At 38.1% G+C, this 144,179-nt stretch overlaps 3 protein-coding genes and 3 long non-coding RNA genes across 14 annotated transcripts in view; 4 read left to right on the plus strand and 2 right to left on the minus strand.

Moving 5' to 3' along the window:
• Positions 1–37,792: 37,792 nt before the first annotated feature.
• LOC124172370 (gastrula zinc finger protein XlCGF57.1-like) lies at positions 37,793–40,768 on the plus strand. Its single transcript, XM_046551813.1, has one exon. The coding sequence runs from the start codon at positions 38,649–38,651 to the stop codon at positions 40,500–40,502; it is 1,854 nt and encodes a 617-aa protein (XP_046407769.1). The 5' UTR covers positions 37,793–38,648; the 3' UTR covers positions 40,503–40,768.
• A 20,065-nt stretch (positions 40,769–60,833) lies between these two features.
• LOC124172374 lies at positions 60,834–87,250 on the minus strand. 5 transcript variants are annotated; one of them, XM_046551816.1, is made up of 6 exons: positions 87,157–87,250; positions 85,812–85,857; positions 74,115–74,194; positions 70,072–70,151; positions 61,582–62,906; positions 60,834–61,146 (listed from the first exon to the last, which is right to left on the minus strand). In XM_046551816.1, exons 5-6 carry the CDS (start codon positions 62,902–62,904, stop codon positions 61,141–61,143), a joined length of 1,329 nt encoding a protein of 442 aa, XP_046407772.1. In that variant the 5' UTR covers positions 62,905–62,906; positions 70,072–70,151; positions 74,115–74,194; positions 85,812–85,857; positions 87,157–87,250; the 3' UTR covers positions 60,834–61,140. The 5 variants fall into 5 exon arrangements, with proteins under 5 accessions (XP_046407772.1, XP_046407773.1, XP_046407775.1 ...); XM_046551817.1 differs by having other exon boundaries at positions 61,582–63,043; XM_046551819.1 differs by having other exon boundaries at positions 74,107–74,194.
• Positions 87,251–88,059: 809 nt separating this feature from the next.
• On the plus strand, positions 88,060–90,862 carry LOC124172264. Its single transcript, XR_006868110.1, has 3 exons — positions 88,060–88,267; positions 89,855–89,970; positions 90,796–90,862. It is a non-coding gene; the product is annotated as an uncharacterized LOC124172264 (long non-coding RNA).
• A 178-nt stretch (positions 90,863–91,040) lies between these two features.
• On the plus strand, positions 91,041–96,263 carry LOC124172265. The gene is made up of 2 exons (XR_006868111.1): positions 91,041–95,800; positions 95,943–96,263. It is a non-coding gene; the product is annotated as an uncharacterized LOC124172265 (long non-coding RNA).
• Positions 96,264–115,027: 18,764 nt separating this feature from the next.
• LOC124172230 lies at positions 115,028–120,134 on the minus strand. The gene is made up of 2 exons (XR_006868090.1): positions 120,067–120,134; positions 115,028–117,035 (listed from the first exon to the last, which is right to left on the minus strand). It is a non-coding gene; the product is annotated as an uncharacterized LOC124172230 (long non-coding RNA).
• A 21,232-nt stretch (positions 120,135–141,366) lies between these two features.
• The window catches only part of LOC124172296 (zinc finger protein 271-like), an 18,583-nt gene continuing 15,770 nt past the window's right edge, over positions 141,367–144,179 (plus strand). Inside the window, exons 1-4 of one of the 5 annotated variants that reach the window (XM_046551730.1) lie at positions 141,367–141,477; positions 141,762–141,811; positions 141,925–142,056; positions 143,569–143,706. The gene's annotated coding sequence lies outside the window, so the exon portion shown is untranslated. Of the gene's footprint in view, positions 141,478–141,761; positions 141,812–141,924; positions 142,057–142,742; positions 143,453–143,568; positions 143,707–144,179 lie in introns of those variants that run through there. The other 4 variants (XM_046551728.1, XM_046551726.1, XM_046551727.1 and 1 more) reach the window with 4 other exon arrangements.

A 144,179-nucleotide genomic window follows, 5' to 3' on the forward strand; every position in this document is an offset into this window, starting at 1 on the left:
CAATGAAAAGGTTCAATTCCTAACCAACCATGTCCTGCACTTCATGCCTCATCATATCAGGTTTCGATCTTTAGCACTTTTTTCATAAATTCTTCTCATTTAAGCCCTCGCTCCATCCATACCCTGGTCTCCTACTTATCTCATTTAAAACGTGCAATTCTTAACCCACCATGTCCCGCACTTCATACCTCATCTTATCATGTTTCCATCTTTAGCACTGTTTTCATCATTTTTTCTCATTTGAGAACTCGCTGCTTCCATACCTTCGGTGTCCTACTTTTCTCATTTAAAAGGTGCAATTCCTATCCCACCATGTCCTGCACTTCATACCTCATCTTATCATATATCCATCTTTAGCACTGTTTTCATCATTTCTTCTCATTTAAACACTCGCTCCATCTATACCTTCGGTGTCCTACTTATCTCATTTACAAGGTGCAATTCCTAACCCACCATGTCCTGCACTTCATACCTCATCTTATCATGTTTCCCTCTTTAGCACTGTTTTCATCGTCCATTCACCTTTAAACACTCGCTTCATCCATATCTTCGGTCTTTTACTTATCTCATATAAAAGGTGCAATTCCAAACCCACCATGTCCTGCACGTCATACCTCATCTTATCATATTTCTATCTTTAGCACTGTTTTGATCGTCCCTTAACCTTTAAGCACTCGCTCCATCCATATCATCGGTCTTTTACTTATCTCATTTAAAAGGTGCAATTCTAAACCCACCATGTCCTGCACTTCATACCTCATCCTATCATATTTCCATCTTTAGCACTGTTTTCATAATCCCTTCTCATTTAAGCACTCACTCCATCCATACCTTCGGTCTCCTACTTATCTCATTTAAAAGGTGCAATCCTAACCCACCATGTCCTGCACTTCATACCTTATATTATCATGTTTCCATCTTTAGCACTGTTTTCATCATTTCTTTTCATTACATACCCGCCTCTTCAATACCATCGGTGTCCTACTTATCTCATTTAAAAGGTGCAATTCCAAACCCACCATGTCCTGCACTTCATACCTCATCTTATCATATTTCCATCTTTTGCACTGTTTTCATTGACCCTTCTCATTTAAGCACCTACTTCATCCATACCTTCGGTCTCCTACTTATTTCGTTTAAAAGGTGATATTCCTAACCCACCATGTCCTGTACTTCATACCTCATCTTATTATGTTTCCATCTTTAGCACTGTTTTCATCATTTGTTCTCATTATAGCACTCGCTCCATCCATACCTTCGGTCTCCTACTTATCTCAATGAAAAGGTGCAATTCCTAACCCACCATGTCCAGCACTTCATACCTCATCTTATCATGTTTCCATATTTAGCACTGTTTTCATCATTTCTTCTCATTAAAGTACCCGATTCTTCCATATCTTCGGTCTCCTACTTATCTCAATGAAAAGGTTCAATTCCTAACCAACCATGTCCTGCACTTCATTCCTCATCATATCAGGTTTCGATCTTTAGCACTTTTTTCATAAATTCTTCTCATTTAAGCCCTCGCTCCATCCATACCCTGGTCTCCTACTTATCTCATTTAAAACGTGCAATTCTTAACCCACCATGTCCCGCACTTCATACCTCATCTTATCATGTTTCCATCTTTAGCACTGTTTTCATCATTTTTTCTCATTTGAGAACTCGCTGCTTCCATACCTTCGGTGTCCTACTTTTCTCATTTAAAAGGTGCAATTCCTATCCCACCATGTCCTGCACTTCATACCTCATCTTATCATATTTCCATCTTTAGCACTGTTTTCATCATTTCTTCTCATTTAAACACTCGCACCATCTATACCTTCGGTGTCCTACTTATCTCATTTAAAAGGTGCAATTCCTAACCCACCATGTCCTGCACTTCATACCTCATCTTATCATGTTTCCCTCTTTAGCACTGTTTTCATCGTCCATTCACCTTTAATCACTCGCTTCATCCATATCTTCGGTCTTTTACTTATCTCATTTAAAAGGTGCAATTCCAAACCCACCATGTCCTGCACTTCATACCTCATCTTATCATATTTCTATCTTTAGCACTGTTTTGATCGTCCCTTAACCTTTAAGCACTCGCTCCATCCATATCATCGGTCTTTTACTTATCTCATTTAAAAGGTGCAATTCCAAACCCACCATGTCCTGCACTTCATACCTCATCCTATCATATTTCCATCTTTAGCACTGTTTTCATCATCCCTTCTCATTCAAGCACTCACTCCATCCATACCTTCGGTCTACTCCATATCTCATTGAAAAGATTCAATTCCTAACCCACCATGTTCTGCACTTCATACCTCATCTTATCATATTTCCATCTTTAGCACTGTTTTCATCATTTCTTCTCATTTAAGGACTCGCTCCATCCATACCTTCGGCCTCCTACTTATCACATTTAAAAGATGCAATTCCTAACCCACCATGTCCTGCACTTCATGCCTCATCTTATCATATTTCCATCGTTAGCACTGTTTTCATCGTCCCGTCACCTTAAGGTTCTCGCTCCATCCATACTTTCGGTGTCCTACTTATCTCATTTAAAAAGTGCAATTCCTAACCCACCATGTCCTGCACTTCATACCTCATCTTATCATGTTTCCATCTTTAGCACTGTTTTCATTATTTCTCTTTATTACGTACCCGCTTCTTCCATACCATCGGTGTCCTACTTATCTCATTTAAAAGGTGCAATTCCTAACCCACCATGTCCTGCACTTCATACCTCATCTTATCATATTTCGATCTTTAGCACTGTTTTCATCATTTCTTCTCATTTAAATACCCGCTTCTTCCATACCTTCAGTGTCCTACTTATCTCATTTAAAAGGTGCAATTCCTAACCCACCATGTCCCGCACTTCATACCTCATCTTATCATGTTTCCGTCTTAAGCACTGTTTTCATCATTTCTTATCATTTAAGTACCCGCTTCTTCCATACCTTCGGTGTCCCTCTTATCTCATTTAAAAGGTGCAATTCCTAACCCACCATGTCCTGCACTTCATACCTCATCTTATCATATTTCCATCTTTAGCACTGTTTTCATCATTTCTTCTCATTATAGCACTCGCTCCATCCATACCTTCGGTGTTCTACTTATCTCATTTAAAAAGTGCAATTCCTAACCCACCATGTCCTGCACTTCATACCTCATCTTATCATGTTTCCATATTTAGCACTTTTTTCATCGTCCCTTCTCATTTAAGCATTCACTCCATCCATAACTTCGGTCTCCTACTTATCTCATTTAAAAGGTGCAATTCCTAACCCACCATGTCCTGCACTTCATACCTCATCTTATAATATTTCCATCTTTAGCACTGTTTTAATCATCCCTTCTCATTTAAGCACTCGCTTTATCCATACCTTCGGTGTTCTAATTATCTCATTTAAAAGGGGCAATTCCAAACCCACCATGCCATGCACTTAATACCTCATCTTATCATGTTTCCATCTTTAGCACTGTTTTCATCATTTCTTCTCATTTAAGTACCCGCTTCTTCCATACCTTCGGTCTCCTACTTATCTCAATGAAAAGGTGCAATCCCTAACCCAACGTGTCATGCTCTTCATACCTCATCTTATCATATTTCCATCTTTAGCACTGTTTTCATCGTCCCTTCTCATTTAAGCACTCGTTTTATCCACACCTTCGGTCTCCTACTTATCTCAATGAAAAGGTGCAATTCCTAACCCACCATGTCCCGCACTTCATACCCCATATTATCATATTTCCATCTTTAGCACTGTTTTCATCAACTCTTCCAATTTAAACACCTGCTTCATCCATACCTTCGGTCTCCTACTTATCTCAATGAAAAGGTTCAATTCCTAACCCACCATGTCCTGCACTTCATACCTCATCTTATCATGTTTCCATATTTAGCCATGTCATCATCATTTCTTCCCATTATAGCACTCGCTCCATCCATACCTTCGGTGTCCTACTTATCTCATTTAAAGGTGCAATTCTTAACCCACCATGTCCAGCACTTCATACCTAATCTTATCATGTTTCCATCTTTAGCACTGTTTTCATCATTTCTTCTCATTTAAGTACCCGCTTCATCCATACCTTCGGTGTCCAATTTATCTCATTTAAAAGGTGCAATTCCTAACCCACCATGTCCAGCACTTCATACCTCATCTTATCATGTTTCCATATTTAGCACTGTTTTCATCATTTCTTCTCATTTAAGTACCCGATTCTTCCATACCTTCGGTCTCCTACTTATCTCAATGAAAAGGTTCAATTCCTAACCAACCATGTCCTGCACTTCATGCCTCATCATATCAGGTATCGATCTTTAGCACTTTTTTCATAATTTCTTCTCATTTAAGCACTCGCTCCATCCATACCCTGGTCTCCTACTTATCTCATTTAAAACGTGCAATTCTTAACCCACCATGTCCCGCACTTCATACCTCATCTTATCATGTTTCCATATTTAGCACTGTTTTCATCATTTCTTCTCACTTAAGTACCCGATTCTTCCATACCTTCGGTGTCCTACTTTTCTCATTTAAAAGGAGCAATTCCTAACCCACCATGTCCTGCACTTCATGCCTCATCATATCAGGTTTCGATCTTTAGCACTTTTTTCATAATTTCTTCTCATTTAAGCACTCACTCCATCCATACCCTGGTCTCCTACTTATCTCATTTAAAACGTGCAATTCTTAACCCACCATGTCCCGCACTTCATACCTCATCTTATCATGTTTCCATCTTTAACACTGTTTTCATCATTTCTTCTCATTTGAGCACTCGCTGCTTCCATACCTTCGGTGTCCTACTCTTCTCATTTAAAATGTGCAATTCCTAACCCACCATGTCCTTCACTTCATACCTTATATTATCATGTTTCCATCTTTAGCACTGTTTTCATCATTTCTTCTCATTGAAGCACTCGCTCCATCTATACCTTCGGTCTTTTACTTATCTAATTTAAAAGGTGCAATTCCTAACCCACCATGTCATGCACTTCATACCTCATATTATCATATTTCCATATTTAGCACTGTTTTCATCAACTCTTCCAATTTAAACACCTGCTCCATCCATACCTTCGGTCTCCTACTTATCTCAATGAAAAGGTTCAATTCATAACCCACCATGTCCTGCACTTCATACCTCATCTTATCATGTTTCCACATTTAGCCATGTCTTCATCATTTCTTCCCATTATAGCACTCGCTCCATCCATGCCTTCGGTGTCCAATTTATCTCATTTAAAAGGTGCAATTCCTAACCCACCATGTCCAGCACTTCATACCTCATCTTATCATGTTTCCATATTTAGCACTGTTTTCATCATTTCTTCTCATTTAAGTACCCGATTCTTCCATACCTTCGGTCTCCTACTTATCTCAATGAAAAGGTTCAATTCCTAACCAACCATGTCCTGCACTTCATGCCTCATCATATCAGGTTTCGACCTTAAGCACTTTTTTCATAATTTCTTCTCATTTAAGCACTCGCTCCATCCATACCCTGGTCTCCTACTTATCTCATTTAAAACGTGCAATTCTTAACCCACCATGTCCCGCACTTCATACCTCATCTTATCATGTTTCCATCTTTAGCACTGTTTTCATCATTTCTTCTCATTTGAGAACTCGCTGCTTCCATACCTTCGGTGTCCTACTTTTCTCATTTAAAAGGTGCAATTCCTAACCCACCATGTCCTGCACTTCATACCTCATCTTATCATGTTTCCATCTTTAGCACTTTTTTCATCATTTCTTCTCATTTAAGCACTCGCTCCATCTATACCTTCGGTGTCCTACTTATCTCACTTAAAAGGTGCAATTCCTAACCCACCATGTCCTGCACTTCATACCTCATCTTATCATATTTCCATCTTTAGCACTGTTTTCATCGTTCCTTCTCATTTAAGCACTCGCTCCATCCATAACTTCGGCCTCCTAATTATCTCATTTAAAAGGTGCAATTCCTAACCCACCATGTCCTGCACTTCATAACTCATCTTATCACATTTCCATCCTTAGCACTGTTTTCATCATTTTTTCTCATTTAAGCACTCGCTCCATCCATACTTCCGGTCTCCTACTTATCTCATTTAAAAGATGCAATTCCTAACCCACCATGTTCTGCACTTCATACCTCATCTTATCATATTTCCATCTTTAGCACTGTTTTCATCATTTCTTCTCATTTAAGGACTCGCTCCATCCAACCCTTCGGCCTCCTACTTATCTCATTTAAAAGATGCAATTCCTAACCCACCATGTCCTGCACTTCATACCTCATCTTATCATATTTCCATCTTTAGCACTGTTTTCATCGTCCCGTCACCTTAAGATACTCGCTCCATCCATACTTTCGGTGTCCTACCTATCTCATTTAAAAGGTGCAATTCCTAACCCACCATGTCCCGCACTTCATACCTCATCTTATCATGTTTCCATCTTTAACACTGTTTTCATCATTTCTTCTCATTTGAGCACTCGCTGCTTCCATACCTTCGGTGTCCTACTCTTCTCATTTAAAAGGTGCAATTCCTAACCCACTATGTCCTTCACTTCATACCTTATATTATCATGTTTCCATCTTTAGCACTGTTTTCATCATTTCTTCTCATTTGAGCACTCGCTGCTTCCATACCTTCGGTGTCCTACTTATCTCATTTAAAAGGTGCAATTCCTAACCCACCATGTCCTTCACCTTATACCTCATCTTATCATATTTCCATCTTTAGCACTGTTTTCATCGTCCCTTCTCATTTAAGCACTCACTCCATCCATACCTTTGGTCTCCTACTTATCTTATTTAAATGGTGCAATTCCTAACCCACCATGTCCTGCACTTCATACCTCATCTTATCATGTTTCCATCTTTAGCTCTGTTTTCATCATTTCTTCTCATTATAGCACTCGCTCCATCCATACCTTCGGTCTTTTACTTATCTAATTTAAAAGGTGCAATTCCTAACCCACCATGTCATGCACTTCATACCTCATATTATCATATTTCCATATTTAGCACTGTTTTCATCAACTCTTCCAATTTAAACACCTGCTCCATCCATACCTTCGGTCTCCTACTTATCTCAATGAAAAGGTTCAATTCATAACCCACCATGTCCTGCACTTCATACCTCATCTTATCATGTTTCCATATTTAGCCATGTCTTCATCATTTCTTCCCATTATAGCACTCGCTCCATCCATACCTTCGGTGTCCAATTTATCTCATTTAAATGGTGCAATTCCTAACCCACCATGTCCAGCACTTCATACCTCATCTTATCATGTTTCCATATTTAGCACTGTTTTCATCATTTCTTCTCATTTAAGTACCCGATTCTTCCATACCTTCGGTCTCCTACTTATCTCAATGAAAAGGTTCAATTCCTAACCAACCATGTCCTGCACTTCATGCCTCATCATATCAGGTTTCGACCTTAAGCACTTTTTTCATAATTTCTTCTCATTTAAGCACTCGCTCCATCCATACCCTGGTCTCCTACTTATCTCATTTAAAACGTGCAATTCTTAACCCACCATGTCCTGCACTTCATACCTCATCTTATCATGTTTCCATCTTTAGCACTTTTTTCATCATTTCTTCTCATTTAAGCACTCGCTCCATCTATACCTTCGGTGTCCTACTTTTCTCATTTAAAAGGTGCAATTCCTAACCCACCATGTCCTGCACTTCATACCTCATCTTATCATGTTTCCATCTTTAGCACTTTTTTCATCATTTCTTCTCATTTAAGCACTCGCTCCATCTATACCTTCGGTGTCCTACTTATCTCATTTAAAAGGTGCAATTCCTAACCCACCATGTCCTGCACTTCATACCTCATCTTATCATGTTTCCATCTTTAGCACTTTTTTCATCATTTCTTCTCATTTAAGCACTCGCTCCATCCATACCTTCGGCCTCCTACTTATCTCATTTAAAAGATGCAATTCCTAACCCACCATGTCCTGCACTTCATACCTCATATTATCTCATTTCCATATTTAGCACTGTTTTCATCATTTCTTCTCATTTAAGCACTCGCTCCATCCATACCTTCGGTCTCCTACATATCTCAATTAAAAGGTGAAATTCCTAACCCACCATGTCCTGCACTTCATACCTCATATTATCATATTTCCATCCTTAGCACTGTTTTCATCATTTTTTCTCATTTAAGCACTCGCTCCATCCATACCTTCGGTCTCCTACTTATCTCATATAAAAGATGCAATTCCTAACCCACCATGTCCTGCACTTCATGCCTCATCATATCATGTTTCCATCTTTAGCACTTTTTTCATAATTTCTTCTCATTTAAGCACTTGCTCCATCCATACCTTCGGTCTCCTACTTATCTTATTTAAAATTCGAATTCCTAACCCACCATGTCCTGCACTTCATGCCTCATCATATCATGTTTCCATCTTTAGTACTTTTTTCATAATTTCTTCTCATTTAAGCACTCGCTCCATCTATACCTTCGGTGTCCTACTTATCTCATTTAAAAGGTGCAATTCCTAACCCACCATGTCCTGCACTTCATACCTCATCTTATCATGTTTCCCTCGTTAGCACTGTTTTCATCGTCCATTCACCTTTAATCACTCGCTTCATCCATATCTTCGGTCTTTTACTTATCTCATTTAAAAGGTGCAATTCAAAACCCACCATGTCCTGCACTTCATACCTCATCTTATCATATTTCTATCTTTAGCACTGTTTTGATCGTCCCTTAACCTTTAAGCACTCACTCCATCCATATCATCGGTCTTTTACTTATCTCATTTAAAAGGTGCAATTCCAAACCCACCATGTCCTGCACTTCATACCTCATATTATCATATTTCCATCTTTAGCACTGTTTTCATCATCCCTTCTCATTTAAGCACTCACTCCATCCATACCTTCGGTCTCCTACTTATCTCATTTGAAAGGTGCAATTCCTAACCCACCATGTCCTGCACTTCATACCTTATATTATCATGTTTCCATCTTTAGCACTGTTTTCATCATTTCTTTTCATTACATACCCGCCTCTTCAATACCATCGGTGTCCTACTTATCTCATTTAAAAGGTGCAATTCCAAACCCACCATGTCCTGCACTTCATACTTCATCTTATCATATTTCCATCTTTTGCACTGTTTTCATTGTCCCTTCTCATTTAAGCACTCACTTCATCCATACCTTCGGTCTCCTACTTATTTCGTTTAAAAGGTGATATTCCTAACCCACCATGTCCTGCACTTCATACCTCATCTTATCATATTTCCATCTTTTGCACTGTTTTCATTGTCCCTTCTCATTTAAGCACTCGCTCCATCCATACCTTCGGCCTCCTACTTATCTCATTTAAAAGATGCAATTCCTAACCCACCATGTCCTGCACTTCATACCTCATATTATCTCATTTCCATATTTAGCACTGTTTTCATCATTTCTTCTCATTTAAGCACTCGCTCCATCCATACCTTCGGTCTCCTACTTATCTCATTTAAAAGGTGCAATTCCTAACCCACCATGTCCTGCACTTCATACCTCATATTATCATATTGCCATCCTTAGCACTGTTTTCATCATTTTTTCTCATTTAAGCACTCGCTCCATCCATACCTTCGGTCTCCTACTTATCTCATTTAAAAGATGCAATTCCTAACCCACCATGTTCTGCACTTCATACCTCATCTTATCATATTTCCATCTTTAGCACTGTTTTCATCATTTCTTCTCATTTAAGGACTCGCTCCATCCAACCCTTCGGCCTCCTACTTATCTCATTTAAAAGATGCAATTCCTAACCCACCATGTCCTGCACTTCATACCTCATCTTATCATATTTCCATCTTTAGCACTGTTTTCATCGTCCCGTCACCTTAAGATACTCGCTCCATCCATACTTTCGGTGTCCTACCTATCTCATTTAAAAGGTGCAATTCCTAACCCACCATGTCCTGCACTTCATACCTCATGTTATCATGTTTCTCTCTTTAGCACTGTTTTCATCATCCCTTCTTTAAGCACTCGCTCCATCCATACCTTCGGCCTCCTACTTATCTCATTGAAAAGGTGCAATTCCTAACCCACCATGTCCTGCACTTCATACCTCATCTTATCATGTTTCCATCTTTAGCACTGTTTTCATCATTTCTTCTCATTTAAGTACCCACTTCTTCCCTACCTTCCGTGTCCTACTTATCTCATTTAAAAGGTGCAATTTCTAACCCACCATGTCCAGCACTTCATACCTCATTTTATCATATTTCCATCTTTAGCACTGATTTCATAATTTCTTCTCATTTATGTACCCGCTTCTTCCATACCTTCGGTCTCCTACTTATCTCATTTAAAAGGTGCAATTCCTAACCCACCATGTCCTGCACTTCATACCTCTACTTATCATATTTCCATCTTTAGCACTGTTTTCATCGTCCCTTCTCATTTAAGCACTCGTTTTATCCATACCTTCGGTCTCCTACTTATCTCATTTAAAAGGTGCAATTCGTAACCAACCATGTCCTGCACTTCATACCTCATCTTATCATATTTCCATCTTTAGCACTGTCTTCATCATTTCTTCTCATTTAAGCACTCGTTTTATCCATACCTTCGACCTCCTACTTATCTCATTTAAAAGATGCATTTCCTAACCCACCATGTCCTGCACTTCATACCTCATCTTATCATATTTCCATCTTTAGCACTGTTTTCATCGCCCCTTCTCATTTAAGCACTCACTCCATCCATACCTTCGGTCTCCTACTTATTTCATTTAAAAGGTGATATTCCTAACCCACCATGTCCTGCACTTCATACCTCATCTTATCATATTTCCATCTTTAGCACTGTTTTCATCGTCCTTTCATCTTTAAGCATTCGCTTTATCCATACCTTCGGTCTCCTACTTATCTCATTTAAAAGGGGCAATTCGTATCCAACCATGTCCTGCACTTCATACCTCATATTATCATATTTCCATCTTTAGCACTGTTTTCATCATTTCTTCTCATTTAAGGACTCGCTCCATCCATACCTTCGGCCTCCTACTTATCTCATTTAAAAGATGCAATTCCTAACCCACCATGTCCTGCACTTCATACCTCATATTATCTCATTTCCATATTTAGCACTGTTTTCATCATTTCTTCTCATTTAAGCACTCGCTCCATCCATACCTTCGGTCTCCTACTTATCTCAATTAAAAGGTGCAATTCCTAACCCACCATGTCCTGCACTTCATACCTCATATTATCATATTGCCATATTTAGCACTGTTTTCATCATTTTTTCTCATTTAAGAACTCGCTCCATCCATACCTTCGGTGTCCTACTTATCTCATTTAAAAGGTGCATTTCCTAACCCACCATGTCCTGCACTTCATGCCTCATCATATCATGTTTCCATCTTTAGCACTGTTTTCATCATTTCTTCTCATTTAAGCACTCGCTCCATCTATACCTTCGGTGTCCTACTTATCTCATTTAAAACGTGCAATTCCTAACCCACCATGTCCTGCACTTCATACCTTATATTATCATGTTTCCATCTTTAGCACTGTTTTCATCATTTCTTTTCATTACATACCCGCTTCTTCCATACCATCGGTGTCCTACTTATCTCAATTAAAAGGTGCAATTCCTAACCCACCATGTCCTGAACTTCATACCTCATCTTATCATATTTCCATCTTTAGCACTGTTTTGATCGTCCCTTAACCTTTAAGCACTCGCTCCATCCATATCTTCGGTCTTTTCCTTATCTCATTTAAAAGGTGCAATTCCAAACCCACCATGTCCTGCACTTCATACCTCATCCTATCATATTTCCATCTTTAGCACTGTTTTCATCATCCCTTCTCATTTAAGCACTCACTCCATCCATACCTTCGGTCTCCTACTTATCTCATTTAAAAGGTGCAATTCCTAACCCACCATGTCCTGCACTTCATACCTTATATTATCATGTTTCCATCTTTAGCACTGTTTTCATCATTTCTTTTCATTACATACCCGCTTCTTCCATACCATCGGTGTCCTACTTATCTCATTTAAAAGGTGCAATTCCAAACCCACCATGTCCTGCACTTCATACCTCATCTTATCATATTTCCATCTTTAGCACTGTTTTCATCGTCCCTTCTCATTTAAGCACTCATTTCATCCATACCTTCGGTACCTACTTATCTCATTTAAAAAGTGCAATTCCTAACCCACCATGTCCTGCACTTCATACCTCATCTTATCGTGTTTCCATCTTTAGCACTGTTTTCATCATTTCTTCTCATTTAAGCACTCGCTTCTTCCATATCTTTGGTGTCCTACTTATCTCATTTAAAAGGTGCAATTCCTAACCCACCATGTCCTGCACTTCATACGTCATCTTATCATATTTCCATCTTTAGCACTGTTTTCATCATTTCTTCTCATTTAAGCACTCGTTCCATCCATACCTTCGGCCTACTACTTATCTCATTTAAAAGGTGCAATTCCTAACCCAAAGTGTCCTGCACTTCATACCTCATCTTATCATATTTCCCTCTTTAGCACTGTTTTCATCGTCCCTTAACCTTTAAGCACTCGCTCCATCCAAATCTTCGGTCTCGTACTTATCTCAATTAAAAGGTGCAATTCCTAACCCACCATGTCCTGCACTTCATACCTCATCTTATCATGTTTTCATCTTTAGCACTGTTTTCATCATTTCTTTCCATTACTTACCCGCTTCTTCCATACCATCGGTGTCCTTCTTATCTCATTTAAAAGGTGAAATTTCTAACCCACCATGTCCTGCACCTCATACCTCATCTTATCATATTTCCATCTTTAGCACTGTTTTCATCATCCCTTCTCATTTAAGCACTCGCTATATCCATACCTTCGGTGTCCTACTTATCTCATTTAAAAGGGGCAATTCCAAACCCACCATGTCCTGCACTTCATACCTCATCTTATCATGTTTCCATCTTTAGCACTGTTTTCATCATTTCTTCTCATTTAAGTACCCAATTCTTCCATACCTTCGGTGTCCTACTTATCTCATTTAAAATGTGTTCTTCCTAACCCACCATGTCCTGCACTTCATACCTCATCTTATCATATTTCCATCTTTAGCACTGTTTTCATCGTCCCTTCTCATTTAAGCACTCGTTTTATCCATACCTTCGGTCTCCTACTTATCTAATTAAAAAGGTGCAATTCGTAACCAACCATGTCCTGCACTTCATACCTCATCTTATCATATTTCCATATTAAGCACTGTTTTCATCATTTCTTCTTATTATAGCACTCGCTCCATCCATACCTTCGGTGTCCTACTTATCTCATTTAAAAGGTGCAATTCCTAACCCACCATGTCCTGCACTTCATACTTCATCTTATCATATTTCCATCTTTAGCACTGTTTTCATCGTCCCTTTTCATTTAAGCACTCACTCCATCCATACCTTCGGTGTCCTACTTATCTCATTTAAAAGGTGCAATTCCTAACCCACCATGTCCCCCATTTCATATCTCATCTTATCATATTTTCATCTTTAGCACTGTTTTCATCATTTCTTCTCATTTAAGTACCCGCTTCTTCTATACCTCCGGTGTCCTACTTATCTCATTTAAAAGGTGCAATTCCTAACCCACCATGTCCTGCACCTTATACCTCATCTTATCATATTTCCATCTTTAGCACTGTTTTCATCATTTCTTCTCATTATAGCACTCGCTACATCCATACCATCGGTCTTTTACTTATCTAATTTAAAAGATGCAATTCCTAACCCACCATGTCATGCACTTCATACCTTATATTATCATATTTCCATATTTAGCACTGTTTTCATCTACTCTTCTAATTAAAGCACTCGCTCCATCCATACCTTCAGTGTCCTTCTTATCTCATTTAAAAGGTGCAATTCCTAACCCACCATGTCCTGCACTTCATAACTCATCTTATCATATTGCCATGTTTAGCACTGTTTTCATCATTTTTTCTCATTTGAGCACTCGCTCCATCCATACCTTCGGTGTCCTACTTATCTCATTTAAAAGGTGCAATTCCTAACCCACCATGTCCTGCACTTCATACCTCATCTTATCATGTTTCTCTCTTTAGCACTGTTTTCATCATCCCTTCTTTAAGCACTCGCTCCATCCATACCTTCGGTCTCCTCTTTATCTCATTGAAAAGGTTCAATTCCTAACCCACCATGTCCTGCACTTCTTACATCATCTTATCATATTTCCATCTTTAGCACTGTTTTCATCATTTCTTCTCATTTAAGCACTCGCTCCATCAATACCTTCGGCCTCCTACTTATCTCATTGAAAAGGTGCAATTCCTAACCCACCAAGTCCTGCACTTCATACCGCATCTTATCATGTTTCCATCTTTAGCACTGTTTTCATCATTTCTTCTCATTTAAGTACCCGCTTCTTCCCTATCTTCGGTGTCCTACTTATCTCATTTAAAAGGTGCAATTCCTAACTCACCATGTCCTGCACTTCATGCCTCATCATATCATGTTTCCATCTTTAGCACTTTTTTCATAATTTCTTCTCATTATAGCACTCGCTCCATCCATACCTTCGGTCTCCTACTTATCTCATTTAACAGGTGCAATTCCTAACCCACCATGTCCCGCACTTCATACCTCATCTTATCATATTTCTATATTTAGCACTGTTTTCATCATTTCTTCTCATTATAGCACTCGCTCCATCCATACCTTCGGTGTCCTACTTATCTCATTTAAAAGGTGCAATTCCTAACCCACCATGTCACGCACTTCATACCTCATCTTATTATGTTTCCATCTTTAGCACTGTTTTCATCATTTCTTCTCATGTAAGTACCCGATTCTTCCATACCTTCGGAGTCCTACTTATCTCATTTAAAAGGTGCAATTCCTAACCCACCATGTCCCGCACTTCATATCTCATCTTATCATGTTTTCATCTTTAGCACTGTATTCATCATTTCTTCTCATTTAAGTACCCGCTTCTTCCATACCTTCGGTGTCCTACTTATCTCATTTAAAAGGTGCAATTCCTAACCCACCATGTCCTGCACTTCATACCTCATCCTATCATATTTCCATCTTTAGAACTGTTTTCATCGTCCCTTCTCATTTAAGCACTCACTCCATCCATACCTTCGGTGTTTTACTTATTTAATTTAAAAGGTGCAATTCCTAACTCACCATGTCCTGCACTTCATACCTCATCTTATCATGTTTCCATCTTTAGCACTATTTTCATCATTTCTTCTCATTATAGCACTCGCTCCATCCATACCTTCGGTCTTTTACTTATCTAATTTAAAAGATGCAATTCCTAACCCACCATGTCATGCACTTCATACCTTATATTATCATATTTCCATCTTAAGCACTGTTTTCATCGTCCCTTCTCATTTTAGCACTCACTCCATCCATACCTTCGGTCTTTTACTTATTTAATTTAAATGGTGCAATTGCTAACCCACCATGTCCTGCACTTCATACCTCATCTTATCATGTTTCCATCTTTAGCACTGTTTTCATCATTTCTTCTCATTATAGCACTCGCTCCATCCATACCTTCGGTGTCCTACTTATCTCATTTAAAAGGTTCAATTCCTAATCCACCATGTCATGCACTTCATACCTTATATTATCATATTTCAATATTTAGCACTGTTTTCATCAACTCTTCTAATTTAAGCACTTGCTTTATCCATACCTTCGGTGTCCTACCTATCTCATTTAAAAGGTTCAATTCCTTACCCACCATGTCCTGCACTTCATACCCAAGCTTATCATGTTTCCATCTTTAGCACTGTTTTCATCATTTCTTCTCATTTGAGCACTCGCTCCATCTATACCTTCGGTTATCTACTTATCTCATTTAAAAGGTGCAATTCCTAACCCACCATGTCCTGCAATTCATACCCAAGCTTATCATGTTTCCATCTTTAGCACTGTTTTCATCATTTCTTCTCATTTGAGCACTCGCTGCTTCCATACCTTCGGTGTCCTTCTTATCTCATTTAAAAGGTGCAATTCCTAACCCACCATGTCCTGCACTTCATACCTCATCCTATCATATTTCCATCTTTAGCACTGTTTTCTTCGTCCCTTCATCTTTAAGCACTCGCTTCATCCATACTTTCGGTTTCCTACTTATCTCATTTAAAAATCAATTCCTAACCAACCATGTCCTGCACTTCATACCTCATCTTATCATGTTTCCATCTTTAGCACTGTTTTCATCATTTCTTCTCATTTAAGTACCCGCTTCTTCCATACCTTTGGTACCTACTTATCTCATTTAAAAGGTGCAATTCCTAACCCACCATAGCCTGCACTTCATATCTCATCTTATCGTGTTTCCATCTTTAGCACTGTTTTCATCATTTCTTCTCATTTAAGCACTCGCTTCTTCCATATCTTTGGTGTCCTACTTATCTCATTTAAAAGGTGCAATTCCTAACCCACCATAGCCTGCACTTCATACCTCATCTTATCATGTTTCCCTCTTTAGCACTGTTTTCATCGTCCCTTCACCTTTAAACACTCGCTTCATAATACCCTCGGTCTTCTACTTACCTCATTTAAAACGTGCAATTCCTAACCCACCATTTCCTGCACTTCATACCTCATCTTATCATATTTCCATCTTTAGCAATGTTTTCATCGTCCCTTCTAATTTAAGCACTCGTTTTATCCAAACCTTCGGTTATCTACTTATCTCATTTAAAAGGTGCAATTCCTAACCCACCATGTCCTGCACTTCATACCCCAGCTTATCATGTTTCCATCTTTAGCACTCTTTTCATCATTTCTTCTCAATTGAGCACTCGCTGCTTCCATACCTTCGGTGTCCTTCTTATCTCATTTAAAAGGTGCAATTCCTATTCCACCATGTCCTGCACTTCTTACCTCATCTTATCATATTTCCATCTTTAGCACTGTTTTCATCATTTCTTCTCTGTTAAGCACTCGCTCCTTCCATACCTTCGGTGTCATACTTATCTCATTTAAAAGATGCAATTCCTAACCCACCATGTCCTGCACTTCATACCTCATATTATCATATTTCCATATTTAGCACTGTTTTCATCATTTCTTCTCATTTAAGCACTCGCTCCATCCATACCTTCGGTCTCCTACTTATCTCATTTAAAAGGTGCAATTCCTAACCCACCATGTCCTGCACTTCATACCTCATCTTATCATATTTCCATATTTAGCACTGTTTTCATCATTTCTTCTCATGTAAGCACTTGCTCCATCCAGATCTTCGGTGTCATACTTATCTCATTTAAAAGAATCAATTCCTAACCCACCATGTCCTGCACTTCATACCTCATATTATCATATTGCCATATTTAGCACTGTTTTCATCATTTTTTCTCATTTAAGCACTCGCTCCATCCATACCGTCGGTGTATTACTTATCTCATTTAAAAGATGCAATTCCTAACCCACCATGTTCTGCACTTCATACCTCATCTTATCATATTTCCATCATTAGCACTGTTTTCATCGTCCCGTCGACTTAAGGCACTCGGTCCATCCATACTTTCGGTGTCCTACTAATCTCATTTAAAAGGTGCAATTCCTAACCCACCATGTCCTGCACTTCATACCTCATCTTATCATATTTCCATATTTAGCACTGTTTTCATCATTTCTTCTCATTTAAGTAACAGCTTCTTCCATACCTTCGGTGTCCTACTTATCTCATTTAAAAGGTGCAATTCCTAACCCACCATGTCCTGCTCTTCATACCTCATATTATCATATTTCCATATTTAGCACTGTTTTCATCATTTCTTCTCATTTAAGCACTCGCTCCATCCATACCTTCGGTCTCCTACTTATCTCATTTAAAAGGTGCAATTCCTAACCCACCATGTCCTGCACTTCATACCTCATATTATCATATTTCCATATTTAGCACTGTTTTCATCATTTCTTCTCATATAAGCACTCGCTCCATCCAGACCTTCGGTCTCCTACTTATCTCATTTAAAAGATGCAATTCCTAACCCACCATGTCCTGCACTTCATACCTCATATTATCATATTGCCATATTTAGCACTGTTTTCATCATTTTTTCTCATTTAAGCACTCGCTCCATTCATACCTTCGGTCTCCTCTTTATCTCATTGAAAAGGTTCAATTCCTAACCCACCATGTCCTGCACTTCATACCTCATCTTATCATATTTCCATCTTTAGCACTGTTTTCATCATTTCTTCTCATTTAAGCACTCGCTCCATCCATACCTTCGGCCTCCTACTTATGTCATTGAAAAGGTGCAATTCCTAACCCACCATGTCCTGCACTTATTACCTCATCTTATCATGTTTCCATCTTTAGCACTGTTTTCATCATTTCTTCTCATTTAAGTACCCGCTTCTTCCCTACCTTCGGTGTACTACTTATCTCATATAAAACGTGCAATTCCTAACCCACCATGTCGCGCACTTCATACCTCAACTTATCATGTTTCCATCTTTTGCACTGTTTTCATCTTTTCTTCTCATTAAGTACCCGCTTCTTCCATACCTTCGGTGTCCTACTTATCTCATTTAAAAGGTGCAATTCTTAACCCACCATGTCCTGCACTTCATACCTCATCTTATCATATTTCCATCTTTAGCAATGTTTTCTTCGTCCCTTCATCTTTAAGCACTCGCTCCATCCATACTTTCGGTTTCCTACTTATCTCATTTAAAAATCAATTCCTTACCCACCATGTCCCGCACTTCATACCTCATCTTATCATGTCTCCCTCTTTAGCACTGTTTTCATCATTTCTTCTCATTTAAGTACCCGCTTCTTCCCTACCTTCGGTGTCCTACTTATCTCATTTTAAAGGTGCAATTCTTAACCCACCATGTCCTGCACTTCATACCTCATCTTATCATATTTCCATCTTTAGCAATGTTTTCTTCGTCCCTTCATCTTTAAGCACTCGCTCCATTCATACCTTCGGCCTCCTACTTATGTCATTGAAAAGGTGCAATTCCTAACCCACCATGTCCTGCACTTATTACCTCATCTTATCATGTTTCCATCTTTAGCACTGTTTTCATCATTTCTTCTCATTTAAGTACCCGCTTCTTCCCTACCTTCGGTGTACTACTTATCTCATATAAAAGGTGCAATTCCTAACCCACCATGTCGCGCACGTCATACCTCAACTTATCATGTTTCCATCTTTAGCACTGTTTTCATCATTTCTTCTCATTTAAGTACCCGCTTCTTCCATACCTTCGGTGTCCTACTTATCTCATTTAAAAGGTGCAATTCTTAACCCACCATGTCCTGCACTTCATACCTTATCTTATCATATTTCCATCTTTAGCAATGTTTTCTTCGTCCCTTCATCTTTAAGCACTCGCTCCATCCATACTTTCGGTTTCCTACTTATCTCATTTAAAAATCAATTCCTAACCCACCATGTCCTGCACTTCTTACCTCATCTTATCATGTCTCCCTCTTTAGCACTGTTTTCATCATTTCTTCTCATTTAAGTACCCGCTTCTTCCATACCTTCGGTACCTACTTATCTCATTTAAAAGGTGCAATTCCTAACCCACCATAGCCTGCACTTCATACCTAATCTTATCATATTTCCATCTTTAGCACCGTTTTCATCATTTCTTCTCATTTAAGCACTCGCTTCTTCCATACCTTCGGTGTCCTACTTATCTCATTTAAAAGGTGCAATTCTTAACCCACCATGTCCTGCACTTCATACCTCATCTTATCATATTTCCATCTTTAGCACTGTTTTCTTCGTCCCTTCATCTTAAAGCACTCGCTCCATCCATACTTTCGGTTTCCTACTTATCTCATTTAAAAATCAATTCCTAACCCACCATGTCCTGCACTTCTTACCTCATCTTATCATGTCTCCCTCTTTAGCACTGTTTTCATCATTTCATCTCATTTAAGTACCCGCTTCTTCCATACCTTCGGTACCTACTTATCTCATTTAAAAGGTGCAATTCCTAACCCACCATAGCCTGCACTTCATACCTACTCTTATCATATTTCCATCTTTAGCACCGTTTTCATCATTTCTTCTCATTTAAGCACTCGCTTCTTCCATACCTTCGGTGTCCTACTTATCTCATTTAAAAGGTGCAATTCCTAACCCACCATGTCCTGCACTTCATACCTCATCTTATCATATTTCCATCTTTAGCACTGTTTTCATCATTTCTTCTCATTTAAGCACTCGCTTCATAATACCCTCGGTCTTCTACTTATCTCATTTAAAACGTGCAATTCCTAACCCACCATGTCCTGCACTTCATACCTCATCTTATCATATTTCCATCTTTAGCACTGTTTTCATCGTCCCTTCACCTTTAAGCACTCGCTCCATCCATACCTTCGGTCTCCTACTTATCTCATTTAAAAGGTGCAATTCCTAACCCACCATGTCCTGCACTTCATACCTCATCATATCAAGTTTCCATCTTTAGCACTTTTTTAATAATTTCTTCTTATTTAAGCACTCGATACATCCATACCTTCGGTCTCCTACTTTTCTCATTTAAAAGGTGATATTCCTAACCCACCATGTCCTGCACTTCATACCTCATCTTATCATATTTCCATCTTTAGCACTGTTTTCATCGTCCCTTCTCATTTAAGCACTCGCTCCATCCATACCTTCGGTCTCTTACTTATCTCATTTAAAACGTGCAATTCCTAACCCACCATGTCCTGCACTTCATACCTCATCTTATCAATTTTCCATCTTTAGCACTGTTTTCATCATTTCTTCTCATTTAAGGACTCGCTCCATCCATACTTTCGGTTTCCTACTTATCTCATTTAAAAATCAATTCCTAACCCACCATGTCCTGCACTTCATACCTCATCTTATCATGTCTCCCTCTTCAGCACTGTTTTCATCATCCCTTCTTTAAGCACTCGCTCCATCCATACCTTCGGTCTCCTCTTTATCTCATTGAAAAGGTTCAATTCCTAACCCACCATTTCCTGCACTTCATACATCATCTTATCAAATTTTCATCTTAAGCACTGTTTTCATCATTTCTTCTCATTTAAGCACTCGCTCCATCCATACCTTCGGCCTCCTACTTATCTCATTTAAAAGGTGTAATTCGTAACCAACCATGTCCTGCACTTCATACCTCATCTTATCATGTTTCCATCTTTAGCACTGTTTTCATCATTTCTTCTTATTATGTACCCGCTTCTTCCATACCTTCGGTGTCCTTCTTATCTCATTTAAAAGGTGTAATTCCCAACCAACCATGTCCTGCACTTCATACCTCATCTTATCATGTTTCCATCTTTAGCACTGTTTTCATCATTTCTTCTTATTAAGTACCCGCTTCTTCCATACCTTCGGTGTCCTACTTATCTCATTTAAAAGGTGCAAATCCTAACCCACCAGGTTCTGCACTTCATACCTCATCTTATCAATTTTCCATCTTTAGCACTGTTTTCATCATTTCTTCTCATTTAAGGACTCGCTCCATCCATACTTTCGGTTTCCTACTTATCTCATTTAAAAATCAATTCCTAACCCACCATGTCCTGCACTTCTTACCTCATCTTATCATGTCTCCCTCTTTAGCACTGTTTTCATCATTTCTTCTCATTTAAGTACCCGCTTCTTCCATACCTTCGGTGTCCCACTTATCTCATTTAAAAGGTGCAAATCCTAACCCACCATGTTCTGCACTTCATACCTCATCTTATCAATTTTCCATCTTTAGCACTGTTTTCATCATTTCTTCTCATTTAAGGACTCGCTCCATCCATACTTTCGGTTTCCTACTTATCTCATTTAAAAATCAATTCCTAACCCACCATGTCCTGCACTTCTAACCTCATCTTATCATGTCTCCCTCTTTAGCACTGTTTTCATCATGTCTTCTCATTTAAGTACCCGCTTCTTCCATACCTTCGGTGTCCTACTTATCTCATTTAAAAGGTGCAAATCCTAACCCACCATGTCCTGCACTTCATACCTCATCTTATCATATTTCCATCTTTAGCACTGTTTTTATCGTCCCTTCATCTTTAAGCACTCGCTCCATCCATACTTTCGGTTTCCTACTTATCTCCTTTAAAAATCAATTCCTAACCCACCATGTCCTGCACTTCTTACCTCATCTTATCATGTCTCCCTCTTTAGCACTGTTTTCATCATTTCTTCTTATTAAGTACCCGCTTCTTCCATACCTTCGGTGTCCTACTTATCTCATTTAAAAGGTGCAAATCCTAACCCACCATGTTCTGCACTTCATACCTCATCTTATCAATTTTCCATCTTTAGCACTGTTTTCATCATTTCTTCTCATTTAAGGACTCGCTCCATCCATACTTTCGGTTTCCTACTTATCTCATTTAAAAATCAATTCCTAACCCACCATGTCCTGCACTTCTTACCTCATCTTATCATGTCTCCCTCTTTAGCACTGTTTTCATCATTTCTTCTCATTTAAGTACCCGCTTCTTCCATACCTTCGGTGTCCTACTTATCTCATTTAAAAGGTGCAAATCCTAACCCACCATGTCCTGCACTTCATACCTCATCTTATCATATTTCCATCTTTAGCACTGTTTTTATCGTCCCTTCATCTTTAAGCACTCGCTCCATCCATACTTTCGGTTTCCTACTTATCTCATTTAAAAATCAATTCCTAACCCACCATGTCCTGCACTTCATACCTCATCTTATCATGTTTCCATCTTTAGCACTGTTTTCATCATTTCTTCTCATTTAAGTACCCGCTTCTTCCATACCTTTGGTACCTACTTATCTCATTTAAAAGGTGCAATTCCTAACCCACCATAGCCTGCACTTCATATCTCATCTTATCGTGTTTCCATCTTTAGCACTGTTTTCATCATTTCTTCTCATTTAAGCACTCGCTTCTTCCATATCTTTGGTGTCCTACTTATCTCATTTAAAAGGTGCAATTCCTAACCCACCATAGCCTGCACTTCATACCTCATCTTATCATGTTTCCCTCTTTAGCACTGTTTTCATCGTCCCTTCACCTTTAAACACTCGCTTCATAATACCCTCGGTCTTCTACTTACCTCATTTAAAACGTGCAATTCCTAACCCACCATTTCCTGCACTTCATACCTCATCTTATCATATTTCCATCTTTAGCAATGTTTTCATCGTCCCTTCTAATTTAAGCACTCGTTTTATCCAAACCTTCGGTTATCTACTTATCTCATTTAAAAGGTGCAATTCCTAACCCACCATGTCCTGCACTTCATACCCCAGCTTATCATGTTTCCATCTTTAGCACTCTTTTCATCATTTCTTCTCAATTGAGCACTCGCTGCTTCCATACCTTCGGTGTCCTTCTTATCTCATTTAAAAGGTGCAATTCCTATTCCACCATGTCCTGCACTTCTTACCTCATCTTATCATATTTCCATCTTTAGCACTGTTTTCATCATTTCTTCTCTGTTAAGCACTCGCTCCTTCCATACCTTCGGTGTCATACTTATCTCATTTAAAAGATGCAATTCCTAACCCACCATGTCCTGCACTTCATACCTCATTTTATCATATTTCCATATTTAGCACTGTTTTCATCATTTCTTCTCATTTAAGCACTCGCTCCATCCATACCTTCGGTCTCCTACTTATCTCATTTAAAAGGTGCAATTCCTAACCCACCATGTCCTGCACTTCATACCTCATATTATCATATTTCCATATTTAGCACTGTTTTCATCATTTCTTCTCATGTAAGCACTTGCTCCATCCAGATCTTCGGTGTCATACTTATCTCATTTAAAAGAATCAATTCCTAACCCACCATGTCCTGCACTTCATACCTCATATTATCATATTGCCATATTTAGCACTGTTTTCATCATTTTTTCTCATTTAAGCACTCGCTCCATCCATACCGTCGGTGTATTACTTATCTCATTTAAAAGATGCAATTCCTAACCCACCATGTTCTGCACTTCATACCTCATCTTATCATATTTCCATCATTAGCACTGTTTTCATCGTCCCGTCGACTTAAGGCACTCGGTCCATCCATACTTTCGGTGTCCTACTAATCTCATTTAAAAGGTGCAATTCCTAACCCACCATGTCCTGCACTTCATACCTCATCTTATCATATTTCCATATTTAGCACTGTTTTCATCATTTCTTCTCATTTAAGTAACAGCTTCTTCCATACCTTCGGTGTCCTACTTATCTCATTTAAAAGGTGCAATTCCTAACCCACCATGTCCTGCTCTTCATACCTCATATTATCATATTTCCATATTTAGCACTGTTTTCATCATTTCTTCTCATTTAAGCACTCGCTCCATCCATACCTTCGGTCTCCTACTTATCTCATTTAAAAGGTGCAATTCCTAACCCACCATGTCCTGCACTTCATACCTCATATTATCATATTTCCATATTTAGCACTGTTTTCATCATTTCTTCTCATATAAGCACTCGCTCCATCCATACCTTCGGTCTCCTACTTATCTCATTTAAAAGATGCAATTCCTAACCCACCATGTCCTGCACTTCATACCTCATATTATCATATTGCCATATTTAGCACTGTTTTCATCATTTTTTCTCATTTAAGCACTCGCTCCATTCATACCTTCGGTCTCCTCTTTATCTCATTGAAAAGGTTCAATTCCTAACCCACCATGTCCTGCACTTCATACCTCATCTTATCATATTTCCATCTTTAGCACTGTTTTCATCATTTCTTCTCATTTAAGCACTCGCTCCATCCATACCTTCGGCCTCCTACTTATCTCATTGAAAAGGTGCAATTCCTAACCCACCATGTCCTGCACTTATTACCTCATCTTATCATGTTTCCATCTTTAGCACTGTTTTCATCATTTCTTCTCATTTAAGTACCCGCTTCTTCCCTACCTTCGGTGTACTACTTATCTCATATAAAACGTGCAATTCCTAACCCACCATGTCGCGCACTTCATACCTCAACTTATCATGTTTCCATCTTTTGCACTGTTTTCATCTTTTCTTCTCATTAAGTACCCGCTTCTTCCATACCTTCGGTGTCCTACTTATCTCATTTAAAAGGTGCAATTCTTAACCCACCATGTCCTGCACTTCATACCTCATCTTATCATATTTCCATCTTTAGCAATGTTTTCTTCGTCCCTTCATCTTTAAGCACTCGCTCCATCCATACTTTCGGTTTCCTACTTATCTCATTTAAAAATCAATTCCTTACCCACCATGTCCCGCACTTCATACCTCATCTTATCATGTCTCCCTCTTTAGCACTGTTTTCATCATTTCTTCTCATTTAAGTACCCGCTTCTTCCCTACCTTCGGTGTCCTATTTATCTCATTTTAAAGGTGCAATTCTTAACCCACCATGTCCTGCACTTCATACCTCATCTTATCATATTTCCATCTTTAGCAATGTTTTCTTCGTCCCTTCATCTTTAAGCACTCGCTCCATTCATACCTTCGGCCTCCTACTTATGTCATTGAAAAGGTGCAATTCCTAACCCACCATGTCCTGCACTTATTACCTCATCTTATCATGTTTCCATCTTTAGCACTGTTTTCATCATTTCTTCTCATTTAAGTACCCGCTTCTTCCCTACCTTCGGTGTACTACTTATCTCATATAAAAGGTGCAATTCCTAACCCACCATGTCGCGCACGTCATACCTCAACTTATCATGTTTCCATCTTTAGCACTGTTTTCATCATTTCTTCTCATTTAAGTACCCGCTTCTTCCATACCTTCGGTGTCCTACTTATCTCATTTAAAAGGTGCAATTCTTAACCCACCATGTCCTGCACTTCATACCTTATCTTATCATATTTCCATCTTTAGCAATGTTTTCTTCGTCCCTTCATCTTTAAGCACTCGCTCCATCCATACTTTCGGTTTCCTACTTATCTCATTTAAAAATCAATTCCTAACCCACCATGTCCTGCACTTCTTACCTCATCTTATCATGTCTCCCTCTTTAGCACTGTTTTCATCATTTCTTCTCATTTAAGTACCCGCTTCTTCCATACCTTCGGTACCTACTTATCTCATTTAAAAGGTGCAATTCCTAACCCACCATAGCCTGCACTTCATACCTAATCTTATCATATTTCCATCTTTAGCACCGTTTTCATCATTTCTTCTCATTTAAGCACTCGCTTCTTCCATACCTTCGGTGTCCTACTTATCTCATTTAAAAGGTGCAATTCCTAACCCACCATGTCCTGCACTTCATACCTCATCTTATCATATTTCCATCTTTAGCACTGTTTTCTTCGTCCCTTCATCTTAAAGCACTCGCTCCATCCATACTTTCGGTTTCCTACTTATCTCATTTAAAAATCAATTCCTAACCCACCATGTCCTGCACTTCTTACCTCATCTTATCATGTCTCCCTCTTTAGCACTGTTTTCATCATTTCATCTCATTTAAGTACCCGCTTCTTCCATACCTTCGGTACCTACTTATCTCATTTAAAAGGTGCAATTCCTAACCCACCATAGCCTGCACTTCATACCTACTCTTATCATATTTCCATCTTTAGCACCGTTTTCATCATTTCTTCTCATTTAAGCACTCGCTTCTTCCATATCTTTGGTGTCCTACTTATCTCATTTAAAAGGTGCAATTCCTAACCCACCATGTCCTGCACTTCATACCTCATCTTATCATATTTCCATCTTTAGCACTGTTTTCATCATTTCTTCTCATTTAAGCACTCGCTTCATAATACCCTCGGTCTTCTACTTATCTCATTTAAAACGTGCAATTCCTAACCCACCATGTCCTGCACTTCATACCTCATCTTATCATATTTCCATCTTTAGCACTGTTTTGATCGTCCCTTAACCTTTAAGCACTCGCTCCATCCATACCTTCGGTCTCCTACTTATCTCATTTAAAAGGTGCAATTCCTAACCCACCATGTCCTGCACTTCATGCCTCATCATATCAAGTTTCCATCTTTAGCACTTTTTTAATAATTTCTTCTTATTTAAGCACTCGATACATCCATACCTTCGGTCTCCTACTTTTCTCATTTAAAAGGTGATATTCCTAACCCACCATGTCCTGCACTTCATACCTCATCTTATCATATTTCCATCTTTAGCACTGTTTTCATCGTCCCTTCTCATTTAAGCACTCGCTCCATCCATACCTTCGGTCTCTTACTTATCTCATTTAAAACGTGCAATTCCTAACCCACCATGTTCTGCACTTCATACCTCATCTTATCAATTTTCCATCTTTAGCACTGTTTTCATCATTTCTTCTCATTTAAGGACTCGCTCCATCCATACTTTCGGTTTCCTACTTATCTCATTTAAAAATCAATTCCTAACCCACCATGTCCTGCACTTCATACCTCATCTTATCATGTCTCCCTCTTCAGCACTGTTTTCATCATCCCTTCTTTAAGCACTCGCTCCATCCATACCTTCGGTCTCCTCTTTATCTCATTGAAAAGGTTCAATTCCTAACCCACCATTTCCTGCACTTCATACATCATCTTATCAAATTTTCATCTTAAGCACTGTTTTCATCATTTCTTCTCATTTAAGCACTCGCTCCATCCATACCTTCGGCCTCCTACTTATCTCATTTAAAAGGTGTAATTCGTAACCAACCATGTCCTGCACTTCATACCTCATCTTATCATGTTTCCATCTTTAGCACTGTTTTCATCATTTCTTCTTATTATGTACCCGCTTCTTCCATACCTTCGGTGTCCTTCTTATCTCATTTAAAAGGTGTAATTCCCAACCAACCATGTCCTGCACTTCATACCTCATCTTATCATGTTTCCATCTTTAGCACTGTTTTCATCATTTCTTCTTATTAAGTACCCGCTTCTTCCATACCTTCGGTGTCCTACTTATCTCATTTAAAAGGTGCAAATCCTAACCCACCAGGTTCTGCACTTCATACCTCATCTTATCAATTTTCCATCTTTAGCACTGTTTTCATCATTTCTTCTCATTTAAGGACTCGCTCCATCCATACTTTCGGTTTCCTACTTATCTCATTTAAAAATCAATTCCTAACCCACCATGTCCTGCACTTCTTACCTCATCTTATCATGTCTCCCTCTTTAGCACTGTTTTCATCATTTCTTCTCATTTAAGTACCCGCTTCTTCCATACCTTCGGTGTCCCACTTATCTCATTTAAAAGGTGCAAATCCTAACCCACCATGTTCTGCACTTCATACCTCATCTTATCAATTTTCCATCTTTAGCACTGTTTTCATCATTTCTTCTCATTTAAGGACTCGCTCCATCCATACTTTCGGTTTCCTACTTATCTCATTTAAAAATCAATTCCTAACCCACCATGTCCTGCACTTCTAACCTCATCTTATCATGTCTCCCTCTTTAGCACTGTTTTCATCATGTCTTCTCATTTAAGTACCCGCTTCTTCCATACCTTCGGTGTCCTACTTATCTCATTTAAAAGGTGCAAATCCTAACCCACCATGTCCTGCACTTCATACCTCATCTTATCATATTTCCATCTTTAGCACTGTTTTTATCGTCCCTTCATCTTTAAGCACTCGCTCCATCCATACTTTCGGTTTCCTACTTATCTCCTTTAAAAATCAATTCCTAACCCACCATGTCCTGCACTTCTTACCTCATCTTATCATGTCTCCCTCTTTAGCACTGTTTTCATCATTTCTTCTTATTAAGTACCCGCTTCTTCCATACCTTCGGTGTCCTACTTATCTCATTTAAAAGGTGCAAATCCTAACCCACCATGTTCTGCACTTCATACCTCATCTTATCAATTTTCCATCTTTAGCACTGTTTTCATCATTTCTTCTCATTTAAGGACTCGCTCCATCCATACTTTCGGTTTCCTACTTATCTCATTTAAAAATCAATTCCTAACCCACCATGTCCTGCACTTCTTACCTCATCTTATCATGTCTCCCTCTTTAGCACTGTTTTCATCATTTCTTCTCATTTAAGTACCCGCTTCTTCCATACCTTCGGTGTCCTACTTATCTCATTTAAAAGGTGCAAATCCTAACCCACCATGTCCTGCACTTCATACCTCATCTTATCATATTTCCATCTTTAGCACTGTTTTTATCGTCCCTTCATCTTTAAGCACTCGCTCCATCCATACTTTCGGTTTCCTACTTATCTCATTTAAAAATCAATTCCTAACCCACCATGTCCTGCACTTCTTACCTCATCTTATCATGTCTCCCTCTTTAGCACTGTTTTCATCATTTCTTCTCATTTAAGTACCCGCTTCTTCCATACCTTCGGTGTCCTACTTATCTCATTTAAAAGGTGCAATTCCTAACCCACCATGTCCTGCACTTCATACCTCATCTTATCATATTTCCATCTTTAGCACTGTTTTCTTCGTCCCTTCATCTTTAAGCACTCGCTCCATCCATACTTTCGGTTTCCTACTTATCTCATTTAAAAATCAATTCCTAACCCACCATGTACTGCACATCATACCTCATCTTATCATGTTTCCCTCATTAGCACTGTTTTCATCATCCCTTCTCATTTAAGCACTCATTCCATCCATATCTTCGGTCTTATACTTTTCTCATTTAAAAGGTGCAATTCCTAACCAACCATGTCCTGCACTTCATACCTCATCTTATCATGTTTTCATCTTTAGCACTGTTTCTATCATTTCTTCTCATTTAAGTACCCAATTCTTCCATACCTTCGGTGTCCTACTTATCTCATTTAAAATGTGTTCTTCCTAACCCACCATGTCCTGCACTTCATACCTCATCTTATCTTATTTCCATCTTTAGCACTGTTTTCATCATTTCTTTTCATTTAAGGACTCGCTCCATCCATACCTTCGGTCTCATACTTATCTCAAAGAAATGGTGCAATTCCTAACCCACCATGTCCTGCACTTCATACCTCATCTTATCATATTTCCATATTTAGCACTGTTTTCATCGTCCCTTCTCATGTAAGCACTCGTTTTATCCATACCTTCGGCCTACTACTTATCTCATTTAAAAGGTGCAATTCGTAACCAACCATGTCCTGCACTTCATACCTCATCTTATCATCTTTCCATATTTAGCACTATTTTCATCATTTCTTCACATTATAGCAATCGCTCCATCCATACCTTCGGTGTCCTACTTATCCTATTTACAAGGTGCAATTCCTTACCCACCATGTCCTGTACTTCATACCTCATCTTATCATATTTCCATCTTTAGCACTGTTTTCATCATTTCTTCTCATTATAGCACTCGCTCCATCCATACCATCGGTCTTTTACTTATCTAATTTAAAAGGTGCAATTCCTAACCCACCATCTCATGCACTTCATACCTTATATTATCATATTTCCATATTTAGCACTGTTTTCATCAACTCTTCTAATTTAAGCACTCGCTCCATCCATACCTTCGGTGTCCTACTTATCTCATTTAAAAGGTGCAATTCCTAACCCACCATGTCCTGCACTTCATACCTCATCTTATCATGTTTCCATCTTTAGCACTGTTTTCATCATTTCTTCTCATTTAAGCACTCGCTGCTTCCATACCTTCGGTGTTCTACTTATCTCATTTAAAAGGTGCAATTCCTAACCCACCATGTCCTGCACTTCATACCTCATCTTATCATGTTTCCATCTTTAGCACTGTTTTCATAATTTCTTCTCATTTAGGTACCCGCTTCTTCCATACCTTCGGTGTTCTACTTATCTCATGTAAAAGGTGCAATTCCTAACCCACCATGTTGCGCACTTCATACCTCAACTTATCATGTTTCCATCTTTAGCACTGTTTTCATCATTTCTTCTTATTAAGTACCCGCTTCTTCCATACCTTCGGTGTCCTACTTATCTCATTTAAAAGGTGTAATTCGTAACCAACCATGTCCTGCACTTCATACCACATCTACTCATGTTTCCATCTTTAGCACTGTTTTCATCATTTCTTCTCATTAAGTACCCGCTTCTTCCATACCTTCGGTGTCCTACTTATCTCATTTAAAAGGTGCAATTCCTAACCCACCATGTCCTGCACTTCATACCTCATCTTATCATATTTCCATCTTTAGCACTGTTTTCATCATTTCTTCTCATTTAAGCACTCGCTCCATCCATACTTTCGGTTTCCTACTTATCTCATTTAAAAATCAATTCCTAACCCACCATGTCCTGCACTTCTTACCTCATCTTATCATGTCTCCCTCTTTAGCACTGTTTTCATCATTTCTTGTCATTTAAGTACCCGCTTCTTCCATACCTTCGGTGTCCTACATATCTCATTTAAAAGGTGCAATTCCTAACCCACCATGTCCTGCACTTCATACCTCATCTTATCATATTTCTATCTTTAGCACTGTTTTCTTCGTCCCTTCATCTTTAAGCACTCGCTTCATCCATACTTTCGCCTTCCTACTTATCTCATTTAAAAATCAATTCCTTACCCACCATGCACTGCACATCATACCTCATCTTATCATGTTTTCCTCTTTAGCACTGTTTTCATCATTTCTTCTCATTTAAGTACCCGCTTCTTCCATACCTTCGGTGTCCTACTTATCTCATTTAAAAGGTGTAATTCCTAACCAACCATGTCCTGCACTTCATACCTCATCTTATCATGTTTCCATCTATAGCACTGTTTTCATAATTTCTTCTCATTTAAGTACCCGCTTCTTCCATACCTTCGGTGTCCTACTTATCTCATTTAAAAGGTGCAATTCCTAACCCACCATAGCCTGCACTTCATACCTCATCTTATCATATTTCCATCTTTAGCACTGTTTTTATCGTCCCTTCATCTTTAAGCACTCGCTCCATCCATACTTTCGGTTTCCTACTTATCTCCTTTAAAAATCAATTCCTAACCCACCATGTCCTGCACTTCTTACCTCATCTTATCATGTCTCCCTCTTTAGCACTGTTTTCATCATTTCTTCTTATTAAGTACCCGCTTCTTCCATACCTTCGGTGTCCTACTTATCTCATTTAAAAGGTGCAAATCCTAACCCACCATGTTCTGCACTTCATACCTCATCTTATCAATTTTCCATCTTTAGCACTGTTTTCATCATTTCTTCTCATTTAAGGACTCGCTCCATCCATACTTTCGGTTTCCTACTTATCTCATTTAAAAATCAATTCCTAACCCACCATGTCCTGCACTTCTTACCTCATCTTATCATGTCTCCCTCTTTAGCACTGTTTTCATCATTTCTTCTCATTTTAGCACTCGCTTCTTCCATACCATCGGTGTCCTACTTATCTCATTTAAAAGGTGAAAATCCTAACCCACCATGTCCTGCATTTCATACCTCATCTTATCATATTTCCATCTTTAGCACTGTTTTCATCATCCCTTCATCTTTAAGCACTCGCTCCATCCATACTTTCGGTTTCCTACTTATCTCATTTAAAAATCAATTCCTAACCCACCATGTCCTGCACTTCTTACCTCATCTTATCATGTCTCCCTCTTTAGCACTGTTTTCATCATTTCTTCTCATTTAAGTACTCGCTTCTTCCATACCTTCGGTGTCCTACTTATCTCATTTAAAAGGTGCAATTCCTAACCCACCATGTCCTGCACTTCATACCTCATCTTATCATATTTCCATCTTTAGCACTGTTTTCTTCGTCCCTTCATCTTTAAGCACTCGCTCCATCCATACTTTCGGTTTCCTACTTATCTCATTTAAAAATCAATTCCTAACCCACCATGTACTGCACATCATACCTCATCTTATCATGTTTCCCTCATTAGCACTGTTTTCATCATCCCTTCTCATTTAAGCACTCATTCCATCCAAATCTTCGGTCTCCTACTTATCTCATTTAAAAGGTGCAATTCCTAACCCACCATGTCCTGCACTTCATACCTCATCTTATCATGTTTTCATCTTTAGCACTGTTTTCATCATTTCTTCTCATTTAAGTACCCAATTCTTCCATACCTTCGGTGTCCTACTTATCTCATTTAAAATGTGTTCTTCCTAACCCACCATGTCCTGCACTTCATACCTCATCTTATCTTATTTCCATCTTTAGCACTGTTTTCATCATTTCTTTTCATTTAAGGACTCGCTCCATCCATACCTTCGGTCTCATACTTATCTCAAAGAAATGGTGCAATTCCTAACCCACCATGTCCTGCACTTCATACCTCATCTTATCATATTTCCATATTTAGCACTGTTTTCATCGTCCCTTCTCATGTAAGCACTCGTTTTATACATACCTTCGGCCTACTACTTATCTCATTTAAAAGGTGCAATTCGTAACCAACCATGTCCTGCACTTCATACCTCATCTTATCATCTTTCCATATTTAGCACTATTTTCATCATTTCTTCACATTATAGCAATCGCTCCATCCATACCTTCGGTGTCCTACTTATCCTATTTACAAGGTGCAATTCCTTACCCACCATGTCCTGTACTTCATCCCTCATCTTATCATATTTCCATCTTTAGCACTGTTTTCATCATTTCTTCTCATTATAGCACTCGCTCCATCCATACCATCGGTCTTTTACTTATCTAATTTAAAAGGTGCAATTCCTAACCCACCATCTCATGCACTTCATACCTTATATTATCATATTTCCATATTTAGCACTGTTTTCATCAACTCTTCTAATTTAAGCACTCGCTCCATCCATACCTTCGGTGTCCTTCTTATCTCATTTAAAAGGTGCAATTCCTAACCCACCATGTCCTGCACTTCATACCTCATCTTATCATGTTTCCATCTTTAGCACTGTTTTCATCATTTCTTCTCATTTGAGCACTCGCTGCTTCCATACCTTCGGTGTCCTACTTATCTCATTTAAAAGGTGCAATTCCTAACCCACCATGTCCTGCACTTCATACCTCATCTTATCATGTTTCCATCTTTAGCACTGTTTTCATAATTTCTTCTCATTTAGGTACCCGCTTCTTCCATACCTTCGGTGTTCTACTTATCTCATGTAAAAGGTGCAATTCCTAACCCACCATGTTGCGCACTTCATACCTCAACTTATCATGTTTCCATCTTTAGCACTGTTTTCATCATTTCTTCTTATTAAGTACCCGCTTCTTCCATACCTTCGGTGTCCTACTTATCTCATTTAAAAGGTGTAATTCGTAACCAACCATGTCCTGCACTTCATACCACATCTACTCATGTTTCCATCTTTAGCACTGTTTTCATCATTTCTTCTCATTAAGTACCCGCTTCTTCCATACCTTCGGTGTCCTACTTATCTCATTTAAAAGGTGCAATTCCTAACCCACCATGTCCTGCACTTCATACCTCATCTTATCATATTTCCATCTTTAGCACTGTTTTCATCATTTCTTCTCATTTAAGCACTCGCTCCATCCATACTTTCGGTTTCCTACTTATCTCATTTAAAAATCAATTCCTAACCCACCATGTCCTGCACTTCTTACCTCATCTTATCATGTCTCCCTCTTTAGCACTGTTTTCATCATTTCTTGTCATTTAAGTACCCGCTTCTTCCATACCTTCGGTGTCCTACATATCTCATTTAAAAGGTGCAATTCCTAACCCACCATGTCCTGCACTTCATACCTCATCTTATCATATTTCTATCTTTAGCACTGTTTTCTTCGTCCCTTCATCTTTAAGCACTCGCTTCATCCATACTTTCGCCTTCCTACTTATCTCATTTAAAAATCAATTCCTAACCCACCATGCACTGCACATCATACCTCATCTTATCATGTTTTCCTCTTTAGCACTGTTTTCATCATTTCTTCTCATTTAAGTACCCGCTTCTTCCATACCTTCGGTGTCCTACTTATCTCATTTAAAAGGTGTAATTCCTAACCAACCATGTCCTGCACTTCATACCTCATCTTATCATGTTTCCATCTATAGCACTGTTTTCATAATTTCTTCTCATTTAAGTACCCGCTTCTTCCATACCTTCGGTGTCCTACTTATCTCATTTAAAAGGTGCAATTCCTAACCCACCATAGCCTGCACTTCATACCTCATCTTATCATATTTCCATCTTTAGCACTGTTTTCATCATTTCTTCTCATTTAAGCACTCGCTTCTTCCATATCTTTGGTGTCCTACTTATCTCATTTAAAAGGTGCAATAGAGTATTTGCACGTTTTTGGTGAGGCCTGTTATAAATATCAGTTTGGTTTAATTAAGCAAAATTCCAACTCCTACAGTCGTACGACCATGGGCGAATTTGTTATTAACAAATAAACATTCCAAAATCAATGTTGCGCTTAAAACACTACGCCGCCATGCCAGACGGCTTGTGACGTCAATCCCCATACTCAACTGACTGCAGTTCCTCCGATCATATGCGATTGATGGAAACCTTGTTTATTGTGGTTTACGAACACTGAGGTGAATCTGACGGAATAAACCATCTGTCCTACTATAAATTATTGGTATATTTCGTACAACAATTCTTTAAGTTCGCAGCCATGAGCGAAGATAGATTAATGGCTTGTGGGACAAAATTCCGGAATGAATATTGTTTTGTTCCGATACGTGGGAGACTCGTGTTTCTACACCGAACAAGATTTTTGTGGATGTTCCCGATAAGCCTGAACTACGACGGAAATGGTTATTGGCAGCCCGGAGGGATCTTAAGTCGATGCCATTATTACACACAAAAGAGTTTATTAGCCATTCAGAAAGGAGAGACTAATGCGTAATACTGAAGCATATGTATGTTTGAGATGCAGTTATTCTTGTATACAAACGGCCGTGTATTCATTGATGATATGCATTGCATATTTTTTCACTTCGGATGCTTACTTTCATTATGTATGCTTGATGACTATGGAAAAACATAATTGGTAACGTCAGTATTTTAAGCATTTATACTCGAAAAGCAGATATAAACAATGTTGGAGTGGAAAAGGAAAATTTAAAGAATTTACAATGCAGTAAAGAATCGTAAAGAAAATAACGTTACGGTAAATGTATAAATGGTACAAATTTGATGCATTGCAAATACCTACATGCGAGCAATTAGTAACACATTTTTACTCCTCAAATGTTATAGTTGAGGAAACACAACAACCTGCCTCCCTACATTTAAATTTTCAAATATTGACAGCATAAAAGTGCGGAAACATAGGGAAAAATAGTTTACTAGAGGTGTTAATGAATAAAAAACTATGCAAAATTACCCTTACTAGTACTTATTTATTGCTCATCATATCACAAATAGCACTACCACGCACACATTTCACGAGCTGTCTTTTTAATACTTATAATCAGTATACGCCGAATCAACTGTTTCAATGAAGAACTTGGCTCACAATAAATATAAAACACTATTATGTAACACTAATAAAGCATAATTATCGGTTTCCCAATCACTTTACACACCACACTAAAAGAATTTGCACTCCTTGAAATTCGTAAGGGTTCTTCACATCTCACTTCCCACTCATCGCTAACGACTTAGAATCAGTTTACGTTATTTCACGTTAACATTGCGAAGACAATTAAATGAATAGTCTGAAACAAATTACTAAACCAGTTATTGTAACATCAAAAAACTTAGAATTTCACTATCACTCCCGTAACCAAAATATGACCAAAACAATAACGAACAACAGCGCAACGAAATGCGTGAAATGTTAACACTGGCTAAATCTCAAAATGAATTGGCACAAGGTTTAATACGTAATAAAATCAAACAGAACTTAGAAGCGAACAAACGAATGAAAATTAATACGCGTTCAATGTATCCCTGAAGCACAACTAGTCCAAATATGAAACATATCCCCTTCGCAATAGTCAGATACCTTTCATCGAAATGCATACGGTTGGTTGAACCAGCATGGAAGAAATAAATTCCTCGAAGATGTTACATTCACAACTCACTTCACTCTTTACTTCATCGTCTATATGCAATCGAGTTAGAGACTTAATTGTTGGATGAAACGCTTCACGAGTCTATTTTCTCCCAACTCGGGAGAAAATGAAGTTACAGACCTTACAAAAACGAAGATAGGTCCTAGGTATACACCGATCACGAAGGGGTCTACGTCTGTGAGGTTATTTGAACAAGCCTTAACGAAACCAGGTTCCATTTTGCAAATTTACTTGCATAAAAATGAAGAAATATCACGTAAAATACGTGAAATATAAGTTATTCGTCAAAGCTCCCGTCCGCTTGCAACTATACTATGGGAGATGACGTCACGTAACGAATAGCCAATTACAGGTCGTTTTACCCTCCAGAATTTTGATACTAAAACAAAGGTTATTAAAACTTAAATAATAAATTAATAACAAAACACATGGAATCTTCATTAAACATATGTGAACTTCAAACATGTATGCACTAAATGGAAAGGGTTTCATGCTTATTCCTCACCCATGCAAACAGTCTATTGGGACTCTCACCCGAAACTTTAGCGCTCAAATCATGAAATATAGTTTAATAATTGTAAATTGAACAAAATATAGACGCAATCGAGGAGAAAAATGACGTTTTTATTCATTAAATATCCGAAATATTATTTCCGAATTACTGACTTTAGACAATTGATGTTTGTGAATATATGTTCTCTCGAAGTACATATTAATTATTTGAGCTATTTCGTGGGTTACTATGCTTCCAAAGTTTTTATATAAAATATTAAATTCCGAGGTGGATGCCAATGGCAAGATGGACGCCGTGCGCTCATATCATTCACGGAAATCATTCAAGCAAATTAGAACAGGCCTGAAATTTCACTCGAATGATCTTTCGAATGATCCTTCACCGTGTAAAGCGGCCTTTATGATTCTGCCATTGATGCTAAAAGGGATAGCCAAAATAAATCTGATATGCTTACATCCTACAACAGATAAAATTGACGTTGATCTAGTGGACGTCCAATTCTGTGCAAAAACTACACTGCAGGACGTAATACAAGATGGCAGCCTTCGGTCATTTTTTTACTAATTATTGAAAATATTTTCTGCTTTCATTGCCCTTGGCATTTTAAAGGTTCATTAAATATCTTCTAAAGTTATAAGAAGTGGTTTTCCGCAGAAGAAAGCTTGGGAAATGATTAAACTGCATGTACTGAAAAAGAGTGGAAATGCTACTATCTTAACACAAATAAGAGCTCAGGCTTGCGTGCCATACTTGGAATATCTGCCCCCGGTGCCCCTGCAAACTATTGCTTATCTCATGACAGTTGGGTATATTTCACTCAAGGGAGTTTCTTTTGGCTGTTTGTTCAATGCTTTTATCTTTAAATTTTTAATTACCTCTATATTTTTCCCTTTTTAAAGGACCAATTCTGAAAGGGGTATAATTTTATTCTTTTTCTGCAATTGGAAGTCATATGTGTGATGCGTATGTGTGTGCTTAATTATTCGTATACGTATCATTTTAACCCACGATTTCGCATTTTTTGTTCTACTACACCCTTGTTCCCCTCGTCATTTTTATGCTGTGTTCTTTTCCCCTCCATTCATTTATATCGAGTCTCTAAGTTCAAGTCCAACTTGGGAAGCTTTTGTTCCACCTGACTTGTGCATTTTTCCATCCATTCATGGATTTTAAATAGAAGATGTAGTCTTAAATTTCATGTTTGACGTTGTTAGTTGCTATTTAAAATTTTCTTCTAGGTGTCCCGGCTGCCGAAGAAATGCCCGAGCAAACAACATCAACTTCATATCTGCTTGCAGAAGGAAATCTTAGGACTCATTCTATTGATGAATGCATTGGTACCATACCTTTGGCGACACGAGTTATTTCCAAGGCTGGATCATCCCATGAAGAGATAGAGAAAAATCTGATAGATGAAGACTTGGAAAAATGTGGTGATTCTGAAACTTATGAGGTATCAAGTTGCTCAATTCTTGATGACAAACAATGTAATAACGAAGACATTGAATCACTTAAAAGCCTCAGAGGTGGAGCCGCAATGGCTGTTGTTGGGGAGAAAAGTTGTTGTGATGCACCAAAAACCTCGCATAGCCTTAGGTTTATCAGAATAAGTGGAAACAACAGAAGTGGTTGTGAGACTATCATGGGAGGCAACAACGAGGTACTTAATTGCTTTATCGAAAATCCAGGGCACAGTTATAGTTCAAACGAAGACTCATATAATTGCTTCAACTGCAGAGATGTGTTCAACAACAAAAAGGAGCTAATCAAACACATGAAAATTCATTTTGTTGCTCGTAATTTTGATGCTGCAGCGGAATCAATCGTAGATGTGTCTCTGGAAGCACTTCCATCAAGCGAACTCAGCAGTTCTTGCGAGCCTACCATCTCAAAGGGTTTAGAAGAGCTGGATAGGAAAATGCTAGAGCCCATGCAAAAAGAAAATTTGCTCAACAAGGAAACCAGTGGAGGAAAAGGGGATGAGAAAAACATAAGACGATTCACGAGAAGTTGCACAGTAGGAGAGAAATCAACTACACAAAGTTTATCTTCAAAGTCATCTAGCATTAGAAATCTACGCAATCACGTGGGTTCGAGAAAGGAAAAGAGACTGTATTCATGCAGCGAGTGCACTGAGTCCTTCACTCAGAAAAGGGACCTCACCGTACACAAACTTACACACACAGGAGGGAAAACGTATTCTTGTAGCACTTGCAGCAAATCTTTCACTCATAGAGGTCATTTCAACAGTCACATGCGAACACACACGGGCGAGAAGCCTTTTAAATGCAATGTGTGTGAAAAGTCTTTCTGGAGTAATAGCAACTTAGTTAGACATGTACGCACGCACACGGGAGAGAAGCCGTTTTCGTGCGACCAGTGTGAAAAGTCTTTCTCGGATAAGGGCGACTTAGTTAGACATATTCGTACGCACACGGGTGAGAAAAGTTTTTCATGCAGAATCTGCAAGAAATCTTTCACTCAGAAGAGTAATCTCAAAAGTCACATTCGAACACACACGGGAGAGAAGCCTTTTTCATGCAACTTGTGTAAAAAGTCTTTCTCGGAGAAGAGCCACTTAGTTATACACATTCGTACTCACACGGGGGATAAACCGTATTCTTGTAGCATTTGCCGCAAGTGTTTCACTCAGAAGAGTACTCTCGACAATCACTTGCGAACACATACCGGAGAGAAGCCTTTTATATGCAACCTGTGCAGCAAGTCTTTTGCTAGGAAAAGTCACCTCACCTCACACATTCGAACACATACGGGAGAGAAACAATTTTCTTGCAACGTGTGTGAAAAGTCTTTCTCGGAAAAGAGTAGCTTAGTTAGACATGTACGCACGCACACGGGAGAGAAAATATTTTCTTGCAATGAGTGTGAAAAGTCTTTCTCGGATAAGAGTAACTTAGTTAGACATGTTCGTTCGCACACGGGGGATAAACCGTATTCTTGTAGCAATTGCGGCAAGTGTTTCACTCATAGTGATCATCTTAAGAGTCACATGCGAAAACACTCGGGAGAGAAGCCTTTTATCTGCAACCTGTGCAGCAAGTCCTTCACTAGGAAAAGTCAGCTCACCTCACACATTCGAACACACACGTGAGAGAAACTTTATTCTTGTAGCATTTGCTGCAAGCATTTCACAAAGAGATGTTCTCTCGAAGATCATATGCGTTTGCATACGACAGAGAGAGGCCGTAAATCATGACAGGAGTGTGAAAAGTCTCTCCCGAAAAAGAACCACTTTGTGACACATTTTCGTATACACTCGGGAGAGAAGCCTTAGTCGTGCAAAATGTGCGAAAATTCTTTTTGTAGAAGGTATCTGGTGGGACACATGCAAACGCACGCAGAAGAGACCTTTTTCACACAGAATCCGCCAAAATAATCTTTCACTCAGAGTCGTTCACTTAAGAGTCACATGCGAAACAACACGTAGGAGAAACCCTACTCGTGAGGCGAATTAGTGCGTCCCTGTCGACAAAGAGCCTCGTTGATATAGACATATGTACAAACAACCCGAGAGTTGCTTAATTTCTGCGACGTCTGCAGCGAGTCTGTTACGCTATGATGCGACCTAGTAACCCATTCGTACACACACAGTAGATAAACCTTGTCAATGTAACATTTGTTGGAAGTGTTTTGCAGTGAGTGGTTACCTTGACAGAGATACATACATGCTCACACGTGTGAGCGCAGCCTTGTTTATTCATAGTCCGCATCACGTCCATCACTGCAAACAGTGGCCCTGACCACCACATGTGTAAACGTACAATTGTGATGTATTATTATTATTTCGTATTTTGCACCAAGTCTCTCACTGTTATTTCTAATCCCAACCTCCACACGCGCTCTAAATTGAGAGACTATTCATGTTGTGTATGTGCGTGGTTTCACTCTGATAAGTCACGTTTACGCATGCAACATTTTCTTGCGGACAGGATAATTTAAATAAATGTAACAAATGTTCCAATTAAACCTCATGCAAAGCTACACGGAGGTGTGTAATGGTTAATTTTCGCCTACACAACGAGAAATGAATGATGATATTGTGTCGATGGGCCATCTACATGTTTCTATGAAATGCGTGCCCAGTAATGTGTTTCTGGATTTTCATAATGGATATTGAAAGAGAGTAGTTGCAGAATAGGGCACACCCAGGCTATAAGATTAGGATGAAGCAGCCTACACTACACGTTTTTGTTTAAACACGTCCACAGTATTCACTCCAATGTTTCTGGTCTTAAGTCCAGTCTTTATTGGCATCTTCTAATTGGTTCCAAATTTTCTCAGAATTAATCATGTGTTCTTTGAATATTCTTTGTATAAATAATTATTCTTGTCCACATTTTGTAAATAATGTGATATCAGTGCACAATAAAAGGCTTATGGCCGAGTTTGTTAATTTAATGAATTCAGCGTGTCATTTATTTTCATTGTTAAAAGATATGCAATTTTATTCCTATTTCTCTGTTTTCACTCGCGGCTGAGCGATTCGTAACGATTTGTCGGAATGCACCGTCAATAGGACAGCAAGGATAATCGTGGGCCATTAACCTTAGAACGGTGAAGTTGCGAGAAAAGCCAGCAATGGAGGTGGAAGGTGTACAAACATTGGCAGAGTAAATGGGGATGTTATCGGAGGGTGGGAGAGTAAGCAGAGGGTGTGGAGTGGATGCTAGGTGGCGCTGAGCGCACTTGCAGGGGTTGGTAATGAGAAAATGATTCAGAGGACACGTCGGACGCAGCCTAAAGTAGTACTACGGAGTGAGCGAGCAAGGGATTCACCAATGTACAAACTTTGGCCGCAATCCGTTCAGCCGTATGGAAACACATAGCGGACAGATAAACATGTATTAAAGATAACTTATACAAAAGATTAAACGTATCCTTACATTATCTTATCGCCGAGGAATGCCACACGTTCCTCCTCCTCAAAAGCTAGGTTCACATTTTTATAATTATAATTTATGCTACTTTGTATACAATTGTGGTTAAACAATTTATCTGAGGAAAATAAAGAAAACGTCCAGTCTACTTTCAAATTTCAATACCTTTTCAGAATGAAGATATGCATTTTAGGTTAACTAGAGGTTTCCCCTTTCTCCACTCACAAAGATTACATGATGTTACATTAGAGGGTGATCTTGTATAATTTGTCACCTCCACAGATGCCATTGGGTGTTTATATTTTCTTATTGCCAAGGCCAACAATATTTTTATGGATAGTTACTTACATTATGCTTACATTCCACTGTAAAATAAAATTAACGTAATTTGAAAATTAAATGTACTATACTCAGATAAAAGTATGTGGCCAAAATATTAGATCAGCCATCTTTAGATAAACAACGAGAACTGACCCCCGTGCATGGCGTCTGATATATCGGATAAGATAAAAGTTATTAACATATTGAGAAAAAATTCAATAAAAATAATTTAATTACCCTGTGGGACGATTTAAAGTTCTTTGAATGCCATATCTTACATAAATTCTTCTTAAGTCGATACATTCAAGTAGTCAGCTGAAATATTACCAGCGCAGTAAAGACAGACATCCATGTCAACTTAATATAGTATCACTATTTAGCGCATGTCAATTGGAGCCCAGAAAGAAATTATATACGGAGGTTTGACGAATCGGACGCTATGCACTAATGGGTTATACCTTAGGCTGCGGAAACGTTTTTAAATGGTCTGCATTGTGATAGCGGGAAGAACGTGTGTCAACATTTGACCAATTTTCTCGCCACTGGCAGCCATATCTTAAGATTTCAACGTCGTCCTTTCCGCGGTCGCTTGAACTCGGCCAAACCTATACCCTTTTTTCTGAACTGACGGCGGCTGACCGTGAGCTTGCTCGAAACCCACCCACTCTTCTAGCCAATGGCAGAAGAAAGTGTGGAGGAGCCCGCAGTCTCTCTACGAGCTCCGTGCAGTGCTGATCCCTCTCCAGCTCGCGGTGTTGCCAAATCTAATCCGTTGGAACCGCACAGCGTTCGTCCTAGAACCTTCCGCCGCTCCCGAAAGTACCGTTATTCCCATGGCTGGCAACGCCGGTCGGCCGGATGGAGGGGAAAAGGGAAGGGGATGGAGGAGAAGTGGAAGGGGCAGCGCTTCTGATGGTCTATTTTCCACCCAGCCGCCATCAGTTCGGAAAAAGGGTATAGTGGCAGAGAGCACAAAGGTGTCTTTCGGGGACTGGATACCCTCATCACGGGGAGCGCTGCCCGGATTATCCCTTCTCCGAGAGAGAACGAGCTCCCTGCTCTCCGCGGCGCATTCACGATGAAAACCATTCGAACAAATCCCTGCATTTCCTAGGAATTTATGTTGCTGTTGTACATTAGCCAGGGAAACTTATTTGAATGCATTGGTCTCTCCTTCTTGTACTATCGGCGGTGGGTCTTTCGTCCCCGCGTAATAACCAAGGACATATTACATATACGGTCTGTCGTCAGGGGGTAGGGTGGGCAGTCCCGAATTAAGAGGGTTCACCACCTGCCAGACACACACCCGGGGTCCACGAATAAATATCTTTCCCGCTCAGGTCCCGCACACAGTGGCAGAAAAATGTTGCCGCTCCCGCAGTTAAAGGTTTAAAGCTACCGGCTGCGTCCGCCGAAGATGAAGATGTTGTGTCAACATTTAATCATTAAGTTAAGCTGCGACATAAGCAAGTTTATATGTCGAATAAGCAGTCATGGAGAAAAGGCAGCAGTAATTCGAGCAGATATGAGCCTATCCCTGGGCAAGATAGGCCAACTAAATAATACACAAAGCCTTTGGAAATGCCGCGATTTGGCGATGGGAGGCTTCTAAATATGCCTCGCATCATCTGGAGGAGAAGGCAGCGGGCCATCTTGATATGAGTAAAGGCAGGGGCCACGGCGGTAAGTACAGCGACACACATTTCACTGCAGGCGTGAGAACAGTTACGTGAACGGCTGTAGTACTGCGATGAGGAAGGCAAGGGGAAACAACCACATTATTATCCCGAGGAGTCGCTGTCTCTCCAACGTTAAATTATCACTCACGATGAAATTCCCTTGGGTAAAGCATTCCGGAGGTAAAAGTAGTCCCCCATTCTGATGTCCGGGAGGAGACTGCCCGAGAGGGTTTAATGGTCACCTGCGATTAAGTTTTGAAGATAGGTGTAGTGGCGGAAAAATTGACGCACAGCTCATCAGCGTCTGAAAGCGGCCAGTTCAGGAACCACTTCTCTTCCAAACTTTCCTAGCGTTTCCAAAGTCAATCTTGGGCGTGCTTCGCGATGGCGAATAAACGAAATTGTCTATTTTGGTGGGCCTTTAGTGCGTTTCTATTGTGCATTTCAAGGATTTATGCATCCGAGACATCGGAAAAAGGTGCTAGGGTTCTGGCAAAACACGGCATAGTGACACTTTTGTGACTTTGTCGTGTTCTGCAAAAATCCTGTGGCAAGGAGACAGACGACCCCATATGAAAGGCCAAGTTCCATTCAGATATAAAGACGAATATACCGAGTCGAGTTCTCTTGCGGAGACTCGTGCATGTGCCAAACCTCACGAGCATTGAAATGCAGAATAAAAGAACACCAAAGAGCTACCAAGAATAGAATATTTTCTTTATCCGCCATCGCCGAGCATGTATGGGGAAGGCCAATGCACAACATGTACTTCGGAAACTGACCACCAAACAGAAGCAATAATTTCCCCGGCTGATTAAAGAGGCTATCGAAATAGCCATAACACCAAGCTTCAACAGGGAGGACAGCTACTCGCTCTCCAACGCCTCGAAGAAACTCTTCCCCAAACCAGCCAATTGCCATAGCTTGCCGCATCTTACCATAATCAAGCCTTATATAAGACTGCGAAACATCTGCATCCGTCATTTCAAACCCGAAGACGCCTGCAGCAACGCTGGCGAAACTATCGTTCAAAGAAGAATCGGCGCTGAGGGCAAGTCGGAAGCCAAGCTGCACCAAGAGGCTAATATTACTGGGACTGTTTTCTCCCTGTTACGGAAGCGGCTTTCTCCGCTCCTTACTTGTTGAACCACAGCCAGTAAACAGGTGGGGGACTGCGCTCTCGGTTCGCTGCCTGTTTATTACTTTTGTTTTACCACTGAAATATAACGTGTATGATCTACGTATATGTATTACTAACATTCTACGGAAGAAAACTGTACATATCAATTTTCAATTGACCCCCTGGTTTGGAAGTTAGCAGAGGTTTGCGTTGTATACAACACATCCGTTAATTTTAGTGGTAAAAATAGCTTGTTTTCGGCTAACTACTAGTGATAGATGTGGCTTCTTTATATCAAGATTGTAGTTATAGGAACGAAAACTACGGTAATGCCAAGCGCTTAAATTAGGGAAACTTGATTTTACGCGCATAAAACGGGTACTTTTGGGGAAAAAATATTAAGAACTGGAAATACTATGACGCCGAAGATTTTCTTAAGTACATGTTACAACACAGAAATTCTCTTTCGTATGCTTTTTGTTGCATTGAAATTGATTGCTTCGTTTAGACGCTAGAGATCCTCAAACTCGGGTATCTTGCTTTTTTACAGACAGTACATGAGCTGGAAAATGATGCAAGACCCTCAGAGAATAATGGTAATAGAATACACGTATCAGGAAATCACATGATCTCCAGATCGCCCCGTGATTAGGAAGAGGAAAATTCTCGAGCTCCTGAAGGAGAATGAAGAATGTAGCCCAAGAACGTGCAAATGGAGCATGCTTTCCCCGGAAACGGTAACGAGGAGGCTGACGAAGATAAATTATTCGAATCGATTGATGCAAGAGGACCGCATTCTTTCCAACACAAATGAGACCTCCACATCTACAGAAAAGGGGGAAAACTTGAATTAAGTACAAGAGCAAACATGAGCAAAAAATGGCTGCTCTCGAGTGATTGCAACTCCTCTAACCAAAGTTGAAAACAAGTCTGTTTCTTTGCCCATCCCTGCCTGTTTGTGATAGTGCCTCTATTGAAAACTTGGCTTTATCATTTTGAGACAGTGTATGGAGAAATGCCTGAGAATATTCAGAGTATTGGTATATTTTTAGTGAACTAACATAGTACCTGAGTGTAATGTGCAATCCATCCAGATATTGTCCAAGTGTTATGTTGCCATATAAAGAAGGTCAGTCTTTTATTAATACCATATTTTAATGCAGAAAAATTAAATAGTTCGACAAATAAATCTAAAACAGAAAGATGCTGATGAAATGTTGTGTCCTAGAAAATAAAGGCGATAGACCCTCAGAAAAGATTATTTTTTTTCACTCTTGACCACCAACCTTGTCTTGTCCAATAGCATTGGTTATTCAAATGTTATTCTTTTCAAACCCAAGCCCTATTTGAGCATTAAAATTATTTGTGGAACCATTTGGATGATAGTGCAGTAGTGGGAGCAGCAGGTGAGTTCTCTATAGGATTAGCTAATAATTCTTACGATGGAGGGTTTGTTGTAACTGCACATGCCTCCCCCTAGATCTGCCTTTGATGAGAAGTTTCCAATCCATACGAAGTTTTATTTTCAGCTAATGTTTCAAGCCAATAGTTTTATTAACCTTGTCACACCTCGCATACAGAAATCATCTTTGGATTTAATGTGTTATTGTTTCCAAACCCGACCCTGAAACTTGGATAAATCGAACATCAAGGGACCAGTTAAAAACTTTGAATCATGCAAAAATTCGATTACAAGAGGTCCTTCATAAAAAAATAAAAAAAAAAAATTCTCCTTTCCAATCAAAACTCACTCACTTATTGCCCTAGGCATCCTTGAAAAATCAGTGGGCACGCACTTTTGGACTCCCAAAATCTTCTGAATGGAAGCCGCACTCTATGAACAGCACTTGTCCATGGCACCATCATCTTCCTCATCACCCCTAAACAAATGAGGTGCATATGTTCCAATGGAAACTCTGTCACCACCCTAATTCCAGGTATCCTAAGGAGGATTATAATTATGAATTATAATTCCTCAATATTTTCTAAAATAATGTTGTTATTGTAAAAATAACTGCAGACATGGAGTGAGTACGTCAAAAAACATTTGTGGTGCAATTTTCAAAACAATCCTACAAAAATCTGATTTTTTGTTCTACTTTGTCGCAATCCGGACCACTGTGCGCCGTTTCTATTACGAGGTTGGGATAGGGAAGGGTAAGTTTCCGGAAAAAAAGGATCAGGTGTTGAGGAGGTGGAGTACGTGTGTGTGTGTGTGTGTAGTTGCACAAAGGGAAGATCTATATTTCATTGAGAAAGAATCTGGAAAAAAGAGGAGAATGGTCGCGTTGAATTCTTTTTAAAAGAGTAATTTCTCGCTGTCCTAAAATTTCCGAAATAGTCCTCAGAAATAACGTTTCACGTTTTAAAACTCACTTTCACAGGTAAGTAGATTCACATTATAAACCCTTCGAAGAGTTTCATTGTCCGAGCTAACCCATAAAAGCTCTGAGTCAATCGCAAAATATTTTTTATACGAAATTGATGATAAAATTACAGATAATGTACTTCGAAAGAACATAATATTGCTTGATGTTAGAAGTCATCAAATCCGGGGAAGGGGTTTGAATTTTCACGCATAAAATAACTTATCTGTTTGCGCATCATTTTCTTTTACATTTGTAGCAGCAAATACTGTTTCATAAACTTTTATTCGTTGTTTAAAGGAAGGACCAAAGATTCAATATTGTGTTGTTGCTTGAATACGTGCCCCACAATCACAATGCAATTATTTGTACAAATGACAATAAAATGCGTCTTCTTGAAAACAATATATTGCCAGCCATGGTTTCTCAGGGAAACATTTCTGCTTTCCAACTGACTTGGAACCCTTTTAAAACACCAAAACCTCTCATGGAAATGCTGTAGAACTCAATTTCGACTTATTTATACCAAAAATTGACAATATGAAGACTTTTTAACTCATTTGTAATCACCTTTTTAACTCCTTTTTGCGGAGAGTATTCGTAAGGCACTGTTTTTACACGTTTGGAACTCCTTTTGAACGATTCGGCAGGATTTTCAGACGTCATCATTCGTATTGTAACTGCTGTGTACTGAGAAGATTCATGTGTAACTTCTTCCCATATGTTTGCAACTCTTGTTTAATGACTCCATGTGATTTATAGACGTCTTTATTTGTTTTTCAACTGCCTTCTTCTCGCCAACACAACATGGGCAGGTTCAGTCTGATTCGTTTGGACAAGAAAGCGAAAATTCTTTAATATACGCAATATATATGTATAAGCGGTTAAAGAAATAGTAAGTCAGTTAATAGAAACAGAACTCTCAAATATTCACAAGAATGAGGTTAAACAATAATTATTCTATTTTCCTTGTAGCTTAAATCGTATTTTTGGGGCAGTTTTGAAAAGCGACAAGGTTATCTTCACTACGTACTCAGAATCTTGGTTGCATAAATTAAGGTATTCAATTCAAGGAATTTATTATTGTAAAAACATCAATGCTTTCGAAGTACATTTCGCACTCAAATGTTGAATTTTACGGTACTTTTTGCAAATTTTTGTCAATTCTTCTTTATATTTTGAAAAAAGTAGTATTTTGCATCGATTTATATACATAAAACAAACCGGTCGAGAATATTGTATTCCCCATCCTCGGGCAATGGTTAATGCCCATCTTTTGTTCCGTATTTCAGGACTTAATTTACGCAAAAAATGAATCCCTCCTTAAAAAATCTGTTTCAATGTCGCGGTATTGAGACAATTTTAGATACCCCGAAAGGAATTTTTCCGCATGTTGCATCGGATTTTCGGGTTTTTTAACATGACGGTTTTCAAGAAAACAATATCCAAAAATGGAGGCATTTCACTCAGAAATGAACACTGAATGATCCACGCCAACCAACTAAGAGCGGAGTTAGGCTCTCGATGTGGGCTTTCTTGACCACCAAATTAACTTTCCCCTACTTCCGTGTGAGTACGTATTCTGCATGGTAGTACTAAAATAAATAAGCAATTGCGCATGCCGACGGTCGCGTGCGGTCAACAGGATTTCATTTCCAACGTGCATCTTGGGAAGACTACTGGATCTTGTGGTGAACAATTTTTCACTATAGGAAATTGCACCCAACGAACTGCGATGTCTTTTTGCTCGGTTTCTGGCTGCAGCAATAGCTATCGCAAATGCAAAGGAAGTGTGAAGTCTTATCGTTTTCCCAAAGATTTGGAGAGAAGGAGAATTTGGATCGATGCTTGCCGGAGACAGGACGTAGTGAGTGCAGAAAGAGGTACGATATTAATGCAGATGGTTAAACACTATTTGAAAAAACTTTCGTTTTCATAATAAAAAATAGTTTATCTTTTACCAATATTCCGTTTTCAAGTTTACTGATTGTAAAACTCGGAAAAAGGAGCATAGTTTTGTGTTCAGTCATAACGTGCACTGGGTGAGGCATGTGCCAAAGAGATAAATTTGCATCTCCCGTAGTATTGTAACTATTGCAGCATTTATTGTGACCATTCAGAGCATTCATGAAAGATAGGAAGAATGCATTTTTATGCAGCTAACGCTTGAGGTAGGATTCCACAAAAGATAATAACCTTAAGTTGATTTCCGGCAATTACATTTCATTTAGCTAAATGCGCAAGTAATTAATTTTTTTGAATACAGAAGACTTCATAAAATAAAATATTTACCTTTTGTAAGCACTAAGCGTATAGGAAGGGATAGGTTCGTAGAAGGCAGAATGAGATGACAAGTCTGGTTCCACACGTTTAATTGTCAGAGCACAGGTACAAATTCCCCCTCCGAGATACAGCGTAAGACTCCTCGTGTCTATTCCCTCCAAGGGGCTTCCTCCCGTGTCGCGTCCGTCCCGTGACCCTCTCGGCGTCTTCCTATTGGCCGGGAAAGGCCGCATGATAATGCATTTCATACGCCTTCCCACGCCAAGATACTGCAACGTGTTACGGCATTAAGTGTTGGAGAAATACGCGGAGACCAATTCCCAGGCGAGAGAAAGTTGTTAATCGGATTAGGGTGTCAGAGCCGTGCACGAGGATGGATCCCACGCGAGAGGTTGCAACGTGTTATGAGTATCAGATACTGGACCCATCACTCGGACGTGACTCTACGATTCTTCCATTACCCCGGGGCGAAACCGAGCTGATACGAGACGGCAAGCGACACCCTTACACCGTTGAATTTTAGAATACTGGCAAATTCCAACCGATTGCTCTCCCTACTACACCTTCCCACTCCCAGAATGCAATCCTAGACCAAGCGCTCAACTTTATATCACCTCTCCTCCCATCTGAATTCCCTCCATCCATACATCGATCCTTTTTACCTGCCGTACAAAAAAAATCACCTCACAAGCTCCATCCCATCCGTCCGCCAATTGAATGTTTTCCTTTTCTACTGGTTAATGCTTTGTTAGCTTTTATATTGTTATTGTGTTGTTTCTTATTCATGTAATTGTTAAAAAAATTGCTGTAAATTGGCATCGTGTCTGTATGTGAAATGTTCCTTAAATAAATGAATAAAAAGGACGAGATCACAACGTGGAGGTTTTCGGGGTTGCTACCGCGTAGTTTCATCTCTGCCGACGACAGTTTCGCTGGCATTGAAGCAGGCTTCTTCAGGTCAACCAAGTGGAGAGCAAAGCCAAAGGTAAAGTCCCCGCAGGAAACGATTGTGGGGTGTACCGAGTCAATTGCACCTTTGGCAGAGCATATATCGGACAAACTTGCAGACCCCCTCAAGGTGCGGCACCAAGAACACCAATGAGCCACAAGGAGTCAACAACTGCGTCTCTCGGCCATAGCTGAGCGTGGAGTGGACCGAATCACAATGCCGACTATTACAATGCAAAAGTCATTGCCAATGAAAAGAGACACTTCCCTCGGATCTCTATGGAAGCTATGGAGATAATGAAGACACCGAACAACCTCAATAGGGAGGATGGATACCAGCTCCCTAATTGAGAAGAGTCCTCAAGAGTAAACCCGGAGAGACAGGACAAAGCCAGGAGGTAGGGACCAATGAGATGCCTCCTGGGCCTCAAGAACCAGCCAATGAGAAGACACCGGCCTCCGACGGGGTGCATAAGAGACGGGTGATAACACGAATCTCCACTTCATTGACCTGAAGAAGCCTGCTACAATGCCGGAAAAACTCGTCCGCAAAGATGAAATTACGCGGTAGTAACCCCAAAAACCTCCACGTTGTGATCTTGTTAATTTTATTTATTACTTAAGTGACTTTTGACATACAGCCATGACGCAAATTTACGGCAATTTTTTTAGTAATTACAAGAATTAGACACAACACAATAACAATATAAAAACTAACAAAGAAACAACCAGTAGATAAAAAAAGACATTCAATTGGCAGACGGATGGGACGAAACATTTGAGGTGAATTTCTTGCACGACAGGTAAAAAGGATCGATGTAAGGATGGAAAGAATTCAGATGGGAGGAGAGGCAATATAAAGGCGAGCGCTTGGTCCAGGATTGCATTCTGGGAATAAGAAGGTGGAGTAGGGAGAGCAAGTGGGTGAAGCGAGTCCGTATTCTGAAATTCAACAGAATGAGGAGTTCAGGACAGTCAACGGTCGATTTTTGTGCCTTAGTGGCTTTCACACAGGGCCGCAATAGTTCGCTACGCAAAATTTCACCTTCAGTCTCCTAAGTCTTTTCTTTGTTTGGATGGGAGCACAGAATTGATGGTAAGTCGAACTTTGCCTCCTCTCAAAATGGCGACTCTTTCCCCGCATATTATGCTGGTAAAGTCTTATCGGGTTTCCCACCTGGAGAGTTCATTATAGGCCGATGTTTGAATGGCTGCCTTTGCCATCGAAACGTCGGCATACAATCATCTCACCAGATGGAAAACCCATGAAAACCGCACCAGCAATTCTACTATCAGTTAATATGTTGCACTCACCTTTATCTTCTCTCATTCTGTCTACCTAATTTGTAGTTTCTTAAAACTGCCTTATGCTACCGTTATTTTACGTGTGATATTACGGTAATTTTCATAAATATTGTGTGATGCATTGACCCATGGTCCTTGTATGCAGGGTCTGTACGTTAAACCTCGTCAGGCAAGCCTGATATTTTTACATGGCCGGGCACTTGGCGTACTTTGACCACGATTTTATATGATAACACTCGATTTTTGTTAAAATTTATCTTTCTTTGTGGAAATTATTTCAAGCCTGTACATTCATAGTTGAGGCATATATATAGGTACAGATTTGATACATGGCCGGTTACGCGGCGTAATTTATAAGCCATGGGTGTTGAGTTTCTATTGTTGATAGTAAAAAAATTTGCTACAATACTTCGAGCTTTGAAAAATCACACTGTAGACAGTTAAAGTACAATATAGGAATACACGAGGCCAATTTAGACCAGAATGTTAGTACAATGTTGAAATCCTTGGTTTTCGAAGTCTGCATAACATTATTCCCCAAGAAGCTAGCTCGAGTGTTAATATTATCAGAGGATTCATATATTTTTATTATTATATAATGTAAAAAAAACCTAGGTTGGGCAGAATCCCAGAACACACTAAAAAAAGATAAAAACACTCACAGTAAGTACTGAATTTTCGGTGGCGTATTACCACCTTCCTCAGAGTTAGGCAGGAGACTGATTTTTACGTTACTTACCTCATCGAAGAACATTTCAAAGTGTCTATTATTATATTATTATGTTTTTGCATCCTGCCGTATATGCAACACACAAATACACTGTTGTATCGCCGCGCAGTCCGGCGCACAGGAAAATAAAAAGTCAAAGCGGCGACCCCTTTTGTTTGGTGCAGGCCGGCCAAATCGCATTGAAGGAAAAAAAATATTTGCAATGGATAAAGCAAAAATTCCGCACTTTCAAGGTATGTATCACGGAATCAGTAAGTTAAGGAAACGGTATAGTTTGGTTTCAAAGAGAGAAGAAATTGTAACACCAAGTACTTTCTCTGTACGTTTTCTCTTGCAAAAATACACAAAATATAAGAATACATTACAGACATGAGTTTGGTACCGCTAGAATTATTAATGGCGTCTGTTACTGGATAATGGCATGCAATTCACAAAAGTTCTTTAAAGATAATACTACAAGTAACAATGTTGTTTAATATTGACGTCGTGTATTGTATGTCTTTAGTGTCCGTTCCTCTTGCCAATCTAAAATTAAATTAGCTTCATTACCTAGAGCTTTGAAAACTGGTACTATCGACAGTCAAAAGTACATTGTAAGAATACACGAGGCCATTCTAGACCAGAATGTACGTACAATGTTGAAATCCTTAGTTTTCGAAGATTGGCATACTTTATACGCTACTGTGCCCGCTCGAGGGACAAATAAACTAATAATAAAGGACGTTTATTCTTCTTTAGGTTTTTATGGAATTAGGAATCGATCCTAAACAATCAACCTCTGGTGTGAATCGAAAGATGAGTGGAATAATTAAGGAGGATGAAATGGAAAATGCTTTGATAGAGGAAAGTGAAAGTGCCTCACAGTCGGAAAATTCAGAAGAGTATATTCTCGAGGAGGAGGAGGCAATCGGAAATATCTATCCGACGATGACTCGGATGATAAAAAGCAATCAAATACCCTAAGTGAGGGGGATAAGGGTATTGTTTGGTTCGTGGATCAGCAAAAAACAAGCAGTGATATTACTTTTACTGGCAATGCCGGACTAAAGGTTCCCAACCCTGGAAACAATCCCTTTGCCTATTTTACTCTTTTGGTGGAGGATTTGATGCTCAATTTTATTGTGAGAGAAACGAATATCTATGGGAAGGAAAAATTGAGGACGAAGTGGGTTGATGTGAGCATGGAAGAATTCAACACACTTTTAGGGGTTGTCTACCAGAATTGCGAGACTTCTGAAAATTGCTCAGTATTGGAGCAAAAATTATCATTAAGATTTCCGTTTTTTTTCTGAAGCTATGTCTAGGGATAGATTTTTGTTTATATTGCAGGCTGTCCATTTTGGTAGGAATTCTCTTCCTGGTGAGCCAAAACCAGAAGATCCTCTTCATAAGGTGAGCCATATTGTTGAGACCTTCCGCGATAGCATGAAAAAAATTAAGTCCAAAAAAGAACAGCCTGGATGAGTCAATGATTATGTGGAGGGGAAGGCTTTATTTTCGCCAATATATTCATGGAAGAAGCCAAAAATATGGGATCAAAATTTATATGTTGTGGGAGCTATGTGGTCTTGGCTTGGGGTTGGAGCACTGGAAAAGTGCCAAGTGTGTGCTACAATATTTAAAGGTTACATTGAATCATGCCTTAGTGTTCAAGAAAACAGGTGAATGTGTTGTTGGTTTTGTGGATGCGGACTGGGCTGGTGATAAGTGTGACCGAAAATCCTGCACAGAGTTTGCCTTTAAATTGGCGGGTGCTGCTGTTTCATGGGAAAGCCGAAAAAAAGGACTTTTGCCCTGTCAAGCACAGAGACAGAATGCATGGCTCTCTCCAAAGCAGCAAAAGGGTGTATGTTCCTTCACAGCCTGTATAAAAGTATTTTGGGGGAAGAGAGAACAGTTGTGCTGTTCAATGACAACCAGTCGGCCCAAAAATTGTGTATGAATCAGATGTTTCATAGTGGTACGAAACACATTGACATTCGTCATCACTTTGTGAGAGAAGCTGCCAAAACAAATGTTGTTCGACTGAATTACTTAAATACCCAGGATATGGTAGCAGACATCTTAACAAAGACATTGACCAAACAGAAACATGAAAAAATTAGTTCAGAAAATGGGGCTTATGGAAATATAGCTTAAGGGGTGGTGTTAAATTATATAGTTAATCTATATTTCCGTTGTTTTCTGCTGGTTAATTTCACGTGTTATTTGTTTTTTTTGTCTGTAGTAGTACAAAGTATCTGCAAATATCTTATTTCTACAATGAAAACCTTGCCCGAACAATCCATATTTCAACAGCCCTCCTGCACTATTGTCATAATTTAATCTGATGTACCATATGGGACACTGACTTCAAACCAAAAGAAAAAACAAACTTTAAGCCAGACGAATTTTATTTGATCTGAATGGAGCATGATATGCAATATTGGATAAAGCTTTACAACAGTTTGCTGCACAAATAAAAAAAAATCTTGTTTAATCATGCCATATTCAAGAAAATGCTATTCCACCAAATATGCCTTGAATTGCTTTGTAACAGAATATAGTATGATACCACTTAAGAAAAAAAGTGAAATATACAAAAATTAGGCATTCATTTACAACTGCATGATAATTGAATTGATTATTGGAAAAAATAAATATATTGCTTTCTTATAGTATCACTCACTGGCATTAAAAAAGAGGAATGCACAGAAAAATAACGCAAAAGAATGGAAAACAGGAAATACCTTCAGTGAGGATATCTTGCCATACATCTACAGAGATATCCCAGCAAATATGGGAGAGTATAGCATAGATATGCATAGTTTTCCACAAAGATATGCATTCATTATCCTAGATTATCAATCACAAATAATAATCATAAAGTAATTAACATGTAAAATATATACCTCCAGACATGACTACAAAATCTTATCTGAACAATCCAGACATCATTAGACTATTTGAGATGGGATAATGAAATAATAATATTCTACTCATACATAATGGAAAAAAGTTGCAAAATCTGAATGGTTTATCTCGCTGCACCAACTGACATGGTGTACCAAAGGTATAATTATTATCAATCCAGAAATATCTTGCAAAAATCAATTTTTGTAAGTATTTTGTGAGCACGAAGTAAATATTTTTAAGCACCATACTAAAACAAAACCAATATTTTCTTTACGAAATAACTTTACATCATTGGAACCACATTTCTGTTACCCTAAGGCTGCAGAGTGAAGATTGATATTGTTCAAAACACAAAATTACAGAAACGAACGATTAAGAAATACTAATGCCGAAAATAAAAAATGTAAATCCTAATAATAAAGAAAACCAAATCCATTGTTCCAGTGAGAGATTTGACGAATAAACAGTCATTTTAAACAATAGGCCCTACAATTACAATGAATCCCAAAGAATGTTGGCATCACAAAGGCATGAAATAAAAATAGCTACATTTCATATCCAGAGAACAGCCAAAATGTTAAACCATTATATTTGCTTTACTCCTTGAAAACCAAGTAAGCAATCGGGTGGATTAGGAGATATTTACTGTTGCTAATAAATAAGCATAAGCCTAATTGCAGTCAACTGAATACTATACAAAGGATATGTGAATGTTGAAATATATACATGCATGAATGAAGGCAATGATCTCCTCTTTCACCATTGAAAATTTGAGAACGACCAACTAGAGCAAAAATGTACTTAGGCCACAGACATATAGGAAAATGATTTTAAGAACTATTTTAAATTACTTAATTACTACATTTTTTAAATGTCTTCCAACATATAAAAAGTGAAACAAAAATCTCATCTAAACCTTTAAGTATGACTGAAGATTGCAAAATTAAATTCTACATCTCATTTGAATTACACACCATATCTTTGAAATAAGTAATCTTTGATGAATATACTGCACAGCAAAATCTTATGACCACATCATTACAGTTGTAAAATCTAGTAAAAAGTCTTTCAAGTGCACGGGTCAAACAAGGCCACAGCAATAAACCAAAACAAACCAATGTTCACTAAATGGCAACACAAACATGAGTGCATCCGGCAAAATAAACTCATAAAAATAAGAAGAGAGCAGCAAATATTGTAAATAGATTTATGAGTACGTTGGATTTCAGGTAAGTAAATTATGGGATTACATTGCTCAGCCAAAATGGTATGTTGCTTCCAAAGATTTCTAGCGTACATGAGATTTAAAGTGAAATATTATCAAAAATATAAATATCCCTACAGAATAACTACGAAAAGACTGATTAAATTATGTGTGCACAAAATTATAACAACATCAGGGTTCCCACTCCACCTGAATAATGATATTCACAGCTTTTTCCAGGTTTTCAGTTATTTTTCAGGTTTTCACGGCTTTTTCTTTCAGGTTTTCACGGTCTCAATTTCGCTAAATTCACGGTCCGTTAATAAGCCAACAATAAGAAAATCACTAGCCATATTTACAGAAAATTAACGTATGTGACAAACGGCCGTGAATGTTAACGCCGCAATGAAAAGAGATATCTGTTATGACATGATCTATCATTTGCAAAATTCAGGGCCGACTAAAGGACCAGCCCAACCGCGCTCTTGCCTGAACGCTGAATACCCTTCGGACCTTCTTCCGTCCGGACACTCGAGGTCCTTCTTTAATTCCTCGCCGAGAGATTGTTTATTGCACACGTTGTTATTACTGCACAGTAACCAAATTTCCCCCACCCAATATTTCTTATTGAACGGAAAATATTTTATTTAAATTTTTTATAGAATATAATAAATTGATTCTTTCTTATTTAACGGAAAATATTTTATGAAAATTATTTCTAGAACATACTAAATCGAAAAACAATTTCATACACCGTATTAGCATGAATCTAAGACGAACACGATTCTATGACTACCCTCCTTTTTTGGAACTCTACTAGGGGAAAACTTTTCTTTCCTAATAATGATACGATTATAAAATGAATGCGGAAAAACGATCAATGCTTTATTTTTTTGCTATGTTGCCTATGTCCCAGGAAATGCAGGATTTTGGCGAGTAATTAAAATATCCATTGAAGGTTTCAAACAATATTTTAGATAATAACAGGAATAGTGGTACTTTATCAGACACATAGGTCATATTGTTGATTCGACCCATATCGCCTTCAAAATTCTGAAGGAAAACACCAACTCACTAAAAAAATGTTTGCTCTCCACTCGGCATTTACACTGCTATTATGGATTTCAGTCAGATGTAAAAATTCTTATCCATCAAACACCATTTCCAGTACACGTATTCACGAGAGCAATGTGCATGTTGTGCCTAAAACAACCGCATTCGCTGGTGCAGTGACTGGTAGTGAGATGGATCACAAAGGACAAAAATAGTCTATTACTTCAATTGTTCCTGTCAAATGAATATATTTTTAATACAATTGAGGTAGTGTGTAAAGCGTGCGTGAACAATGTTGCGTTAATCGTCAGCGGCACGCCCACTTGGATCTTCGCCTTCATACCTCTACTTGTTTTCTCCAGGTAGCTCACTCTACCCCCAACCCTACCGTCATGTGCTAGCGGTCAACCCAACGCGCTCTGCAATATTCACGCGCATCTAGACCGGATTCTTTTCTTCATGTTCAATTATTTTCAGTCCATCTTTTAAAGTTCTCAATAGTTTCTTCAAAGGGGCCATGGTCCGAAGACGAATAAAATTAAACTAGTGGAAATGAAACCTGACTTTATTAAACCCACATGGAAAACACTCGAAGTGCCACACTTTTGTCCTTCGAAGTCCAGCCACCCTGGAAAGTAGAGAACCACTCCTACGAGGTGAAGTTCGGAACTCATGCTATCGTGTATGGGGGTACGCAGAGCATATCAGAGCATACTGCAGAGGGTGAAGCGTGACCATATGACTGCACCATGAAATTTTTTACCCTAAAGATACCCATTCTTTTCTAATTAGCGCAGCGCCAGATGAGCAGATGAATTCGGATTGTTAGTAGAGAGAAACAAAAATCCTGAGAAGATATCCCTTCGTCAGTAACTCTGACAAGTGAGACTTATAGTATAGCTCGTAAATTGATAACTGAAAACAACCTGATTTCATGTTTTCGGAACAAAATGCCGCATTAACTGCCCAGAAGCTCAGCTACTAGGATATCTCGTTTCGCCAAAAATCACCATCGTATTTTTCCATCTATTTCCTTGCTTAAAATACGTCGTGCTTGGTCTCGTTTTTTAACGTGCAAATTACTAACATTTCAATCTAATAAAAGCATAATAGCAATTGCTGAATATCATTGTCAGATACCTTTTGGGCTAATAGGTGACTCATGCAGCAGTTGACCTCCAGGAACTGGGAACTTTGAAGGAGTTAGACTGAAAAATGTCAGTGGGTGAGAAGAGGGGGGAGCGCGAAACACGTTTCTATTGTTCTCGTGTAACTCAATATTTTTTTTCGAAGCTAAGGTCTTCGTAATACGATCCCTGCGCTAGCTGGGACCTTTTTTATTTTGAAGAAGAGGAAAGCGTCAGAAGGAGGGAGGCGAATGCTGAATGGAGGGGGATAAAGGTTCTTAGGAAATGCGCTAATGTTACTTTCCCACGGCACTGAGCTTCTCCCAATGGTAGTTCCATCTCTTGGGGAAGATTCCAACTATGTGCTTGTCTTAATTAGCCATAAATGACACATTGTATTCATTTCGTCTCATTTTCGTCAAACGATGGATGCGGGAGAAATCTGCGTCAGAACCACGATCTTCAAACGATCAATGCGAGAAACGATACTTCGGGGAATGTTAGATGCAGGAAAAATTTACATTGTCTATAAGGAACTTTATTCGGGACCAGAAACGGCGAACGATCAATGCGGGAACAACAGATCGAGGTTCGGGAACAATAGATCGAGGTTCCACCGTATAACTTTCTTTTGAAAGCAGCAGTGTAATGACTTCTTTTCTCTGCTATGGTAATACTCTGAAACCAAAACTGAATCAATCTCTCTAATCAGAGGCAAATCATGTTCCCTTCGTACCGTTGCTCTGGGAAAAATGGAACGACTTTGTAGCAGTTTATATAGCGACGGCATTGAGGGTTTAACGACACAAACAAAGAGCATTACCTTAGATAGCACAAAACGGAGGAACTGGATCACCACCGACAGTAAATAACTCCACACATACTTTCCGGTTGTGACATAACTTGCAAGTCCCAGGTCGACGCATGCAAAAATCGTGTAATGCTGTGTTGCCATAAGCGGAAATCTTCTCTCGTTTTCAGGGGCTTAAAGGCCGCAACGCGCGAGAATTAGTAACGTCGCGCCGAAAGCTCGCTGTCACCCGGTTCAGACGCAGGGAGCGTAGTGTCCACAGCGCATAGCTGGTTGTCAAGGTTAGCGGTCTTCCAATCACAGGATTGAGGGTGTTGAATGAACGTTCAAATTTTTCGACACAAAGGCCATCTAGATTTATTATCGAAAGTGGTCGCTGCAGCCACTGGAAAGCCTAATTGGGTGGAAGAGGTACTAAGCAGTGACCGAGGGAGGGGAAACCAAGCCAGTCGAGGAAAGTAAACAAGCTGATGAGAAGTGGTGTCACATTTCAGGAGGGGGAGAGAAAAAGCTTGCGCTAGGGAAAGATGTTTTTTTTTCTTCAGGCAACATTCGTTCCCACGCTTTTCTGACCCATGCGACGATGCTCGCCACAATGAATAGAAGTGCGCTCGCAACGAACGACGTTGAAAATTTCTGGGAAGGTAATATTATCAAGATTGAGAGATTATTAAGGTTTTACTACGAAATTCACGGCTTTTACCAGGTTTTTTCATGGTAGACGAAATTCACGGCTAATTCACGCTTTATAGGTTTTCACAGTTGAGTGGGAACCCTGCAACATGCACCTCAAAATGTGATTGCCAACCTAATTAAAAAAGTGCCATGTGCCTAACATGATATCAACGAAATTGACTGAGCGTGAACACTGTAATGATTCCACGAAACAACAGTGTTTAAGTTAACCCAACAAAAACATATGATGCTCTGTGAAAATAAACGAATTTAAACAGAATATTCCTCTCTACGACCGGCTCCATCATGATCTCCGAAGTATGTGAGGCCAAAATTCATCTCTGAAACAAAAAATATAAATTAATGGAGGCCGCAATGAAATAATTATGCAATCACAACCAAAATTCAATGTTATCATTAGGTAAATATTCATAGTGAGATAAAGAATTACCACCATTTAAAAATGCAATGGCGCTAATTATGACCATATGTTATATTAAAAGTGAAAAATACTGGAAGACTTTAACTACTGTTAGAAATTTATTTGTGCATCACTTGATTGATATATCATGGATTTGAACATATACAGTCTTCAAATTCCTTGCATTATTTTTACTTTAAACTTTGAATTAAAAATCTTTGAATTATTCTGTGTTAACATTTAAATTTATGAATTACAGATTTATTTGCTTATATACCTTCAAACGATGATTTGAATGTTTTAATTAACACCATGATGTAATGAAACAAATGTGAGAAATAGACATAAGACCCACCTTTCCACTGGCTAAAAGTGTTCCAATCACATTATTAGAATACAGAGAGAAGAGGAGAGGGGCTTGCTGCTGCAGTTTAGCTCTTCCTTCTTTGGGTCCATCAAAAGTCATAATACTAGGTACAGCTGCAGCCAGCCAACACACCTTTGCCTTCAGTGTCTTCTGATTCAATGCATAACTGATCATTCCATGTAATCCCTCCCCCCTCTTCCTCCTGTCCTCCACCTCCTCTATAGCCCTCATCCACTCTCGTTCGCATTCCACATCTCCCTTGCTATAAGGCCTCCCCTCATTATCAAAAACTAATTGCAGAGATAATTGTGAGAGGGCCCAAGCTAACCTAGTGCATACCACTTTCTCACTATCATCAGAACAATCCCTTGCACCCAAATATACAGTCTCACTCTCAAAATCACAAAATGAACACAATTCACTCCCATTCCTATGAGTCCCATCCAAAAACACAACCTTCTCCTTCATCCTTCTAATGAACTCAGCTTCAAAGTCCCCCATCACCTTCACCCGATCATCCCCAATCAAATATTTAATAATACAAGCAGTTATTTCATCTCCATCATACAGTCTCTCATACAATCTACGCACTTTATCAACTCCACTTCCATACACTATCCGTGTTTTTCGCATCATTGCATCCACACACTCCTGCCTTGCTCTGGCCGGATCGCATGTAGGTTGACTTAAAGATGCCTCCCCAATAAGTCCACACTTGATCGACCTCACATCCTCCGCTGTTGACGTCACGGCTTCTTCCAGGTAACGCAACAGGGTGTCACGTCCACACACCTGTGCCTTGAGTTCCTCCAAGGATGAGCTCAGCTGTCGCAAAAGAGATTTCATCTCTCGCCTCAATGAGTCCACAGAGGACTTGAGAGATGCAATATCACATTCTGGGCTAGCCATGGGTGTTACATGATCAGTACTCCTACTCGAAGATGCTTTTAGACGACGCAAAATAACTTGGTCTCTCCTGTGAACCAACGACACTAAATTCAGAACTTTACAGCGTTCTACATCATCAGGGAACTGCCGCACCATCTCCTCAGCTGAAGACAATGCATTCTGTTGGCCGTCATCTGTAATTTCTGTGTGGGCCCCTCTCGCCAGTAACTCCTCCACCCAGTCGGCCTTTCCAAGTCCCACACCAACATGCAAGAGTGTTTTCTCCTTTATCATTCTGCTATCCACATCTTCCAACATGTCCAGCAGCTCTTTATGCTGATGCAATGAGCCAGTCAGCAATCCAGCAATGAGCCTCTCCTCAACATATTTCTCCGCGCCACTAGCAGAAATGTTGGCAGCCATTACTGCGAAAAGAAGAAACAATTTATTTTAACGGGTGTTAGATTTGGCAGAAAGTTGCCAGTAGGAACCAGGCGAGGTGGTGATGTTCAGCAAGAAGTAAAGACTGTCTCAGCGTTACCACAAAAGGATGAAACATTTCCTGCGATGAAAAAGAATAAACATCAAATTAATACCTTAAATTGTCAATAGCTGTGTCGTAAAATAAAAACTAGCGTAAGGGTGACTTGAGAACAAATATCTCGCTTACAATGCAGCCAAGAATAAAAAAGGAAATGCTCTGGAATGGCATTTTGGAAATGCAATCACTCACATATGTCGTTTTTATGAGGAAATATCAATTCCACTGTAGACAAAAATTGATATAGCTACGCTAAAAGATGTTGGGGACAGTCTTCAACTTACAACCAAGCCAGAGTATGAACATTTATTACAGAACCTGTAATACTGAGGGAAGTGAGGTTTGAATGAAAATAGAGTTGATATGCACGGAAATCTACGATGTGACATAATAAGATGGGAAAATAGGCTGCTGAAAAAGAGGAAAAGAGAAAGAATTTAGAACACTAGAATAAATTTAACAGATGCACTTGCTACATGGTGGAGGTTCAAAACATTTAAATTGAAGATGATAACACTTTTCCACGATATTAAATACACAAGAATAGATTTGTACCAGATGATGGCTCTGTGAGCTGAAACGCATCGAGTGGATTAAAATGTTGCGGACAAGAGCTAGATATCATATTTAAATCTCTCTTGTATTCAAATCTCTCTTGTGTCCCTCGTGTATTCAAACAGAAAAAAATGTTCCAGAGTAACAACATAATAGCAGATGCTGGCAAGGGTGAAAATACATCATAAAATTATCAATATTTGCTTGGTTACTTTCTGGAGTGCAATACAAGTGTAATATTTCTTTCTTCAAATGAAACTCAGTCTTATTCCCCTTGGTGCCATACATTGAAAGCATGCTTACGCCAGGTTTTCCTCCTCAGTTCCTTATCTCCTCTAAGAAATACAAATTACCTTAGTTCTCAATTATCTTCCCCTCATACACCATCACTTATATCATGTTACTTTATTTAACCATGGGACTACCAAATCGACTGCGTAACATTGAAATATGTTGAAAATGGACAATAGCTCCTTTTAAAAGATTCCATCTGACATGCACAATTGGTGATCCTCTTATCTCCATCCATCCATCATTCCAACTTTACGCTGAAGTGAATACATGGCTAGGACGGAAGCATTTTCAAAAGGGCGAAGAGCTTCAGGACAAAGCCAAAATTGATGGAAGTCTTTAGCGGAAACATACTATGAAGAAGGTATAGTAAATCGTGCCCGCAGGCACGACCAATTCCTCAATCACCGAGGCAATTATGTCTAATGAACACCACAAGTGTGCTCAATATTCAGCAAAGGAATAATTTCTAATTAATCACTTCGTCTTCTGATCATGACCCATCGGAGGTTAAAGAAAAACATCCCTCGTACATCAATAAATTTCATAAGCTGTGAAATTCCCACTTTTTGCAGTAATTTTCATACGAAATCGTTATTTTTCATGAAATTTTATCTAGTTTTAAAAAGCAGAATAGTGTCGAAATCCATTTCTGAGCATAGGATTTCCTAAATATTCCAAGCCCCTCCCCCGGAGAAGATAGGCCCCATTTTGAGCCCCAGCCGAGGACCACAATCACATCAGCCCACACCGCCCCTGCTTATCTTCCTTACATACTCCTACAGTCCACTTCTTAACTCCCTCTCATATGCTATTAATGTATGTTTGAAATTTCTCATCCCCAGTGTCTTAGTGTACATGAATTGAAACCAAAATGGATCCTATGTGTAACACCGTTGGAAATTTAAGTTATCTGATTTTTATGGCTTGAGAATAAGAATAAACTATTCTGTGGATCACCCAATTTTCTCTTTAGTAAGGTAATGAGTTTATAAAGGAAGAGGTATGCGGGGGTAGATGTGAGAAATGCAGTCCCAAGTTTCTTGTTTTACTTTGTGGAACCACGATCTTCCAAATAAAGTTTATTCTAATTATATTCGACCAAAACCATTAATATTCAATGGCCTTGATCGCATCTAGTCACAATTGAAACAATCTCCTCCATCTCATAATCCAGCTAGCTCGCCCTAGTTCATTCCACCATTTTGACTTCGCTCTTGACCGCTTCGGAAAGAAATTCTCGTAGGGAACGTATCACCTGTGGACCGGTGCTCCAGAGCACTTTCCTCAAGAGCGCACTTTAGCGAATGTAGCGTTCTTTGGACCTCACCCCATGGTAATGGAGATTTCTAAATAGTCTTATCCACTTTCAGAATTATAGTCCTATCACCTCACATTGAAGAGTAGCTCACTGAAGATCGTATCTTTAACTTTCAAACTCAGGGTATTGTTTTCAGGGTACTTGGGATTGTGCTTACTGTATCCCAGATATAGAGCGTTCCACATTTAGTTGACAGTATGGGCTCTTATGGTGAATCGTTTCCCATGTTAATCTCCATAAGGCAAGGAGCACAGTGTTGTCAATAACAGCACGAAAACCAATGTTGCGTTATGCACTGATAAAAATTTGCATTCTAATGTAGAAAGAGATGCTGCATTCATTGGTGCCAATAGTTTTTCGATAAAAATTATAACAAAAGATATTTAAAAAATTTTCTTAAATTTCCGTCAGAAACGTGTATTTTTTTACTTTATCTTCTTCTCGCAATTTCTGCCTGACCGTTGTCTGTATTGAATTGAATCTTCTGCAAAAATTTCATCACACTATTTTCTCCTTGTATTTTCTTCTTTGCTGTAACACGCCCAATCAATATGTCCGATACAAAGAAGAGGAGAAAAGGTGAGAAGCTCATAAGCCACGAAAGACAGTTGGTGCTCAACGTCTTCTCGTACCAAAGGAAATCTCTCTGCATTATTGAGGCCTGCCGAGAAGCTTCGAAGGCTACTGGGTGCTAGGAGTTCACTATTTACAGAGTAAGGAAGGAAAGCTCCCGTGGTCCAATGGTAACTCCTTCAAAAACTAAAGAAAGTAGGCAGCCTTACAAAAATTCGAGAGCTGTGATTTTCGACGGTTCGGTGAGATCGTGAATTAGAAGGAAGGCACATGAATCCTTCGTGAAAAATATTCCTCCGACTTTAAAATCCATCTTAAACTCGGTAATCCATCTTCACCAATTGTACAAATATTGAGTTAATATGTTGTTATGCCGACGTAACTCCCTTTAGGACAAGAAAATTTTGATTTTTGCAAGGTAACAAGTAGTCGCTTACTAACTTAGGTTTCTTACGTCGTAGGTCCCTATATGCTGCATATCAAATGTGAAGAAACCTACACGGTTATTTTTGGTGAAAAAATCATTAACTTACAACAATTCTGAAGCGAGTTACAAGGTTTTGATCTCAGGAAAAAATGTTACGGTGCCGCTGGGACGGGCTTCTTGCTTTTTCTTGAGCGCAGAGGGAAAATTCTCGGGCGGAAAAGGAGTTTTTTGTCAATGCATACTATGAAATGTATTTATCTATTCGTTTGATATCCTAAACAGAGAATACTCATACGTCGTAACAGCAGTGCTTTTATCTGAATAAATTGATGCACGAAAGTAAGCAAGTGGCTTGGAAATAAGACGCTTTCGCCTTGGGTGTTTAGGTCCCATCGTGGAAACCAAGAAAAAGAATATCTCATAATCTGTGCGAAACACTACCCCATCCACAGCACACCTTTTACAAAAGTGGGCTTGGGTTTTTTCTGAGTTCCTTTCATTGGGTACCTACCATAAAACCTGCACCAAAAGCAACCCTAGCCGAAGGGTCCATGGGAAGAATTTACGAAGATGTTCAGTTTGTCATTGCATTTTTTTGGAGTGAACAAGTGTTGTGTGGTCTGCTGAATTTGAGAATTGTGAAGTGTGTTTTACACTTATCTTTGCTGTAACACGCCCAATCAATATGTCCGATACAAAGAAGAGGAGAAAAGGTGAGAAGCTCATAAGCCACGAAAGACAGTTGGTGCTCAACGTCTTCTCGTACCAAAGGAAATCTCTCTGCATTAGTGAGGCCTGCCGAGAAGCTTCGAAGGCTACTGGGTGCTAGGAGTTCACTATTTACAGAGTAAGGAAGGAAAGCTCCCGTGGTCCAATGGTAACTCCTTCAAAAACTAAAGAAAGTAGGCAGCCTTACAAAAATTCGAGAGCTGTGATTTTCGACGGTTCGGTGAGATCGTGAATTAGAAGGAAGGCACATGAATCCTTCGTGAAAAATATTCCTCCGACTTTAAAATCCATCTTAAACTCGGTAAATATGGATAGTATTCTCCCAGATTACAAAAGGACAACACTATATCGTCTTCTTTTGGACATAGGCTTCGTGTACGAACGCAGGGGGAAAAGAATCATCCTTATCGAAAGGGATGATATTCTTCGTTGGTGGCACAATTAATTATTTAAGGCAGCTAAAAAAATATCGTCGCTAACACAGGCGAATGTATTCACAGGCAAAATTTGGATTAATGTTGGACAAATAGTGAACATTAGTTTGCGAAACAAACAATTAGAAAATCCGCGTCAAGCTTTCCTTGCTGGACTAAATACTGGGCTTGGCCCCCACTTCCCGAGGAAGATGATTTGCAATGATACACACAGAAGCGGAAAATGGGTTCATAAAAGGGGCATCGCATGTGTTTCTATACAAAAAGAACTCAATGAATGAGCATGAAGAAGTGGGTGGCGAGTGTTACGAGAGATGGTTTGAGCACTCACTTCATGCAAACTTCCCCGAAGGATCAATTATAGTGGTAGATAATGCCTCTTATTACTCAAAGAAATTGGAATCCTTGCCTACTAGAAGGTGGAGGAAAGAGAACATTAAGGAAATTAGCTTTGAAGATGTCAGCTTGAAAATAGATCTTTAATTTACAATAAACCAAGTACGGGAAATTTTTGAAAAATTAAAGATTGATGATGTCTTATACATCATCGCCTTTCATGTAATACTAGCCAGAGCCAAAAAATATTGCATAATATGGAAGGAATAGAAATTTTGTCTCATTCAGGAGTGGCAATAATTTTTATTATCCTTCAATTAATTGTTTTTTTTACATTACAGACTTTTCATTATTCAGCTTGTGCAGTGAAAAAATTCCTTAATTTACGACATCTTTCGTGCGATCCCTAACTCCTTTTTGAACTAAACCATTTTGGCGCTCTATAATGTGTGGTTGCATACGGTGTTAGAATGCCTGCCGGCGGAGCGGAAGCTTGGCAACACTGTTATCCATAAGGACCGTACTACCAACTAAATGTGGAACGCTCTATAGCACATTATAAGCCATTGAGATAAGGTGAAAGGAAGAAATACGAAAGGCGTTCATCAAGTAAGCTTTTTATGGGTTTCTTACGGCCAGGCCGACAAACATCCAGAGTAATGACAAAATGGATGCCAAACTTTCAGCAATTCGGTAGATTATTCTATCAATTCAGAATATTCATTAAGAGATTTATGTATAAGAATAATTTTTCCATTCCTGGCAATTCTATAATATAAGTATACATAACATCAAATGTCCATAATTTGAAAATCATTCACATTAATGTGTGGCTTTACATCGTTAATCTTGGAGATTGCTCACGCAAGCCCAGACATTGGGAAACTCCAACCGTCGGTCACAGGCTGGTTCAGGGAAAGACTCCACAAACAAGAAATCAGCACACAAGAAAAAAATTGCCAAAAATATTTTCGAGTTATTTTTGTTCAATATCTATTTGAAGTAGAGTATTCAAATTCAGAATTATTACAGAAAACAATGATGATAACTAATGATCCCATAGCAAACATTACCAAACTAAATACCAGCAGTATTATTTTTCTCAAAATCGCCATGTCAGTCACGCCATACATTCACCATGAGCGCCTGAGCAGAAGAGACCTGGGTATTCCACGACGAGGAAGAGTGTAGGGGAGGGATTATTCCAAGGAGTGGAGGGGTAAAGAGGGCAATGTTCTACCAGCTGCGTAATTGCCCCTGTTGAGAGGCTGCCCCGCAAAACATCATCCCTGGGTTGGAGTGAACAGGGTGCAAGCCGTAGTTTTCCCCTCAAACTTCTGGGTTGGAGACATCAGTCGAATCAGAGGGATATTCATTGGAACACAAGGAGGGGAAAGACATAGTGGGGTGAGGTGTTGGAGGGAGAGAGAGTTGTGATAGGACTATGGTAATAATTCTCACTCCAAACTGCATACAAGGACCTCAGCACCCATTTCCCCTTGATTGCCAAGGAGTAAGTATTCCTTCGCAGTAGTCCTATATAGGTCTTGCACTGCAGGTAGGCTGGGTTTTGGGGCTGGGGTTCTGGGTGCTGGGTTTCTGGATGCAGGGTTTTCTGGAGGCAGGATTTTCCAGAGACAGGAGTTTCCAGAGATAGGAGTTTCCGAGACAGTCTCCGAGCCTTTTGTCGAAGGGCATTTGCGTGAAAAGTCCTTAGCGGGAGAAGTTCTGCGGATAAGTTCGGAGGAATTCGGAGAAATTTCTGGGGGGGGGGGTTCCAGAAATTTTTGGGGAGGGGGAACACTAAAAAATGCCACAAATGAACTGATTGCAAAACGACCGACGGAAGAAAAAATACAATTTCACACGAATAGCAACTTACAATAATATAAATATGCCTTGTGGAATCTCTAATATGCATATTGTATTCATCACGTTATCAGGCCATAAATTTAAATTCATAAATGTTACCTATATCTTGCGGACCTTGAATAATTTCAGTTGTTCATGCACACACCAGCAAAGTTTTTCTACGTTATTGAATTTTAAACTGGTAACTATGACTATTATTTCAGTTGGTACTGTTTTGTTTTAGCTGTTAGGAAAATTTAGTTGTGTCCGCATCTCTAAAAAAATTAAACAGTGTAATAGGGACTAATAGGGACTAAACACGATGTATACTGTGGCAAAAAACGTTTTTTGGATAAAACAAGAGAAATATTTACTATCAATTCTTACCATACATTACGTTCTAACTCAGCTGGTCAATTGTATTAGATAAAGTCTTGCACTAGAATGGCATGCTTATTTTAAGTAATGCAATCACGCAGAAATGCATAATTCATAAAAAAAGCTTAAATTAAATGCGTTTGCATGTACTTACCAACTAGGTTAGGCAATCTGATTGAAGTCGATATTCGCTCCTTCCTCGGCTCCCCTATTTCCAATACAGAGAAGGCAATCCTGAAACGTAAAATAAATTACTTCGGTTACTGAAATGGGAAAATTATTATACTCGCATGAAGCAAACTTTTCTTTAATGCCTTTTTAAACTTGCAGAAATTACAATCCAATATGATGGACAAATACTTCTCAGATAACAGGTGTTGAAGAAAACATGGCGGATCAATGCAACTCGTGCGAGATCTGCTCGTCCCATGACTTAGGAAATGGCCTTTACACCAACAGAGAACGGGCTTATCTAATCTATAGTGCTTCATAAAAAATGGAGGTGTAGGTATTGCCAAATTACGACATTGTCAGTCATCGCTTGGGCGAAAATAATTGCCATTTTCTCAACTGAACATAATGGATAAGAAGGATAGATATCTTTTAAACGTTTTTTTTAGCGTTGGTTACGATTTTTTGCCAGATTACAGAGATATGGGATCACGAGATGAAGATGAAGGCAATGGATTTTGAGCTGAACACACTGGCTAGCCTCTATCCCACGGGTAATCCAGATAAGAAAGCTGACAAGCGTTGTGCTCACAATCAAATAGTGATGCGAACTATTGGCCCAAGAACTGCAAACGCTTTGTAAACAAGCTGCCATGTTGTTTATTTAAATGAATTAAAATTAATGATAGTAGTGAGGAGGCAATAATGAGAGGCAATAATGGTAGTGAGAAAAAGGAGGTGCCTGCGAGAGAGAAAGAGACCGGAGGAAGGGGATACGGCAGAACTCAAGATCCCCACTGGTGCAGTTCATGGTAGTGGCTCAGTGACTGGTAGTACGGGTATTACAATTGGGATTGTAACAGTCATGGTGGCTTGTTTATGTTGTTTTTGATCACGAGTTTTAAAATTATAAAATTTCTTTATAAAGTGTAGCAAAATAATTTGTTAAGTGATTAGTGGATAAATTAAAATGTTACAGCTTCTTCACCAGAGAAACGATTTAAATCCAAACATAAGCAAGTTTTATTAAATAACCAAATTTAATAGTGATAACCTATAAACAGTACCGACCAAAAACATTGTTGGTAAGTATTTATATGTTGACATAGTTATTTGTAACATAATGATAAGATTATCTGTGCCGTGGTTGAGAGAAGAAGGTTGCTTTAGCTGTTTTTGGATTTTGGCGAGACGAACGAAGAACAATTGATTTTTCTATATATAGCTTGATAAATGAAGGTGATATAAAGTTTATTGCGTCCTCTAGTATATAATAAAAAAGTTAATTTTAAGTATCTCATGCCGTTGGTTACACACCAAGAAAGCCACAGGAAGTGATTGAATACAACAATTATATGAGTGGCATCGATAATTGGGATCAAAAAAGGTCTTCCCATTCCACTGAAAGGAAATCCATCACATGGTACAAAAATTTGGGAATCCACCTACTAAACTTACTGTTACCAAACCATTACTTTTTATTCTCAGAATATTTTTTGAAAATTCCTTCTATCGACTTTTGAATTCAAAATTTAGAATCACTTTAAACAATATCTATAACTCCGGCTCCCTTGAAGAGACAAGCATCATCCCAGCACACCTCGTTCAAAACCAAGGGCTTATCAAGACATTTCTCCGACTAAATGACAAAGACAAAAGACAGAAAATACTAAAACAAAATAGGTGTAGGTAGCACTTCAAGAAGAATGTCTGCTAGGACACTTCATATTATTGCCCCACCTGCCTGGCTGAGCCATGATTATGTCTTGAGTGTTTTCTGGAGTATCACAAGAATTTGTAATGCTGAAAATTATTTACACAGCTGGACAAGATTGTTTTATAAAATTTATATCTTCTTTATTTTATGCGTAAATTTGTTTCTTTTTAAAATGATATTACTTGATGCAATACAAATAATAAATAGAAAAATCTTATTCATATGGTTGACAATTTCTGATTTGTTTGACGATGTTTCATCAATATAATTCTTCTTTCATACAAATTTTCCTTTTTATTAATAAACCCATGCATGCCATCACACAATTTTTCCAGAGGTTATCAAATCGCTCAGTCGCATTATCCATGATAGGGAACACCACTTTTGCCACAAATATTGGTGATATTTGTAATATTTTCTTCAGTGCAATAAGCATTTAAAATTGTATTCAAATGTAAAATTTCCAGATTGAAAAATTAACATTAGCTGGATTACTATCTTCATTAGTTTTCAATGAAATGATTTGGTCAAACAGGTTTTTGCCACAGTACTAACAAATAGCTAAGAAATATCGGAAACTAATACACGTATTGCGGCAATATATCAAAAGATTGACAGGATACTTGGAAAATTTTAATTAATTTTTTAACAAATGGAGGGTTACTTTTGGGAAAAATTGTAAATACATGTACAAAGAATCACAACTCATAAGATAATGTCATTAAGTTAATAATACAAAATACAACTTTTTGCCAAAATGACGGCCACTGAGCATTTTCTTTAAAAAGCGGTGAGCATGGAATGTGTTAAGTAATTTTTTGGTAAAAATGGACACATGATAGAGAGAAAGCCTTTTTGGGGGATGAATCTCCCACTTAACTCTGATAAGGAAAAATCAGTAAAAATAAATGAACACATTTTCTATTGATAGTAGTGAGACCGCCTGTCCAATATTTTCTCTAATCAAAATAACATAAGGCTTTCATAAAATATAAATAAACACTTTAATTGAGAAATTGAAATTATAGCAGACTCCCGATTATACGGTGGCAGTATATCCGTGTGGCAGGTTATCCATGCATGATTTTCACTCTCGCACAGTGTTCCCAGCGATCTTTATGAAAATTTAAATAGGATGCAAAATCACCAGAATTACTACATTTGAATGGTAGGACACACTAGGCTTATTACTTCCACGAGAATCCCCTTCGTGAAACGGAAGTGATCACGCGCCAGCTGCATTCACGAGAGCTCAGTGGTCTTGTTTTTTGAATCCTCGCAGTGTGCAATCGCGCAACGTGTTCACTGATACACATCCCACAGCAGTTGTAACGCGGGCAACATGCGCAAGAGACGTGGTGCCTTGAAAATTTTGATTTCTGTCGTCACGCAGTGGTTTTGAAGTATTCGTGCAAACCACTTTTCTGTACATGTGATCTCGCCGATACGTGGAATTCAAAAAAATTGGATTTTATGCATCAACTATAAGGGTCAATTCTACCGCAAAACAGTTCTTTGAAACAGAATAAAAACTGATGCCTAAAACACTTTATAATATGTCTTAATATTTAACACTTTGCCATGTTTAAAAATATAGCCATAAATATTAAATTGGAACGTAATTAATTGGAGAAAATTGAACCTATTTCATTCATTCCTTTCCTTGATGCATTTCGCAGGAGTGGCGTATGGTCTCACACACCATTAATCGAATTCAGTCGGATATTAACGGAAATAAAAAATAAAAGCATTAGTTTACGAGACTTTGATATCTGTAGCATAAAAAATATGAAGATGACAGGAATTATTGCCAGACACAATAGTCATTTTGAAAGCATTCATAATTTAAAAAACGCAGTGGTCTCTCAGACCGTATGACAAAGATTATGGTTCAAAACTCCATTAAAAACAAAATCAAAAAATAATCAGCTCATTAGAACTAACAAATGTTGGCCTCTGACACTGCCTCAAGTGACCAAAAGCTATTTCGTACACACAAACGTTGCGATATGACTATTTCTTGATGAATAGAAAAATGGAGATTTCTAATTGGTTTCAGAAAAGCTTTCAGAAAGTGTGTAAACGTGGGAATAAGAACAAAGTATACCATGGCAAAAAATTTTTATGGATCTAACACAAGAAATATTTGCTATCCATTCTTACAATAAATTACATTCAAACTCAGTTTGTTTATTTTATTAGATAGAATCTGGTTCTTGGCAGGCATGCATCTTTCAAGCAAGGAAGTCACACATGGAAATAATTCATGGAAAAGCATAGATTAAATGTATTTGCAACTACCTTCTTACCAAATAGGTTACACAAGGTGGTTAGAATGGGTAATCGCTCCTTCCTTGACTTTCCAATTCCCAATACAGAAGAGGCAATCCTGGAACATAAAATAAATTACTTTTGTTAGTGCCCCAAATGTTTTTTTAGTTACCTCAGTAGACTGCAGTGGAGGCCTTTGCAGGAGGGGAGGAAGACAACCCCTAAAGCCCCTGCAGTAGGTAGACCAACTGGAGACTACAGATAGTCACTTGGTGTCGGGAGTTTTGGGAGCCAGACTTCGCTGTTTGGGTTTGCCATCTTCAAGGTTGGCGAGAGCCTGAGTATTCTAAGTTAGTTTTACCTCCAAATTCTTTATGTAATTCACACATCCTGTCCTTTTGCCTATCCTCCTCCGAAACTCAGACAGGTTTACAAGCCCGTGAGTGGTAAGTTGTCCGTCGCCACCTACTCTGGAGGATCAATTAACTTAAGTTAACTTATTCCTACCCTCAACCTAGCCCCCTCCAACTTCCGAGAGCAGCCTAGATTTTACCCACACTGGCACCCACAATATTGCCCAACACGACTTAGGACTCCTTGATAAGGTATTACATTGTATTCCAACTATTATTGTCAATTTTTGTAAATGTTTATATTTTCTATGTAAATTTGTTTCTTTTTAAAAATCATAGTATTTGATGCATAGAAAATAGTAAATAGAAAAATCTTCTTCATGTGGTTGACAATTTCTGATTTGTTAAACAATGGCTTTCTTGAGATGCTTCCTCCCTCTAATGTGCAACATTTTTGCATTAAGTAGTAATTTTATTATTAAAGTCAACAATATTGGTGTTAATTAAAGTATGTTGGTGGTGGTTCTCCGGTATTGCTTTGTAGAAAACATTTTTACTCCTCCTACTGGGAGTGTTATCGAGAGAAATTTGATTCTCTTGATAAGGCTCCCAGTAGGAGGAGTGAAACGTTGAGTGAAAATGTTTTCTACATAGCAATAACAGAGAACCACCACCAACATAGGTGAAAGAAGCAGTGAAAATCTTCAGACGAAAGTTAACTACAGTAAATTTACAATTTGAGTAAATAACACCTATCATCGATTGTGCTTTCAGCACTTATCACGGTTGAAAAGAAATGACTTGTAAAAATTGACACATTTTTGGGATTTTCAAACAATTACAAAATTTAAAATACACTTCATTATCAACTTTATATATATATATATGACATGCAATTCAGAGAAAAATAAGAAACCAATGCAAAATAAGACATTTTTAATATTCTAGTATCATCATTAATATCACCACATTAACCCATTATTCCCCAGACTGCACATAGGGCTTTTAACTCCGGTTATTTCGTATTTTACGGTTAATTATGGCCTAATTAAGATTAATTTTCGGACAAAAATATTATATTCAGCATAATATATGATTTACATAATGTTGCGTTTACGCAACGCTGGGAAAACTCCGGTAAATAAAAGCAAAATAAATTTTGAAAACTTAGGTTGCATATTTTATATTTCATCGTCTTTTCTGATGTAATGTTCAATAATATGCTGCTCAGAATTAAACGTAGCGCTTTGAACAACATAATTATCCTTGATTTGCAAATTTGACATCTTTGCCGGGAATTATATGTAGCCTGCGGATGAAATGCCGTATTCTCCCTTGACGGGAGAATAGGGCTGCGGTTAACCCCACATACATGTTATTTTTCCTAAGGTGTGGTTATTTACATGTGGACACCGATTTTTATGCCAAATGTCATCAGCCATTGTATTGGAAACGATTTCTAGTCTCAGTAAAGTTTTACGATCTCGGACCGAAATTCTAACTGAGGAATTGCTTTGCCCGTGACTTTGGCGTAAATTCACCACGGATTCACCACTGCACTGTCAACCCCTTTTTGGAATAGAGGCCACCTCCATTTTTTGCTCATAAAGTGGATAGGGTAACATACAGCAAAATTATCTAGAAAATCTACCCCTCCCATTCCCTGATTGTAATCGTTGATGATATTTCGATTTTCTACGGGAAACTCTGGGAATATCTTTTCGTCCTTACTATAGGTACCATATTCCCATAATTTAAAGCAACAGCGATGACGGAGTTATCCTGCCATCGCACTAAGAGAATATTTTTTGACCTGTCAAACGAATAGTAGAAATCCCCGTTAGGTTTTTTAGTCAAATCTCTCGAAGACATGAGTGCGCAGTTTTCCGTTCGATTTCCTCTTGCTTTTCCCGTTGAAAAATAGCAATTAGCACTTAAGAGTTACTAATAGATTGTAACTGATGAAGAAATTATCAAAATACTTGGCAAGAATTTTCGGAGACTAACAAAAAAATTCAGTAAATTTATTACAACCCTTTCTTCTAGTGAACTTACAAATCCTAGGCATATCACTTTCAAGTTCCACCTCTCCATATGGAAAAAATTCATATAGATAGCCTGTAGATGAGGCCAGACACCACAATGTATAGCCTACTCTAAATTGTTCCCCACGAATGAAAATTTTAGCTGTGTGCCAACTGAAATATGGAACCATTTTTTAGGAAAATTCCTGACTGAATGGAATTTTGGTTAAGTCTATTGAGAAAAAGTTCAACTTTCAAAAATGTATCACTTTGTGTAGTTGAGAATTGTCGGAGAGCTGTCGATATTTATTTAATTCATCAAACCAAATCCTCGTCATAAATTGCCTCACAATTGCGACAGACATCTCCTCTTGGCTTGTCCAGTACAACTTAGTGCGTGGTAATATATGATACCCCGACAACATTACCATTCCAATTATTTTTTTATATCTGCCTCACTCTGAGTAAATGTGCGGTTATTTATCCTCAGCGTAATTATTGAGTAGCTCAAAATTAATTCAATTAATTTTCCACTGAGAAATTAGTGACGGAGCTCAATTGGTGAGTGGCCTCCATACTGAGTAATAAGTGTTTCTATTCCATTTTTCACACAGAAACTCGGGACTCCTACGGAGGTAGATTCTATTTTTTCACATTTAGATGAACCGCTGTTTGTTCTCTGCATCTTTTACCTGGGCGTGCGCGTTTACTGGACGATTTTTCTTTTGATACTGCTTGAGTAAAATATGATTTACCTTGCAGCACCTCCTGCAATATTCGAAATACTGAGAAGATGTAATCCCCATTGTAGTTCCAAAGTTAAGAAAATATTATAAATCGCCTCTCCTGTCAATTTATATTCTTCAGTCACCTTCTTGACGCTACTTATAAAGTATACGCCTGAGGCATAGAAATAACGAATAAAATTGTCTTCAATTTTAAATCTGAAGGAAACCCCTGAATAAATTATTTAGCAAAAAGCCGAGCAAAAACTAATGCGGTATGATTGATATAATTACTAGATGAGAATTAAAGATGCACTTCAGAGGACAATTTCATTGATACGAACCCAACTGAAGCTAGATTATTAGCCTTACATCACCTAAGCGATAGAAGAAAAAATAGGTAACTCAGGATAGCACGGAGAAAATTCCAATGAGCGACTAGAGGAACGCTCCACCGTCCATCACAATCCTACTTCAACTAATAGGTTTCTCACCCTCTCATTCTACCATCTCTGAAAATGAATGCATCTGAAGCTGAATTTAACGTCTACGAAGTAATCCTTTAACTCAACGACATGGGAATGACATTGCCCTGTATCGGTTCCACGTGTGCGCGCAACAGTTTGACTCCACGAAGTACCAGAGTGTTTCATGTAAAATTCGTACCGATGGCCATGTTGGAATTCAAGATACCATTCACCCTTTACTATGCAAACTCACAACCTGTGAGAGCCAAAAATGCATCTAAACTGCCTCCAAAAGACAACGTTGTCGATTAAAAGCCATATTGACGATTTTCGTAATGCTTTGAGACAAGCCCTCTGGTTTACCAGAGAATTCCCATCGTTGCGTAAACGCAACATTATTTACAACAACCATATTTATACCAGTAGTGATGAAAGCTCGTGACAAAAATAAACATGATGAATAAAGAAGCTTAGAACTAAGAGAAAACATTACCTCTAGCAAGATCGCCCAATAAATCTTTGTAAAAAAATATTTACAGTTTGTAGTACTTCAGCACTTCGAAATAGGCAAATTTCGAAGTAAAATAAAAATTATTATTTTAATGAATATTTTTCCAAAAATAACTGAAAAAGAGCGAATGGTATTTCAGGAATTCAGAAACCGTGAGAAAAAATTATCCTGAAGCAAAGGTTTTCCATAATAATTTCAATTCAATAATGTTGCGTTTACGCAACGCTGGGGATTAATGGGTTAAAGACATAAAATTAATGTTTCCTCTTAACACATTCAGCCTAAAGGTAAAAATTTTAATTTTGCTCAGATCTGAAAATTTTGCCAAGCGAAGCCATCATGACACTCAGTGTCAAAGTGATTGCATAGTGGCCATTTTAAATATTTCTTGGACGTCTATAACTTGATAAAAAAAATTTGAAAATTAAAATTAAGCAATTTAGAAAAAAAATTAAAAGTTGTACTGCACACACAATTTCTTAAACAAAATCCCAGGTGTTGTTGCTGGTATTTCCAGGGCCCTACATGAAATTTAGACGAATGGTCCCAAGGTAAAATTACAATTTAAAGTACGTGGATTGGAATGAATCATGACAGGCTTAATCTACATGATACCTCAATAGTCACCGCAACCACTGAAGACACTAATTTAGTTTTGCACACAGATTTTTTTAAATACAAGGCTACTTCCGCAATTGAAAGAATATCATGCATAGGTATGTGTGACTCAGTCTGAAAATATTTCACTAGGAAAATTGTTTCAAGACAAAATCAATGATTGAAGCAATGGGCTATCAAAGGTATCTTTCGTCAACTCTACAGTAGATTTTTAACACTTGTCTCACTGTCATACCTCATTCGATCACAAAACGCCAAAGTATAAGCAAACCTTAGTATGAATAGACGTAAGAAGAGCGATGTAATAGAACGCACAACAGAAAATGGAGAGAGGAAACAGTAATGTAGCTGGTTTGAGAAAAAGGAATTATTCTATTGAACAATGCTACGCTGGAAAAAATCGTCATGTTACAATCTCCAAGATCAATCACCTGATATTCTTTAGCAAATTTCAAGTTGATAACTAATGGCGGAGGTGGCATGTGCATATACACATGCTAGCAAGCGCACACCCAAAGATGAATGAAATAAGAAATGTAACTTTTCCTTTACTACGAGAAGGATAAAATCCAGTCCACTTACAGATGTGATATGAAGCTCTGAACGCTACAGCTATCTCCTTGGCGAATTCACCGCAAGTATGTTATCCCTTGGCATCGCGCCAGGTGCAAATTCGGTCGATGCGATCGCTTGAGGGGGCTCGGTCGGGACGAGGTAAGCAGGGGGAATGTGCTGTTCAAATGGACGCTGGGAGCAGATTCATAAAACGACGCGAGTGGGCACGCATAAGTTTATTGAGTGACTCACAGGGAGTGTAGCAGCTGCCTACACTACCTGTGCCCAGTCTCTACTATCCTACTGTCTGTAAAAGGCCAGACATCTGAGTTTGATGAGTTCTGTCGTCCAAATGAGGCAACCAATTTCAATAAAACAAAAAGCAAATGAGAGAGAATTTATTTCTTCTTTTGATCATTTACATCAACAAATTTTTTGCGCCATGGTATTTCTTGTGTTACATTTTTTCTAAATAATTCCCATTTTTGCTTGTAAAATCAAGTTGCCCCACTTTGAGTGCTTGGTATTCTCATAGTTTTCGTTCCAATATCTTGAAATTACGATATATGAAAGCCAGATCTATTATTAACACCTTTTAGAAAACAAATTGTTCATATGACAAAAATTGGCGGATGTTTTAAACAATGCAAATCTCTGATAACTTCAAAACCAATGAGTCAATTGAAAATGAAGTTTGAAAGCTGAGCTTCAAAATTTACATGAATGAGGACTTCCGGAAAGTCTCTGGTGTCGTTGCCTACTATGATTCATGGTTGACAATAACATTCAAAATACATTCAGTGAAACAAATAAACCACTGAAAATTCTTGCAACAATTCCGATGACAACTAGTGAAGCAGAGGATTTTTTTAACCCTTAAACATGTTAAACTATTCTTATTGAGCCAGATGGATGAGGACAGGCTCCTGCTTTGGCCATGTTGTCAATTTAAAAAAATTCCACGATGGTATTGAAGGTTTAAATGACAAGGTGATAAAGGAGTTTGCTCAGAAGAAGGAAAGGAGAATGTATTTCACCTACCGTCACTTGTAAAGGTGTGGTTAGAATAATTGTTTTCATTTGCATGCTTATATTACTTCTGTTAATGCAGTTTTAAGGGTAGAATGTACCAGTGGTTTGTCATGCATGTGCTGTGTATTATATTACGACAAAATATGATGCTCATAGATAATAATTAGCATAATATGTATAAATCATCCTGTACCTCCTTTAATACACACCCACGATAAATTACCACCAGCCACCACTGACTAATGGAACAATTTTTAAACTTCCTGCTGGTGTTGTTTTCTAACAATAAATTTTACTACCCAGAGAAACTGATTTCTTTAGTTTGAAATCATATAGCACTATATGCAATCACTTGTTTTAATATCACATTTGAGCCTACAAAAAGTTGCTATTCATTGAGGCATTTGAGAGGCTGGCAGAGAATTATACCATGAACAATTTATTATTTCCAAAAAAATAATATCACCTAATAAATCACACAGGTCTTTAAGAGTAGTCCAGTGCTGTGAATTAGGCTTACTTTTCATTTAAATGAAAATTTTCTAATAAGATATTTAAGCAGTGTTATTGATTGGGATTATCTTCTTTTATATGTATCATGATCCCCTCTTATAGTTAAAGATTATCCCTTCGGTGCTACAAGATTTGCAAACCAGTGGGTAAATTCTTCAGTACAAGCATCGGTCTGTTGCAGAACCCCATCATGGTGTCCAATGGAGATCTAATATTAACCCATTAAAGCCAAGACGTATCTATAGATATGTCATACTTTAAAAATTCCTAAATACTCTCTTGTTTGTTGTTTATGCAATTTCTTTCCATCATATGAAAAAAGAATGCCTTAAACTGGTTAACAAGGTAATGAGATAATTTGAGCCAATATTTGCAATTGTTAAGTTTACTTACAGATGTCTGGTTATGAACTACTTATAAATCGCCACAGTATGATCACATGAAAATTCAACTTTCTTATTAATCAGATTTCTCTGAATCCAGTTATTCTGTTTCATTTTAAAATAATGAGGAGCATTATCTATCAAAAGATATTCATTTTTCTTTCAATCTCACGACAAAACTAATCAGTAAAGTTTTGACAAATCTAAAGATACCTCTGGGTACAAGTGGCACTAAAAATTCAATTTTTAACTGATAGCTACAGGCATCCCCCGAGTTATGTAAGAGATGCGTTCCGGAAGACTCTGCATAAGTCGAAATTTACGTAAGTTGAAAATTTTGCATTAGTGCATCAGAGATTTCGATTGGTGCGGTGAATTCTTGATGGAGAAATTCGCATTAAATTTTTGGTTAAGTTTCATGCATTTCACTGTGATATTCATGAACTCTTCCGCATGTTCTTATGCTATTAGATACAGAATCAATAAACATTAATATACAGTCTGAGAGTTGCATCTTGAGCATTTCCAAACAGAATGCATAATATTATTCCCCAAATTGACCGATCGCGTGGATTCGGGAAAGTACAGTATCTCAATGCTACAAGCTGCAAGCAATGTATTAGAGGGAAACCAGTAACATTTGGGTTTCAATTATGGAGTATTCACGAAAAGGGTGGTGCGAAAAAACACAAGTTACAAATTTCGTGTCGCTATAGTGCGGAAAAGTTGCGATACATTAGTACAAGAAAAACAAAAAAAGAATTATTTAAATCGGGTATTATCTTCCGATCCCGCAAAGCACCTGAAAAAATGACAAAAATGAAAATAAAAAAATGTTTTTTCTTCCGTTGTAAAAAAATTAAATTAAATGAATATCTTTTAACACTATAGCAAAAAACGATTAAAAATTATATAGGTTATTATTAATGTATACATATTTTTGGTTTTATACGGCCTTTTCCGATCACACAAGATTATTAAAAATGTATTAATTTTACAATTTAGCCGATTTTTCAGTTTTGTTATAATTACTTGAGGATAATTTTTGTGAAGTTTGAATTAGCCCTTTCGATCAAGAATGACTAAAAAACTGGCCACTTCATTTGAAAGGCAAAATTGCACTTTAAAAAGGCAGCATGTTAACCCTATTGAAACCGAAAGTGAAGATGCTGAGGTTTTAAATGATGGAATGCTAAGTTCAACAATCGAGGAGAAATTTGTTGACTAGAAAGACACTATTAGAAAGCTCGTAGAAAACATTGGACCCCTGCTGCAGTGGGATGTTTGTTTACTTCATTTCATTTAATTACTTTTCTGTCATATTTTTCAGTTTTTAGATAGTGAAACAAGTAGCCAAAAATCATTTAGTGTGCCAATCGGACTAATCTGAATGGTTATGGAAAGCTTCCAATGCTGCACTTCCAAACAATTGAGTATGAAATTCTACAAGTTGATAGATAAATTTTGAGCAAGGACCAAAAATACCTTATTGACATTAGTCAAGCAATCGCAAATGATGACTTTCCAAATTACTTAGCACACCGTGATCCTGACCCAATTTCACATGCTCTATGACTCGTGTGAACAGAGCAATGGAAACCTCTTGATACATACCTGAATATTAAAAGAAAGTAGTTCTACCTATTATTGAACGGAATTCTAACTTTGACCACACAGAGAATGTATTGATGACGACGGTTTTTTATCACAGAAGGCACATTGGAGAGCTCAAGAGAGTATTTAAGGATGAAAGACTTAAGTAAAAGGCAAACTTCGTAAACTTCATTACTTCTACTAAGAACTTCGAAGTAACTGACTACATAGGATTGATTGACTGGAATGTAGTCAAACTATCCACTCCACCTCTTCTTAGGAAAGTAATTACTAATGAAGAAATAGCTTCCCTTATTGAACCAGGCGATAAACAACATCATGATATTTTAACTTCCCATATCGCACACAACCAATGGGGTCGTGTGTGAAATTGGTAACGGAGGCATCCCTTAAGCTTTGTGACTATCGATCCAGAGATGGATTTGTTAGGGCTCTACTCAAATCAAGGTCCACTATGTCAGACTTCACCACTAAATCTCAATACAAAGTAGTTTTCAAAAGCTAAAATTTAAAAGGAGGCCAAAAAATGTAATTATTGTAAATAGCAGTAACCCTCAAGGGTTGGATGGATGGAGGGTGTGGGTAGAACTCAAAGTGCAGTCACCTCTCTGCCGCAGTGAGTTCTGGGTTGCTTAATTATGATTAAATCATGTATAAACAAAGGAAGAGGTGCATAATCAAACATGAAATATTACCTTTTAAGGTAATTACTTATCACACAACTCTGAAAAAACGGCTTAATTGCAAGATTAATACATTATTAATGATCTTGTGTGATCAGAAAAGACCGTATAAAACCAAAAATATGTATATATTAATGTAACCTATATTATTTGTAATCGTTTTTTGCTATAGTATTAAAAGATGTTAAATAAATTTTATTTTTTTTACCACGACAAAAAAAACTTTCTACATTTTTGCCATTTTTTCAGGTGCATTGAGGGATCGGAAGATGACGTCCGATTTTAATAATTCTCTTGTTTTTCTTGTAATAACATATCGCAACTTTTCCGCACCATAGCGACACGAAATTTGAAACATGAACTTTTTTGCACAACCCTTTTGCCGAATCTAGTGCCTACTTTTATTATGTGGAGCTGTATGCTGGAGCTAACACCAACCTTGAGAGAACAGATCTAGGTCAAGGAAGAGATGTAGTTTTAGGACTAACGGATGAGATTAAATTACCACCAGACACAAAAATATTTGTTGAAAACTTATTCACATCAGAATAGCTGCTAAAAGAGTTGACAGGAAGAAACTTGCGTTGCCATGGAACACTTTGTGAAAATAGAATCAAGAGTATAACCTTCCAGAAAAAAACTGCATTTCAAAAATCAAAACGGAGGTCTGCTCAGGTTAAATGAAACAGTTTCCAACAAATTATGAGGTAGAATGGTAATAACGCAGTTACCATGATTACTAATTGTATGCATAATAAAAGGAAAACTGATGCTCATTATTCTGTCACCGAAAAGAAAAAAATGACTATCCAATGCCAGTGGCGATCGCAGAATTCTCACAATGGTGGAGTAGACCTATGCCATCAATTACTGGCAAATTACCGGACAACAATGAGGAAGACAAAATGGTAATTCACCTATTTTAGATGGGACTTGAATATATCGATTGTACAGGGTTGGCTTCGGTATAGAAAACTGAGATACAGGGTCATATTGCTGTAAAATTTCAAAATCCTAATGTCTATTGTTCATGTAATTATACCATAATACTACAATACCTAATGCTCAAAATTATATTATATTATGCATTAAAATTCAAGTATACAAAACCACTTGAAGACTTAAGCAATGAATTATTTAGCGGTAACGTGCATCAACCCAATTACATGATATTGTACATTGTTGATCCCTCAAGTGCCAATATGTACCTTAAGATACACATAGGATTAAGCAATGCAAATGTTAGAGATTAATAAAAACAAAAATTTTTTTCCTTCATCAGATATGATGTCGAATCATAATTTAAGCAAGGAAAGTATAATATAAAAAAAAAATCTTCTGGGCATTCATGGGTAACTAAGGTTTCTTGAGGTGTACCACATGGATAAATATTGGGACATATTCTTTCTGTCATATATATTACTGACCAGTAAAGTACAGGGGGCTACACCATTCCTTTATGTAGACTGTAATAGCAAAACGAATGACTAATAAAATGCTACAATCGCTCAAACCGTGATCCAGTAGGTAGTGACAGGAATGAAAGTGGACCACGAATCTATAGCGTCTGAAGCGGGAGCACTCGGGAGCATGTACTGGACTACAATCTTACACAAGTTTATTACCACTCACGAGATGGTGATTTTCTAATGAAAATAATAAAATATTTAGTGCTTAAAATGTGAATAATCTTAATCTTTAGATTTTCTAAGCCATTTAGTCATTGAATATGAATTTTTCAATAGTATGATTCACCTCAAGCGTTAGAGACACATTTTATATTCACACGGTTACAACCCTGCATATAAATTTTACTTTAAAACTTTTAGATCAAATGGCATTATTGAAGGCTATAAAAAATGCCTAAACCGAGGAAACACATACAAAACAATAATTCACTCACAAGAATAAAAGTCGCAATTGAGACTTGCCCTTTAGACAACTTGATAATAATTACCTACATGCTATACACGACATACTACCACCATAACCAGTTTCAAAACAAATACTACGCATAGCTGGCACGATCGACCGAAAAAAAAAAGCTTCAAGCCAAAATATTTCATCATCACCGTTTTTGTTAACTTGTCCGTCAAAATGATGACACAAAATCTTAAGACAAGCACAACGGAGACACCAATTGGGTGACACGACTTATTTAAAAACAAACAATGGCATAACATCGAATGGAATTATGCAGTTTAATACACTGTTATTCCAGAAGACAGAATTATAAGAAATTGATCAAAATACTCACTTTAAGACTCAGGAGGTTCTGGAATGAAAGTTTTCCGACCGGAATCCTGGAAAGGAAATTGGACAGATGAAGATTAACAAATTGGCAGCCGAATACTTTTTCGTCATTCCATGAACAAATGCTAGAGCTTCAGATACGTAATTTTAAGGCGTAAAAAGCCATTGAAAGGGTTGAAATAAGGCCGTTACAACTTCAATATAACCAGGGCGAAATAATATTCATTCAATGCATTAAAAGGTAGAATTAGCAAGTAACGAAATAGAAATAATGACATAGCTATGGTCTATAATGGGCATCTTTTCATATCGAGGGCCAGAGGAAATATAAAAAAATTAATATATGCAGAAACTTGCTCACTACAGCCCTATCTCAGTGAATAAAATAGAAATATTTCCCTATTATCAGAGAATAGATGAAAAGACCAAAAGAAAAAAGATAGCCCAATCATGGCACATCCTACTATCTACCCACTCTACCTGGAATTTCATTGGTGACAACACATTTATCCCGGTACCAAATCAATATTTAACATATTACATTTACACAATAATACTGACACAACACCGGCAAATATCGATAGAAATGGTAGAAATTCGTAGACACAATGAGTACACGACAATACAGCAGCAACGGCATAAGTTTTAATACGCCTGAGGCGTTCACAGTATACTTTTATCGAATACTAATTTTCGTCAATTTTCACCATGTTATGGATTCAAAACTTATGTCGCATTCTTAACAGTATTACGAGCGGGAGAAAGCGCAGCGACTGCAATCGAATTAACACAATACACGCCACTTATCTTCAAGTGGGAATGGCTCATAATTTAAAGTAAACTGCTACCCATATTATTACCAATAATATAAACCCTAATTTATCCGTTTTACTCTCAAGCACATCCTAAAAATCAGAAGATTATAAATGATGGACAAAGGACAATCAACCGTGTGGTATAAAATCCAATTAGTAGAACACAACAAAGTTACATTGAGACAACGAATATCAACTCGCCAACACGTAGTATACGTGACCTAAATCCAGAATGTATTCGAGGGCCGCATTGCAATCATAATATAACCTGTAGTGAGGCAAGCTTTAACAACGTAGTCACATATAAATGAAACACTAACTGCAAACAATAGCAAATAAGTAGGTTATGTAAGAGAAAACACGTTAGAAATGAGTAGTACCAAGTCTGAAAACACAAGTCACTACGCCTTGTTACATGGCATTGATAATTAAAACTCACGAATGTGGGATCCAGATTACAAACACCTAGGATTGAGGGACGATAAATGAACTAAAAAGCGACATAGAATGCAGAGAATCCTAAAAACAACGTACCAGACCACTTTTACTTTCTCGTTGCTGTTCTCTCAGCAGGAAACGAGCTATCATTGCACTCGTGGCAAAATACCCATAATACCACGCAAGTCAAGACTCAAAGCATAGAGACGGCATTACCATGATGATTTGAAACAATCGCAGTTTGCGCGGCAGTTTGTTTCTAAGCTGGCATGTATGCGGCTATTGCGACGACAACATATGATATATCACGTTTTAAAAATACATTTTATTAAGTTTGCTGTTAAATTAAAAAGAAATATATTTTATATCTCGAGAAATTTATAGCCAACCTTAAAGTAAGCCTATAAGTTCCACTGAATACAATAACACCAATGAAATTAATTTCGTAAAATAAAACATTGCAGTATTTAGCTAACATGGTGATATACAATGAAATATTTTTTCGAAGGCAATATACTCTTCAGTTTCGGAAAAGTATTAAAATAATTTTTAAAAGCTACAATTTGTTAGTAAAAAGGATGTCGATTAATAGGAGACCAAAATATATTTTACGTCACCTTAATTATCCCTTGCGCCAGGAAATAAGAACAGGATGCAAGAAATAAGAAATAATACTGGACTTCAAGAGCCATATTTCATTTTATAATGACGTCAATAAATGTACTATAAGGAACTCATATTATAACAAGCCTTCAAATAGCGTTACCTTCGGTTTGATAACAATAGTAATTTTGTTCACCTTTCGCTAAAACCAAGAGGCAAGGTGCTAAAGTCATAGTATCTTAGAAGCCATTTCAGTAATTATGTATGAGTTTGCTGATCGGGAAATTGATTAGTTTTTTTACAGGTATTAAAACTTGGGAAACATCTGGATTCCCAACAGTGACGTCACAAGCCGAGTGAACATGCATTATCGTCCCGGAAGTCGGTCAGATCTATGTATGGTCACTAAAGATCGGAGGAGGGAACTGCTTCGTGACAAGTTCATGGTCAAGGTCAAGCATTAGTCAATTTGTCAAATTGTTTATTTCATTCTCTACGTAGGCTTTGATTGCACAAATGTGATGACCCCGTCGAAATTTTTGATGTGAGCGAAAGGCATGAATATTTGCTTGGACAAATGATTTCGGGCTTGGTTCGAATTGAGGTACGTGGTTTCTTATGTTATTGTTTAATGCTGGTGTATTAAAGGCGTTAGCGTTGTTTTTGGAACATAGAAATTCCTCAAGCCTTCGAAAGAAAGGTGTATCGGATCCATTAGAAACAATTTTTTGTCTGGAATTTTAAAGAGATATTTTTATAGTTGAGACTGGACTTTTTTCGTAAACTTGGTGAGAAGAATGGTCACTCTTTAATGCAACGTAGTTTGCCTGAATTTGAGAATACTAATTTCATAAACTTCATTGATTTATCATTGTGGAATCGATGTTTGTGACGTATCCACATGATGACGGAGGATTGAGTGCTAATTGCTACTTCCCTTGAGTTTTGAAGGAACTAATTTTCATCACAACTACTCGGACTAAGCCATCCAAACAGTTTTTCAACTATTTCGATTTCCTTCGTCGTGTGCATAGCAAATCATACATGATCCGTAAACTGTTTTGCACATCATGCAAATTGATTACGACCTGAAGTATAATTGTTTTCGTGTGTTCACTATGTTAGTATCCTTTTCTATCAGTGAACTAGTATCCTATAAATCGTATACTTTCCTGGAACATAAAATGCCAGACTTAACAATCCAATACCAATTTGGTGATATTATTTTTTAGATATGGTAATTTAATTCGTCATCTTATAATTCTCTTCCAGCCTCTGGAAAGCCTCAACGAATGCCTACTAATTTGTGAGATCAATTGTGATAATTATAAGAAAAAAGTGATTACATTCATGTAGTGATATACTTTTCCAAACTAAATAAATCAATTCCTGTGAGTAGTAGAGTATGATGTTTGAAAACATAACCGGTAGGAACTTCAAAAGTGTTCCATTAGTTATCAAATTGAAATTCGATAGAGAATATCAGTTGATTCATCTTGGATATAATAACATGAAATTGATTTTTTCCGGCGTAGAATTTTTCTGTAGAATTATTTAATACTCTCGAACTAGCTACATTACTATTTCCGCTGTCCATTTTTCATTTAAAACTTGACCCGCTGTGGCTAATATTCTTTTAAATGTGGTTAACAGTAATATTTATGCAGAAAGGGTGTAGCACATAAATGTAAATGCATTTTATGAAAGTGATTCCATATATTTATGATTTTCTTCAAACATTGACAAAATGGAGATTTTGCCTCAAAGATGGGGCAAAACAGACACCCATTGAAATTGCATTTACAAAACCTTTATTGTACAATTTTGAAAGATTAATTTTATAAACACACTTTAAAAAGGTGTGATATTTCTAAACATGTAATAGTAAATTTGCTATATGTGAGGCTGGATATTAACTTGTGTACAGCAATCATAAAGAAATTGTCATCTTCTTCACAATTAGAACACGACACTGAGCCCACTCTTTGCAGTTCAAACATTGTATCCAATCCACTTTATTCTTGGAACTCGAATACCACTCGCTGCAAAATTTGCAAGCCTACTCGTCTCCTTGGTCACAATCATCCCTATCTGTAAAGGCTGTTTGAGCACATACCTATGAAAGCTTTCATGACCAGAAAAACTTCTTAAGTATCTATAAAGTGAATTATCTCTCTATTCTTCATTCCAGATTGCTTCAACAGGGGAAAACAAAATTAAAGGAAGCAGAGTACTCTGTTCAAATGCAGTGGCTGAGTCAGGGAGAAAGGGGATATGAGTTAAGGGCACAAAGATATATCCCTTACAGTGAGGACAATGTTCATGAAGAGAGGGTTATGCCGTCTAAGATTTCATCTTGTAGATTTTCAATCTCCATTCTAGCAATAATTTGGTTTTTATCGTTCAGTTCTCCTTCTAAATTGGTCAGGGTATCAGTTAGAGAAGAAAATTCCACATCCATCCATTCCATCCTGAATAGTTTCTTCTAGTTCCTTTATTTTAGCCTCCAAACTTTCCTCCTTAGCTTCCAGAGATGAGTTCTCATTCTTTAGCAATGAATTTTCTTCATTTTTCAGCAAAGTTAGCCATCGAAACCAATGCATTAACCTTTTTGTAAGAGAATTATGCCAGCCGAAACTGACAGTAGAAAGATCCAGAGGAGGAGGACTTTGCCCTCAATACCTGCATCTTCTGCCAATGAGCTCCATACACGAGAAAGCGAGGGAACATTCCTTGACAGTAAGATACCCACAGAGGCTAATACGTTTTATCAATATTTTAATTGGCCATCTTGATTGGATTTGTGGGATTAGAATTGGGGCATCAGAGAAATGATGGGTGGTGCTGCCAGGAATTGCAGTATGGCTGTGAGACTGTGGACTGTCAACTAACTACATGTGATTCAAGTTTATGTCTGTTTCAGGGGTTTTGTGTACGATAAAATTAAATTTTGTCTCATAGGTTATTATGTTGAGCAATTTAAAATTATTTTATTCCCTTTCTTTGAAAAAGTATTTAGTGGTTCATTCAGTGATTAGCATGGTTCCCTGGTCAAGAGCACATATTTAAAATGAATATTTGGTATTTTTATTTGTGAGAGCTACTGATCTATTAATTTAACTAATCTTTTAGGTACTAGGAGTGACTTTGGTAATGAGAACACTGCACATAATTCAGCGGAACCAGGAGCCCATTAAAATAAAAAAATAAATACTTTAGAATCATTGGTACATGATTTGCTAAAGAAAGTGGGACTGAGACAAAATAAAACATTGCAGGATGGCACAATGGAAAAATTTTATTAGACCTCTTTGAAAGGCTTTTTTCAATTTCAAAAGAGGTTAAAATGAGCCAATTTAAAAAAATATGGAAAGTATATTTAATTTACTCTATTTTATTTCTATTGTACCATGCTTTTCTTTCTCAGAAAAATTTTGATTAACTGGCCACGATAAAAATGTGGGTTTTCTTGAATAAGGCCGCAAACACTTACCTTGTGATTTGTTAATCATCAATCCAAATGAAACACAAATTGGAAATGGAATTGGTTTACATTCAAAGGGCATTTGCTTGCTAACTTGTTGACAGTCAATGGATTTGAGTGAATACAGAGCACCAGCGGTTTGATTATGAATTAGGAAGCTTGCATCATCCACGTCTTAGCCATTATTGTTCGCTCACTCTATATTTATGATTTTATGTGGTTATTCATCGCATTTAGAAACACTTTGTTGATGAGATCCTCATGACACGAAATTGCAAAAATTCCGAGCATTTGAAATGAATCTGGTTGATTTGTTGACATGAGCGTGGCCATTACCCATAGTCAACAATTGTTAGATTTTTTTACATATACTTTTACTTGCCTTATATCATTCTAAAATAGCTGCCACACATGATTTTTATGCATAAAGGACAAATGCCGTCCAGAAATCAATGAATGAAATGATAATTTCATATTGATATTATAATTTTATAGTTACCTAAACTTAAGCCTCCGATAATAAAATTGATAAATCAAACTTTTAGTTTCAATTTCATCTTAAGATTTAGTGCATTGGCTGGATTGCACCATGATTGCACCCATGAGGCAATAGTTACACCACTAGAAGGAGAGGAAGGGGGTTACAACTAAGGGGATCTCACGTTCTAAGTCCATTCCTTACATGTATAACTCACGAATATTATAATTGTTGTACCGTGCAAATTTCTTCTGGTAAGTGACTTTCGCTCCTCACTTTTTTGAAGTTCTCCAGCATCTGCCACCAGAACAGTGTTTAAAGAAAGGCCAAATTTACCCTTTAATAAGAGTCCATTTTGGTCAAGGACTATAGAATTAATTTCTCTCCAGGTTGGAACAAACTTTCATCTCAGAAAATGACTAGAGTTCTACCGATTAGCTGCGGGAGTACTTGATTTTAGCTACCACCCTGTAAGGGATAGAACCAAGAAATACTCTTACCTTTAGCCTGGCCGAGTGTCTTGCATGGAATGAACCCTTAAAATCCAGTCAAACCCTTCTGTCTTTCTTATCAAAGGATGGGCCGACATAGGGGCCATTGTCATGGTGCCCAAATGCGTTCATAGCGTGGAGCGGGAAGGAAACAAAACGAAATGGGCAGGAGGAAAGAAAATTGCGGGAGGCCGTGAGGGAAGGCCGGGGATACTTAAGCCGCTTTAGCAGTCCCTGCATTGAGGGAAAGCCACTCGGGATCTACCCAGATAGCAATCAAAATTTTGAGCGACTGGTGTTGGTAGTTGAGCAATGGTCAAACGTTGAAAAATGTTTTTCTCGCAGTCAGCGTACAACCCATTAATTCTTTCTCCAGGTTGAAACAAACTTCCTTCTCAGAATATGACTAGTGTTAATAAAAAATTAAAAGAACTTATTTTACTAATTATAATTTTTATGCTCGCCTGCAGAAAGGGCGTTAAGAACTTTTGCCGGGCCATACGATATAGCCTCTTGAGAGTGGAATCAGTGTAGGACAAAATTTCGGGTCAGGCCATACGAAACTTATGGCCAGCTTCATGTATGGCCCCAGTGCATAGAATGGCCTCATTTAGCAGAATGGCCCTGCAGGGTTCAGGGGGTCTATTCACTAACTCAAAGCTCCTGTTCTGGTAGCTTCAAACTAGCTACCACAATTGGCTACCTACCGTATTCCCTAACTGTGAGTAGCTATCTCAGGCCAAAAATTGCTGGTAGCTTTCTGAAACGGGATTTGGAATATGAGAAATATTTCACGTGAACTTAGTTTTTACTATTAGAACCAATGAAATAATTCGCTTCATTGTGTTACCTGCAGGAAAATCATAATGTTGTTCTTGGCTGACCATTTCTTGTAGTTGAAATTAACATACTAAAAAATTATGAAAAGCTGAGTGCCTTTATCTTCATTGTTACAAAAATACGTAGAAATAATTGTATTTGGCCATGTGGCATACATATCAATTCAATAGTTTCAATCAATGGAGCAATTTATGTCACTAATGTTAATCATAACCACTAGGTCATGCAATTATCGTGAAGAGAAAATACAAGTTAACTACGAACACACAAATCCAAAGCAAGGATTTTTTCGTTCTAATTCCTGAGAATTTTTCACTAATTTGTCACACTTGGCTACAAAAATTTTGATTACCATCTGATTCTGAGCATATATTGTTCCTTCTTGCACTGCAAAAGAATATCGCAATTACAGGTGTATACGATAAGTAGTATTTTTTTAATTTCATTTTATTTTATTTTTATCAGTTATCATTTATTTAAAGTTTTTATTTATTTCATTTTAGACTAAAAATATACTTCAAACAATATTGACACGAAACTCTGTCGTGCCATTCTCACAATGGCTACATTAATTTTTAAAAGGTTTTATGAATCAGTATTACATGCCAACAGCCAACCCTGCACTATTGCAATTAATGTCATGTACTATCATTATTCTTGTAATGACTTCGTGCGTGGACTTAATGAATACCCGTGGTTACACTTTTTCAAAATTCAAACCAAATACACCACCCGAACAACCGGCACTGAAATTAAATGGGTATATAAGGCCTAAGACACTCAAATGAAATCAGAATGAGATCATGAATGCATTCATTCATTGGAGGAGCAAGAAATTTATTAATATCTATCATAAAACACCTTACATTGCAATACAAAATAATGATTGCCTTCTCTTGGATGGTCTGCATCTATGCAGCTCTGAACTCTCTTCACAAAATCACTTCAAAACAAAGATTGTTGCTGAAAATGCATAGGAAAGTTTACCATATATGCATACACACTTGCAAAAATAAGACATCCATCTCTTAGCAGTGGATATATTAGTATTGGTAATCACTTCAATGCATCAATTTGTACCGTCACTACAACAGTGTTTATCGCAATATAAATAATAATCACTGAATGCGAGTTTTGTCTCCACTTTAGTAATGACTTCATGCAAAGTAAGACTTCACGTGAAATAAAATGATTAGAAGCAGCATTTTATTTCTCCAAGTGATGAAATCAACTAGTTAACGTGATTCATAGTTCACTCCGAAACATACATGTTTAGTCAAGAAATTTATCACTTATTCCCACTACTTTGTTAAGAATACAATAATTAAAGGTTGAAAAGAAATTTATGCAGCATTCGTGACCTTATCAAAGAAAATATTTATGGGCAACAACAAAAATAATTGGAAACTTTCTTGTTTACCAATCCATCGCATGTCGTTCCAAGAAAAATACTGATGGGATAGAACATGAGATTAGCAACATGCACCACTTGGCTCACGGTGGTTTCCTAGGAATTTCCCTGTAATTTGATGGAAGCTAGCTGAAGCGCGGAATCCCAAGGGTGTGCTTTGTGAAGGAACCCTTCATGGAAATTCTTCTACCATAGTATTTAGTTTGAAGCCACGGAAGTAGTAGCTCCACATCCCATAGAGAATACAGGTTGGAGCCACATAAGCTACCGGTAGCTTCTGCTAGCTCTTTCGCCGGTGCTTCTGCGTTAGGGAATACAAGTGGGAGCTAGTAGCTTAGTTAAGCAGCTCATTGCCAGAAAGCCACCACGTTTCGAATTAGAGAATAGTCTTCCAGGGCTCTATCACTATGGTGTATTTATGTGTCTTCATTTTGTTCATTTGGTGCTTGTAACTAATGAATTTTAACTGCTGCAAGCCTAGGCAGAATAATAATGCCACTGCTTCCCATAATTTTCGGAAGCCCTTCCTGCATGAATACATGTAGGCCACTTACAAACGCAATTAACATGAGAAAAAAGCTGCTGTTATTGCTCTCCTTGAGTCTTTTGGTATGTTTACTAGGAGGGTAGTTCAGGAGACATTTTTCACGTAGCACTAATGAAATGGTCCCCTATGGGATATTTTGTCTGCACGGTGTTTCGGGGAAGTGAGGTAAGGAGGGATTCCAATCTCGGCATCGTAAGGGCTGAGGCAGGAGGTCGAGGTAAGAAGATAAGGGGATAGGAACAAATAATAGGCCAGTCACAGTCAATATAAGTCCCAAGTGAAGGGAATCAATGTAATGCTTTAGGTGATACATTCAAAGAGCTTATTTCACCTGTGGAAATATAAAAAATGGCTTACTAAAGTAATGCTACTTCTTTCCAGGGACAGCAATGTCACCTCCAAAAATAACATGGATGTGTTCATGAAAAATTTTCTGTGGTATATCTGCTTTACCACTGACAACAGATTACTGTGGCATGGTGACGCGGTGTTTCCGCTTGAAAAGCTGAGTGATCATGCGCTCTCACGGAAACAGATCAGTATGACATCCTTTGTTAATAAATTGAAGGAAACATGTGCATATGAGAAGAGGCTAACAGATGTATGCAGACTCGAGAGATGCAGATGGATACGTGGACTCCTAATGATCACACAAGGTCTTCTCTTTGGGGTTGAAAGGGATGCATTGTGAAAAACTGTTTCCTCGCAAGAAGAGAATGTCCTAGAGGATTTGTGTTGGGTGGCTATGTTCACTATGGTAGGTGAGCAGGCAGTGGGCACGAGAACTGTCTCTCTAAATATGGATGACCACTCGTTGAAAAGAACCATCCTCGCTCATCGGAGAAGCAAAAAAGCAATAGAATAACTTCAGGCTTGGAAGATAGATGTAAGTATGCTTACTGCAGTCACCATACCTACATATCGTTTTCCTACATTTTATGGCTAATTTTATCCATAACAAAAACACTCATCGGGTTATTCTTACACATTTTTAATACCAATACATTCCTTCTTTTTGTGCATTGCAGTTCTAGGCCAGCTCTCAGTCCCTGGAAATGGTGTTGCCCAAATGGACCTAGAAGTATTCCAAGGCTTGGAAACACTTAATGGCTCCAATGGTGCTGAATACAATGCACAGATTGAAGAATATAAAGAAACAGAGTGAAATTCCTCCGCATAAAGAAGAGAAATGAAGAGCTATAGCAAAAACTCACGTTCTCACAGGTTGGAATGTATTTGGAGTCCTTGTGTGAGAAATTTTTGCTAGGACAAAAGAAGGATTTCATCTTAATGTTCAAGAAATGTAAGAGTAAGTGAATAAAAAAGCAACATGATGTAAGATCATTTAATTTATGTCTGTATTTCTTATGGGATGGATGCATCTGAAAATATTACAGCTGACTATTCATGAGTGCATTTTTCTGGTTAACATTAATTTTGATACTAAGAGAGCAGTTTATTGGAGATTCTAAGGAACTATTTAACGACCCTAGCATTATTTTAGAATCCTTCACTCCCCGTTGTACTATGAGTATGTTAGTGACCACTGGGTTTGTTTCTTAAATGATCACTGATAGTGATGGTGTAATCCTAAGAAAACATGTCATCTTATATCCATTAGCTGTGCCAATTTTCCATATTAATTCCAATAGTGATGATATTTTTTCGTCAATTCTATATAGTGGCCTATGCAGTTATGTTGTGAATTATTTCCTCATAAGTGATAAAAGGCAGGTGAAGGCAGAGTCAATGTGAGGAGGAGATAAGATATCAAGGACTGTCCACCTTTATGGACTCAATGCTTCCCCATTTCCTCTATGAACGATGATGCTTGTCGCGAATGTTTAAGTATTTGAGAGAAATGAGAAACGGATTGCTGGACTCACCAAACTTCTATTGACTGGCACAAAAACTCAGTGACATCATGGCAAATTTAGCAGTGAGGGAACACTTTTTCCTTGACACCTGGCTTAATTGACAAGTGAAATATCACTCTGTACTTTTTGTTACAAGTGACGTCTGCATATTTTTAAATAAACTTTTTTATTTCGTCACGAATATTTCTTGGTAGACGTGAATTTTAGACATTTTGAGGCACCAAAATTCATAAAAGTGTAGTTTAATTGTCATGTCATTTTTTAACAAGCACACCACTGCAAACAATTCATATCGCCCAGAAACTTAATAGAGACTTCTGGTCGAACTTTCAGTTTGCATGAGAGAAAATAAGTTCAGCTTACATGGAAGATAATGTCTATCTTATTTACTGTATTAAAAGTCGATCCTCAAAAAGAATTTCTTATATTTATTATTATATTATTCAAAAACAGCCAGCAGAGCTTTGACGTTGAATAGAAAACTTTAAGTCTTCAGCTTTCACAAATATAAATTACAAGTAGGATAAAACAGAGATTCAGAAGATGGCTTTTCAAAGCTGCCTCTTGAATCATCTGATGGGAACTGAAATATCCAGGGAAGGGTGAGTGGTCGAAAGTGTGTTGAAAAAGGTAGGGGGTCTGTGAGAGAGTGATCTCTGGGAGAGCGAGGGAGAGAGAGACGGAATTAATGTTCAAGAATTTTAAGGTTGGAGGGACAGGTATAGGAGTAAATAATGGAGCAGTATTCGAGGATTGGGAGAACTCTTCGGTGATGCGCGGTTTGAATGAAAACGCAGCAATGATGAACATTAGGCCGGCCCTTATTTTTCGGAATTGCGAAAAGTTATGTTTTCCTAGTCTCAAAATGATTGAAATGAGGTATATATTCACATGTTAAAATTTGGTTACTTTAAAATAACGGCAACCTTAGCCCCAAGGGCCCTGAGTACTGAGGACCCTTAATTGAGTTTAGTAAGTGGTGCGGGCCGTACTTCAGCGGCGCTGCGGTGCGGGGTGGCGCCGTGGGGGGGTGGATTGCATTACGACGGACGATATCTCCTAAACGCTTAGAGATAGGTCAAACCAAATAGAAAATGGGCACCGAAGGTCTTTACTTTCACACTTTACATAGAAACAGCACTTTTTTGCTCCAAAAAAACTCAATTAAGGGTCCTCAGTACTTAGGGCCCTTGGGGACGGGTTGCCGTTATTTTAAAGTAATCAAATTTTAACACGTGAATGTAAACCTCATTTTGAGACTTGGAAAACATAACTTTTCGCAATTCTGAAAAATAAGGGCCGGCCTAATGTACAGCAGATGATAGAACGAATTATCACGACCCTAATGCATTTGAGAATTTTCCCTGCATTCCATAGTCTACAAAAACCACGAATAATTTTTCCATTAGTTCAACAAGTTTCCATTCTAATTTTCCACACGTTAAGTGTTCCCTCCGATTGATGTATGACTTATTTTTTCTATGCATACATAGGTTCCAGAAAGCAACCACTAGGGTGTTTGGCTTGGGGTGATTATTCATTAGTCTGCGACAGGGATTAGATTAGTCCAAATAATAATTAAATAAAGTATCCAATTGCATCTTAGCTTTTAGTTTCAATCGGCATTTCTTCGTTAGAATGCAAACAACCAAGATATATAACCTCAATGGTTTAATATTTTAATTTGCAGTATCGGTATTTGAAATTTATTTTAACTGCGCAAATATTATGGGTTAGCTTAAGAGAGTGTCACTGCAAACCATTTTTAGCAAATTGAAATTTTAGAATCTCCCTTTAACTTTATAACTCATCACAACGACTAGTTAATGTAACCTATATCCAAAGGTAATGCCCTAGGAACTTGAAAATTTAACCAGGGACGCCCCTGTAAAGTTGATAATAGGGTAGTTTCCTTCATCAAAGAAAACGAAAGGCATTGATTGCGATTCGTTACCTACCATTAGTGTATTCATTATATACAAATTATTTGGTTTTAGAAATACCGGTTTAGACGAATGGCAATGGTCAATTTTTATCCTCATTTGAAAAAGGCCAGTTTGGCGCCCATGCAATTCCACTCCACGTGACGTCACAGGGACCTAGTTTCTATACGAGTAGATAGGAAATTTACATCATCTGAAATTACCAATTCATGCATGAGGCACAGAGCTCAGGGAAACATTCTTAATAATCACTTATTATAGCTGGCTAAGGTCGGAAAGTTTTTTCCGTTTGATAAGGTATTAATAATCCTTTATTAAGCCAAGCGCTACCAGCTAGAAGGGTGCTCAGCTACCTGCTAGCATCCTGCGTCGTATCAACACTCAGAGCCTCGCCCCAAGGTCACCTCACTTGCGGCAGCGGGAACCAGAAGGATGCCACATGGGAGTATTCCCAGTAGTAATACTTACCCGTCACGTTTTCGCGCGCTTGAAAATTTTCACTTTTCATATAATCTCGAAAAATAATTAACGTCATTTAAAAATCTAAATGCATGAAATACGTACTCCAGGAGTAATAATCTTTCGATTTAGGCTATAAAAAAATAATAGGAAACCACCCTATTGTCGTAAATATACCGTCCGAATTTTAAAGCACGATTCGGCATTATAAATTTTTATGCTATCAAGCTGAAACTTATGGGTGCCATTTTTTTTTTAACGTAAATGAAACTTAATTTGTCCGCACTTTCCACTTCCAAATATACGTTTTTCAAGACGTCATTACCCTATATCTAGGCTACATCGTAGTAAAATATATGTTTATTAATAAAAGAAGACATAAATATTCCATCAGCTGAAGTGTACTACCACTTACCAAGTATCGCACCAGTCACTGAAAGATTTAAAGTCTAATACGTCTACATCGAAAAACTAAAATCTACCATTGGTTAGTAATCCTATCCACGCCTGACAAATACGAAACTCGTCAAGTTGTATATGAAAATCTATGTTTATAAATAAGATGATGAAAAATGCGTGGTGAAAATGATTGAAAAGTTACTTTGATAAAAAAATGAGGAAGAAGTCGTGCCAGCAGATTCTGTAGCAAAAGCAAACGCTGGCGGAATTATTTCAGGAAATTCCTACTTCTCTACTTGGTTACTTTTCAGGAAGAAATTTAATTATGATATTCCGTCCCTCGGATGGAACTTAAAGCCTTGATACCTACCGTGCCTTTCGTATGAATGACGAAGCCGGGTTTCTTTCCACACTCCCTTCCCTCCTTTCCTCTAAGAAATGCAAGTTCACTATACTCTCTCAGTCGACTTCTCCAAATGCAATACAGTCAGACTGCCGACTCGAAAACGTCACCTTTGAATATGATAACGACGTTGGAGACTCCCATTTGAGAAGATTCCATCCTTCGTTGATGTGTCGATGTTCTGCTTATCTCCACGTGTGTTTATTCCTTATATTCTTTGTATCCTGCTTATCCATCTCATCCCATCATAATCTTTCTTGGATATTTTCTGTCGCCTCCTCCTGGTTGAATCTTTAGTGCGTGACCACCTTCGACTGTGTCCAACCGCAAGTGCAATCACACCGAAGTGCATCCTATGCATAACATCATTGGTAATTTGAGTCATATGAGTATAACGGCTTATCCCTTAGGATGCGGGAGTTAACGATTTTAGCTGCCAGCCGGTGCAGCAAAGACCCCTTGTGCAGAAGCCAATGAAAATAAGGGGAAATACAACACTTTTGAGGTTAAAAGAAGTCGTTTTAGTGAGTACCATCCAATAGTACAGTTTATAAATATGGCTTTGAGGGAAACATACTTTACAGGTATTGCCGTTAGGAATACGGTGACTCAAATTCGAAGAGTATTATTATTTAACGCGTTGCCAAGAGGTCGAGACGATTAAGATTTGGAGTGCAGTAAACGCATGCGTCAGAAATAAACACTTTTTATAACTATATATAAAATAAATCTATCATAGAATAAACTGCAGATTTAAAATCAATAATCTTGCAATAATTCATTTCTGAATGACATCTACTGTCAGCGCCGCACACATCTACATCAAGATCTACTTTCCCCTGTAAGTCGCATAAAAAGGTGTTTGGCAGGGGGTGTTAGTACACCAGCCGATAAGTAAAAAAAGCTTATGCTAAAACCAATATTTATTTCTAACTAATATTTCATAATAATAAACATAACATAATAGTTATTGAAGCCATTGATGTTTATTTAAGCCAAGCACTACCTGCCAGAAGGGGACTCTGCTAGCACCCTTCATCATAGCTCATTGCCTCGCACCAATGAGGCCTCACACAGCGGCAGCAGGAACCAGAATGATGTCAAACGGGCTTTTCCCAGAATTCATACTTAGCCATCACAGGCTTGAAAATTTTCACTTTTCATTTAATTTCAAAAAATAGATATCGCCCTTTAGAAATCTAAAACCTCATTTGAATGAAATAAAATAACTTTGTTTTATTCCTCACTTTACTTTAAATAGCACGACCCGGGTTTCAACATCTAGTGTTATCATCAGGTACAATTAGATGGGAGGCATGCTCTTAAATAGGTATTCGTGGGTGGAAAGGGGGGGAACCGAAAAAAAGGGGCGGCTGGGAAGGAACATTGATGACGGGTAAAGCTGTTTCTTGAAGAAAGGAGTGGGGGGGGACCTTGGGTTGGCTTGCATGGGATAAATGACAAGGAAAAAAGATAAAGGGAGGAGGGGTTCTCAAAAGGTTTAAAAGACATGAGGGAATCAAGGCTGAGGGTCGTAGGGGGATGGTAGTGTGACGTTAAGTAATGGTGACTGGGAGGGGAACATATGGTCATTACAAAGTTTAGTGGGGCAATTCACAATCTCAAACTGTTCTAATAAGTCCATTTTTCTCCCCTTGTCAATGCAATGTAAAATCCTGGGTTCAAAATTACACCAATGGTTTTCGTCACATAAAGGTTTTGCTATTACAGAGGATTCTTCATTATTTAAAAAAACATCGTCGATGTTATTTCATTAAAAAAATGAATTGTAGACTGGCTTAACGTGTTTTTTTTAGCCCGGAAAGTCAATTGCTATTGTATATGATTGAAGGCTTCCCATCATTTTCAAATTTTTGTCTGCAGTTCCTTGGATTTGAAAGATAAATTTTGTCTTATGCATGGATGATTTAGAAGTATGGTGCAATATTCATGTAGGCCTCATCTTACAGAGACAGGTATCAAACAGAACGATTGTGTTTCAATGTATCAGCAGCATGATTACGGCATTACCATGGGACGTAAACGTTGTCAGGTAAAGAGCTGTTCTATAACGTCTGATTAAACCAGATATTTATAAAGGATAGCATTGGTTTAGTCCCAAAGTTGGATTTTATAATGCATGGTTAAGTTAAAACTGGCTGTTATTGTGGCTATCAAGTAAAACCAATGATTTCCATGGCTGAAAAGGTGCATGTGGAGATTTAATTATTGGAAATAGCAAATGTTTGGTTTAATGTTGATTTAGCCAACAATGTTGGAGAAGAAATATTCGACCAAGAATGACGACCCCAATAATTTTCCATTTTTACAATATCAGCAATCAATTTTCATTCTCATCAGACAGATATTCCCACTACCACTGGCATTGGTGGATTTAGGAGAGCCGCCCCTCCCAGATGCTTAAGAAATAGAAAATATTTTTAGTACAGTTATAAGGTTTGTTTTTTTGTGTATTTCGGAGCCTTAATCATTTCAGTTTTATATTAATAAATTTCATATAAAAAAGGGAATATTTCCTACAGTAATTGTTTTATTTCGTTTTTAATGTCATAGATGAGAAGATGTCAGAAACCTTTGACCCCCAGAAAAAATCCTGGATCTGCCCCTGACAACTGGTGATATCCCTGAAGTGGACCAAGTCCTCAAGTTTGATAAAAATCAACCTCATTGAGAATAAAGCGTGTGATTGTTGGACTAACAAGAGGAGACTTCATGGTCTACCCATGGATTTTGCACAGGTTGGCAGTATTAGTAGTTGCAAACATCAGAAATTGTTCCAAGAATAGTTTCTGATGTGTATTTTACTTACTTATCTTTTTGCCTACTTTGTTTTTATACCTGAGAGGGAATTCATCTCTTTAAGACTTAATGTAGCTAATGTAGGATTGAGTTTGAGGTCTTAAGTAGGAGTGGAATATGAAGAAGTCAGTATTGGGTCAAAAGTGGTGAGCTGCATTAAGAGATTAATTATTAGGTGACAATGTAAGTCATTGAATCATATGTATTGTTATAGAAAGGTCTTTTTCAGAACTTCCGCATGTGCTCCATTAATACTGCACCTATAATAAAATACCAGGTATCATGTTTAACTTTGTCTCACCAGCTTCTGACGTTAAATACAACCTCAACCGCAAATTTTACTATTTACCTATTAATTTGACATAAAAGTTGCAATAAGAAATGCATTGTCATGTTCATTATTAAAACCTGCAGACCTTTCTTCTTTTGTATATTTAAATTAGTGATAAAGGTAGCATAAAGTTGGAACATATACCACTGGAAAGAAAAATAAATACACGTTCTCACTCTTGCATTCGAGGTTTGTTTCCCAAATGATTAATTGTGAATTTTGAAAAAATAACATATTTAATGTGTGAACTTTAGCGTTTCTTCCTTACTGTCCCATTGACGACCATCAGTATCGTTTATGTTGTTTCACGTCTCTTACTAAGTTAAGTCAAAAATAAATCCTTAATACATGTATTATTATAGAAAGGTTTTTTCTGTCACTCTGCATGTGTTCCGTTATTACTGCACATACAGTGATACGTGATGTATCATTTTAAACGTTGAATCACTGGGGTCAGATGAAAAACAAAATCTTAATCATAACACTTTGAGTGCCGGCTGCTAAATTTAAAGCCCTACTGAAATTTCCAGCCATTTTTACCATAATGGTAATTTTTTTTTAAAACATTAGCATCAAAAATATATTTATATCGATGTGCATTTCAATAAAAATGGACTTTGCTCTTATTTATGAATGAGTTGAATAACATTTATTGCTAATTTTTAAATATATAATTTAAAACAGAAAACCTACTGTTTTCGAAAAATAAAAAAGTTGCAACATAAGATGTACCGCCATAACATGAATAATAATTTTTTAAAACAATCAATTTGAACTATTTAAAGCATGAAAATCATAAAAAAGCATTGTTCCAAGCAAAGCGTTATAAATCCTGGATGACAAAAAGGGTCAATGCACCCTCAACGAACAATTCGATTGGCCCAAAGAATTTTCACACTAAGTGGCCAAAGATGATGATTCCGGTGGCTATAGAGGGCTTTTCGTCCTCAAGACATAAAATTAACTCTTTTTATATCAAGCAGTTGAATAAAAAAAACAGAACCACTAAGCAGTAAACTGGGAAAGTACCACGGGCGAAATATTACGGCTTCACCCATAAAAAGCCAATTAAATGGAAAGACGTAATCTTACGTCCATGGCAATCCTCAGAAGGATTAGCAGGACGAAATATTACGTCCATGGCACGCAAAGTGTTAAATTGCACTATTTAACTTTTAATTTCACTTATAAGTTTCGATTTTTTCATATGGAAGTATATCGACTCCACACAATTTTCTATTGTAAACTTCAAAAAAAAGTTTAAAAACCCATGAAACCCATAACTAAACCAAAGAAAAGAAACATAACTACGCAAAAATATTAAAAATAAAACCTTAGAAGTATGAATAATATTAAACAAAAATGTTACTTTTGGTATTATCTTTAAAGGAGTTTTGTGAATTGCGTGCCATTATCCATTAACAGATGCCATTAACAATTCTAGTGGTACAAAACTCTCATGTCTGTAATCTATTCATATGTTTTGTGTATTTTTGCAAAAGAAAAAGTACAGAGAAAGTACTTTTAAAAGTATGTTACAATTTGTCTCTCTTTGAAACCCAACTATACCGTTTCCTTAAAGTACTAATTCCTAGATTCATACCTTGAAGGTGCGAAATTTTCGCTCGTATTATCGAGTATTATTTATTTTCCCGCAGTGCAATTTGGCCGGCTTGCACCAAACAAAAGGGGTCGCTGCTTTGACTTTTCATTTCCCTGTACGCCAGACTGCGCGGTGACACAACAGTGAATTTGTGTGTTGCATATACGGCAGGATGCAAATACAAACTATTAACACTCGAGCTATGTAGCTTGTTGGCGAATAAGTTCGCCGGTCTTCGAAAACCAAGGATTTCATCATTGTACTTACATTCTGGTCTAAATTGGCCTCGTGCTTTCCTATATTTTACTTTAACTGTCTACAGTGTGATTTTTTAAAGCTCGAAGTATTGTAGCAGATTTTTTTACGATCGACAATAGGAACTCAACACCTATGGCCTATAAATTATGCCGCACAACCGGCTGTGTATCAAATCTGTACCGACATATCAGTCTCAACTATGAATGTACCAGCTTCAAGTAATTTCTACATAGAAAGATATATTTTAACAAAAATCGAGTGTTATCATATAAAATCGTGGTTAAAGTACGCCAAGTGCCCAGCCATGTAAAAATATCAGGCTTGCCTGCATGAGGTTTAACGTACAGTCCCTGCATACAATGACCATGACACTTGGACAATGTCTGGATGGATTGTACATTGCACCCAGGTACTATGTTTTTCACTAAAAATATACCAATACTCTGAATATTCTCAGGAGTTTCTCCATACACAGTCTCAAAAAGATAAATCCAAGTTTTCAATAGAGTCACTATCACAATCAGGCAGGGATGGGCAAAGCAACAGACTTATTTTCAACTTTGATTAGAAAAGTTGCAATCGCTCGAGAACAGACTTTTTTGCTCATGTTTGCTCTCGCACTTCATTCAAATTTTCCCTCTTTTATGTAGAAGTGGGAGTCTCATTTGTGTTGGAAAGAATGCGGTCCTCTTTCATCAATCGATTCGAATTATGTATCTTCATCAGCCTCCTCGTTACCGTTTCCGGGGATAGCATGCTCCATTTGCACGTCCTCGGGCTACATTCTTCATTCTCCTTCAGCAGCTCCAGAATTTTCCTCTTCCTAATCACGGGGCGATCTGGAGACAATGTAACGTCCTGATACGTGTATTCTATTACCATTATTCTCAAAGGGTCTTGCATCATTTTCCAGCTCATGTACTGTCTGTAAAAAAGCAAGATACCCGAGTTTGAGGAGCTGTAGCGTCTAAACGAATCAATTAACTTCAATGCAACAAAAAGCATACGAAAGAGAATTTATTTCTGTGTCGGCGTGTCACAAAAAATTTTCGGTGTCATAGTATTTCCAGTTCTTAATATTTTTCCCCAAAAGTACCCGTTTTATGCGCGTAAATTAAAGTTTCACTAATTTGAGCGCTTGGAATTACCGTAGTTTTTGTTCCTATAACTATAATCTTGATATGAAGAAGCCACATCTATCACTAGTAGTTAGCCCAAAACAAGCTGTGTTTACCACTTAAATTAACGGATGTGTTGTATACAACGCAAACCTCTGATAACTTCCAAACCGGGGGGTCAATTGAAAATTGATATGTACAGTTTTCTTCCGTAGAATGTTATTAATACATATACGTATATCATACACGTTAAATGTCAGCAGTAAAACAAAAGTAATAAACAGGCAGCGAACCGACAGCGCAGTCCCCCACCTGTTTACTGGCTGTGGTCCAACAAGTAAGGAGCGGAGAAAGCCGCTTCCGTAACAGGGAGAGAACAGTCCAAGTAATATTAGCCTCTTGGTGCAGCTTGGCTTCCGACTTGCCCTCAGCGCCGATTCCTCGTTCAACGATAGTTTCGCCAGCGTTGCTGCAGGCGTCGTCAGGTGTGAAATGACGGATGCAGATGTTTTGCAGTCTTATATAAGGCTTGATTATGGTAAGGTACGGCAAACTATGGCAATTGGCTGGTTTGGGGAAGAGTTTCTTCGAGGCGTTGGAGAGCGAGTAGCTGTCCTCCCTGTTGAAGCTTGGTGTTTTGGCTATTTCAATAGCCTCTTTAATCAGCCGGGGAAATTATTGCTTCTGTTTGGTGATGAGTTTCCGAAGTACACGATGTGCATTGACCTTCCCCATACATGCTCGGCGATGGCGGATAAAGAAAATTATCTATTCTAGGTAGCTCTTTGGTGTTCTTTCATTATGCATTTCAAGGCTCGTGATGTTTGGCACATGCACGAGTCTCCGCAAGAGCACTCGACTCGGTATATTCGTCTTTATATCTGAATGACACTAGGCCTTTCATATGGGGTTGTCTGTCTCCTTGCCACATGATTCTTGCAGAACACGACAAAGTCACAAAAGTGTCACTATGCCGTGTTTTGCCAGAACCCTTGCACCTTTTTCCGATGTCTCGGACGCATACATCCTTGAAATGCAGAATGGAAACGAACTAAAGGCCCACCAAAATACACAATTTCGTTTATCCGCCATCCGCGAAGTACGAACAAGGTAGACTTCGAAAACGCTAAATGCTAAGAATTTTTGGGAGACAAGTGGTTCCTGAACTGCCAGCATTCAGACGCTGATGAGCTGTGCGACAATTTGTTCCGCCATTATATCTATCTTCAAAACTTTAACGCAGGTGGCCATTAAAACCTCTCGGGCAGTCTCCTCCCGGACATCAGAATGGGGGACTAGTTTTACCGCCGGAATGTTTTACCTTATGGAATTCCATTGTGAGTGATAATTTAACGTTGGAGAGACGGTGACTCCTCGGGATAATAATGTGGTTGTTTCCCCTTGCCTTCCTCATCGCAGTATTACAGCCGTTCAAGTAAACGTTCTCACGCCTGCACTGAAATGAGTGTCGCTGTACTGATCACCGTGGCCCCTGCCTTTACTCATATCAAGATAAGCCGCTGCCTTCTCCTCCAGATGATGCGAGGCATATTTAGAAGCCTCCCATTGCCAAATCACGGCATTTCCAAAGGCTTTGTGTGTCATCTAGTTGGCCTATCTTGCCCAGGGATAGGCTCATATCTGCTCGAATCACTGCCGCCTTTTCTCCATGACTGCTTATTCGACATATATACTTGCTTATGTTGCTGCTAAACTTCATGACTAAATGTCAACACAACATATGCATCCCCGGCGAACGCAGTCGGTGACTGTAAACCTTGAACTGGGGGAGCGTCAAAATTTTTCTGCCACTGTGTGCGGGACATGAGCGGGGAAGATATTTTTCCATCGACCCCGGGCGTGTGTCTAGCAGGTGGTGGACCCTCATAATCTGGGACTGCTCACCCTAACCCCTGACGACAGACCACGAATGTAATATGTCCTTGGTTATTACGCGGGGACGAAAGACCCGCCGCCGATAGTACAAGGAGAGACCAATACATTAATTTGAGCGCTTGGCATTACCGTAGTTTTTGTTCCTATAACAATAATCTTGATATGAAGAAGCCACATCTATCACTAGTAGTTAGTCGAAAACAAGCTGTTTATACCACTAAAATTAACGGATGTGTTGCATACAACGCAAACCTCTGCTAACTTCCAAACCAGGGGGTCAAATGAAAATTGATATGTACTGGTGTCTTCCGTAGAATGTTAGTATTACATATACGTAGATCATACACGTTAAATGTCAGCAGTAACATAAAATTAATAAACAGGCAGCGAACCGACAGCGCTGGTGCGGCAAGCTATGGCAATTGGCTGGTTTGGGGAAGAGTTTCTTCGAGGCGTTGGAGAGCGAGTAGCTGTCCTCCCTGTTGAAGCTTGGTGTTTTGGCTATTTCGATAGCCTCTTTAATCAGCCGGGGAAATTATTGCTTCTGTCTGGTGATGAGTTTCCGAACTACACGTTGTGCATTGGCCTTCCCCATACATGCTCGGCGATGGCGGATAAACGAAATTATCTATTCTTGGTAGCTCTTTGGTGTTCTTTCATTCTGCATTTCAAGGCTCGTGATGTTTGGCACATGCATGAGTCTCCGCAAGAGCATTCGACTCGGTATATTCGTCTTTATATCTGAATGGCACTTGGCCTTTCATATGGGGTCGTCTGTCTCCTTGCCACAGGATTATTGCAGAACACGACAAAGTCACAAAAGTGTCACTATGCCGTGTTTTGCCAGAACCCTCGCACCTATTTCCGATGTCTCGGATACATATTTCCTTGAAATGCAGAATGGAAACGCACCAAAGGCCCACCAAAATAGACAATTTCGTTTATCCGCCATCGCGAATCACGCCCGAGATCAATCTATCAGGTAGTGCACCCTCATATTCTGGGACTGCTCACCCTACCCCCTCACGACAGACCACGAATGTAATATGTCTTTGGTAATTACTCAGAGACTGAAGACCCACCACCAAAAGTATAAAAAATAGATACAAATGCGATAACATAAGTTTCCCCGGCTAATATACAACAGCAAGATAAATAAATTCCTAGGAAACGCAAAGATTCGTTGGAATGGTTTTCATCGTGAATGCGCCGCGGAGAGCAGGGAGCTTCTTCTCTCTTTGAGAAGGGATAATCCGGGAAGCGCTCCCCGTGGTGAGGGTGCCCAGTCCCCGAAAGACGCCTTTGTGCTCTCTGCTACTAGGTTTGGCCGAGTTCAAGCCACCGCCGAAAGGACGGCAATGAAATCTCAAGGAAAGGCTACCAATGGTAAGAAATTCTGGCCATCTGTAGAAAAACGTTCTCCCCGCACTAACCATGCAGACCGTTTAAAAACGTTCCCGCTCCCTATGGGATAACCCATTAGTGCATAGCGTCCGACTCATCGGACGTACGTATATAATTTTTTATGGGCTCAAATTGATATGCGCTAATATAGTGATACTATATTAAGTTGACATGGATGCCAGTTTTCACCGTTCTTCTAATATTTTAGTTGACTACTTGAATGTATCCACTTGAGAAGCATTTATGTAAGATGTGGCATTCGAAGAATCTCAGTCACCCGCACAGGGTAATTAAATTATTTTTATTGAAGTTTTTTTCTGAATACATTGATTACTTACATCTCGTTTTTGTCCATAAAGTTGATCTTATTCTTTCATATTTCCTCAAGTTTTTCTTTACTTTTTTTTATCTATATTACCAAAATTGACAGCCGTTCGATATATCGGGTGCCATGCACGGGGGTCAATTCTCGTTGATAATCTAACAATGGCTGCTCTTATATTTAACCAAAAAAAATTATTTTGGCATAGTCAATTTAATTTTAAAATTTATTTAACGATTGAACGCAAGCATATTGTTAGCAACTATCTTCCCACTGTCCCTCTCATTGGGATTTTTCTTCCTCATAGAAAAATCTCCCCGGGATGGTGGTAAAGAAATTGCTTACGCATGGTTTCGCTAGGTAGGGCCTCCTTTGCTTCTATAGGGCTGGAGTGTTAAATCCCTATTCCCCGTCCTTCCATCCCTTTCCTTTCCCTGGAGGCGTGGACGGGCTCCGATCGCGACGGCGCCACTTTCCCTTCTTCCTTCCACTCCAGCCCCTCCCCGGGTGTCCTGGCGAATAAGCCGCGGGCTTGGTTCCGGGCCCCGGTGCGTTGTACCCTAGCAGGGTTCACCTTGAACCCTGAGAGTTCTTGTTAGCAACTATCCATAAAAAAAGATTTTTTTCCTTGGCAGTAAATAAATATAAACACCAAATGGCACCTCTGGAGGCGACAATCATGCAAGATTACCCTGAAATGTAACATCATCATGTGACCAATCCGGTGTTCGCTCCGGTACTGCTAGCGCCAGCGGCCGGGATAGGAACCAAGAGCAGTTCAGGAAACCAAGAGAGGGCGGACGGAGAGAACGAGCGGTCAGACGGAGGAGGTGCACGCCGGCGGACGGGGAAGGTGCACGGAAGAGTCGGCCTCACCTGGGGAACCACATCCCGGGATTTTGTTCTTGTCTTTCGTTTTTTCAGGCTTATAAGTCTGGTTGCTTGTATTCAGTGTTCAATTTAATATATCCAAATTGAAAAGGAGTCTCTTTCATTCCACAATTTTCTCACCAACGACCGGCAGGCAACCCACGAACCCAACCCGAGAGAGAGAGAGAGGAGTCTGGTTACATTTGGCGCCCAACTCGCGGCCGAAACCGGTACGTTTCTAAATCTTTATTTTGTGAAATCTTCTTTAATTTACTGTGAAAACGGCACGAAATTTTGGCTCATCGGTGGTGTAGGCACCAATTAGCATAGGATTTGAATGTCCCATCCAAATGCTACCTTTTTCCACGGCCCAAACCCATAACCTGTAGTGAAGTCTCCCTGACGGGCCTCTGGGAGTGAAGTAATTGTTTTACCTATCCTTTTTATTTTGGTGGGGTAAATTAGATTAGGCTGAGATTCGTGCGTAGTCGTGCCGTTCCATTAGTGTTATTCAGTGCTGGCAATGGCCACGTATCGGGGAAGAAGGGAGGAATCATCGGACGATGATCCTTTTAGTTCACCGCACCAAATCAGTACGGCGTTAAAAAAGATGTCACTTGAAGACCACGTGTCTACCCCCGTGGTCACGGGCACGCGCGTCGAGGCCGGGCAACAGGCCATCCACGCACAAGGCGTAGACCGCGAACTAAAAGATTTACTCGTAAGTGTATTGAATAATCAGACCGCATTAATCCGGGATATCAGGGATGAAGTGAAAAGAAGTTCTGATAGAGTCACGTCCGAAATGGTCTCGCAAAGTGAGAGGTTGCACGGTATTAGCATGCGATTGAATGAGACGGACCGTGGGAATGTAGTAGAGGGAGAGAATAGGAACGAGATAGGACGGAATTTGAATCAGCCCTTATTTGTGCCTCCACCGAACTGTCTCTCTAGACCCACGTTTCGAGCCCGGCATTTTGAGCATCCCGTAAGTTTTATTCGCAAAGTTGAGGAATATATATGTTTTTATTCCATTCCTACGCGGCAAAGTGTGATTCTGGCAACAAATATGCTTGAGGGAGCCGCGAAAGACTGGGTAGATACGCTATATCCTCCGCTAGAAGATTTTCATGATTTCAAAACGAGGTTTTTGGAACAATTTTGGAATCGGGAAGCTCAATTTCAGCATAAATTAAAGCTGTTAACTGGATCATTCGACATACATCGACATGGCCGAATGTCTGATTATTTTATGGAACAGGTTAGAGCTGCTAAACTTTGTGAACCGCCGATGGAGGACGACGAAATCATTTATTCTGTCGCAAGGCATTTCCACCCCACAATTCAAAATTTGATATACACGGCAGGAGAGTTGACCATTAATAAAATGAGGGATCTCTTAAGCTATTATGATACCACAAGTGCAATGCAACGCGAGGGGCCACGTGGGTCGGACGGCCATCAGCCATATCGTGGATCACTTCAAACGAGCGAGGCTCATTCAAATCCATCCCGCAATTGGTATAATACGCGAATGGGCGAGGGTGCGAGGGGAAACAACCGTTTCACCGCTCGCGAGGACGACCCAAACCGCCCGCGCGGTGAAATTGGGTGTGTTCCTCGGCAGAATGACATTTCAACACGGGGTAGGGGCGTGAGGGACCCTGTAGATTTAAACTTAACCCGTTTGGATTGCCCAGATCCCCAATGCCAAACGATGACTTAAAGGCGGATCTACCAACCGTGCTATCTTTTCAGCTGGAGGGAGACCCCTACAATGATTTAATATGGGAGAGAGAACGCGAACCTAAAGTGCTTAAATGTCCTACGATGGAAGTTGAATGCTATGGAACGAACGTAGAAGCTTTGTTAGACACGGGTAGTTCGATCTCCGCGATATCAGAGGAGTTATGGGTGGAACTCTCGTCAAAAAGAAACGACATTCCTCTCTTTCCCATGTGTAAGTCGCACATAATTTGCGCGAACGGTAAAAAATCGATGCCGATTCGAAAACAGGTGTTACTCCCATTGCGGATTGAAAACCGAGAAATCGAAGTTGTTTGTTTAGTAATCAATCACTTGATACGACCTTTAATTTTGGGAGTAGATTTTTTGTCCAAGTTTCGCGTTGGAATTGATTTCCAGGATAATGGGGTAGACATTAAAATCCCGTCTGACGAGTTCGCAGAAGCATGCGCCGTAAAAACTGTCGAATCATTTAAGGAAAAGCTCAACGTCATCCAAGACGAAGGGATGCCGTTGAATACAAAAAATCCGAAGCCTAGCGGGGACGGCCGTGTTGAAGGAACGCTCAATGAACTCCTCGAGGAGTTCGAAAATCTATTTTCAAAAAAACCGGGGTTGGTTCCCAATTTCTTCCACAGGATCCGAGTGCGGGACCAAACTCCCTTTCGTTGCAAGGGGTATCCGATTCCTTATCGCTATCGCGAAGCTGTGGATGAACAGATCAGAAATATGCTTAAGGGAGGGATAATAGAAAGAGCTCAGAGCCCGTATTCAAATCCCCTAATGATCGTGAAAAAGAAGGACGAGTTGAAGGTCTTGGGAGTAGATGTTGCCTTTTCGTCTATACGCCACCCGCAATCGAACCCGTGTGAGCGGATAATGAGGGAGCTTTCGAGAGTTTTCAGAACGTATTGCAGTGATAATCATGTGAATTGGCAAGCAGTGGTCCCGTTCATAAACAAATGGTTTAATGAAGTAACTCATGAGAGCACGGGTACAACCCCGTTTGCCTTGCATTTTGGCAGGCAACCGCGGCGCGATTTCAGCGAACTGTTAGTCATTCCAGAAAAAAATGTTTTTACCCACGAGGCATTAGTCGCGTGTGCTTTCCGAAAATTGAAGGCCGCCGGTTCGAAAAGGAGAAACGGTCAAAGAGGGAGGACACACCGTTTTCGTGAGGGTGATCGCGTTTTATTGCGATGCCCAAGAGCCTCTGACACGAAGTTGAAGCTATTTCACAAGTTCTTTCACCTATACACTGGGCTATACAGAATTGCGCGCATTGTTGGTGGGAATGCAAGTGAACTTACAAATGAAGAAGGGGATAAGATAGGGATTTTTAATTTTTACAATTTGAAACCGTACATCGTCGAAGAAAAATAAAACGAGAAGTTTATTTTTTTGCTATTACCCTTATGTTAAAGCATTTTTCTTTAATTCCAGTGATCAACAAAAGAGTAAATTTATTTTGGTCTAGAAATTTCCCTTTTGTTGAGGGAGCCATGTGACCAATCCGGTGTTCGCTCCGGTACTGCTAGCGCCAGCGGCCGGGATAGGAACCAAGAGCAGTTCAGGAAACCAAGAGAGGGCGGACGGAGAGAACGAGCGGTCAGACGGAGGAGGTGCACGCCGGCGGACGGGGAAGGTGCACGGAAGAGTCGGCCTCACCTGGGGAACCACATCCCGGGATTTTGTTCTTGTCTTTCGTTTTTTCAGGCTTATAAGTCTGGTTGCTTGTATTCAGTGTTCAATTTAATATATCCAAATTGAAAAGGAGTCTCTTTCATTCCACAATTTTCTCACCAACGACCGGCAGGCAACCCACGAACCCAACCCGAGAGAGAGAGAGAGGAGTCTGGTTACAATATAATCTTTATGAGTGGAGAAAGAGGAATCCTCTAGTTAATATAAAATGCATTTCTTCATTCTGAAAAGGTGTTGAAATGTGAAAGTCGACTGGACTTTTTCTTTATTTTTCACAGATAAATTTTTAAATCACATTTGCATACAAAGTATCATAAATTCTAAATATAAAAATGTGAACCTAGCTTTGTAGGAGGAACTTATGGCATTCCTCGGCGATATGATAATGTCAGGATACGCTTAATCTTTTTCATATGTAATCTTTATTACATGTTCATCTGTCCGCCATGTGTTTCCAGACGGCTGAACGGATTGCGGCCAAAGTTTGTACATAGATGAATCCCTTGCTCGCTCACTCCGTAGTACTACTTTCGGTTGCGTCAGATGTGTCCTCTAATTCATTTTCTCATTACCAAACCCTGCAAGTGCGCTCAGCTCCACCTAGCATCCACTACCCACCCTCTGCTTACTCTCCCACCCTCCGATATCATCCCCATTCACTCTGCCAATGTTTGTACATCTTCCACCTCGATTGCTGCCTTTTCTCGCAACTTCACCATTCTAAGGTAAATGGCCCACGATTATCCTTGCTGTCCTTTTGACGGTGCATTCCGACAAATCGTGACGAATCGCTCAGCCGCGAATGAAAACAGAGAAATAGGAATAAAATTGCATATATTTTCTGCGTGCGTTTGCATGTGTCCCACCACATTGCTTCTTCTGTGAAAAGAATTTTCGCACACTCTGCACGACAAAGGCTTCTCTCTCGAGTGTATGTGAAAATGTGTCACTAAGAAAGACTCGAGAAAGACTTTTCACACTCGTGTCATGATTTAAGGCCTCTCTCTGTCGTATGCAAACGCATGTGACTGTTGAGAGAACATCTCTTTGTGAAATGCTCGCAGCAAATGCTACAAGAATAAGGCTTCTTCTTTCCCGTGTGTTCGCGTGTGACTGTCCAGATGACATCTCTGAGTGAAAAACCTGCCGCAAATGCTACAAGAATACGGTTTATCCCCCGTATGCGTACGAATATGTCTAACTAAGCTACCCTTATCCGAGAAAGACTTTTCACACTCGTTGCATGAAAAAGGCTTCTCTCCCGTATGTGTTCGCAAGTGACTGTCGAGAATACTCTTCTGATTGAAACACTTGCGGCAAATGCTACAAGAATACGGTTTATCCCCCGTGTGAATACGAATATGTCTAACTAAGTGGCTATTACTCGAGAAAGACTTTTCACACACATTGCATGAAAAAGGCCTCTCTCCCATGTGCATGCGTACATGTGCATTTAAGTTACTCTTATCCGAGAAAGACATTTCACACACGTCGCAAGAAAACAGTTTCTCTCCCGTGTGTGTTCGAATGTGTGAGTTGAGCTGACTTTTCCTAGCGAAGGCCTTGCTGCACAGGTTGCATATAAAAGGCTTCTCTCCGGTATGTGTTCGCAAGTGACTGTCGAGAGTACCCTTCTGAGTGAAACACTTGCGGCAAATGCTACAAGAATACGGTTTATCCCCCGTGTGCGTACGAACATGTCTAACTAAGTGGCTCTTTTCCGAGAAAGACTTTTCACACTCGTTGCAAGAAAACATTTTCCCTCCCGTGTGTGTATGTACATGTCTACCTAAGTGGATCTTATCCGAGAAAGACTTTTCACACACGTTGCATGAATAAGGCCTTTCTCCTGGGTGTTTACGTACGTGCGCGTAGAGAATGTTTTTCCTAGAGAAGGACTTGCTGCAGACCTTACATATAAAAGGCTTCCCTCCCGTGTGTGTTCGCGAGTGAATGTCGAGATGACCTCTATGAGTGAAAGGCTTGCTGCAAGTGCTACAAGAATACGTTTTCCCTCATGTGTGTGTAAGTTTGTGTACGGTGAGGTCCCTTTTCTGAGCGAAGGACACAGCGCACTCGCTGCATGAATATGGTCTCTCTCCCTTTCTCGGACCCACGTGATTGCGTACATTTCTAATGCTAGATGACTTTGAAGATAAACTTTGTGTAGTTGATTTCTCTCCTAGTGTGAAACTTCTCGTCAATCCTCTTATGTTTTTCTCATCCCCTTTTCCTCCGCTGCTTTCCTTGGTGAGCACATTTCCTTTTGGCATAGGCTCTAGTCTTTTCCTATCCAGCCCACTTAAATCCTTTGAGATGGGAGGCTCGCAAGAACTGCTGTGTCCGCTTGATGGATGAGCTTCCAGAGACACATCTACGATTGATGATTCTGCTGCAGCATCAAAATTACGAGCAACACAATGAATTGTCATGTGTTTGATAAGCTCCTTATTGTTGTTGAACACATCTCTGCAGTTAAAACAATTATATGAATCTTCGTTTGAACTGTAACTGTTCCATGGAGATTCGATCAAGCAATTAAGTACCTCGTTGTTGCCCCCCATGATGGTCTCACAGCCACTTCTGTCATTTCTACTTATTCTGAAAAACCTAAGGTTACGCGAGGTATTTGGTGCAACACAACCACTTTTCTCCCCAACAACAGCCATTGCGGCTCCACCTCTGCTGCTTTTAAGTGATTCTATGTCTTTGGTATTACATTGTCTGTCATCAGGAATTGAGCAACTTGATATCTCTTAAGTTTCAGAAGCACCACATTTTTCCAAGTCTTCATCTATAAGATTTTTCTCTATCTCTTCATGGGATGTTCCAGCCTTGGAATCAATCTGTGTCACCACAGCTGTGGGACCAATGCATTCATCAATTGAATGATTCCTTAGATTTCCTTCTGCAAGCAGGTATGAAGTTGACGTTGTTTGCTCGGGCATTTCTTCGGTAGCCGGGACCCCTAGAAGAAAATTTTAAATAGCAACTAACACCGTCAAACATGAAATTTAAGACCACAACATCTTCTATTTAAAATCCATTGAATGGATGGAATAATGCAAAAACAGGTGGTACAATTGCTGCCCAAGTTGGACTTGAACTTAAGAGACTCGATATAAATGAATGGAGGGGAAAAGAACACAGCACAAAAATGACGAGGGCAACAAGGGTGAAGTAGAACAAAAAAGACGAAAACATGGGTTAAAATGATACGTACACAAATAATTAAGCACACACATACGCATCACACATATAACTTCCAATTTCAGAAAAAGAATAAAATTATACCCCTTTCAGAATTGGTCCTTTAAAAAGGGAAAAATATTTTTCTTTTCAATCGAATATTTAATGATCGGTGAATATTTTCTAAATTAAAAAGGTTCCTTACAATGGCAATCAGAATAAATTTTGTGGTACTACAGATGAGTAGTAAGAAAAATTATTTTAATTTCTTCCTGGATTAGTTTTCATAGAGGTAATTAAAAATTTAAAGATAAAAGCAATGAATAAACAGCCAAAGGAAACTCCCTTGAGTGAAATATGCCCAACTGTCATGAGATAAGCAATGGTTTGGAGCGGCACCGGGGGCAGATATTCCAAGTATGGCACGCAAGCCAGAGCTCTTATTTGTGTTGAGATAGTAGCATTTCCACTCTTTTTCAGTATATGCAGTTTAATCATTTCCCAAGCTTTTTTCTGCAGAAAACCACTTCTTATAACTTAAGAAAATATTTAATGAACCTTTAAAATGCCAAGGGCAATCAAAGCAGAAATTTTCAATAATTAGTAAAAAAAATCACCACCTACACATTCGGGTTTAATGTCTTGCGTCAAGCGGCTTCTGATAAACAACAGTATTTGTTTTGTTATCGGGCGCAAGATAAAGCGAATGAAGCTAAATAAAAATAGCGAAGCAAAGCAGGGACGCAGTGAGGGGTTTTTTTGGGGGTTAAAACCCCCCAAAAGCTCAGAGAATCTTTTTATAAAACATTTGGTTATTAATATTAGGGGGACGGATGAGTCACTAAATATTTAACTATTCGAAAAGCCGCAAAACCTACCATTTTGAACCTTTTATCCTAAAAAAATGTCTGGGGAGGGCCCCCACACCTCTCGCTTACCTTGGCGAGTTTGCTATACCCTACAGGCCCGCCAGTATTAGCTGCGCCTGTGAATTTTCCTGTGAGTATAGTGGCGTGAATCACTTTCATTATCAGTTTTTTTAATAACCAAACACATTCCGTTGGATAGTTTTGGTTGGTATAGGTTTCGAAATATCATGAACACAGAGCCTACCTTTAGCTGTAAATCGTGCCGTGGTAAGCCAGGTGCGTCCAAGGACTTTAAATATTCAGATAGATAGTTGGTGACTTCGTCTTCGTCTATTACAAAGTAAAAATGAACTTTCCATTCTATTCGGGTTTCTTCACCGCGTTTGTTGTATTTTGAAGACAACAGTTTCGCCGAAATTACACTCGGCGTCTTCAGGTCGAAGGAAGACGCCGAGTGTAATTTCGGCGAAACTGTTTTCTTCAAAATACAACAAACGCGGTGAAGAAACCCGAATAGAATGGAAAGTTCATCAAACCAACGCCGCGAAAATCTTCGAACCTACACAAAGTAAAAATATTTGAATTCATGCAGAGTACACGGACATTACTGATAATCAACAATTGCTTGGAGATTTGTTTACACACGCGGTAGTTATGTGTTTGTTGACGACTCAATTCGAGCTGAGCTTACCTCTAATTCAATTATTTTAATACTTTTTTAATATTACTTTAATATTTTTAACATTTTTGAACATTTAAATTTTTTTTAAATATTGTTAAAAAGATCAATCAATACATTAGTAAAAACGAAAAAAAATCTTATTTTTTTGACCGTCTTAACAATCAACTCCTAAAAACATATTTCTAAGATAAAGTTGAATTTTTTTGTTAACTTTTCCTATTTTTTAATGTCCTATATGTTATCCGGGGCTGAGACGAATCCAAAGAGCCTATTGTCACTAAAATCGGTGCAGCCGTTCTCGAGTTATAAGTGTTCTAACTAACACGATTTTCGACTTTCTTTTATATATATAGAAGATAATTTTGAGGATTCGCACATCCCCCTTTTTCACCGGCATTTCTGGAAAAAAGGTGTGTGGATACTACGAGTAATTTTTTTCTTTCAATAAACTAGTCTCCAAGCTTGGTTGAAGCAAGGCAGCATTCTTTTTATTCATTAAATATGACTCTTTTACTGTCAAAAATGCCAAATAGAGAAGATGAAGAAAAAATTCTTCGCCTTAAATAAAAATTCTTAAAATTAAAAAAACTCTAAGTGACAGTTACATACCCAACAGTTTCAGTGAAACTAAAATATTTTGATAGGGAAGACCATTAAAAACGATACAGATGACTACAAATAAAGTAAGTAAATATAACACTTCTCCCATATTCAATTACCTTTTAAAATAAAGACAACAGGAAATATGGATGGATGACTAATTCAGGCTCTTCATCCTTCTGAATCAGTCAAAATAAGGCCGATTTCAGAAGAGACGACTTTTCAATTTCCAACATTCTCCGCATGGAACAAGGAAATCCAGAGTTTCCTCATCTGAAAGCGGTCTGAATTTCGCGACCAGTACATGCTGTTGATGGTGCAGTGCCTGGCTGGATAGAAATGGGCGCAGCGGAGAACACAGTGTCATTTGACTCGTTTGAAGGCATCCGTACATACATTAGGTTATATGAAAGCACGGCACCGTGCCATATGAAAGTAGCCTAAGCCTTATCTGTATACAGCTATTTGTAGCCCTTGAAAGCACTCACCCATTGCTTCCATTGCAGACTCATGGGCTACAGTCAAATTCTCAATAATTGCTCTTGTCACAGTAAAAGTTGGCTAAATAAAAGCATAAACATTTACATCCTCCACATTAACATCAATCCCTCCAAGTATAGAGTTATTTGCAACCCGTAACTCCGTACATCCGTACTCACCAAATGCAGACTCATGGGCAGTAGTTGAACTCTCAAATGGGTCCTCATCCACACTAAAAGTAGGCTGGAAGTAATCATCAAGATATTAATCATGCATGAATAGAGATAAAGGACATTTTTTGAAAGGATTGATTTAAACTTTTTCATAAACCTCATTACATCAAAATTTGGAATTCCTCAGAAATTTTTTCCTTACAAAATAAAAATATTTTCAACACTTCAGGGAATCAAATTTTATTCCATTTTTTTTTCAACATGTAAACGGACTTTTCTTTATGTTCCGCCTGCATTGAAATATTATCTTCAATAGATAACTCTGCAATGGATGTAATTTAGTTCATGTGATACCATATAATAATTAAGGTATCTTTCGCAACGAATGAACCGAAATAACGCAATGGAAACTAGGCATCTGTGTAAAAAATGGGATAAAATCTGACGCTGCTATATTGCAGAAAAAGATTTCCACACAGAAAACTAAATTTTTCAGTGATAATCATGGAAATAATGATGAACAGCAGGCATTTGTAAAATTTTGCACAATGATAAGAAGAAACAAATGATGGAAAAAGTGCTGCATGTGAATGTTGAACCTAGTGCCTCCAGATAGTAGCCAAAAAACATAACCACCACACTACCGCTGCTACTTGAAAGGAGACCATTTCTAGGGGAATATATTAGGTATATAAATGTTGAACTGCATTCCACTTTTAAAACCATTGGTTATACAACCCAATATGGGAGGAGATTTGTGGACAGCTCCCTATGAACTACAACACTACAGAGTTCGATTGAAATGTGAGACCTGACTTTCTTAATGAGCTATGAATTATCAGTCCTCGGATTTCATATTGTAAAATAAACATCTTCATGAGGCATGATTTATTGGTCGCATGATATTTTATAGTAAAATAAATATCATATTGATATTTTATTTATTGGTACCAAGATTTAACATAGAAAAATATAGGGCAAGAAAACTACAACAATTAAATACAAAATATAGTGGAAAAAATGACTTATTTTGAGATAAGAATATGTACCTCCTTCAGTTATATGTAACTTTGAATCGAATAGGTAAGACTGCCTGTAAATACTCGTGCCTAAGCCTAACTAACAAGGGGAGACCACGAACCTTACTCCACCTTTTTCATTGCCGTATTTTGTATGGCCTTCGGAATGGTAAACACATCTCTGAACTAGTAGTGGTTCTGTTGTATGGGCCTTAGTTTGGCTGATATTGATTAATTTTCATGCTGTACTTTTCACAAGCCGCCTATAGATCCATAATATCTCACCTCTTAGCAGACGGGTCAGGTGGGGTAGTGGTAGCGTTTCAGGCTACCACACAGGGGACCAGGGCTTCATCATGGCTATATATTTGGTTGTCTTCATCGTGATCATACGGTGCCACCTTTTTCAGTACTTTTAATAGGGGTGTTTACCTCAAACGAAATTACCCATTCAAGTAGATGCTAACAGTGAGTTTTGGCTAAAAATTCACATTAGTGAAAAAATTTCTGCAATAGGTGCAATACATTTTCTTTTGTGTTCCGTTGAAATTTGTGCGCTTTTCAAACGGTCAGTCTCGGCAGGAAGTCAGGCTCGAATGGCTCTGACATCACACACAGCTACCTCGCTGACTGCATGCTTTCAGTGAACGCCGTTATCCAAGCCGTGCTTGACTTTGTGGATGCCGTGGTGAGAAATGCCTTCCGATTGTGGTTTTGTGAGGGCTAATTCTAATACTGTGCCTAATATGAGCTAAGTGCCTAATACTCATTTTTCATTTTCATTTTTTTTCAATAAATATATGGTCAAGGCAAGAAGAAAATCTAAATACGCAGAAAATAAATCTAATAATGACATTTTTAGCGCTCTGGTAATTCAAGGAGTCAAGCGTGCAAGGTAAGATTTAATGCATATTGACTATGATAACACTGTTAAATATGTTAATTGTTCTTATGAGTATATTTTGAATCAAATACTTAATTTCGTTACAACTTTCTTGGCCTTGGCTGGCTTCCATTTTTAATTGAATTATACCCTAGTAAACGCTGAAATGGTTCTCGAGGGATACATTTCATATTATATTAACAATCCCTGGCACACAATGCTCGTCTTTTTAAGTTTTAAAGGCTTTTGATAATTTCTAGCCTATAAAAACCATGGTGACTACAAGGAACTAATATCGTAAAATAATCAATTATGTTCCTCTCAGACTCGTCCGCATCGAAACATAGAATTGCGAATTGTTGTCAATATTTATTCTTATGAAGATTACTGACAGCCCTCTTGCACATGCACCGATTTTGGATAGCCAGTAATATACCGGCCGATATTTTACCGGTGAAGCGCTGCTCGCACACACCCCGGATTTTTACAGGTCAAAAGATAAGTTGCTTGGTTGTTGAGCCGGCACCGGAGATCCGTAGTGGCAATGGTCAGTAGCTAACCAACTTTTTACCGGTGCCAGTGTGCAGCTGATTAGTGTGAAAGCTTACATGCCCTTCCATTGTTCACTATTTGAATGTGGACAGCCGTCCAAAATCGGCGTGCTATATGTCTAGGTGTTGAAAATTATTTCAGCGCTGCTAGGGAAGAATATAGCGATTCAGCAGTTAGTTATATCCAACTTAAAGGAGAATAATATATACACTATGAAAAGAAGAGTTTGTCTTCAGCACAAAATAAGAAAAAACTGCAGGAAAAAAATTTTGTCATTAATTCTTCCACCATACCCAAAAGGAAACAAAGTTTAAAATTTCATTTTTATCAAAAGGTACTAAATATTTGATGGTATAAGATTTTTTATACTAACTCCATGTGAAAGCTTGTTTTATTGGATCAGAGGTCTTTCGTATTTGAATTTCAAAACATTCAATTATATTCTGCACTAAGCTGTAATTGGTTTGAAAAGACAAAGGTAGATCAAATTTGTTATGCTTTGGAAAAATTATTAAATTTTTAAAGTAATTTGAAATAAGAGGAAGTTGCGTGGATAGTAGAAGAAACGTTTGTCTTACTGATTTGGAATTGGTCTCCTAATCTCTCCAAGCTGTAATTTGATTTTAATTTTGATGATGGTGATGAAAATGTCTCTGGTGGCAAACTTCAATATTCCAAAGAGCAAATCAGTGACGTTTATTGGATCTTTAGGTATTCCTAAGTACCTCTTGCGGCAACTTCATTATTAAGTCAATTATATTATTGTTTCCACCAACTCCAAAACTGCCAGCTGAGTATGTGCTCCAGAATATTTCATCAACAAACATTATGTTTGGCGACTGTATGGCAATCTCTGGTGTACTAAATCTAAGACTAAGTTGGGAACAATTAACTTCGGCGATCATTGAATAATAGTATAAGCATTATTCTTAATCTTTTATAAATTATTTTCCTTCAAATAACTTCAATAAAAACAGTTTTCGATCGAAATCTGTTTGACTTATTTAGGAAGACCACAAGTAAAACTGTTTATCACGTTAACTGACATTATATATCTTATATGTAACAATGGAATTCGGTATACATTCAACACTAACATTAAAATGATATCCACAGCAATAATACTATGTTTACCGCTGATTTTTGGTCATCTGGCCTTGCTGCAGTAAACCAGTTCCCTCGAATATGAGAATTTAGGGGCACAGCATCAAAAAGTTTTCCAGGATTTTTCATTGTGGTCAATTTACAAAGCCATAGAAAGCAATATATATGCGCCTTCTTCCAAATTTCCTCCATTTTCACCCTCGTTATTTCTTCGCTGATGCAGGATCACCGGTTTGTAGAAAGGGTTAACGGGTTCCGCGAGAAGTTCGCTGTGTGTGACTTCAGCATGCCTTCAGCAACCATCCTGCACTTTTGGAGCATTTGAGCTGATCCTCGTATTCTACACTTTCTGCTTAGCCTTTCAAGGGTTACATTTTTTAATATAAAAGCGCTGAGAAGTACACCCCTAGGGGTTACTGCTGCCATTAACCCCTAGGGGGTGTACTTTCATTTAAGACAGTAAAAAAATTGGTGAACAACTCTATTGCAACAACCATAGACATGAGACTATTTTTTATCATCATAATGGCGTTAAGGTATTTAAGCAGTGTCATTTCAAACACATTGATACGAGGACTACACTAGCAAGGGTTGGTGTGTGCCAAAATGTTAATTTTTTCATTGATTATACTGGTCAATGTCCACATAAAAAATGAAAACCACTCTTGGGAGAGCACATGCAATTACAAGCACGCAGCGATCAACAACATGTGTACAGACATAATTAATAAGAACACAAAACGATTATAAAATGCCATATTTTTCGAACATTTGTAATACACTTTACTCCAATGGGAGTTTACTTACACAGTACCTATGTGCTAAAAAAGAACATTCCAAAATATAACTTCAATTTATAAATAGAGTGAAATAAAAGTTGATGACCCTGGACCGGGCGTGCTGCCATAAAATACGTCAACCCTCATTAACCAAGGATTTCAACATAGAGCGTACATTCTGGGATAGAATGGTCTCGTGTATTCCTAAAATGTACTTTGAACGTCTATATTTCGAGTTTTCAAAGTTCGAAGTTATGCAGCTAATATTTTAAGAACAGCAAGAGGAACCCATCACACGTGGCATATAAATTACGCCGCGTGACTGGCCATGTACCACCTGTGTACCTTTATATCTGTATCACCCATAATGTAAAATATTTAACTAATTTCTAAAAATAAGATAAATTTTAACAAAAATCGAGTGTTATCATACATCCACATAAAATAGGCGAAGTATGCCATTCACCCGGTTGTGTAGAAATAACAGTCGTGCCCGCTAGAGGGTTAAAAGCAACAGTTACACCAAATGTGTCTTGTGCTCACCGCTTCCCAAAATCTTCCGTAGCCCTTCCATTATAATAACAAGAGGCACACCAACAAATGTCATTTCTTAAAAAAAGCCACTGTTATAGCCCCTACTAATCTTTTGGTACGTTTTTGAAGAGAGTAGCAAGCGGAGCCTTCACTTCTTCACGTTGGAAATGACAATGCTTAAATACCTTAATGCCATTATGATGATAAAAAAAGTCTCATGTCTATGTTTGTTGCAATTAAAAATTAATGAAAAAGTTGATGCCGTATGAGAACAATGAAGAGAACAAAATATATAGCCATGATGAAGCCCCGAACCCTGGTCCCCTGAGTGGAAGACTTAAATACTAACCACTACCCCAACTGACCCGTATAACTGAATAGTGCGATATTATGGAAGTATACGTGGGTTGTGAGAAGTACTCCTTGAAAATTAATTAAGTACAGCCAATCTAATGCCCATTCAACAGAACCACTACTAGTTCAGGGATGTGTTCACCATTCCAAAGGCCATAAAAAATACGGCATTGAAAAGGCAGAGCAAGTTTCATTATCTCCCCTTGTAAGATGAATGGAATTTGTAGAAGGGTCACTATACTTCCAATATACAGTACCGATGGGAATCCAGGCTCCTGCATTGCAGGAATACGGCTCTCTGTTACTCACCACAGGGAAAAAAGTGGAGCTTGGTCACTTGTCAAGATACAGCTTTAGGTCATTTGCATCTCACCCCCCTCCCATGCGATGAAGGCAAACAAGTAGGCCACTTGCTGAGGTACCAATAAAAGTAGCATAAGCATGAAAACACTGTTTGCTCGTGGCCACTACATTCCCACTTTCTTTTGTGTGCTATTGAATGCTAACCAGTTACTAACAAGCATCTATGAAAGGCATTTGTCACCAAAATAGTGGGTAGCTTCTGAAAATCACAGGTATTTTATGTCATGTGAATAACAGCAAACACATGAAACACTATGGGCCACCGAGGAGCCCCACGTCACCACTGGAGGGCTACTAAGGTTAAGTTTATTGGTCCCAGGATTTTATATAATAATATATAAGGCAAGAAATCAGCTACACAAATTAACAACATTAAAAGGAAAAAACAGATTTTTTATGATGAGAAAACTTATTCGAGTAATTAGTAACTTTGAATCAAATAGGTTACCTTCAAACCAGCGTAAAAATCAAAATGTCCAAGCATTTTCCGTGATTAACATTTTTTACCCACTATATCCTTAAACAATTAATCAAATTCCATAGCAATAATTCCATACATACCTGGGCATTCTCCTCGGAAGATGGTTCCTCCTTTGCCCCGACCAGCGTCCAGTCCAGGTCTGCCACCATGGCTCCCCTGCCCTGAGCTTCCACCTTTTCGCCTTGGAAAGCAGTTATGGTATTGGGCTGCAACATAAACCCCAATCATCATTAATGATTGAGATACAGAAATATTAAAACAAAACTTTTAAGAATTTGTCATACGAATAAAACTAAAGTTAGTTTCAAATGGATGTATTCTTCATATTACCTGCAAGCTGCCCTAAGGTAATTAATATCAGGAATTTATAATATTTATAATTATTTTGTTAAAACTACCACTTTACTACATTCCTATTACTTCTTATTTTCATCGCAAAATCCCCGCAAAAGCCGCCTGATGATCCTCAGGGCAATCGTTTCTGGAGATGCAGAACTCCAGATAAGATCTTATTCGTAACAGTAACTTACTTCATGAAAGAACTCTGCATGAGAATCCATAGCTCATAGGTAATAACATACATTCATGAAAATATATTATATATATATACTATAGGGTCAAAAATGGAGGATAAATTTAGTGTATATTTTGGTTTATAATTCAGTTTAGAGACATCAAACATTTTGAATAATAAATTAAACTTCCTCAGACAAGATGTAACAGAAGGCCATTCTGAGTTAACAAAAAAGAGAAATCTGTAGATTATCCTTGCTAGAACTCCTTATAGCACAAAGCTTGCATAGGTTCAATGGGAAAATATGAAGGTTCATTTACTTTGCATGGACAACTGATGAGTAGGGATGGGAAAATTTTGCCATCATGAATCATACGTAGAGTATTTAGACACAAAGTGTCCTGGGGCCTAAGTCCGTAACTTGAATTCTCCTTTCTCCGGAGACTGTGTACTCTCCCGTAGTTTTCTCCCGACTGTAGTCCGTAACTTGGCGGAGAAAACATCAGTTCCTGGCCGCTACCGGAGAAAACTCTAATTCTCGGTATCGGATAGGAAGAGCAGATAGGTATGAAAAATATTGAATCCGAAGCTGGCGATACCGTGAAGAACCAATAGAAAAGCTTTGTTTCAAATAAAAAAACGAGAGGGAAATCAAACGATTCTCACCTGTAATAAGGGCTACTCGTTCATCATTAAAGTTAAACTTTCAAATAAAAGAAATTGATGCATCGAAATTATAATTGATAGTGGATAAATCGATTTAAATCCATCGCAGATATATTTGTTCATTAGTACACACAAAAGAGTATATTATACCATTGAAAAAGGAGAGACTAATGCGTAACACCAAAGCATTTTTATGTTTTAGATGTAGGTAATCTTGTATACAAACGGCCGCTGTATTCATTGATGATATATGTGGCATATTTTTTTGCACTTCGGATGCTTACTTTCATTGGTGAATGCATGATGAGTATGGAAAAACATAACTATCAACGTCAGTATTACATGCATTTATCCTCGAAAAGCTGAAATACACAATGTTGGAGTTGAAAAAGAAAATTGAAAAACTTGACTATGCAGAAAAGAATCGTAAAGAAAATAACGTTAAGATAAATGTGTGAATGGTACATATTTATTCTTGCAAATACCTACGTGCCAGCAATTAGTAACATATGTTACAATCTCCCAAAATTTTATAGTTTAGGAAACACAACAACCTGCCTCGCTACTTTTAAAAATTTCAAATACTGACAGCGTAGAACAGCGAAAAAATGGGGAAAATGGTTTACTGGAGAAATATAGAGAAAACAAAGCAAAATTACCCTTACTCATACATATTTATTGCTCATCATATCACATACAGCACTACAACGCAAACATTTCTATCTTTTTAATACTTATAATCATTATATTCGGAATCGACTGTTTCAATAAATATAAAACACTATTATGTAACACTAATAAAACATGATAATCGGTTTTCCAATCACTTTGCACACACTAAAAGAATTTGCACTCCTTGAAGTTCGAAAAGATTCTTTACACCTCACTTCCTACTCATCACTAACGACTTAGAATCAGATTACGTTATTTCACATTAACATTGCGAAGACAATTAAATGAATAGGTTGAAACAAATTGCTAAACCAGTTATTGTAACACCAACAAACTTCGAATTTCACTATCACTCTCACCGTAACATGACCAAAACAAAAACAAACAACAACACAACGAAATGCGTGAAATGTAAACATTGCCAAAACCACACATCTCACAACGGGAATTGGAAATAGATGCAATACGTAATAAAATCAAACAGAACTTAGAAGCGAACAAACGAATGAAAATTAACAGGCGTTCGATGTATCCCTAAAGTAAGACTAGTTCAAATATGAAACATATCCCCTTCGAAATACATAGTTAGATACCTTTCATCGTAATGTATACAGTTGATTCGTAGCCTAAATTATATACGTGCGAAATAATTTCGTCGAAGATGTTACATTCACAACACACTTAACTCTTTACTTCATCGTCTATGTGCAATCAATTCACTAAGGGGTACACTAAGGACACAAATTTTGTTCACTTATACTAGAGGCACAATGAAAGTTCACTGCACGTAGTTTCCTTGCAAATGCAGCCATACAAAAATTTCTATTCTTGTCACAAATTACACTACATACGTTGCCTGCCTAACTTGAAGAATGCATTTTCGTGTTCTATTTTGTCACAAATACGTAAAAAACCATATTAGAATACAATTAGAACTGCAGTACGATCGCCCACAACGGTCCGCCATTGGTATTTTCCTCGTTTCTCCTATGGAGAAAATGAATCGCCGGGTCCCGGGCGGGTGACTCCCAAGCTCCCGTCCAGGGCGCGTCAGTTTCTCCAAATCGCGTTACGGACTTCAGTCGGGAGAAAGATACTCTCCAGGAGAGTCAGAGTCTCCGTTACTGGGAGAAAGTTTTCTCCGTTACCGTTACAGACTTCAGTTGGATGAAACTGGAGCTTCACGAGTCTCTTTTCTCCCAACTCGGGAGAAAACGAAGTTACAGACTTAGGCCCCTGGTTGAGGTAAGACATTACAATATACCTCAAAGTGACTGGGGATATGACTTTTGAACTCACGAAATGTTGCAAATTGTGTCCCAAAATACGAATTTTTATTTTTTTGGGGAAAATTTTGAAACTGTAATTTCAATCACAGGAAAAAGCATTACATTACACGGAATGGTTTCAATTCGATTAAAATTAACACAAGTGGGAGTATTCCTTAGGTATGTGGACGAGTGCAGTTCCTCATAGCATAACTAATGTTGCGATACAATCGCGGGAGGATAGCATCGCGTGTTTTCGATTTGCTGCCATACTAGGCAATATATGGCAATCTCCCATCCTTACTCTGAGGGAATAACCATCTATTTTCTCTCTCAGTTGAACAACAGAAGAGCAATGTATGACATTTTTTCTTATCAACATCACAAATGGAATATTATATTAGTAGAGGAATCTGAAGCATGCCCCTAGAACTGTTGTCACTCCGTGAGCATTAAAATCAGATGTCAGTGGTAAATCCAGAGTAGAACCGTCCGCTAGCCCGGCGCTAGCCTGATGAATGCACCCATGGACTGCACGTGCCTGAATATCTGCTGTTTGGATCTCTACCTTTTAGCTATGTCTGTCAAATAACTGACTTTTCAGCGGCAATTGTCAAATATTGCTGCTGGTGTCTCAGACATTCTAGTTATTTTGACGAGTTATTGTAGCGCCGAATGAAAAATTATGAAAAGGGACAGGGCTTTTCAGTATCAAAAGGATGGATTATACTGTATCGATAAAAGTATGGTAATGTTCCAATTCTGCAATTGTCAGGTAGCTTGGGAATGGAAAGACTTGATTAAAAAACATTGGAAATCTTCGAAGCATCTAACTGCTGCAAAATTTGGTAAGTATGGATATTCTTTAAAGTTAAAAACATCAATCTCTATCTGCATCAACTGCTGCCATGAAAAACCAAATTGATCATCATTTTGGAAAGTGGGTAGTATGAAACTTTCTCAAAGCTGACATTCTTCTCTACAGATTGGAAAATGAGCACATGAAGTCATTTTTGAATGACAGGAATAGAAGGATCAACAACTTTCCTATTTCCACATGGTTTTTTATTGAGACCGACCATGGTTTTGTTGCAGCGTAAAATTATCAAGGTTGCTGAAACGAAACCATGGTTGGTCTCAAAGAATTACCATGTGAAAATAGCAAAATTCTTGATCCTTCTATTCCTGCGATTATGGATTTCCACAAAGTTACACCCGCTACTGTTTATTATTTTTGAATGAATTCGTTGAGGGCAAGTATACGAGAACAGCAGCTTTTTGTAAATTAACCCATTTACGGCCAACGTTGCGAAAACGCAACATTATTGAGATATGCAAAAAAAATTTTCAATTGAATTTTATCCATGTATAATTCGCTTTTTTCGATAAAAATAAGTTTAAACTGATTTTTAAAGAGATTATAATGACATTTAATAAGTAATTCGATATTTATAAAAATACTCAAAATGTGTCAATTTTCGAGTCTCCTGTTAACCAAGATAAATAATTTTTCTTAAGAGTAACTACTCCCTTTATTAAGTTTTTATTCGCCTATGTGGACGTAGAAATTTCAATTAATAGATATTAAAGCACATATTTCGTCAGGGAGTCAACATTAAGCAAAAATCAGATCCGGAAAATAATGTTGCGTCTTTGCAACGTTGGCGGAATCCGGTATCTATAGGAAGCCATGCAACCCGCATTACCACATATTTCCGTCTCATAGGATAATGCCGTTTTTACTGTCAGATATAACTACGACTTACTTTACTATCCTACGACTTTTTATGCCTCGTATTTGACAGATATCGTCATATTTCATACTTAAAATTCTTAGATATTATATTTCCATTTAGATGCTGCATTATTTTACCTAAATCCAGATGGGCTTGAAAGAAACGAGTCAAAGTGAATACTTTTACTGCAGATGACGTGTTTTCCAGTTTTTAATTGACATTTTTATCACAAAAGATTAAATTACAACAAATAATGACTATTTATGAATTACATGAAAGCATTTCGGGTGCAATGGAACACAAAACTTTGTACATTCAAGCCGAATTAGTCCTTCCTTACTTCACGATTCAGCGATATCACCGAATTCCACAACAAGATTTTGGGTGAAAGAAGACGACAAGGCGTAGATTTGGTTCGGAAATGACTGAACCAAAACATTTAGATTAATAAAAAGTAATCTACACTTTACAGACAATTCCTTTTTGGATAAAAATGACAGATTTGTAAATTATGACCTCAATTTGACTACTTGAATTAAAAATTATTACAATTCGGAATATTTGCACATAAATTTTGAAATAATGAGCAAATGGTACCTTAATTTGGTCACTACTGTGCATAAATGTTCTTTTAAAACAAGCCTTTTAGATTTTGCTTTTAACTTTGGGGCTTATGTTATTAAGACGGTTTTAGTGTTCAACCAGGCGATAGAAAATTACTTCCATCGAAATTTAGGCTTGGAAGCAAGTGTTATTCTGGAATTTCTCAAGGTTATCCCTAATCCCTCGAATCATCGTATGTTTTTCGATAACTTCTTTTCATCTTGAAGACTATTTATAGTTTTGAAAGAAAAACGATTATTTGTCACTGGAGCCATCAATGAAAATACAACGTAGGAATGCCTGATAGAATATAATAAAACCATCGACGTGAAACCGAGAGGAACATGAAAACAGCATTTGATAAAGCCGAAGATCTTAGTATTGTTGGATGGAATGATAACTAGATTGTCCCTGTAGACAGCAATACAAGTTTTTCGCTTCCATTGGGCACAGGGAAAAGTTTCAGCAGAAAAAAGAAAATACTATTTCACATGCAATTCTATGTGAATAAAAGAAAACTATTCGTGTTATTGGGGAATATAGTAAATACATGGGATGTGTGGACAAACTTGATAATGAAATTTCCGAACTAGAATTTAGGGGAAAAAAGATCCTAGCTTATCAATTTACTGGACAGCGTTTGCACTAACGCCAGGAGATTGTACAGGTTCTGCAACGGAAATAAATTTCATTGGTAGACTTCAAATCGTATCTAGCAGGGACGCATCTAAAAAGTGAAGTGAATCAGTCAGTAGATGACGTACCCCTATACAATTCGCGTCCTTAAACATAGAAAAAGTTAGGCCATGTAATTCATCGCGGATTCGTGAAGCATGAAAGGACGAATTTGGCCAAAGAGTTAAAAAAATCAGTAGTTGCCGAAACAGTGTAAAAGCCAAACCATGTATGAATGTAGGAAATTTTATGTTCCATTGAACCCAAAATGCTTGAGTATTTCATAACAAGCCATTAATAGTTGTGATTCAATCTGCAATGATAAAATTAAAGTCAATGAAAAAATGTGAAATACATGCTTTTCTGAGAAAATGTTTTCGCTTTGACTTATTTCTTTCAAACCGTAGAGCATGTCTATTTTATAGTGGATTTAGGCCAAATAACTATAACATCTCATTGGAAACATAATATCTAACGATTTTATTTATCCAATATGACGATATTTGTCATACACGTGTCATAAAAAGGTATTGGATTATATCCGACAGTAAAAACAGCACATACCTGTGAGACGGCAATGTATTGTAATGCGGGTTGCATAACTGCATACATGTACCGGATTCCGCCAACGTTGCGAAAACCCAACATTTTTTTTACCATAAGCAAATTTTTTTGAAGGGCCATATTTTCAATTTACCTTATTTAGCATGTTATTAGGTAAAATGATAAGAAAAAATTATATATTTTCAAGTATTTCTTTGCTCGGCCGGTAACGGGTTAAGTCAAAGCATTCTAATCTTTTCCATAGTCATAGGAAAACTAACATTTTATTTACCGCTGTGAATAATTTAACCTCGCTACTGGTGCTGGAGAAATTACCTACATTTGCCAACCTAGGGACAAATATATTCCTGATCTAAAATACAACACGAAGACTCAACTGAAGGACAAGTAGGTGATAGTTTTTTGTGATAAAACATTGGAAAAGAGAGAAGAAAATGTATTTGTGATCTTGCAAAAAATTGTTGAACTTCTTGATAGTGCATTGGCCATTGTAGTTGGTAATGTGTGTACTTGGAAACTGCTAATTCAAAAACATGTTCAAGAGCAATTTTAGACACACTTAAGAAATATGAAATACCACTCGATAATGTAACAGCATTAGTGTCCGACTCTGCTCGCTACATGACAAAATGTTTTCATGCAATGGAGGATTTGTTGTCAGACAAATGTTCTGATAATTCAGTGCTGGGCCCATAAACTTAATTTAGTACTGCATACTCTTAGGAAACATCTGCATATTTTGCATCGAGCAGTATCCAAAGTGAAGATGGCATTCCTTAACACACGAAAAAGGAAGCACCTTTATAGAAAACATATTTGAATACAGCCTACCCCTAACCAGCAAGTGCCACTATTTCCTCAGCCATTTTTAACCAGGTGGAGCTCCATGTATGAATCAGTGGCATATCTTGCAACACAAGCAAAGGATATTGTAGGGTTTATGTTCAGTGAGGACATAAAAAGTGACAATGCTCGAGTTGATTTTCTCAGTGGTATTTCAGAAGAAGACTCGAAAGCTATCCAAATACAGGCTATGTTTATCACAGTATATGGCAAACACATAGTTGAAATGATCACATTTCTGGAAGGACACTCACAGCCCCCTGTAAATATTCTAGATGGGCAGCTTAGGGGAATTCAGCAAGCACTTGAACTCGTAGCATGAGGGAGTTATGGGAGCAATGTTATTAAACTGCTAGAGGATTGTGGAAGGAGAGTCGGTAGGGGCAAAATGAGTGCAGTCCTGTCCAGTGCAGCTTCCCATGCTGTAACCAAGCTACTGGAGTAACGGGCTAATGATCCCACTCCACAGTTTTGTAAGTATATCAATGTATTTGACCCAGCTGATATAGTACAAATGATTATCACTGAAGAACTTGAGCAGAAAATTAAGAGAATAAGTTTGTGCTCCAAACTGGAAGATATTGATGTAATGTGATGCTACAAAGAACTGAAATCTTTTGTGACGAATCCTGTAACTGGAAAGCTAAAGGTAGATGTTACAGCAGTATTTCTAGGGATGTCACTAACATTTCCAACATTTAGTGAAGCTGTGTTGAAATCGATTTGGATTTCTTGAGTAAATGTCGACTGTGAACGGTTCTTTTCTACATACACAAGAGTGTTGGGTGATAGGCGTCATTATTTAGCTCAAGAGAAACTAGAACTTTTTATTGAAGTATACTTTGAATGTTGAAACAAACAAATTCTAGTAGATCATGTAGTGTAAGTATGCAAAATGTTAAGTGGCATTGACTCTCAGTTATCCTGGTGGCTTCATTTGACTACCGTGTTCCCTATGTTGTTCTAGATCCAGTGGGAGTTGTAAAAAGAAGTAATTTAGATTAAAATTTACATATTAGAAATAATTAAAACTTACTAACCACACTAAACAGAATGCAATTTTTACACATGTCACATTCCCCATTTCACTACCGACAGGTATTACAACGTACTTTTCAACTGAGATCCACTTTTGCGGTTACACCACTGAGGTGATTGTCTGCAGTCATAACACAGCTACAAGGGAAGTGTCACATAACCGATATATATTTGGTTAAACTGTGGTTCTGACCCTTTTCTTGGTTTGAAATAAAAACTAATGTAAGTATACATTTAAAATTGTAGTTTTTGAGAAAACACCGAAATGTCTACTTGAAAGAACCGAATTTCCAATTTCAAAGTAGTGCTTTTCTCCCTCTCAAACCAACAAAAAATTCCTATCCCTCCTTATAAGAGGTGTTTTCTTGAGGTATTTTTACATCCTTGAACTAAATAAAAATTTGCAATACAATTTAAGTAGAACATAATTAGTTTTCCCGGAAATAACTGAACCATTTACAAATTATTTGCTCAAAAGGTATAAGACAGTGCTTTTAAACGTGTGAAGTTGTTTCAGGTGGAAAAGGAATATATCCATGATAAAATATAAAAAGCAAATGATAACATAACCACTTTAAAGTATAAATCAGCTACTTACCATGGCTTCAATATTATGCGATTTTCATGTTTCATAACCTTACAAACAGACTTATATGCTAAGCTACATAAAGCAGAGTAACCAGTTCATTGAAAAGCCACAGAAAGTCTAGCAACCAGTGATGGATGAAGCAAGAAAGAAATAGACATTGAAATAGTAAAGGCAAAGGGAGCATTCCACAAAAAAGAATGATCTACTCACAGCTGAGAATACAAATACAGAGGTAAGGAAACAATGCATCAGATACTAAGTACGGAACATATTTATAAATGGTTGTTCAAAATTTACAGCTGCAGAACAGTAAAGAGATAATCGTGAGTTTAAACTTCCACGCAATATTGCTTTGATGATCTCTATTTTCAAAGCAACTGACCTCTTTCATTTTCTCTTCAAGGTTAGTGGTTTTTCTCGATAACTTATTGATTTTTCTACACCCATTCCTATTTTTGGCCATTGTTCTCTTGGTTTTCCCTCTGTATGGCTCTATCAAAACCACCTACTACTGCACTGTATTCCTGTGACACAAAGGGCCTACCACTGCTGGGAGGGAATGATGCCAATGGGTTTGAAACCAAAGCAGACCCTTTATGTGCTGATACTATTCATACACAACTCGGCCACTAGTCCATTTCTCCCGCGTGAATACCGATGACCACGAAGGCTTTAGCATAGATCCTCTAAGGTTGGATGGCGATATTTGGTGGAACTTGTTCGCAGGAAACATAATGAAATACAATTTTGTATGTTCCACAAGAGTTTTTAATCCCGACCTAGGTTTCGGCAGTACACACTGTCTTGTCACACCTTGATAATGACAGTGTGTACTGCCGAAACCTAGGTCGGGATTAAAAACTCTTGTGGAACATACAAAATTGTATTTCATTATGTTTCCATAGATCCTCTACCTGGAAGTAAATCGCCTGATAATCTATGATGGCAAAAATTACATCTCATACCGTATTGCTTAAAACAACTCATTTACATTAGCTCCACGCATAATTAATGATCTAAATTAACTATTGTCATTCTGTTAAGGTGAGGAGATAAATTACTTCGGTAGGCCGACTATCTAGACCCAATGACAAGTAATGCTTTTGTCCATTGCACAGCAATGGATTTCAATTAATATTTGAACAAAGAAGATTTGAGGCAAGCAATAACATTAAAATGCGTAAAATGATAGCACTTTTATGTGTAATGAGCGCAAGTTCATGTGTTATCATGAGAGCGATAAAGTTTTTTGATTAGGCTACACTGCATTTCGATGTTTCCCCAAGGAACGAACTTGCACTACATCAAAATTGCGCTATAGGAGGCATGTGTGTACATCCATCTGAACCACAAATTTTCTATGGCAGTGGAAAAATATCAATAGCAATACAATTACAACATTACAAATACATTTTCCTTGTACTTTTTTGGACACATCGTGCGGAAAAAATGAAGAAAACCATGGCACGGGGAAAAAGCCGACCTTGTGCAACCTGCATCACATGTCTATCCTGCTGTGCAGTTGACAGGAGGGGGAAAAACATAAGCTGCACAGGGGGATGATTTTGAGTTTTAGATGGTCAGCATTGAAAGTGTAAACATCACTAAAAATTGATATCTTTTGGCTATCAACCGGCATCGCCGATGTCCAACACTCAATTCAAAAATGATAAAGAAGGACTAACATGTCCCTCGTCCCCACAGTGAATTACTCTGCACATTCATCATAAAATCCAAATATGCAACAATTTCATTCCCCTGAACATCAATCTCTCATAAGGAATGCGAGTTATGTAGTTGAATCTCGCTAGTAGCTATATCATGATGTCACGGTCAATGTGTTTTACTGTACCTAAGTCAATAGTTCTCAGTTTAACTCTCAATTCCTACTATCCCCCCTTACGCTCCATGGTAAACTGAAGTGAAACTGTGTTTGTATGATCACATAACAAATGACTGCTTAGTGCCGAGATGACAGATAGCTTACTTGCTCAGTGAGCGAAGTTGAGCAACCAGTTTGGCAAAATACACCAAATGAGTTCATTAAATTTAATTAAAATGATTCAAACATGAAAGCTTTTCTGTTGTTGTTCATGACTGAACAGGCAAGGCAGCATGCAATACGTTTCTGCTGAGAGGAATAAATTAATGATGCATGAAGGAATGACACTGTGTCATAGAAAAGTTAAATTACACTTGGCAAAAGTACACTCACCAGGTCATCAGTGGCCAATGCATCTGAGGCATCACTTGAGATTCCAGCTGGATGTGACGTGTCAAGAACAGGAGAGTTCCCTTCACTCAGAGGGTCTTCACTCTCATCTTTTACATGAAACTAGAAGAGAATAATGGGCATCACTCAATAAAGGCCAAACAATAATAACCTCGTTTGATAATGAAAAGGCCTCATTTAATTGAGACCACTCCAGCTGGCCAAAATACTCATGAGATTCTTGCGACTCACAGAAAAAACTCTAGAACATTAATGTCCAAATAGGGAGGGGAGAGCTATGCCACCAACATCACATGCTTAGAATGAGAGTATTGGCCACTTACAGTAAGGGCACAGCAGTGGGAACGATACATCGAGGTTCCACTGTATATTGAATTGTCTCCATCATTTCTTCACCTAGGCTTATAAAATGGATTCACAATAGTTTATGATGGTTCCTCAGTTGAAATAATGGAGGATGATGGCTTGAACAAATAGAGGGCAATCAAGAGACAGCCTTGTTAGAGCCACCACTAATGGCTTGAACAGAGATTTGACAATGTTATCTAAAATTACACTCCATGGGGTAAGAGACATTTCTGTCAACAGATTATCAATGCTGTACAACTGCTATTGACTCGTATGAAAAAACATTTGCATGGTTCCACTTCCTACCTCATGTGTCACTACTAGAAAGAACATCTGAAGATTGCATTACGCCAGTGACTTCCCACAAAATACTTAAAGTTATAACAGACACACCCCCATTCCTCATACAACCGAGAAATTTGTAAAACTGAAGGTGATTAGACTTAGTTTTCACTTTGAGTGAGATTATAACTTACCAACTTATCGTCCCTGGGCAATAAGCAGTCTGGCACAGGAATGTACACTTCAGTCACTTGGGCTGAGCATGCGAACTCTGAAGTGTTTTCAATGACATCTTGAATAAAGTCCTTAGTCTCCACACAAGGCTCCGACTCATCATCTGACCCTCCTCCTTCAAAACTCTGAGGAAAAAGTAACAGGGATAAACCTTTATCTCTTTAAAACACAAACATGGGATACTCAAAGCATTACGGAGAAGAATGTTACACGTATTGCCTCTGCTATTATATAAAAATAGCTTGGTCTCTGCATGCCTGTTTATCAAATACGGAAAAGCTACAGCGCAAACTGAAAAAAAAATTAACAGGAAGATCCCTGACATTCCAAGTTCTCACAGGGTCCTTTATAAATATCTTGGGGACCATGGAAGCTGCCCCTTCACAGCAAAATACACGACAGAGAATGGAGATTATTCAGATGTATCATTTTTCCGTTTTTTTTTTCAAATCATGAGAAATCAAATGAGAGACTGAAGATTAATTTTTTTTGCAGTTAATCAAGTTTCTTATTCGCGCACTCAATTTGCTTCTGCAACTATCATTTTTGTAATAGTAGCTGTTAAAAGGCCAAAATAACTATTTATTCTTTTCTCAACAGTAGAATCATGGAAAAAAACAAGTGGAGCATGTTTTCAATGTATTTGTTATGTTCTCTTACCTCTTGTTAATACTCAAATATAAATTCTGGAAGAGAATACAGGGTGTGATATTTATGCAGAAAGAAAACAGACCTCAAAATCATCTTCTCTTCCAAAACTTTTTCATGAAATGGTTTTTTAAATTACCCTGTTATTATTATTCTTAAAACATGCGAAACCAATCACACAGCAATTATGTTTTTATAAGTACAAATGCAAATAATTTTAAAAAGGGCACTAACAGAAATGGTTCTAGCCAAATATGCTGTGATTTAAATAATCAAAGTTGATGCAAATATAAAAATTATATTCCAATATTGGAAAATAGTAAACTAAATAAAAATAAACTTAACAAATACAGAAAAGATATACCACATCCAAATTCCTAATTTGCTTTCTAATTTTACATTTTTGACGAAAATGTTTTCTGTGTTAATTTTTCCACACTTAAATAAATTTCTAATACTTTGCCAATCTTGCCTTCATTGTAACCACCATCTATTCATACAAGATGACTTGAAAATAAACAATCAATTTCCGAAACTTCGCAAAGATATTTTTAGTTATACATAACCATAGCCTCATGAGGTCATAGTTAAAGGTAAAGAAGAGACTCGGAGCTAAAGAAAGATAATATGTTTACGTGCACATGTGACTTTATTTGACAACGCATTGACAAACCAATTTATGGGTCTCTGACACTTCAATCTTTAGCAGCAATTCGTCAGGGATTTTTTGTTCACTTTAACATGCTCCGATTACCTAATCAAATACTTAAAAAGGTAGCGTGGTATAGCACAGTGGGTAGATTGCCTTTTTGAGTTGATAAATATTGAATTTGAATGCTTTACTTTCCTAGTAGTTTAGCACACACTTAATTTTACCAGAAGACAAAATGTCTTCAATCGTCGCAACTGTAACACCAACTGCAACATTAATAGGACCTTGCCTAGGATTGACGGGTAGGGAAAAACCATTTACGAGAAATTGGACTTGTTACACTTTTCCGTAAACCGTTTCGCAAAATGCATCTTTGTTGATTCCTACTGCTGTCGACATAAACCAAAGAGTTTCACCTTTAACTCTGTAATACTTAAACTACACCAGTCTCCAAATAAGAAATTACGATAAGTACTCACCTTGAAGCAACTTGTCGGCAAACTTTTTCTCAGAATGGCGTTTGATTCTAAACAAATCTTTTTGAAAACACTGAATTCCGTAAGTTTCTTCAAACACAGTGGACACATGGTAGTGGGCAGTCCATCTCCCACAGCAACCTGAGATGTTAATAAACAAGTTGCACATCAATAGAGTTTGGGATTAAAACATAAAATGGAGTAAGCACCATTGTAAAGAAAATCGATAAAATTTAATGTGCTACTTACTTGTAAACCAACTAAATCGTGTAGGGCATCCTTCACAGTTATTTTGCATGCTACATTCGAAGTGAATATGCTGTAATAACAATTATGCTTCTCCCTACAAAGTCTGCAAAGGTCTATTTCTGGATTCCCATCTGAAGATTCAGTGAAAATCCCGATGGTGCGACTCATGTTGTCGATTCAAAATCTCATTCGCTCTTTCAATCAGGTTTATCGTCAAAGAAATTATCTACTCAGCATTGACATAGATCACATAATCTAACAAGGAAACTACATTCACTAAGATGATGAGTGAAAATGAAATACATTAGAAAGCTCAACGAAAGGAACACAAGAGCCAACACATGATGAATCGATGGAAAGATATATCACGACTCAATAGCATGGATTGAGAAAATTTTCAACAATTTATCACACGACTGTAAATTCTTCGGACAAACATCCACGACAAGATTAATCCACAATGTTAACTTGTTATTATATGAATATACAATCAACCTCTGTATAGAACCGATGTTTTCTAGTTACCATTTTATCCGCCAAGAGCGCACCTATGGAGCAGGCCAAACATCCGTGTTTGAAGAGTAATTTATTTCTATTTCAAAAAATAAAGGACCATTTCATTATAAATTCGTCAAATTTTCGATTGATTGTAGTGTAAAAATTTTTGGTTAAAAGTTAATCAATGACTTGGCAAGAAACGAAGTTTAAGCCCAACTTCGGCGTCCACAGGTCACAGTACATCTACGGCCTTAAAATATGAGAAAGAGTTCAAAATTCTTAAATGTAGAATTAAAAAAGGTTAAAAATATTTTTGTTTTTCAAACAATGTAATTGAGTAGCATAATATATCACTTATTGCGGGAAATATTTCTATTTTCGATTTTAGGCCTGTTGCATGTGCAATCCTGTAGCGGTGTAAAATGCAAATGAAGTCCGGTAGGTAAACTAAATCTTGCTACCATGGTCAGAGTTAGGAAGTCAATGAGCATGGTGTCCGTGTAAAATATTTGCTGTCTTTTCTGTCGAAAAGCGATTTATTTTTTAGGTCCAATGTAAATGTGAGCTTTTTATGCACTTTTCCTTGATTATTCTGAAGTTTTTGCGCTGGCGTAAGTCATAGAAATGAGCGTAATGTATTAGAAATTTGCAAATAACTGAGTGCTGTGTGGATGGTTTGTTTGAGGAGTGAACTGGTTTTACAGATAGAATGAGTTATTGCTGTGAAAACATGAGTATTATCACTGGGAATTTGAGTCTTCAGAAAGGAATTCTGAGGGTACTCCGTGCAGACTTTGCATGAAGAAAAATGATTATTGTTACAACATATTCTTTTCAATTGCAGGAAGCCAGATAACTGTAAATGGTGCCGTAGGCGATTTTTTTGACTTACAAGTAAGTGAGGGTTTACATTTTACTGATCTCCTTAGTTACTGTTTTATTCCGTTTTATGGGCATGTTTTCCACAGCAAGTCTGATCTCTTGCATATGTTTCATTCCTTTCGTAGGTTGCTGTTGGAGATGACCTGCCTGCCAGCCCACTGTGCTTGAAAAGGCTCATCGAATTCAATGATTTCATAAATATTTGTCAGAAATCGGTCGGAGAACTGAGAAATTTTTCGTGTAGAAAGTACCTCAGGGTGAGTGCATCTTATTTTTTTTCATTGGAAGCCTCGTATAACTTTCAAATAATGTGAACTCATTCACGTAACCAGATATTAACTTGTTCGTGTTAACTTAACGTGTAGCCCGGCCTTAATAGTTTAAAGTTCATATAGACTGGAATGAAATTTTTAATAAATGTTTGTACTTGTGGTTTCAACAGATTATAGCAATAACTTGAAAATGTAATTAATTGTGTATACGATAACGAAGTATACGACGGGCAATGCATTTGTTTGCACGGCACATTAACACGTACGGGTTAATGTTTAAATGTATGAACACGAGAACGAACGCCAAAATACACCGTGTAACCACCCAACTTGTGCGAATGCATGCACAGAAAAGAGAACTTGTTCTAATTTGGTTCATGCATTCGTACATTTACCGTTCTGGTCCACAAAAATCATTCATGAAAACGTACATTAACTCATACCTGTTAATGCATCGTGTAAACAGGCCTAAATGCTTAGTGACTTCATCAATTTATTACATGAAAAAATAACTGAAAAGCACTTCTTATTAAAGAACAAAACTTAATGTAGCATTAAGTTTGTTAGTTAACAATATTGAATGTTATGACAGGACCTCGCCAATGATCGATGGAGCAGTGAAAAAAGTCCAATTTCCCTCATAGTGTTTCTGAATCCTGATGAGGCATTAATTAACATGCAGTTGGTACCTGAATGGTGACGACCGAAGTCGCTTTTTATTTTGGTATAACTAAGTGTTTACAATTCATTCAGTCATAAAAGTGATACATTTGAATTTACCAATGACCAACTCATAACACACATAAATGAACGTGAAGAATTTTGAGGAATATGTTCTCGATGTATTTTTTTGCCTCTTACCTACTCTTTGATTTTAGAACAGAATAATTCAGCTGCAAAAAATATCGGCAATACACGAATTTTGGGCAAATGACGATCGGAGCGCACAAAGACAATCGTCCTTATGTAGGGTTCTAGTCAATAAGCTTGAAATTCTTTTAAAATATTTGCTGTTTATCCTGCTGCTATGTGATTTCTTTTTGAGGTCCTATTTAAATGTGAGCTTATTACACCCTTTTCTTTGATAAGTCTAATGTTTTTGCATTGGTGTACGTCATGGAAATGATCTTAATGTATTAGGAATTTTGAAATCACTGAGTGATACGTGGATGATTTGTTGGAGTTAACTGATTTAAAGAATGAATGAGTTATTGCAGTGAAAGCACGAGTATGATTTCTCGGAGTCCTCATGAAATCATTCCGAGAGTACCCCGTGCAGACTCTGCATGAAGAAATACGATTATTATTACCATGTATTTACCTCAATTGTTTCAAGCGAGATAACTGTCGAGGATGCCTTATATGATAAAGTCGAATTAAAGTAAGTGCCGGGTTACATTTTATTTATGTCCTTAGTTCTTTTTTTATTCCGTTGTATGAACTTATTTTCTATGATAGGTCCAAAGTCTATGGCATATGTTTTCATTGATTCCTTAGGTTGCTGTGGGAGATGGCCTGCCTGGCTCTTTATGTCCACTGTGCTTGGAAAAGCTCATCGAATTCAATGACTTCAGAAATGTTTGTCATAAATCGGACGCAGAACTAAGAAATTTTTCATGTATTAATTACTTAAGGGTGAGTGCATCTTATTTTTCATTGGAATTGTAGTGTAACTTACAAATAATGTGAAATCATTCAAGTAAGTAGATATTAACTTGTTCGTGTTAGTTTACTGTGTAGGCAAGCCTTAATAGTTTCGCGTTCATATCGACGAGAATGAAAACTTTAGTAAGATGTTTGCATTTGTTGGTTCAACAGATTAAGATAATAACGTGAAAAAGTAACTTAATGGTGTATTTGACCAAGCCTCGACGGGCAAGGTATTAAGATATATGTCTTCATCAAATTAGTACATGCAAAATTCATTATAAAGCATAGGATACAAAATTTATTATCAGGGTTTCTGTTTAGGATACAAAAGTTAATGGGGCATTAAATTAGTTCATTAGCAATATTAAATGATATTAAAGGACCTCGCCAATGATCGATGGAATAGTGAAATAAGTCCAGTTTCCCACGTAGTGTTTCCGATTTTGGTTATTCAGTGG

The sequence above is a fragment of the Ischnura elegans genome (assembly GCF_921293095.1).
Source record: "Ischnura elegans chromosome 13 unlocalized genomic scaffold, ioIscEleg1.1 SUPER_13_unloc_1, whole genome shotgun sequence".
Classification (NCBI taxonomy): domain Eukaryota; kingdom Metazoa; phylum Arthropoda; class Insecta; order Odonata; family Coenagrionidae; genus Ischnura; species Ischnura elegans.

Coding starts and splice junctions, on each gene's coding strand:
- LOC124172370 (XM_046551813.1), top strand. CDS start 38,649: ATGCCCGAGCAAACAACATCAACTTCATATCTGCTTGCAGAAGGAAAT.
- LOC124172374 (XM_046551821.1), bottom strand. CDS start 62,904: ATGGCTGCCAACATTTCTGCTAGTGGCGCGGAGAAATATGTTGAGGAG.